This window comes from Oncorhynchus mykiss, chromosome 12 (assembly GCF_013265735.2).
Source record: "Oncorhynchus mykiss isolate Arlee chromosome 12, USDA_OmykA_1.1, whole genome shotgun sequence".
Classification (NCBI taxonomy): domain Eukaryota; kingdom Metazoa; phylum Chordata; class Actinopteri; order Salmoniformes; family Salmonidae; genus Oncorhynchus; species Oncorhynchus mykiss.
Genome location: NC_048576.1, coordinates 28,685,516 through 28,829,228, shown reverse-complemented (window position 1 = coordinate 28,829,228; position 143,713 = coordinate 28,685,516). Strand labels below are relative to the sequence as shown.

The 143,713-nt window shown below is 42.7% G+C and overlaps 6 protein-coding genes across 26 annotated transcripts in view; 3 read left to right on the top strand and 3 right to left on the bottom strand.

The window, feature by feature from the left end:
• LOC110537361 (THO complex subunit 2) overlaps positions 1-857 on the bottom strand; it is a 65,859-nt gene extending 65,002 nt beyond the window's left edge. For 2 of the 4 annotated variants that reach the window (XM_036937344.1, XM_036937345.1), the window contains exon 1: positions 526-857. In XM_036937344.1, coding sequence (XP_036793239.1) covers positions 526-590 — 65 coding nt within the window. In that variant the 5' untranslated portion in view covers positions 591-857. The remainder of the gene's footprint in view (positions 1-525) is intronic. The other 2 variants (XM_021623337.2, XM_021623338.2) reach the window with 1 other exon arrangement.
• A 426-nt stretch (positions 858-1,283) lies between these two features.
• Positions 1,284-15,294, bottom strand: LOC110537360 (cohesin subunit SA-2). 5 transcript variants are annotated; one of them, XM_021623334.2, is made up of 34 exons: positions 15,044-15,293; positions 13,481-13,599; positions 13,242-13,320; positions 12,961-13,116; positions 12,743-12,839; positions 12,522-12,598; positions 12,216-12,420; positions 11,843-11,994; positions 11,379-11,452; positions 10,705-10,828; positions 10,442-10,540; positions 10,265-10,344; positions 10,008-10,115; positions 9,727-9,835; positions 9,257-9,374; positions 9,076-9,179; positions 8,500-8,592; positions 8,252-8,341; positions 7,900-8,103; positions 7,549-7,619; positions 7,345-7,432; positions 7,157-7,237; positions 6,951-7,043; positions 6,603-6,777; positions 6,214-6,353; positions 6,012-6,113; positions 5,750-5,898; positions 5,437-5,565; positions 5,096-5,304; positions 4,025-4,253; positions 3,527-3,640; positions 3,294-3,420; positions 3,113-3,190; positions 1,284-2,891 (listed from the first exon to the last, which is right to left on the bottom strand). In XM_021623334.2, the coding sequence occupies exons 2-34, from the start codon at positions 13,522-13,524 to the stop codon at positions 2,868-2,870; spliced, it is 3,822 nt and encodes a 1,273-aa protein (XP_021479009.1). In that variant the 5' UTR covers positions 13,525-13,599; positions 15,044-15,293; the 3' UTR covers positions 1,284-2,867. The 5 variants fall into 5 exon arrangements, with proteins under 5 accessions (XP_021479009.1, XP_021479011.1, XP_036793237.1 ...); XM_021623336.2 differs by lacking the exon at positions 15,044-15,293 and adding an exon at positions 14,502-15,037; XM_036937342.1 differs by lacking the exon at positions 15,044-15,293 and adding an exon at positions 14,296-14,478.
• Positions 15,295-25,150: 9,856 nt separating this feature from the next.
• LOC101268925 (long-chain-fatty-acid--CoA ligase 4) lies at positions 25,151-47,399 on the bottom strand. 5 transcript variants are annotated; one of them, XM_021623330.2, is made up of 15 exons: positions 47,283-47,399; positions 39,476-40,032; positions 39,031-39,208; positions 38,770-38,879; positions 33,681-33,819; positions 33,295-33,445; positions 32,861-32,984; positions 32,677-32,748; positions 31,336-31,475; positions 30,500-30,672; positions 28,799-28,873; positions 28,248-28,436; positions 27,908-28,022; positions 27,574-27,731; positions 25,151-27,406 (listed from the first exon to the last, which is right to left on the bottom strand). In XM_021623330.2, the coding sequence occupies exons 2-15, from the start codon at positions 39,806-39,808 to the stop codon at positions 27,249-27,251; spliced, it is 2,115 nt and encodes a 704-aa protein (XP_021479005.2). In that variant the 5' UTR covers positions 39,809-40,032; positions 47,283-47,399; the 3' UTR covers positions 25,151-27,248. The 5 variants fall into 5 exon arrangements, with proteins under 5 accessions (XP_021479005.2, XP_021479007.1, XP_021479006.1 ...); XM_021623332.2 differs by having other exon boundaries at positions 39,476-39,712; positions 47,283-47,367; XM_021623331.2 differs by having other exon boundaries at positions 39,476-39,709; positions 47,283-47,352.
• A 19,139-nt stretch (positions 47,400-66,538) lies between these two features.
• On the top strand, positions 66,539-81,408 carry LOC110537358 (arf-GAP with Rho-GAP domain, ANK repeat and PH domain-containing protein 1). Of its 5 annotated transcripts, none has more exons than XM_021623327.2 (29): positions 66,548-67,684; positions 67,844-67,873; positions 68,074-68,159; positions 68,311-68,445; positions 68,543-68,612; positions 68,726-68,846; positions 68,982-69,163; positions 69,278-69,384; positions 69,464-69,663; positions 70,331-70,416; positions 70,634-70,813; positions 74,070-74,244; positions 74,925-75,050; positions 75,654-75,789; positions 75,982-76,084; positions 76,188-76,383; positions 76,630-76,851; positions 77,003-77,218; positions 77,970-78,075; positions 78,307-78,454; positions 78,592-78,669; positions 78,846-78,920; positions 79,051-79,168; positions 79,340-79,453; positions 79,713-79,843; positions 79,951-80,033; positions 80,168-80,218; positions 80,347-80,410; positions 80,502-81,408. In XM_021623327.2, the coding sequence occupies exons 1-29, from the start codon at positions 67,676-67,678 to the stop codon at positions 80,544-80,546; spliced, it is 3,393 nt and encodes a 1,130-aa protein (XP_021479002.2). In that variant the 5' UTR covers positions 66,548-67,675; the 3' UTR covers positions 80,547-81,408. The 5 variants fall into 5 exon arrangements, 2 of the variants coding, with proteins under 2 accessions (XP_021479002.2, XP_021479001.2); XM_021623326.2 differs by having other exon boundaries at positions 66,551-67,684; positions 79,710-79,843; XR_005034940.1 differs by lacking the exon at positions 80,502-81,408 and having other exon boundaries at positions 66,544-67,684; positions 79,713-79,772.
• A 151-nt stretch (positions 81,409-81,559) lies between these two features.
• On the top strand, positions 81,560-115,536 carry LOC110537357 (cGMP-dependent 3',5'-cyclic phosphodiesterase). Of its 2 annotated transcripts, XM_036937337.1 has the most exons (30): positions 81,560-82,297; positions 86,201-86,264; positions 98,407-98,496; positions 98,696-98,787; positions 98,916-99,025; positions 99,188-99,237; positions 99,486-99,545; positions 99,647-99,800; positions 99,939-99,991; positions 100,098-100,172; positions 100,273-100,314; positions 100,681-100,749; positions 100,875-101,005; positions 101,129-101,240; positions 104,160-104,199; positions 104,296-104,359; positions 108,690-108,771; positions 108,888-109,062; positions 109,561-109,673; positions 109,844-109,921; positions 110,046-110,168; positions 110,259-110,452; positions 110,553-110,640; positions 111,992-112,039; positions 112,329-112,403; positions 112,505-112,604; positions 112,707-112,819; positions 112,968-113,006; positions 113,132-113,238; positions 113,417-115,536. In XM_036937337.1, exons 1-30 carry the CDS (start codon positions 82,227-82,229, stop codon positions 113,670-113,672), a joined length of 2,868 nt encoding a protein of 955 aa, XP_036793232.1. In that variant the 5' UTR covers positions 81,560-82,226; the 3' UTR covers positions 113,673-115,536. The 2 variants fall into 2 exon arrangements, 1 of the variants encoding a protein (XP_036793232.1); XR_005034941.1 differs by lacking the exon at positions 112,968-113,006 and having other exon boundaries at positions 113,080-113,238; positions 113,417-113,556.
• A 193-nt stretch (positions 115,537-115,729) lies between these two features.
• LOC110537355 (myotubularin-related protein 2) lies at positions 115,730-128,898 on the top strand. 5 transcript variants are annotated; one of them, XM_021623320.2, is made up of 16 exons: positions 115,730-116,001; positions 120,389-120,494; positions 120,609-120,632; positions 120,745-120,805; positions 120,883-120,977; positions 121,092-121,196; positions 121,431-121,535; positions 121,636-121,719; positions 121,792-121,941; positions 122,064-122,252; positions 125,516-125,701; positions 125,845-126,051; positions 126,312-126,404; positions 126,566-126,679; positions 126,878-127,054; positions 127,413-128,898. In XM_021623320.2, the coding sequence occupies exons 1-16, from the start codon at positions 115,922-115,924 to the stop codon at positions 127,575-127,577; spliced, it is 1,941 nt and encodes a 646-aa protein (XP_021478995.2). In that variant the 5' UTR covers positions 115,730-115,921; the 3' UTR covers positions 127,578-128,898. The 5 variants fall into 5 exon arrangements, with proteins under 5 accessions (XP_021478995.2, XP_021478996.2, XP_021478999.2 ...); XM_021623322.2 differs by lacking the exon at positions 115,730-116,001 and adding an exon at positions 119,649-119,711; XM_021623321.2 differs by lacking the exon at positions 120,609-120,632.
• Positions 128,899-143,713: the final 14,815 nt, after the last annotated feature.

Below are 143,713 nucleotides of genomic sequence, written 5' to 3'. Positions count from 1 at the left end.
TGTTGTGATGCACATGCATGCAATACTAGTATTAGTTAGCTAACTCACTGGTCACTAAGTCAACTTGCCGAATAGGTATATAGGTAGCTAGCGAACTATAGTAGGTAGGTTAGTTAGAACGCACAGGGTCAGGCTAGCCTGCATCAATAATAGCTGACTAGTTAGTTCGTCCACTGCACTGGCTTTCAGGGCTAAGCTAACTAGTTAGCTGTCTCGGAGGACAGACGAACTCAAAAGTTAGTTAGCTTGCTAGTTAGCATCTAATGGCCCGGGCCAGTGTTGCAGTACATGGATTGCACAAATGCTTTACCAAATTATTACTTCAAACAACATTATTGAACTGTAGCCAACTTTATCTTGTTATTATGAAATAGTTAGCACGCTAGGTTGGCTAATTCACGTCGCGAGTTAGCACGGTCTTGTACAGGATAACTATGGGAACCGGTTGCATGGCTCAACAACCCTAATGGAAAACGAAATACCAAGACATTCGTCTTCACAATTTAACAATATAATACAACTTACAACTCGTGTTTTCCAGATTTTTCCCAGTTTTTGATCCAATCAGCAGGGATGATACGTGTCGCCATCTTCCCCCACAATACCACACATAGCCCGGATGTTTAGCTGAATGCACAATAATGAAGACTAGTGCATCGTGGGACGACGAGTCAATTTGAGGTCTTCCAGTCAGTTTACCACAAACAAACGTTGGAAGCCTAAAATTGCAACGCTACAATAATTAACGTGTAAGATTTTATGTAGATTAGTGTAAAGATAATAAATTATGTTGAACAGATCCACTGGGTTTGTGGCTTGCTTAAGCGTCTCTATCACTTCAAGTCGTCAGAGCATGTGTTCAGTTCATGATGGTCATGTGATGCTAGGAGCCTCTCAATTTCAGTTTATGAACAGTATTCAGACAAATTCATGGCAGAGGTGAGCACAAAGCATTTAAAGGTAAACTCCAGTTTACCCACTTGTCGATTTATCCCATTGCCTGTCATGTCTTGGGATGATTTGTGTGTGGGCGTTTGTGCATACATTGAATTCTCACATTATCCACAACCCCATTACTGTAACAGTGGCTTCCTTATTCTTTAAAAAGACCCACATTCACCCCTTAGTGACCTACATGATCACCATCCCATTAATGACACCATTGTAACAACCCCTGACACAGGTGATTCAAACTAGTCACACAACCAGTGACTATACTGCACTCTGTCCAGTAGACATTTCATTTCCGTGTAATAGGCCTACTAAATACTGGTAACACTTCATTCAAATCATCACACAATTGCAGGGGTTTATTTTGTTCAAAAAGTTACTGGTCTCGAGACATAAATACAAACCATAAATGGAACAGTGGACTTTGTAAATAGAATAAAAAAACGTTTCATATACATTTGAATATATATAATATATGTATGTGTATACATATTTAGACATATGCACACACTTTCAGCAGTTCAATGCAAGGACAACAGAAAGGTAAATATCAAAACGACAGTATGAAGCCTACATAAGATTTAAGCAAAACAACTATGCATTCAAATTATTTTTTTAATTTGTCTAACATTGCTACAATGTAAATAATGAAAAATATACAATTCTCCAGTTTGTATTTAGATATAACATTTTAACTTTTGAAAATGGAGAGGCTGTGTTTTAAGCTGTTGTGGCTGTATAAAACTATAATTTACAATATTCATGATTACAATTTTATTCCTCCAGAAAAGCTTGTTGGGAATCTGCAAACCAAAGTACATAGAAGTAAAGAAAAGTTATTAAAACAAAAATCCTTAGAAAAGACAAACAAAACATTTACCATTTAAATATAAATACAAATTCAAAGGTAAATTCTTATGCATAACTGCACATTAATTAGGTTAATTTAAACCAGTTTACATTCTATTGAACCTTTTCCTAAATTAGACTTCAAATGAACTAAAACTGAGCAAATATAAAATGAGCACCGATTCACAATATATTACACATTTTTATAATTGTATAATATATAATTATATATTATGATACCATAATAGCTAACCCAAACTCTTAAATGTGGTATTTTAGAAACATTCTATAACAAGCTCTCTTACAGACACAACACAGTGGTACAACAGAGAATATTTTGACCACTCTTTTATACAAACCCTCTGCACACTATACTTTTGTACCACTCTTCAAAAGCATTCAAAATCATCAAACTTTTAAAAGTGATTCAGAATTTAAACTAAGCTTGTCAATGGGTCAAATGGCATTTGGGCATTATCAGTTCACCAAGAGGTCTCACCTATAACATTGGAAAAAAGAAAAACTGCAGGCCACATCCATTATTACACACCAGAAATTCCATTACAAAGGTTCATTTCTGTACTCTATACGAGTATTAACATGATTATAAAGTACTGATTTACATCTGATTGTCATTATAAAATACCTATAAATCAAAGTATTCTATAAGTTATAAAAGCAGGACAGACAAACCTCTAAAAATAATGACAGAGAGAATTCTGAGAACCCTGTATTTCATATTTGCGGTAAGGCCTTCCAACAATATGAAGACATTTCACATTTTCTCCTACTGTATATGTTTTAATATATGGCTACATGTCATGCCAGATTTTATATTTTAAAAGTATGTCAGCAACTATGTATTTACAGGAGACAAAAACATGCCCATTGATCGACAAAATAAAAGTGAAATTCAAACATGACGAATGTGCAACCATTGATGTCTCATAAGCAAATAGTCCCATGAGCTTATTTTAAAACAATTCTCTACAGAGAATACTTCTTGTCATCAAAACATTTTCGGTAACAACACAGTGTCCTCTTCACGCAGATCTACCATAATCAGCTTAGAACATTGAAACATTGAGGACCTAAAAAGAAAGAAAATACTGCATTTAAATGTTTAGTTACTTGCTGTATAATATGGAAAAGAATTAGAGAATGAGTATAGCCTTTCCATACCAAAGACATTAACTAAGTATCTGGATTTCACGTCGGTACTGCCACTGTTATTGTTGATCATATTGTTTGTTGTACGTGATCTTTAACAATGAAGATATCACTGTACTCTCAATAACAAACCAATACCCACCGAATCATCCATGATGGAAGAAGGATCAAAGTAGTCTGGCTTCAGCTCTGATCTCTCTCGGCGATTTTTAGATGGTGGCTAAACAATAAACAGCAAAGTAAGAAAGAAGAGACACCAAGGCAGTAATATTCATAAATGCACAACTTGTGAGAAAATTAACATCTTTATGAGTGTATTTTACCAGATCAATATCCATAGTGTCAAAATCCATGCCCTCGTTGAGATCTTCCAAACGGTCCTCTGATGACATCATTACATCCTCTACTATTGGCTCCTCATCATCCTCCATGAGTCCTGAACCGCGGCGGCTAGATGGTCAAAGACATGGCCACAAATTACTATATACATTACACAAGTAAGTACTACACTGGGGTTGAAACACCACTGTGGTCTGGAAGAGAAATGCAGTCTTACATTGCATTCTGCATGTGGCTCCTCATCTTGGCATACTGCATGCTGGCTCGCTCCTGCTGCTGCTGCCGGGCCTCTGCCTGCTGTCTCTGGGCTAGCATCCAGGTCACCTGGGTACTGAAAACAGAGTCAGACACATTAATACAGACAGTCATACTTATTCAAACAAGAGGCGAACTACAGCCATTTCATTGAAGATATCATTCATTTTGATAACATTGCATACATAGCTAAGTAACATTACATTACAGATTTTTACATTTTAGTTCTTTAGCAGACGCTCTTTTCCAGAGTGCCTTACAGGAGCAATTAGGGTTGAGTGCCTTGCTCAAGGACGCATTGACAGATTTTTCACCTAGTGGGCTCGGGGATTCGAACCAGCAAGTTTTCATTTACTGGGCCAACGCTCTTAACCACTAGGCTACCTGCCGCCCTACAATGGATGGCCAAAGATACTCATGAAAATCAAAAGGTGTTGAGCCATAGAAAGGTGTTCCGTACTTGTAGTCCATGGGGGTCTGATGGTGGTGCTGTTGGGGGGGCAGCTGTTGGTGCTGCTGCTCTGATGTCATAGCATAGACACCCATGTAGCTCTCCTCTGGCCTCATTTTCTTGGGGTCCCTCAGCACAGTGGAGGTTAGATGTGGCGAGGGCATCATCACTGGCGTCTGCACGTTCTGCTCCTGGTTCATCCACACTGCGTCTGTGCTGCAGCTGCTACTCTCCTCTGCTGCAATAGCAAGGGTTTCATAGGGTTGTTATATAGTGAGCAGACCACTCACTGCTCAGGTAGAGACATCTTAGCGTATTGGCTTTTTATAAAGCCAACGTTAGATAACATCTAGCAAACACTCAATTCATTAATGTCTAAACTTCATTCGGCAAGTTATTTCCCCAAGTGAAAATCTAATCGCACAAAGCAGGTGGCATATTCTGGAACACAATTTGTTGTGTACACAGTGTACAAAACATTAGGAACACCTGCTTTTTACATGTCATAGACTGATCAGGTGAAAGCTATGATCCCTTATTGATATCACCTGTTAAATCCACTTCAAATCAATGTAGATGAAGGAGAAGAGACAGGTAAAATAAGGATTTTTAAGACTTGAGACAATTTAGATATGGATTGTGTGTGTGCCATTCAGAGGGTGAATGGGCAAGACAAAATATTTAAGTGCCCTTGAACGGGGTTATGGTAGTTGGTGCCAGGCGCACCGGTCGGGGTCAAGAACTGCAACTCTGCTAGGTTTATCACGCTCAACAGTTTCCTGTGTGTATCAAGAATGGTCCACCCCCCCAAAGGACATCCAGCCACCTTGTCACAACTGTTGGAAGCATTGGAGTTAACATGGGTCAGCAGCCCTGTGGAATGCGTTCAACACCTTGTAGTCCATGCTCAGACAAATTGAGACTGTTCTGGGGGCAAAAGGGAATGCAACTCAATATTAGGAAGGTGTTCGTAATGTTTTGTATACTCAGTGTATATCATAACACTAAACATTGAGCTTTCAGGTTTAACACCAGCGTATGTTGCCCATGCTATTCTGTGGCTCGGTGTCGGCCCCTCACCTTCAGGCAGTTTCCTCTTTCCGGTGCTGGCTGGCTTGGCCTTCTTGGTCCTGATGCTGGAACTTCGGCTGCTGTAGCCGCTGATGACAGACATGGTGTCGTCGTCCCCTCCGGCCTGCAGGGAGTTCCTGTAGGAGATGAGGGGCAGCCAGCAGTCCTCTCGTTGCAGGGCCATCTGGAAGGTCATGAACCGCTCCAGGTAGAGGTGACTGCAGAGGACAGAGGACCACAAATCAACATCCATGATCTAGTGTAGCTGTGGTCTGTCTGGCTAAGGATAATACAGTCACTAATGATTTGACTGCACATAGCACTAAGTATAACAGTTTCCTCTGACTTACACAGTCTTCTTGTCCTGACGGAGAAGTTTGGAGGAAAACTCGCTGAGAATGTCCAGGAAGGCAAGGTTGAGAGGAGGGTTTCCCTCTCCCTGGGGACTGGGCTCCTTGAAGGCAAACTCGATTCCATCCCTGCAGCAAGTGCAGCACAAGACAACATGTTTAGGAAGGAATGGATTGAAGTATTGAGCTGTAAATACTTTAACAGTTCTGGGAGGTTGAGAAGCCTCAAATAGAAGCATGCCTGCAGAGCTGTTAAACCTTTATGTATTGATTCCTACACAGAGGATGAGTTTCACATTTGCAGCAGGCTTACTTGTGTAACATGGCGATAGCCTCTCTGGTCTTCAGCTGATCCAGGCCAAAGGTCAACGAGAAACGTCGGGCCAGTTCTTTAATGCCGCAGAAGGACGACGACGAGCGGTCAAAGTTGCAGCCGAGGTCAGATAACATCTCATTGAAAAGCTAAAAAGAGAAAAGTGTTGCAACTTTAAAAAAAACAATGATCAAAACCACTCACATTGTCACAAAATGAAGACAATACTTTAACTGAATGTTAATTTCGCCATAGCTCTTACCTGCTGCAAACTCAGAATGAGGGTCTTGGCACACTGGATCTTGTCAATTTGTCTTGTTTTACTCATTGTTTCCTTGATGATATCTCCATAGTCATTGTAGTACTAGAGAGAAAAACACATTTAATTATTTCATTGACTAGGAATAGCACAACATTACATTTTTATTTTAAAAGGTCTAAATATGGTTGGAGGCCAGACATACCCTCATGTACTGCTTGAAGATATCAGCTCCAGTGTTCATCTCCACTACATTGTAAATTATCAGTTTGCAGTACGCTGCCAGCAGGTTACGTCTCTTGTGTAAAGCCTCAATTTTACTGGCTTCATCATCTTGCTGCCCATCTGATAAAATGAAGAACACGGAGGTAACCCCTTGCAAAACTTTAACATTCCTGTCTCCATATAATGTGTTCGCTTTAACTCAGAAACAGCTCTGGTGTTTTAACTTGTGTGTGCACTATTCACATTAAAAGCCATTCTCAGCCGTCTCCTTGTGTTGTGACTAGCTGCCAGGTGGGCTGTGTGGATGTTCAGCCTGTGCTGTGTGTGTGTGTGTGTGTGTGGGGGGGGGGGCATTGGGCTGTGTCTGACCTGTGCTGTTGTTGTCATCGTCCTGGTCGATAAAGACGTGGTCCAGGATGAAGTTGAGCAGCTCTGCCTGTAGGGGGGAGTCTGGAGTGTAGATCAGAGCCTCCAGCTGCTCCCGGCCCGACGACACAATCTGGTGGCTGAAGATCATCAGGGCGTCACACAGGATGGTGAAGGCCTGGAACACAGTCAATCAATCACACGACACCCGTCCATGTCAACAGCTGTCACACAGTGCTTTGCAGTAATCCAGGAAAATACAACAGAGCAGCAATTCCTCAGCCCTCACTTAACAGTGAACACACAGCTATACAGTCAGGCAACAGACTGACATGACGTAGGACAACCCACCTGCTCTTTGACAGTGGTGTTGACACTGGTGAGGTAGCGTTGACACATCAGACAGAAGGCCCTCATCTGCTTCCTCAGGGTGACCATGTTCCCCTGGAAACCATTTTACAGACACAACTTGTAACTCCGCCACACAGGGGTGTATAGTCACAACCATTGGCAGACACTGGATAGTTATTAGTCACTGATAACAACAGTGTGTGTACCTTTGTGGAGCTGCCCTCTGAGACCTTGGCTAGGTGCCACAGAATGATGTAGTGTGTGCACTGCATCGCATGAATGACAATCTGGGAAAAAGTATTACAAGGTAAGTGATAGTAAACAGTGGAGATGAATGTCAAACATTTCAGGGGTAGGTGGGTTTGAGGGGATAAAAGGGTTATGGTTTAGGTACCTGCTCAGGCATATCTCCATTCTGAAGTCCTGTGTTTAATAGCTTATAGTTGCTGGTGAACAGGTCCCATTTAGAGAGGTCATGTGCACTGAAGAGGAGAGAGAAACACAGAATCTTTTCAGATAAGGAGTTATGATTTATCTACCATTCATTGGCAAATGTTTGGATTACACATTTCTTGTTTAATCTTGCTCAAGGCCTTACTTGTGGAAAGCAGTGATCCTCTTTAGTGTGGACAGGACCTGGTAGGCATCATCCTCATCTGGTTCCTCACCCTGAAACAACAGATAACTAGGTTGTGAAATCCTACACAGCCACGTATCACTCAATTTACAGTCCCAGTTTCAATCAACACCAATCTGAGTACTACCCTGGAACACTCTTTTTTCTTTGACAAATAGTCTACAAAGATTAAAGACAGGCAATGTCCTTATGCATTGCCAAATCTGCCATAGAGGTTTTCAATCTGACAGACAGCTCAGTCTCTAAGCCACTCAGCCAGCTAAACATAGAATAAAATAGACATTTTATGTATCTCTATGCATCTGAGCCCACCTCCAGCAGGAAGTCCTCCAGGAGTCTGTTGAACTTGTCTACCAACTCGTCCAGTAGCTGGGACCTGGCGATGTCCACCCTGTTGAAGATGGTGAACTCCTCGTTGCAGAGAGCGTGGTAGGTCATGGAGCACGCCTCCAGCACGTCGGTCTCTGTGTGCTTCTCCACCACCTCCCTGATCTGACGCAGCAACGACTCCAAGTGCTGCACACAAACAGAGGACAACAGTCTCCGTTTGTGGCGAGGTCTCAAACTATATTCTGCCACAATGGCCATGTGAATAATTGCCTGTTAACAATCTAAGGTGCGGTAGGATTAGTTATGCTCCAGGAATATCAGATGATTCACAAACCTTTTCCAATCGACCAGTGGTGTAGATTTCCAGGTCAAAGAACTGCGGTAGCTGCAGTAAGTTGGTCACCTTCTCAGCATCAACGGAGTACTGTGAGGGTAAGATGGAGAGGGTGAGGGGAGCTACAACCAGAGACCTAGCGTTGAGTAATACTGCATCATCCTGGCAGTCCCAGGGGTTGAGTTATATATAGAAGCCGTGTATAGACTATAAAAAGTGACAGTCATGTACACAACTTGATAACTGACCTTGGCCAACAACAGAGGCAACGCCACAGCAAAGATCTCAGTGATTCTCGTCCGGTCATCCAGCTGGGTTTTCTTTTCTTTCGCTGTCAGGACCTAGGAGAATTTTCAGAAGAGCACAATCACATCACAATCATAAGAATGGCTTACCCAGAAAAACTTACAAAAGGACTATTTTAAGGTAAAAAATGAGTTAGAGCACTCAACAAAAAAAGGCAGAACCGTCAGTCACCTGTTAGCTCCCTGTACAATGGATTAAAGTGAGCAAAAAGTAATCATTCGCTGGCTTTTTTTGTTGAGTGCTCCATCTCCTTTTTACCTCAAATTAGTACTTTTGGAAGTTTTTCTTGGTAAGCCATTCTGGTGATTTTTGTCATTGAACACCCCTCCTTCCCTTTGCTAAAGCGCAACGGCCCATCTGAACTCACATTACAATAATGTTATATGAAAGATTTTTATAAAACCTCATATCTGAGTGAATGTTCAAACATGCCTTCTGAGAATAAAGCCTTGAGAGCTCACTAGTACTAGAGTTGACCGTTGAGGGGCTTACATTGGAAAATGCCAAGCAGCACTCACCCTCTTCCCAGTGCCTCTGCCCACTGGAGGGTGGCACTCACAGGCCTGGCGGATGGCACACAGCATGATCTCGATCAGGGCAGTCTCCTGGTGGTCAGTCAGGGCTGGACAGGACAAAACATGTTGAGACATGACTCTGTGTGTGTGTGTGTGTGTGTGTGTGTGTGTTGCTCCTCCTTACCTTCCTCCCCTGGCATGGGCTCATCCAGCAGCAGGCTGATCATGCTCTCCCAGTCTTTGAGCAGCTCCCCTGCACACTCCCACAGGCTGTCCACCAGGTAGGCCCCGTGCTCATGGAGCTGCAAACATTCAGAGGTTATCACAACTGAAACACGTCACTAGTCACTTTACCCCTACCTATATGTACATAGCTACTTCAACTACCTCGTACCCCTGCACATTGACATGATACTGGTGCTCCCTGTATATAGCCACGTTATTCACTGTGTATTTATTTGTCGAGTCACTACTGTATCTCTATTTTTGTTATCATTAACTCTTCATTGTTGGGAAAGGGCCCGTAAGTAATAATTTCACAGTTAGTCTACACATGTTGTTTACAAAACATAGCAATTTAAAATGTGATTTTGATTTGTGCCCCAAGTAGGTCACTTCAAACAGAGACAGACTCTTCATTGAGCCTGACCACACCTCACTCTCCAGGAAGAAGAAGACGGTGGTCTTGATGAGGTTCCCGTTGAGGCTCTGCCTGCCCCTCCTGGGCATCCCTTCCTCCTCTGGACCTCGATGGCTGAAGAGCCTATGGACATGGCAACATTGAGGTAAGGTTAAATGCAGCTGGATAATCTCAAAAATATAGATCTGTTTCTCAGCCTTAAGGCATTACCAACCCAAATGGGGCTTTAATCACAATTTCATAAGAGTATTTTTCAGCTTCCACCACAGCTTTAGAGAGCCAATGTGAGACCTACTTCTTATAGAGGAACTCTCCTGCAGCCACAGCCACAGGTCGATGGGCAGAGTAGACCAGATGGTAGACACTCTCACAGTCCTCTGCTGTCAGGACCTCATCACTGCTACTGTAAGGAGAAAACAACACACAGGTCTGTAAGGTCTCATCGTCATCAGCGAAGGGTCAGGAGTGCATGGAGGGCTGGACACTAATACGTGGGCTAACGTTGTGAAGGATGAGCAATTATAGACATGATTTGTAGACAAGGTTACTCACTGCAAGACAAGAGTCAGAAGTTTTATGGCTTGCACTGCAACATCATACTCCTTATCCAGTGCCATCGACACAATGCGATCCTGTCAATGACAGTAAAGTCAACATCTGGCCAACCATGATGTGTGTATGTTATGTACAGGATTTCCCAGTCAGTGGTGTGATGGGCGTCTGACCTACCTTGAAGCGGCTGGTGAAAAGCTCCAGTCGAGTGTTGAGCTCCCGGTTATAGTACAGGCCCTGGAGCGCAGTCAGACACCTGAGGCGCACTTCTCCTTGCTGTGATCACAGGGAGGACAATGTCCAAACCACAATGTTCAAACCTCAATGCTGTAGCTTTTCAACTCTGATAATATACCTACTGTTGAAACACACAGTAAATGACTACCCGCAACATGCTATACAACTCCCACAAATGTGATTTGACATATTGCATGGCTCACCTTGTCATGCATGGTCCATCCAACATACTTCAGATAACTGTCATTGAGAAAAGCATCGCTGTACATCTTCATCCATACCCCAATCTCCTCAATGCAGATTGCCCGGACCTCAGCTATAGCATCGCTGATAAACAGAGAAATGTCCAGACTTATTCACAGCCCCCATTACACTCAATGATCAAATCAATTATTTGATATCTTACAGTAGGGCAGTAAACATTGATTTCATTAGAAAGGCTTAAGTGGTAAAGCCAGAGGCAGTTCTACTTAGATCAGAGATCAGTGCACCATGGTGTGCCATGATGAGCTGTTCTGCCTTAGCAACCGTTGCTACCTGTTGTTTAGCACAAGAGGGCACCCCAAAGCCTTGGAACAGCTCAGTGAAAGACTAGCCTGCACATCTCAGAACTGCTGTAAGCCTTCCATGCATCTGAAGTCTCTCTCAATGTCAGTACCTGAAGTTGGTTTTCACACAGTGATCAAACTCTCTGACATCAAGTGAATGCACCCACAGTTCTCTTTATAGACTCCTCTTTAAAAATCTACTACAAAAACACCATTCATAATACCCACCCTAAAACAATCCAGAATAAAAAATATAACACATAATCCATTACAGTTGTAATTTAATTCATTGTTCTGTATGTAGAAAGATGACAAATTGCAATACATACCGATATCTGTGAACAAACACTCCTTTAAAAATCGCATTCATCATGTTTTCAATTTCGTCTTGATTTTCTTGAAGCTGAAAAGAGGAGACGTTTCAAATTGAAAATGCTTTTTACATATCTAATGGAAAGAAGTGGAGGGCGCACAACCAACGTGAGTCGAGGTGCAACCAAAAAACTAAATTATAAAAGGCGCAACGCTCACTCACCATTAAAAACATATTTTACTTAAACAACTATTAAAAGTTTGACGTTTCGGACTTCATTGATGGCCTTCAGAAATTGGTTGTCAAGCTTTTAGTTGTTTAAATAAAATAATATTTAAAATGGTGAGCGAGCGCTGTGCCTTTTCAAAAATGTAATTTCTAAATGGTCCGTTTTGAATTGTTAGGACCAGGTAAGGTTCCCCCTCCCTACAACAGCCGTAGGGAAGAAACGGTTGAGAGACACCAGAAGAACCCACTCACCTCTTTACGCTTCTGTAACAGGAGCTCTAGCCTATCATTGGCCCTCTTGGCCATGACCTTGTTCCTCTCTGCCTCATACTGCCTCTGAGTGTTGTCCATGTTGATGCTCAGGTTCAGAGCCACGTTCACCAAGGCTGTCATCAATTTCATGGCTGGTAGAGACAACGACTCACTTGAGTGACATCTACTAATTAATAAGGCACTATTTATGCAGACCTGCCATCAAATCAAGGTATATTCAATAGGCCTACATATAGACACAGTGTAGCCCTCATAAAAGATAGCACTAAAATACATCAAGCTAATAGTTTAACAGTGGTTGAACTACAGTCTTCCCTCAACTGCCCAGAGTCTCTATTGTGTTAGTACTGACCTGCCAGTGTGCTGGTGTGTCTGAAGGCTCGGACCTGCGAGTCAGACAGGCCAGTGAGCAGCGAGATGACTGTGTCCATCATGTACTCGTCATAGATGATGCTGTACTGACACTGCCGCACCAGCACCCCGATAAACTCACAGAAGCTCGACTTGAACTTCTTCCACAGTGGCCCTGCCATGGTTAACGGGTAGTCCCCGCTGTCCTATTTGATAACAGAGCGAAAGCGGGAATAATGTTTAAATATACGCTATAGACAGAGAGGCATAAATAACAATGTACAGTAAGTGTACAATCAAAAAGTACCTCGTCAAATTCCTCTGTCATCTTCCTGATGATCTCAGAGTTTTGCATGTGTCTGAACATCTCTGCACTGACAGCACCTGTAGCAAAACAAAAAACAAGAACAAAAAAATCTTACCTTGTTTAATCATCACAAGTAACGGATGCAAAATGATTTAGAAAAGTCCTTCACAGCAGATCGTATTCTATTCAACAATTCTATTCAATACACTCTGGGAGCCTACCTTTACAACCGGAGCACTGGATGAAAAAGTTGATCAAGTCCAGGAGTGCAATGTCTCGATCACTCTTGTAAGACTCAATCCAGTCATCAACGATGGACTAAAATAAAAAAAACACCAATTAGGCATCACTTAATTATGAAAATACTACTATCAACAACATGCATTGAAAATTACTACTTTATTACCCTATCCTTCTAATTAAAATAGTTTGAACCAACCTGTGTGGCACTCTTCCCCATCTTCACCACCTCGAACAGGGTCATGCTCTCCATCCCATTCTCCTGGTGATGGCCATTCACCCCGCCAAGGCCAGTACCCTTCGCTCCACCACCCTTCCCCTTCTCTCCAGGGGCTTTCTTCCCCTTCCTTCCACCCTACAACAGACAGGAATACCGTGTTAGTGTATATTGTGTGTGCACAAATGTAAAGTAGGAGGTGACCATATCCATTTAATTATGGATGTCTTGTGTTGATAGAGGATTTTACAAGCAAGTCTCACCTTTCCTTTCCCAAGCTTTGCATTCTTGACATCAGGGTCCTCAAGGTCTGTGTCAGAGGATAACTGTGTATCGGTCTCTCTGTTCAGAAAACAAAAATAAGTTATTGTAACAATACACACAGAACTAGTTTGAAGGTCTATCTATGCATTACAAAGCGTATGTCCTCTATCTTCACGGTTTGCAAAAAAATAAGGTAATACAATTTGCATGTTACTTTACACATCTAAGTTATACTTACTGAGGAAACTGAAACTCTGTGTGCAACTCTTGTGCTGCTATCATTTCTTTAACATTTTCTGGACACACTCTAGTAAGTATGGACTTCTCAGGATCCACCAAAATGTAGACTAATACAACCTAGAACATATGAAAAGAAGGGTCAAACATTCAAAAGGACAAAGGCAGTCCAAAGATGGTATTATGCCTATGTATAACTTAACGTGTGTGTAGGTTAATGTGTAACAAGTATAATGGATTAACAGTATAAATAAGAAGTGAGGATAACCAATTCCGTTTGCACACTCGGCAGTTCACAATTGACTGCTGAAGACAGAGATGTATTCATTAGTCTGATTCCGTTGCAAAACGTTTAGTCTGTTGCTAACCGTTTTGCAACGGAAACCGTTCACGCAAAACAGACAATTATTTGCAACGAAAACGATAGTTTTTTATTGGAAAACTGCAGGTAGGTAGGTCCCTTTCATTTTCGTTTGTGTTCGTTAGGTTCCTTTAGTAAAACGGTTTACGTTGGAAAACGTTTTGCAACAGACAAATGAATACACCTTCCAGATGTAGCTTGCTACTGTTACCTGGGGAAATAAAATAACATGACACTAGACGTAGAACCAGAAGACAACAGCAGACTTTACAAATGGAAATAGGGGGAGAAAATCAGTTATGAAGCCAGCAACAATTATTCACGAGAAAGCTAGCTAAACGAGATAGCTAACGTTAGGCCATTCGGAAAGCTGCGTCAGCAAACTTCTTTACGAATGAGAATCTCGAACTAAATAACACCTCGTCGGCTTCAAACAAACAAACAAAAATCCCTACATTATGAGGACTAACGTTACTCCAGGGCTGCAACAGACGTTCTTAAACTACTCCATCTTTGCTCATTAGTTGTCGGCGAATGAAAGGTTGGCTAGTAACGTAGCTATGCATTCTGCGGCTGTCAGACAATGTAGTAAATGTAACTGTAAAACAGTTAAAACAAAACCAAGAAGTATGCAATAACTGTCATTCAGTTAGCTACATACATTTTCACCATAGCTAACGTTACTCCAAAAACAAGCTATTATTGATAGGGTACAATCCTCTTCCGTGTAAACAATGTTTGACGTCCATCTTTGCCAGCTAGCTGGCTACCATTGCTGTAGTTAACTAACGCTAGTTGGCTATCTTATGGTTAACTAAGAGACGGGTTAACTATAAACATACACTCGCATGATGTGTTATGATGATCGCAAGACGATTTAGGTAACGATTCCGACTTAAATCAGGCAAAGTCCCTGCACACATCATGGTGAAAGAGCTAACTAGCTAAATAACTTAGCTACCATGTACTAGCGGGCTAATATATAACGTTACAGTCAAGGGACACGTCAATATGGTTTGATGATTAAGTTAACTGCAAGCTAGTTAATTTGCGACAAAACCGCAATTTCAAATTCCAGTTCCTTATTGTATCTAGCTAACATTAATTGTCCTAGCTACATCCTGCTAATAACTTGCTAGTTTATTCAACAAGACTAGCAACACAGCTAGCTCCCAGAATGTTATCCGCCATTTTACAGCTTACCTCGTTGTTTGACTGAAATACTGTAATCAACCATCAAAATAATCCAGATGTTTCTGAAATTGTCTCGCTGGAACGTTTATTAATTTGTAAATATATAATTGGCTATTTACCACTCTCTTAAATGTAGATTTGGTTAATCTGATTCCTGAGCTATGGCTATTATTTTTCTCTGCTAGCTAGCTAACTAGCATGGCTCAGTTTGTTGTCGATGGATTCGTGTCGTCGATGGCGCACCACCTGTCGGTCAAATTGAACAGTACACTTGCCCGCAACTCATTTTCATACAAAACTAATAGGACATAACACAGACTGTTGTTGATGATACAAAATACTGAGAACCATATACATGTAGCCTGGTCTCATAGACTAGACGTAACATAGTAAACGTAAATACGTGCCACTCAAATTTGTATAAAATTGTAATGGCCTGGCTAGATCATAAAGGAACAATTGTCCAGACAGACGATTGAGTTTACGAATTTACGGTTTATTAAGCCAACTCCACACAGGCTACTGTTTGGCCGTAGCCCACGACAAATAAATGAAAATTTCCCTATAAAATAACCGTGACATTATCTTGTGAAGACCAGACACAAGAGAGAGAACAATGGCTAAACATGGTCTTAACTAGCAATGCTCCATTCCCCAGAGTACCCTCTGTATGGGGCAATGGTGCAGGAGGTGGAGTCTTGGACAGCGGAACAGCATGCCATGAGGACCATAGGCAGGTGCTTTCCCCAGTCACGCTGGTGTTTGGCAGAGACAATGGCCAGCTGCTGTCCAAGTGTTTTGTTGAAGCACTCCATAAGGCCATCACTTTAAGGATGGAGAGGAGTAGTGCGGGTCTTGTGCATACCCAGCCTCTCACACATGGTGTCGAACACACGGGACTCAAAGTTTCTGCCTTGGTCGCTGTGGGTGGACTCCGCAGCGCCAAACCTGCTGAACATCCCCGCTGTCAGGGTGTCATCGATGGTCTCTGCCTCCTGGTCAGGCAGAGCATTTTGGGAAATAGTCCATGGCCGTGAGCACCCAGCGGTTTCCACTGTCTGTGGTGGAGAACGGCCCAAGTACTCCCACCCCCTCCATGGGAGCCCCAACTGGGAACTGTTGGAGCTGAGCATGAGAGCAGCCTGGAGGGCCCTTTCTCGCTGTACAGTTGTCACAGTGGCACCAAAAGTCCTCCACATCCCTCTGTGTTGCCCCCAGTAAAAGCACTGATGGAGGCGGCTGAGTGATTTTGTGATCCCAAAGTGTCCAGTCCCCACCTGGGCCAGCACCCCACCCATGCCTACATTGCTTGCATCTGTGTCCAGGATAAAGAGCAAGGTGAGGTCAGGGGGGGCGAGCACGTGGGCCTCGATCAGTGCACGTTTGAGGGTGTTGAAGGCCTTCTCGCATTCCACTGTCAAAGTGAAGGCCTTGTCCTTCAGCAGCAGGCGGTTCAGGGGCTTGAGAAGCCCCGCACAAACCTCCTGTAGTAGATGGCCAGGCCCAGGAAGCTCTTCAGCTGATGCTGGTTGGTGGGGGTGGGCCAGCCTCGGACAGCCCCCACCTTGTCCTCCATGGTGCTGATACCCTCCTTCCCCACACGGTGACCCAAAAAAGACACCTCTCTCCTCATGAAGTGGCACTTCTCGGGGTGGAGCTTCAGGTCTGCGGCAGCCACCCTCTCCAGCACATGCTGTAGCGCCCCCAGTGCTAATTGGAAGGAGCTGCCATAGGCCAGGATGTCGTTGAGGTATACCAGACACTGCTGTCGGGTGATGCTATCCAGCACCCTGTCCATCAAACGCTCAAAAGTAGCTGGAGCATTGCACAGGCCGAAGCACAGGACCTTGAACTGCCAGGGTCCTCTGTTAGTGGAGAACACAGTTTTGTCTCTGGCCTCTGGAGAGAGGGGCACCTGCCAGCCAGTAGCTACTGCAGAGGTCCAGCGACTCATCGATACGTGGTATGGGGTGTGAGTCTTTCCTGGTTACCTCATTCAGCCACCTGTAGTCCATACAGAACCTCAGCTTGCCCCCCTTCTTAGGAACCATGACGACTGGCACCGCCCAGGGGCTGTCTGAGGGCTCGACAAAGTCTGCCCGCTGCATCTCCTAAACAGCCTTGTCTGCTGCCTCCTGGCGTGCCAGCGTGTCTTGATGGGTCGAGCATCACGTGTGTCGATCTCATGCTGCACCAGATGAATCTGACCCACCTCTTCCTCACTCAGTGCAAAGCTGTCTCTGAATTCAAACAGCAACTGCCACAACTGTTCCTGCTGCTCGGGGTCAAGACCAACACAGTTCCTCCCCCATATCTTCCTCACTGCAGACAGTGTCCTCTTCTCCTATCTAGGGTAGCTGGGCTGGGGGGGGCGCAGCCCAGGCTCACAGAGGGATGTGTCATGGAGGTAGCTGGGGGAATGTAACACACAGCCGTAGGTGACAAAGGGGCTGTGGAAAAGTCACACACAGATGTGGGGGGAGGGCAGCCATGAGTCTCTGCTGCTTTAACTGTTAGAGTAAAGGGGTTGTTGGGTTGTGTGAATGTGATATTAGGGGGGGGGGGGGGGCATAGTGACTGCCAGCCCTCCCTGGAAGCTCAGTGTGCCCCCATTTAGGTCTAACTGGCAGCCTGTGCTCCTAAGAAAGTCCAACCCCAGGATACAAGGGTCCTGCACAGCCGCCACCCACACAGAATGACGCACATTCCTGCCCCCTACTGTCAGAGTCATTATTCCCTTCCCTTTCATGGGTGCCAGCTCACCTATGACTGTGCGGAGCTGCACAGTTGTGGGCTCAAACTGAGTCCAACCTGGCACAATATCCAGCCTCACCAGGGTTACTGTGGACCCAGTGTCCACCAGGGCAGAGCAGGGCACCCCCTTCACAGTGACAGGGACATGACAAAAGTCCCCAACACAGGTCTGACCCACCACAACAACGACCCACCTCGTCTACTTCTGGGGGACCTGAAGCCTTGCTCCCCTGTCCGTGTCAGTGGGCTCCTCCTGAAGGTGGTGGTGGTTGGGAAAGAGAGCCAGGGGTCTGCACTGCCCCGTCTATGCGGACCCCAAGCCATTTCCCTGAGCTCTGGTGGACATGGTGGAATCCCGGTGCAGATGGCCTGGCTGGCCACACCTCCAGCAGACCTTGGGACCAGGGTGTGTGTTTCGTGCTGCCTGTAGGACACAGCACGAATGAGTTCAGTCATTTCAGCCACCCATGCACACATCCAAAGCCATCTCCAAGGCTATCTGTAATGACTCAGGATGAGCCAGCTGGGTCTGTATGCGCAGCTCCGTAGGAGAGAGCGCCTGTATGAACTGGTCCCGTACTAGTTCGCTCTGCACGGAGGGGGCATGTGAGCATATGCCCGCCGAGAGGCTCTTAATGTCATTAGTTTGCACCCGTAGTGGCTCTCCAGGCATCCTGCGTCTATTACTCAGTTCGGAGCGCACCAGCCCGGGCTGTACACACGGTCCAAAGCACCTCCTCAGTGCTCCCACTAAAGTCCCATAATCCCGTCGGTCCTCGGGGCTAATAAATATCAAACAGGACAGAGCATAATTTGCCAACTGTAGTGCCCTATCTTCATTCAACCACCCCCCAAAATGAGCTAACAGTTCAAACTGAGCATGAAAAACTTCCCAATACGCCTTACCGGAGTACTTCGGGGGTCTTAACAGATACGGACACAATCGGGAACTGGGCGCCGCCGTGTTTGTTTACATCCTGAGCCCCAGATTCCATGTCCCGCAGCGTTGATGTGACCCCTTCGGTTTGCCCACAATTATCCGTGCGAAGCACAGTCAACGAAGCACTCATGTCCGCTTCAGCCGCCATCATTCTTGCGGTCTCCCTCAAGCGGCATCTGTGCTCCGATGCCCTGGCGATCGCCTCAGCCAGATCCTCCGACGTCCATGCACACGCTCCTTCTTGGCCATAATCGTCCCCTACCTCCACCTTCACTTTCGGATTCCCTCGAAGCCTTTTCAACCCCCGTACATTAGCTAGCCACTCCGTCGGAGTGGGCTAACTTTTACCTACGTTTTTACTTCTGACACCAATGTAAGGACCTGGCTAGGTCATAAAGAAACAATTGTCCAGACAGGGTTGAGTTTACGAATGTATGGTTTATTAACCCAACTCCACAAAGGCTACTGTTTGGCCGTAGCCCACTCCAAATAAATGAGATACCCTATAAAACAACCGTGACATTCTCTTGTGAAGACCAGACATAAGAGAGAGAACAATGGCTAATCATGGTCTTAACTTGCAATCAAATCAAAGTTTATTTGTCACGCGCGCCGAATACAACAGGTGTAAACCTAACCGTGAAATGCTTACCTCCAGGCTCTAACCAAAGAAATTAAACAGTAAAAATACATTTGAAAAAAGAGTAGCAAGGCTATATACAGACACCTGTTAGTCAGGCTTATTGAGGTAGTATGTAAGTATCGTTAAAGTGACTATGCATATATGATGAACAGAGAGTAGCAGAAACGTAAAAAGAGGGGTTGGAGGGTGGTGGGACACAATGCAGATAGCCCGGTTAGCCAATGTGCGGGAGCACTGGTTGGTCGGCCCAAATGAGGTAGTATGTAAAATAATGTATAGTTAAAGTGACTATGCATACAGAGAGTAGCAGCAGCGTAAAAGGGGGGTTGGGGGTACACAATGCAACTAGTCCGGGTAACCATTTGGTTACCTGTTCAGGAGTATTATGGCTTGGGGGTAAAAACTGTAGAGAAGCCTTTTTGTCCTAGACTTGGCACTCCGGTACCGCTTTCCAAGTGGTAGTAGAGAGAACAGTCTATGACTGGGGTGAATGGGGTCTTTGACAATTTTTAGGGCCTTCCTCTGACACCGCCTGGTGTAGAGGTCCTGGATGGCAGGCAGCTTTGCCCCAGTGATGTACTGGGCCGAATGCACTACTCTCTGAAGTGCCTTGCGGTCGGAGGCCGAGCAATTGCCGTACCAGGCAATGATGCAACCGGTCAGGATGCTCTCGATGTTGCAGCTGTAGAACCTTGAGGATCTCAGAACCCATGCCAAATCTTTTTAGTTTCCTGAGGGGGAATAGGCTTTGTCGTGCCCTCTTCACGACTGTCTTGGTGTGTTTGGACCAATCTAGTTTGTTGTTGATGTTGACAACACGGAATTTGAAGCTCTCAACCTGCTCCACTACAGCCCCGTCGATGAGAATGGGGATGTGCTCGGTCCTCCTTTTCCTGTAGTCAACAATCATCTCCTTAGTCTTGGTTACGTTGAGGGATAGGTTGTTATTCTGGGACCACCCGGCCAGGTCTCTGACCTCCTCCCTATAGGATGTCTCATCGTTGTCGGTGATCAGGCCTACCACTGTTGTGTCGTCAGCAAACTTAATGATCATGTTGGAGTCGTGCCTGGCCATGCAGTCGTGGGTGAACAGGGAGTACAGGAGGGGACTGAGCACGCACCCCTGGGGAGCTCCAGTGTTGAGGATCAGCGTGACAGATGTGTTGCTACCTACCCTCACCACCTGGGGGCGGCCTGTCAGGAAGTCCAGGATCCAGTTGGTGGGAAGAGGTGTTTAGTCCCAGGATCCTTAGCTTGGTGATGAGCTTTGAGGGTACTATGCTGTGAAACGTTGAGCCGTTGAACGCTGAGCTGCTTTCACAAAAGGTGTTCCTTTTGTCCAGGTGGGAAAGGGCAGTGTGGAGTGCAATAGAGATTGCATCATCTGTGGATCTGTTTGGGCGGTATGCAAATTGGAGTGGGTCTAGGGTTTCTGGGTTAATGGTGTTGATGCGAGCCAATACCAGCCTTTCAAAGCACTTCATGGCTACGGACGTGAATGCTACGGGTCTGTAGTCATTTAGGCAGGTTGCCTTTGTGTTCTTGGGCACAGGAACTATGGTGGTCTGCTTGAAGCATGTTGGTATTGGGTGAGTGGTTTCCTGTTTGCTTATTTCCTTATACAGCTGACTGAGTGTGGTCTTAGTGCCAGCATCTGTCTGTGGTGGTAAATAAACAGCCACGAAAAGTATAGCTGAGAACTCTCTAGGCAAGTAGTGTGGCCTGCAGTTTATCACAATATTCTCTACTTCAGGTGACCAAAAGCTGTGCTGTTCTATCCTGCCGGTGCAGCGTGTATCCCGCTAGCTGAATATCCATGTCGTCATTCAGCCACGATTCCGTGAAGCATAGGATATTACAGTTTTTGATGTTCCGTTGGTAGGATATTCGCGATCTTACCACGTCTAGTTTATTGTCCAATGATTGCATATTGGTGAGTAATATTGACGGTAACGGCAGCTTTCCTAGTTGTCTTCTGCGGGTCCGGGCGAGGCATCCGGCACTTTGTCCTCTGCGTCGCTTCCTTTTGTGAATAATTGGGATGTCTACCCTGTGGGGTGTTTGGAGAATATCGTGTGAGTCCTGCTTGCTGCTGTTGTTGTTGAAGAAATCTTTGTCTAATCTGAGGTGAGTGATCGCTGTCCTGATATCCAGAAGCTCTTTTCTTCCATAAGATACGGTTGCAGAAACATTATGTACAAAATAATTGACAAATATCGCAAAAAAAAACACATAATAGCACAATTGGTTAGGAGACCGTAAAACGGCAGCCATCTCCTCTGGCGCCATTTTGCAATGCTCCATCCCCCATGCCACTCCACCAACCACCAAGATGCCCAGCATCAGAACATTCCAGGAATTCCCGTGATTGGCAGATAGCAGGTTGATTGGCATGCCGTACCCCACGAACACTGGGTACTGGTAAGTACAACACAACCAACTAATAGCATAGCACACAGCTGTCTGTGCGGATCGCTACAATACGTTACAATTGGTATGATTACATAAGACAGAAGGATACTTATAGGGTGGTTGGTTGGGAACGTCTAGCAACCCGAAGGTTGCGTGTTCAAATCTCATCACAGAGGAGTATAGAGTGCAGGAATGTGTCCTATAAGAAGCATTAGTGGCAAATCTGATGGCTGAATGGTAAAGAACATCTAACCGCATGAGAGCTCCCTTACCTGCCGATCTATAAATGATGTCTCCGTAATCTAGCATGGGTAGGATGGTCATCTGAATCAGGGTTAGTTTGGCAGCTGGGGTGAAAGAGGAGCGATTACGATAGAGGAAACCAAGTCTAGATTTAACTTTAGCCTGCAGCTTTGATATGTGCTGAGAGAAGGACAGTGCACCATCTAGCCATACTCCCAAGTACTTGTATGAGGTGACTACCTCAAGTTGTAAACCCTCAGAGGTAGTAATAACACTTGTGGGAAGAAGGGCATTATTCTTACCAAACCACATGACCTTTGTTTTGGAGGTGTTCAGAACAAGGTTAAGGGTAGAGAAAGCTTGTTGGACACTAAGAAAGCTTTGTTGTAGAGCATTTACCACAAAATCCAGGGAGGGGCCAGCTGAGTATAAACTGTATCATCTGCTTATAAATGGATGAGAGCCCTTCCTACTGCCTGAGCTATGTTGTTGATGTAAATTGAGAAGAGCGTGGGGCCTAGGATTGAGCCTTGGGGTACTCCCTTGGTGACAGGCAGTGGCTGAGACAGCAGATTTTCTGACTTTATACACTGCACACTTTGAGAGGTAGTTAGAAAACCAGGCCAAAGATCCCTCAGAGACATCAATACACAAGAATGGAATGGTCTACCGTATCAAAAGTTTTGGCCAAGTCAATAAAAATAGCAACACAATATTGCTTAGAATCAAGGGCAATGGTGACATTATTGAGGACCCTTGAGGTTGCAGTGACACATCCATAACCTGAGCGGAAACCAGATTGCATTCCCGAGAGAATACTATAGACATCAAGAAAGCTAGTCCGTTGATTATTGACCTGTTTTTCCAACACTTTTGATAAACAGGGCAAAATAGAAATAGGCCTATAACGGCTAGGATCAGCTTGATCTCTATCTCCCTCTGACATGTGAGAGAATCTGCAGTTGTTGCCAATCACACACTGGCCTGTTGTCAAAGGACAAAAATATAAGCATTACACAGATAAATCGTAAGGGTCTTTAATTCACACATGTTCCTTGTATCTTTAATTGTAGTCTTTAGAAACCTCCTGCATGATTTCTTAGTCCGTTCATCATACAGGATAGCTGCTGTATCTGTGATGAGAGAAGAGGTGTCAATGTGTACATTAAAATCTACAGCCTATTACCACAAGTATGTCAGATGATAAAAACAACTGCAGAGATAGGGTCACGGTCAATTATTTTTAGAAAAGGACTTGAACTGAATTGCATTTGATAACATCCATCTGAATTTAACCCCTTTTGATAAACAGGGCAAAATAGAAATAGGCCTGTAACAGTTAGGATCAGCTTGATCTCCCCCTTTAAATAAAGGATGAACCGTGGCTTCCTTCCAAGCAATGGGAACCTCCCCAGAAAGGAGAGACAGGTTAAAAAGGTTGGAGATAGGCTTGGCAATGATAGGGGCAGCAACCTTAAAGACATCTGACCCAGATGTTTTTGGGGGGTCAAGTTTCAGGAGCTCTTCTAGCACCTCAGACTCAGTGACTTCCTGCAGGGAGAAACTTTGTAGTGTGGCAGTGGAAAAAGAGGGAGAAGCATCAGGGATAGTCGCATTAGAAGGGTTGGGAGATGAGGAAATGTTGGACGGGCAGGGAGGCATGGCTGAGTCAAATAGGAATCCTGACTTAATGAAGTGGTGATTGAAGAGCTCAGCCATGTGCTTCTTGTCAGTAACAACCACATCAACTTTAAGCTACATGAGTGGGACAACATTCCACAGGCCACAATCAACAGCCTGATGATCAACTCTGTGAAGGAGGTGTTGAACTGCATGAGGCAAATGGTGGTCACACCAGATACTGATTTAACTTTAAAATAAAATTTAAAAAAAAGGTATCTGTGACCAACAGATGCATATCTGTATTCCCAGTTATAAGGAATCCATAGATTAGGGCCTAATTAATTTATTTCAATTGACTGTTTTCCTCATATGAACTGTAACTCAGTAAAGTCTTTGAAACGGTTGCATGTTGCGTTTCTTTTTGTTCAGTATAAATCTAAAAACGGATTCAATTGGATCTTTTTTTCTTTCTTTTTTTACCAATCTACTCTGCATTTTTGAAGTGCAAGATTATTTTTTAAATTTTCAAAATCAATAAAAAATAAGGATGTATTGATTGCGTATTTCTTCACACCCCATGCCGCCGCCACAATAGTGGAAAATACAAAGGGATCAACAACCATTGCATTCACTTCACATTACTGGCCTGTTTGACAAAGTGAAAAGGAAGCCCGTGTTAAAAACAAATCCAGTCTAAATCATCAATTCTGTTTGCAACAAGACCATTAAAAAGATTCACTCTGCCATTTCCTGGTTGCTAAAATTCTAATAGTTAAACAATTTAAGTTAGTGACAAAACAAGCAAGTATAGTGTAGAGAAATATTGTACCATCTAAACTGCTGTGAAATATATTTTCCATAACCAAAAAAGATTGTGCTTGAAGCTGGTGTGCAAAAGAAAGCAGACACAAAAACTAAACTTAAGAACGGGAAGCATAGAAATAGTGCACGTAGAACAGATCTACCACTTCTTAGACTTGCTTTCAATTAAATATGTAACTTTTTGGGCGACCCAACCAAATTCCCATAAAAATATGAGTTATAGATATGGCAAAAGGTTCTACAACTTTCACTTTGTAAATGTGGAGTAGGTTGTAGGAAAAAAAAAAAAATTACATCAATTTTTAGATTTCATTTGAAGGCAGAAAATGCTGAAGACTGTTCAAGCTGTGTAGACCTTCACTAGGCACTATGTTACCTGCCATGACGCACTTTAATAAAACAGCCGTGTCTGAGTGGAGCAATGCCACATTTGAGTTTGCGTTTAGCCCTACACTACCCACTGAATTTATGAGAGGCATTAGAATCACCTCATACCTTGGGCTTGTTTGAAATTCTGTCATTCTCCTTGCTTGAAAGATTTGCAAAGCTTGCCCCAAGGATAGTTAGAATGCATCTTTCTTGACAGCGCTGTGAACGAATGGGGTAGATTTAAACTAGTGAACCTAATTATAAATCATTGAATAATACTTTATATTGACAATTATTCAAGTAATAAACATTTTACAGTGGGCAGAAAGCTTTAATATGTTCATATAAAAAGAATATGTACTTTCAAATGACATAACCAGAAGGTACACACTGCCCATCCCTATCACACATGGTTTCATTCACATATTAACAGATTTGAATAAATAATACAAATTAACCAAACATCACATCAATATAAATGGAGAGAGAAGGCTGCATTTACACAGGCAGCCCAATTCTGAACTTGTTTGAACTAATTGGCATTTTGATTAATCCAATCAGCTCTGATGTGAAAAGATCTGATGTGATTGGTCAAAATGGCAATTAGTGGAAAAAATATCAGAATTGGGCTGCCATTGTAAACACAACCTAAGTGCTTCACAATTAACATAAGATTAAAGGTTGGTCTCAAAATAAATACTACCGCAGTTGCATTCTTGGTGGATGTAACCCTGAGTATAAGAATAATAAAACCTTCACAAAAATAATGTTTTGACCTTTCTTACTCCTATTGGAACATAGCCGTGATAGGACTCAATGGATTAGTATGGTATTATATATGTTATGAATGCAATGCATCCTGGAATATTATTTTTGGCATTGATTTGCACGTTTCAGTTGTCACAACCCCATCAATTCTCTTCTACTGCATTATATGCCACATTAAACAGCTTCTGAATGACAACGCAAACTTGCTGATACACAGCATTTTCATTAAGGTTCCACACAAAGTTTCAAGAAGCACAATTGTGACCTTTAAACAGTTCAACAGTACAAATTCATCCAAAAAATGTAAAATGGTTCAACGTTTAACTTGACCTTCATATACATACAAAATATTTTAAATAGAAGTTCTTTACACATGCAACTCAATTGGATTTTCAACATCATATAATTCAAAAATTGCATTGAATTATATTGAGTATTTCATATCTGGATAAACTTTGTCACAAAATGTCAAATTATTTAAGAGTATAGGCTATTAAGTTGGAATATCCATAGGTCAGAAATGTAGAACTATTACAGTACATTATAAAGATGACTTGAAACATTATCTAAGACTATAAATATTGTACAGTATACAACAGAGTTATAGGAAGAGATCAGCATGAAAAAGAAGGCTAAAGGACTATCTTCATTTTTGCTCAAATAAAAATGATAATCCATGCTGTAACATAGCAAATATGACATTAACCATTTACCTAGTATCTGAAAAATCTAAAACATAACGTGACATACTTGGGTTGGGTCACTATAACAATGTCATGAGCAGGTTCAAAACATAAATTACACAAGCACAGGTGACAGAAATGGCCAAAGTTACACTCAGGTTTGATCTATGTGCAATAGCCTAAAGGATTGTGGGGGCTCAGCAGTTGCGTGGCAATAATGTGATCCTATGTACAGAACAAGCAAACAATTTATACAGCAGCACTGTGGGGGCTTGCTCACTAGGGGGCAGCAAAAATGTTTTCATCAATTATGTTGACCTTTCTCAAAAGGAGGCCAGCTGGGACAGAGAAGAGAGGACTCCGGAGTTGAGCAAATCTCATTGAGAAAAGGCCATTATGACTCCTACCTCAATTAGACACAAAAATAGTAGTATTTACAGACATGTCATAATAAATCCCAAAGGCAAATTACAATATGCAAATACAAGACTTGCATTCGAATGGCGTTTTACACAACGCTGTGCGATCTCCAACACAAATAGCCGTAACTAACCAGCTGATCCCTTTGTGCTGAACTTTATGGACTGACATTCATAATGTGACAAAAGAGACAACGTGGAAAGACAATTCTACAGTTCACAGACATAATGCTGTGAAGCAGGGTGTCAAACTCATTCCATAGAGGGCAAAGTGTCTGCAGGTTTTTGATTTTTCCATCCAATTAAGACAGACAACCAGGTGAAGTGCGTTCCTTACTAATTAGTGACCTTATTTCATCAACCAAGTACAAGGGATGAGCGAAATCCCGCAGACACTCAGCCCGCCGTGGAGTTTCACATGTGCGTTGAAGCATATGCACACGTACGCAATCATACACACACATTCAGACACGCACCCACTCATTTCACTGGTGAAAGTTGTCAGGAAACCGTTCTTAGGTTAGATCAGATAGTGGCTCTACTTCCCTCCATACATTCTCTCGATATCAGTCTGGAAGTGGTTCTTCAGCTCCTTCCTTTTCAGTTTGAATGCGTCCGTCACCAGGCCAGTCTCAGGGGTCCAGGGCTCTGGGCTCAGACGCACTTTCACTGGGATCTCAAAACGCTGCAGTTTGACTGATGGGGGGGAAAACACAATGGTTAATATAAAAGGGATAAACATAGCCTGAACAAAGCCCTCTATTGTCACACACTAAAATGATGTGTCTTATAATTCTAGGTTATTATCCATCTGGTTAATCAAGTTAACAGGATATGTGTCATAGAGTAAGTGTCAGCCTTACTTGAGGTAGCCACCTCTTTGATGGCCTTCAAGACCTCTTTCTCCATGGCCGGGTGGTTACAGATCTCCTCCCAGGCGACACTGATGCCGTTCTTATTGGCCAGAATTGTCAGCTGCTTCTGGTTCGGTACCACAAAGCTTATCACATAGTTCTGGTCACTAAAAGCAAGAGAACATTTTTTAAATGATACAGACTAGACCTGAGCATGCACATTAAATATGTTTTCAGGGTGATACATATAGAATAACCACAAATGCATGTGGTGTCAATGTAACAGTGTTCTGTCCTATGTAAAGAAGTGTATGGTATATAGTAAAGCAGACAGAAGAGATACCTGTTTGCATATGCACAAATGTTTTCAATAAGGGGGCAGTTTTTCAGAGCAGACTCCACTTTCCCCAAGGACACGTATTCTCCAGCCTGCAGTTTGACCAGGTCCTTCTTACGGTCTACATGGAACAAACAGAGCAGAGAGGGTCAGTGAGTATGTATGTCAGCATAGCGTTGTCTACATCTTCTCCTGAGAGGTTATGGCAGGTAGCACTGTTTACATCCATTTGAATTGTTTATAACAGTATTGCCTCATGGTCATAAAGTGTTGAAGAGGCAGCTGATCAGTGCTCAGTGCACATTGGTGTTATTATTCAGGCGTTCTCCAACTCTCAGCCACCTACCCACTATCTGCAGACAGCCATCAGGGTGAATCTCCCCCACGTCCCCGGTACAGAACCACCTCTGGCCCTGCTCATCCACCCAGAAGTCATTGTTCAGGTGCTCACTCTTATAGTAACCCATGGTAACGTTGGGCCCACCAATCATGATCTCTCCACGCGGGTGGGGCTGGTCCTGACTGGTGTATCCACCTTGGGAACACAGTGGGAATATAAGAGTGAGGCATGGTGGGAGATAATAGCTGTATAGAGTATTGTTTGGACCAGAAAAAAACAAACCACATGGAAACTAAATGGGCCCATGAGAGCCACATGAAAATACAGTAACAACATGCAAAGGAGGCAAATTGGGCAGCTACAAAACGAGGATGTCCAAGCCATCTGTGATACACATACTATAGGTGTGTCATAATCAACATGTATTTGTCATGTGCACAGGATACATGGTGTAACTGATACTGTGAAATGCTTACTTGCAAGCTCTTTCTCAACAGCGCAGTACACTTTATCACAAATAAGTTTGTATGTGTGTGTCCATAGGTTTTATTACTTACCCTCAACCCAGTCTCGTAGTTTGACCTCACAGCAGATGAGGGGGGCTCCTACTCTCCCAGTGCTGTAGTCTGCCACTGAAGAGAGGAAACACACAATCACAAAATAGTCCCATGTAGAGTTTAATACCTGATGCCAGTAGTAGGCTGCAACCTGGCCTACTAAAAACCAGTCTGGGTTTTCTTATTAAAGAATAAGCGTCAGTGCGCATGAGCGTAAGGCATAGAGGCATAGAGCAAGATACACACGTTAGTGATGTACGGGTTGACTCAAATATACAATTGTGTAATTCATATCTACAGAATAGGCTACATTAAGGATTTTCTTTGGTTATGTTTTTACCTGGCTTTAGACAAGGGTACAAAAAAGCCTAAGCTTTAGGGTCTAACATTAGCCTACGCACGCCAATAACTCTATATGTTTCAGGGAAGTCGGGCAGAAAAAAATTTACGTCCATCCACGGAGGCAAAAAGGACAATGTCAGAGTTGAATTAAAAACATTGAGGGCCAGAACTGTAATGTTTGGGAAAGATTTGGTGAAGTGGTATAAGAGGTTGACAATAGCGGCTATGTTGTGTGATGATTGTGAAGCGCTATACAAATTCGACAGTCACAAGATGGGAACTGTAGTGTTCAGATGGGTTAAATGGAATAGTAACTGAAATCTCGACACTGACTGTAGGCTGAGTCTACAACCTCTCACATAGCTTAACATAATGCAGCGCAATTTCTATATTTACGGGATCGGGTCGGTCGGGAGCGGGCCACAGATTTTCACTTTATCACATAGAGTTGGGCGGTTGCGAATGTGTTATTAGCAACTGTGGGCAGGTGAACAAACAGCTGACCCACGCATCACTAACACACTTGTCCTTCAGATTGACCGGAGACAAAAACCAGTGTGGTGGGAGAATCACAATTATAACACTGTCATATTTAGTTCATTCACTGCTTTAAGCTATGAGGGAAATCAAATGTTTGCAAACATTGATTTATTATAAAATAATGTTATTTGTTTTTAAACTAAGAACTTGTACATTGTCCTTTGCCTTGCAAGAGTGTTAAACGAAACCCTACGAACCCTATCCTGAGGTCCTCTTAAATAATATGGCCTTATAAAATCTTCCCCGGTGGTTATTTGGCATCATTCGGCCAACTATTTCACTCACATACTGCTGCGTAGCGTCACACAAGCATATCCTTCCACATTTACAATGCACTGAAAGGCGACTGATACCTGCGTGACCTATGCAGCAAAGCCGATTGACGCAAAACAGTTAAATATAGTATAGCTGTCATTCCTTTGTCATCCACGATCCCAGTACCACAGAACGTTTCACAGGTTGGGGCTTGAACAAAGACATCTATCTCGGAGAGCATGCGTGTTTAAAGACATGAAACCCTCAGGGCACTTTAACATATATCTAAAAGCCTGAGCAGTAGCATTTTCTCAAAGACCTTGTCTTGGCTAAAGCCTAAATTTACCATGGCATGCATAAGTATAATTTCCCCCAAAAAACACAATGGTGAAAATTCTAAAATGATAGAGCTCCCACCATTCCCCTACACACTACTACTACTACTACTACTCTGCTAGTGAAGGAACCAAGGGTGCACTTGGTAATGACACCACTTCCCGGGTGAATGTCATTAGCAAAGGACCCCAGCAGTAGTAGTCCGTGGCTGTGCCTGCCATGACTCACCCTCTGTGATGGTACCTGCTCCGCAGGTCTCTGTGAGGCCGTAGCCCTGTCCCACAGGGCAGCAGAAGCAGATGTTCATGAATCGCTGTGTGGCGGAGGACAAGGGTGCCCCTCCTGACAGCATCATCCTGATGTTCCCTCCCAGCTGAGCCTTCACCTTCTTAAACAGCAGCCTGACAGAGCAGAGGAGAGAAATGTACTATTACTACTTACTAGTTTATCAAGATACCCATTGGTCCATGCTTACTGATACAGTTTCACTGTCTGATCCCTGATAAGTAGCTTGCAATGATGCAGGTTGTTGCATGTTATGATAATGTATACAGATTCTGATCCTGTCATTGGTCTCTGCCATCTCAGAACTCAGAACTAGGGCACACAAGTGACACATTTGTAGCCTATTTATTAGAATCCGATAGAGTAAAATTGGCAACAAAAACTAAAAGAGTTGAGAGGGTGACCAGAGGCAAATGTCTCGGTCATGCTGATACCAAAAAATGGAGAAAGGAAACTTGTCTTGTCTGGCAGACAAGAAAATATTGTTGCCACCGAGTAGGAACAAAAACCAGTCAAAATACAAGCATACACTTAAAATATATAGATTCCAGAGGACAAATCTATACAGCTTTGAAAAACCCATGTAGTTTTATAAGGCCTAGCTATATCTCTTACTTCCAAGTATTGTAATGGCATGTTGGAAATGTTTATGTCTTTATGCACTGACCTTGTATCAGGGATTTTATCTCTATAGAGATCGCCATGTGCATGTAACAGGATTGTGTACATCAGCTGGGAACATGCTGGTATGTGTGTGTCCTCACATACAGTGTACTCACAAGTTGCAGAGAGGGGCATCGTAGCCCATTTTGATCTGTTCCAGTTTGTAGTTGTAGCCCAGTTTAAACAGAGTCCTCTGCACATAGCTCATCTCCTGCACCTTGTTCATCACATTCTTGTAGATGCGGTCCATTATTTCCTGACAGATAAGTTACAATAAACAGAAAAGATAAACGTCACGCATCAGTTTGTGACAGTTTTTCTTTTGTACCTTATCCATACATGTCTGCCTCCACTTTCTCTACAGAGGAAATCAAAGCTGCAGGATAGTTATCAAAGAACCTCAAATAATCAACATCACCTGTTCGAGGATTTCGTCTAAACCTGACCTCTAAAAATCTGGAAAGAAACCAGCCTTATAGTACGGATGTGGGTTTGAAATAATGTCACTATTCAAATAGCATCATACATTTTTGTCGGATATGCGGATATTTGAAATACAGCCATTGAGGTTATATGGGGCGGTGTGTGTAGCGACCAGACAGAGAGATGCCAAGGCAACTCGGCGACAGTCAAGACTAGCTAACGTTTATTTGGAGCAGCCACAATGTTATTTATCATCCCATATAACAAGACAGTCTGTCTTGACTGGAGGAGCCTAAGCACATCAAAAGGTGTGTATCAATTTCAACTGTCTGTAAGGTCCTTATGCTTCCAAAACCGTACATCAAGCGATGTGTGTTAATGTTCAGACCGAACGTCAGGGCTCTTAACAGAACTCCCCCGTACAGAAGACACCTTCGTCCAATGACTTATGTGTAATGTAATGGAGCAGAGTCATGATCAAGGGCTGGGAGAATCCTAGAGAAGCTAGCTAATCTAACGGAGTCCACATGCTGCACAACCCCATTCAGATAAAACAGCCTACCTGTTGGTTGCTCATTGTAGCCTACACCTTCTCATTTCACTAACTTGTAATTCATTCCATCTTGCATTGCATTATTGAACTTTCACAACACATTGAACCTCTTTGCCGCTTTGATTGGCCAACAAGCTACGTGAAGGCAATGGATGGTCTACAGGTCTTTTTATGGTGTGCACATCATAATAACTACACTGAAAGGTTTGTTTTATTAAATGAATAACTTGAAATAACATGGTCTATCCTTGTATGTAACAAAGTCACATGGATATTTACATTTAATTTAGAAAAACCCTTTTCAGTGTTAGAGTCAGGTTAAAATTGGCCTATAACATTACACTCACACAAGTATTAGAATACCATGTCCGTTCAGATATTCAAATAACCATGCACATCCCTATTTTATAAAACACTATTTTATAAAACACTAACAAATCAGTGATAAGCAAAAAGATTAAGGAAGGATGTTCATTCTTACCGGAACAGCTGCCATCAGAGTAGGCCCCAACACAGAGCAGTCTCCCTTACTGCCTTTCTTGATTTTTGTTGACTGCAAAAGAGAAGCAATAAAAATAACAGTAGATTGTTGCCCACTTTGCAGTATAATAAAACAAATCCATAAGAAAAGATATCTCTTTATATCAAACTGCTGAGTCTATTACCTGGTCAGAGAGTGTTTGTGGGGAAGAGTAGCCAATCCTGCAGCCATACGTCATACATGAGATCTCAGCAGTCATCTCCAGCACATGAGCTAGAGGCAGGTAGCCAATGTAGGTATCCTTCGGCCTGCACATGGGCACAAACACATCACACTACTGTAAGCAATATGAAGATGTCAATGTCTGTAACCATGCACACCATTATACAAAAATAAGGAAGTGGTTGTGCACTTTGACAATACTGTCTAATTATCAAATTAAGGAGGAAGATCGCATGAGTAAATAAGTTTAGGCACAGTTATCATGAGCACATTACACTGTCTGTCTGCTGTCTTTAAAACATAGCATCAAATCCCCATGTCAGATGCAGAGACCTGACCAGCCTAGTTAAATGGTGGTTAGATACTAGAAGCCCTGTGGTAGAGTGCTCTGCTCACCCCAGGCCTGGGATCCTCTCACACTGGCCCGTCATGCCAGCAATAAGATTGCTGTGGATGATCATGACTCCTTTGGGTTGTCCTGTGGAGCCGCTGGTGTACATGACCACAGCCAGGTCTGTGGGCTGGGGCCGCTGCACAGCTATACTCACTGCCAGGAGCACAGGGGGACACGTCACTTAATAATGCTTAGAAAATAAATGGTACAGTTCAGGACAGTACAAACATTCTTTACTACATTGTGGGACTAAACTAAACTGCCAGCATATGTGCATATTATACTTCACTAGCTGCTTAGACATCAAGTTCAGCGCAAACACTGTTTAACATAACAGGGTGACCTGTGTATTTTGTACATGCATAGTTTTGTTGATGTTTCCACGTACAGTTGTCAGGTTTGGCTCCCAGCTCTTGTACTGCCTGCATGCTGTGGATCTGAATGCCCTCTGGGTAACCTGTCCTTCTGATGCTCTTGTTGTCCACATAGATAACGTGCTTCAGGTTATGCATTTCTGGCAAAATACTCTGTCAAAGACACAGGAAGACACATCATTGTCTAGACATGAATAATCTCAGCTCTCGTGTCCTAAATGCCTTTAGGGTTCATTCAAGTTTCAATGACATCAGTGTTTGTTTTTCAAATCAAATCAAACTTTATTTGTCACATGCGCTGAATACAACAAGTGTAGGTGCACTATAGGTTAAGGGCTTGTAAAGCATTTCACGGTAAGTGACATGCTTACTTAGAAGCCCTTAAATCAATAGTGCGGTTCAAGAAGAGTTAATCAAATATTTACCAAATAAAATAAAATAAAAACAATAAAATAACAATAACAAGGCAATGTACAGGGGGTAGCGGTACCGAGTCAGTGTGCAGGGTTACAGGTCAGTCGAGGTCATTTGTACATGTAGGTAGGGGTAAAGTCACTATATATAGATGTGAATGTTTTTTTGTTTTTTTTAATTTACCTTTATTTAACTAGGCATGTCAGTTAACAAATTCTTATTTACAATGACGGCCTACACCGGCCAAACCCGGACGACGCTGGGCCAATTGTGCATCGCCCTATGAGACTCCCAATCACTGCCGGTTGTGATGCAGTCTGGATTCAAACCAGGGTATCTGTAGTGATGCCTCTAACACCGAGATGCAGTGCCTTAGACCGCTGCGCCACTCTGGAGCCCAAATAATAAACAGCGAGTAGCAGCAGTGTACAAAATAAATGGAGGGGGGGTGTCAGGGGGGTGCCATCGGATGGGGCCACAGTGTCTCCTGACCCCTCCTGTCTCAGCCTCCGGTATTTATGCTGCAGTAGTTTGTGTCAGGGGGCTAGGGTCAGTTTGTTATATCTGGAGTACTTCTCCTGTCCTATCCGGTGTCCTGTGGGAATTTAAGTATGATCTCTCTAATTCTCTCTTTCTTTCTCTCTCTCTCTGAGGACCTGAGCCCTAGGACCATGCCTCTGGTCTACCTGGCACGATGACTGCTTGTTGTCCCCAGTCCACCTGGTCATGCTGCTGCTCCAGTTTCAACTGTTCTGCCTGCGGCTATGGAACCCTGACCTGTTCACCGGACGTGCTACCTGTCCCAAACCTGCTGTTTTCAACTCTCTAGAGACAGCAGGAGTGGTAGAGATACTCTTAATGATCGGCTATGAAAAGCCAACTGACATTTACTCCTGAGGTGCTGACTTGTTGCACCCTCGACAACTACTGTGATTATTGTTATTTGACCATGCCGGTCATCTATGAACATTTGAACATCTTGGCCATGTTCTGTTATAATCTCCACCCGGCACAGCCAGAATAGGACTGGCCACCCCTCATAACCTGGTTCCTCTCTAGGTTTCTTCCTAGGTTTTGGCCTTTCTAGGGAGTTTTTCTTAGCCACCGTGCTTCTACACCTGCATTGCTTGCGGTTTGGGGTTTTAGGCTGGGTTTCTGTACAGCACTTTGTGTCATCAGCTGATGTAAGAAGGGCTATATAAATACATGTGATGATTTGATAAATAGTCTGGTGGCCATTTGATTAATTGTTCAGCAGTCTTATGGCTTGGGGGTAGAAGCTGTTAAGGAGCCTTTTGGTCCTAGACCTGGCATTCCGGTACCGCTTGCCGTGAGGTACTGGAATGCCTATGACTTGGGTGACTGGAGTCTGACAATTTTCTGGGCTTTCCTCTGACACCACCTGTTATATAGGTCCTGGATGGCAGGAAGCTTGGCCTGGGCCGTACACACTACACTCTGTAGCGCCTTGCGGTCAGATGCCGAGCAGTTGCCATTCCAGGCGGTGATGCTCTCGATGATGCAGCTGTAGAATTTCTTAGGATCTGGGGACCCATGCCAAATCTTTTCAGTCTCCTGAGGGACAAAAGGTTTTGTCGTGCCTTCTTCACAACTGTCTTGGTGTGTTTGGACCATGATAGTTTGTTGGTGATGTGGACACAAAGGAACTTGAAACTCTCGACCCGCTCCACTACAGCCCTGTCGATGTTAATGGGGGCCTGTTCGGCCCACCTTTTCCTGTAGTACACGATCAGCTCCTTTGTCTTGCTCACATTGAGGGAGAGATTGTTGTCCTGGCACCACACTGCCAGGTCTCTGACCACCTCCCTATAGGCTGTCTCATCGTTGTGTGATCAGGCCTACCACTGTTGTGTCATCAGCAAACTTAATGATGGTGTTGGAGTCGTGTTTGGCCACGGAGTCGTGGGTGAACAGGGAGTACAGAAGGGGACTAAGTACACACTCCAGTGTTGAGGACCAGAGTGGCAGACGTGTTGTTGTCTAACCTTACCACCTGGGGGTGGCCTGTCAGGAAGTTCAGGATCCAGTTGCAAAATGAGGTGTTTAGTCCCAGGATCCTTAGCTTAGTGATGAGCTTTGTGGGCACTATGATGTTGAATGCTGAGCTGTAGTCAATTAACAGCATTCTCCTGCCCTCCAGGACATCTACACCACCCGATGTCACAGGAAGTCCAAAAAGATCATCAAGGACAACAACCACCCGAGCCACTGCCTGTTCACCCCGCTATCAACCAGAAGGTGAGGTGATCTCTAGCCACTTTAATAATTACAAATTGGATGTAAAAAATGTATCACTAGTCACTTTAAACAATGCCACTTTATAGAATGTTTACATACCCTACATTACTCATCTCATATGTATATACTGTACTCTATACCATCTACTGCATCTTGCCTATGGCGTTTGGCCATCGCTCATCCATGTATATTTTATATGTACATATTCTTATTCATTCCTTTACACTTGTGTGTATATAAGGTAGTTGTTGGGAAATTGTTAGATTACTTGTTAGATATTACTGCACGGTCGGAACTAGAAGCACAAGCATTTCACTACACCCGCATTAACATCTGCTAACCATGTGTACGTGACCAATAACATTTTATTTAACATAGGTGTTCCTTTTGTCCAGGTGGGAAAGGGCAGTGTGGATTGAGATTGTGTCACCTGGGGATCTGTTGAGGCGGTATGCGAATTGGAGTGGCTCTAGGGTATCTGGGAGGATCCTGTTGATGTGAACCATGACCAGCCTTTCAAAGCACTTCATGGCTACCGACGTGAGTGCTTCGGGGCGGTAATAATTTAGGCAGGTTACCTTCGCTTCCTTGGGCACAGGGACTATTATGGTCTGCTTGTATTACAGACTCAGTCAGGGAGAGGTTGAAAATGTCAGTGAAGAAAATTGCCAGTTGGTCCACGCATGCTTTGAGTACAGGTCCTGTTTAAAGGTCTTGCTCACATTGGCTACCGAGAGCATTATCAGACAGTCGTCCAGAACAGCTGGTGCTCTCGTGCATGCTTCAGTGTTGCTTGCCTCGAAGCGAGCATAAAAAAGGCATTTAGCTCGTCTGGTAGGCTCGCGTCACTGGGCAGCTCGCTTCTGGGTTTCAATTCATAGTCCGTAATAGTATTTGAGCTCTGCCACATCCGACGAGCGTCAGAACAGGTGTAGTAGGATTCAATCTTAATCCTGTATTGACACTTTGCTTGTTTGATGGTTCGTCTGAGGGCATAGCGGGATTTTTTATAAGTGTCCGGATTAGTGTCCCGCTCCCTTAGCTCGATGTGGATGTTGCCTGTAATCCATGGCTTTTGGTTGGGATATGTACGTACGGGGACGAGGTCATCAATGCACTTATTGAGGAAGCTGGTGACTTGAGGTGGTATACTCCTCAATGCCATTGGATGAATCCCGGAACATATTCCAGTCTGTGCAAGCAAAACAGTCCTGTAAACATAGCATCCGCGGCATCTGACCACTTCCGTATTGAGCGAGTCACTGGTACTTTCTGCTTTAATTTTAGCTTTTAAGCGGGAATCAGGAGGATATAATTATGGTCAGATTTGCCAAATGGAGGGCAGGGGAGAGCTTTGTATGCATCTCTGTGTGTGGAGTAAAGGTGGTCTAGAGTTTTTTTCCCTCTGGGTTTCACATGTGACATGCTGGTAGAAATGAGGTAAAACGGATTTAAGTTTTCCTGCATTAAAGTCCCCGGCCACTAGGAGCGCCACTTCTGAATGAGCATTTTCTTGTTTGCTTATGGCTTTCTAGAGTTGGTTGAGTGTGGTCTTAGGTTTGCGGTGGTAAATAGACGGCTACGAATAATATAGATGACAACTCTTGGTAGATAGTGTGGTCTACAGCTTATCATAAGGTACTCTACCTCAGGCGAGCAAAACATAGAGACTTCTTTAATATTAGACATCGCGCACCAGCTGTTACTAACAAATAGACACACACCTCCACCCTTCGTCTTACCAGACGTAGCTTCTCTGTTCTGCCGGTGCATGGACAATCCCGCCAGGTCTATTTTATCCATGTCGTCATTCAGCCACGACTCGGTGAAACATAAGATATTACAGTTAATGTCCCGTTGGTAGGATAATCTTAATCGTAGGTCCTCGATTTTATTTTCCAATGATTGCACGTTGGCCAATAGAACAGATGGCAGTGGAGGTTTACTCGCTCAACCTACGAATTCTCAGAAGGCAACCTGACCTCCGCCCCCTTTTCTCCATATTTTCTTCACCCAAATGACAAGGATTTGGGCCTGTTCCTGGGAAAGCAGTATATCCTTTGTGTCGGACTCGTTAAAGGAAAAAAGCTTCTTCCAGTTCGAGGTGAGTAATCGCTGTTCTGATGTCCAGGAGTTATTTTCAGTCATAAGAGACAGCAGCAACATTATGTAAACGAACAAAATAGCACAGTTGGTTAGGAGCACGTAAAACGTCAGCCATCTTCTCCGGCGCCATTTTCACCAATGACACACCTCAGTTCACACACAAACACCCCATGGCTAATTTTAAATTTCTCCTTGATCTACAGAGGTGATTGCACACATCCTGTCTAAAAACATAGCTCTCTTTTCCACAGATAGAGGAGCTGAGAACAGCAGTGTGTAGTTAGGCTAGAATCTGAACCATGCATTTCCCCTAATGACTCCTACCTTGAGTTTAGTCTCCAGTAGCTCTGTGCTGGTGATCAGGTGAGTGGCCCCACACTCATTCAGGCCATAGGCCACTGCCTCCTCCCCCAGGGTGGCATACAGAGTGACCACTGCAACACAACCAAACATGTTGTTCACATGCACACAAACACAATGTTTTCACAAATATTGCTGTCCTAACAGGAAATATCTTTATAATGCAAACTAGTGGAACTTTATGTGCCATTCTCAAACAGGGAAGTGTGTTGGGTCAATGCCTACATGGAAAGTTGCGTCTGAAGCAGGCCTGTGCAGTGATCATCCACTCTGCTCGTGTCTCACAGAAGATGGCGATGGTACTCTTGGGCTGCTGGCCCAGGGCTGCCAGTCCACTACCTAGATGACTGATGATCTGGTCCACCTCGTCATAGGACAGCCACCTGTACTCCCCCAGGATCAGCTGCAGCAGAGGAGAGAGCACAGAAACAGGCCATTAGGGTTGGTTCTACTAAGGGCCTTCAGTTCACAGGGGTAAAGATCACACTGGAGAGTCAAGTCATATATTTATGACATTTGATTTAACAACTCTCCAAGAAGGGACTTAATTTATGATTGTTATATGAAGTTACACCGACTTGCTTCAGGATGCATAACTTTTCTAACTTATTTGGCAGAACCTTGACTGCAATAATTGGTTCCTGGTGAGATGTGTGTGTGATCACTCTACCTTCTTAAAGATTTTGCCGCTGGGTTGCGTCTCGTTCTCCTCATTTAGGAGCTCCCTGGTGCCCAGGCAGTCTGTGTTGCCGAAGCGCTGCACTGCATGCTCAAACAGCTTGTCTAGAGTGTCCTTTCCCTCAAAGTCCTCCCGGGCCAGGTTGTCAAAGTTCTCCACACAACGATAGGGGCCCTCTGCTTTGCCTGTGGTGGACTTGGCTTTCTCTCTCTTTGCCATGGCTTTCTTCTTCCCAGCATCAGTGAGGAAATACCATGGGATAAACGTGATGAGCGTGTACAGCCACATCAACAGGTACACAGGCGAGAACACTATGTAATGCATGTCTACTTTGAACCTTATGGTTGAAGGTGAGGCAGAAGTGGAGAGAAAAAGAGACTTGAGGGAGAAGCGTCTGCTTCAGGGAGAGTTCAGACGGCTCAGCTCTCAGGTCATGGAAAGGTTGCCAAAGCAGGTGGCGGTAATTACAGATTGGACAGGTAGCAGCAGCACATGCACCCAGACGGTTCAATGGAAAGGCTTGATACAAGAGGTCTGTGATGCTAGCTCTATAGCAGGGTGATTGGTCCAGAATTGTTGAGCACAGGGGAAGAAAATACATGGAGAAAGAGAAGTATGTTAGTCATATTGTAATCTCTTGTGGACAGATTCTGCGCGTAAACTGAAGAATCTGTCGCGGCGGGATGGAATGTGTAGGATAACAAGCAACAGTAGTTCCAGTGTTTGGGTTTTCTTCACTGACTATTTGGACATATCAGGATTGGGAGAAGCTGAACACAGGTGAACTACTCACTTCTAACACGTATAGACCCAGAACTTAACCAAGAGTAGTCATATTGAAGCAATAGCTAGGAGCTAGCCAGTAGCCACAAGCATAATACAACATCTAATTTATAGACTAGCCAAAAGTACTTTATTTATTTTCAAAAATCCTTCTTGTATGCATTTCATGACAAATCATACATTGCAACACAGCAAACCTAGAAGTTTTATTATTGGGGGGTGGGGGGGTCAAAGAAGAAGCAGCTATGGTATTTAACACATACCTTACCACCGGTAAATATTGCTGCACAAAATAGCTGAGTTTCATTGGAGCACTGCACTGACCACTGTATCTGTACACAAACATCTAGGCCCATGTCTAGTCAACATCACTTCAGATTTCACTACCTTTTATCTTATCTATAATTGATGCTTGCAGTGTGCAATCATTTCCCAGAACTGGAAGAATGTTAGGTCTGTGTTTTAAAAAATCTGAAAGTGTACCTGTATGTATTTATGTCAATTGATGGTGCCTTGGTTAAAACAGAAACTTTTATAAGGTAGAATAATCCGAATGAGCAACACAAGTTAATAAATAGCTCAGTCGGTCTACCCTAGGAATGTTGTAAATGAAGAGACTGAAATACAAAGACGCAGAGCAGAGTTCAGCAGAGTGGTTAAGAAGCCAAAGAGGTGAGGTTAGATGACAGAGACAGCATACATGAAATCTTATTTAACCTTTTACAAGTAAAACATTTAAGTAGTCATTTTCTGTCTTATTTTGATACTTGGCTTTTACTTTCTTACTACTGCCACATTTCTGGTGCCACTTGGCAACCCTTTTGACATACGTCTACATTCTAACCTCGATCACTGTCATGGCATGTGTGCATCACCCAGTCTTTTCCCGTGAAAAAAGCAAACCCAAATGACTTCACCGAAAACGACTTCCTTGTGCAAACCAGAGACATTTCCATGTAAGCCAAAGAACACATTATTTCTTTGTGCAAGATTCTCCAAGGTGGCAACTGGCAAGAGGGCAATTCCACTGTAACAGAGTGATACAGACTGGGGTTTTTCACTTTAAAATGCATGTCAAACAAAAACTAATGATTACAAAGTTAAACAAACCATACAACTGTATGCACACATTTACTTGAAGAACAGTGCAGATGTGGTAGGTAGCCTAGTGGTTAGAGTTGGACTAGTAACCGAAAGGTTGCAAGATCGAATCCCCGAGCTGACAAGGTAAAAATCTATAGTTCTGCCCCTGAACAAGGCAGTTAACCCACTGTTCCTAGGCCGTCATTGAAAATAAGAATTTGTTCTTAACTGACTTGTCTAGTAAAATAAAAGATGCAAAGTTTGGTAACTAACACTAACCAGCACACTGAAAAGGGCACCAAAGGTTAATCTGGACTTCAACCAAGCCTAAACAAAAATCCCATTCCACTATCCAGTAAAACATTTAGATCAAATCACTTATAATACAATGTAGTCTAATGGAGGGCAGCTTGACATCAAAGATAAGGGGAACATTTCAGGTCAACTCAAACTGTAATAAAAGTGCCCAAAACATCAGACCTACATTCCATTAAAAATGTTATCTAATTGATCTTGCTGCAGATACTATAACTAGCAGCTGAGCATGTCTAGACAGGATCATAACTTTAAATGATAGAAAGGCCACGTCATGCTTGAATCATGATTTGTTACGTTACCCTGATGGTGAATGCTTGTGTGACTTGACATCCCTCCAGACAGTAATGAAGGCTCAAGTGCTTTAGCACACAGGAAGCTGCCTGTGAGTGGCTTATATTGCTCATGTGCCACTGATCTGGCCTAATCCCATTTACTACATAGGCACACGAGGCCCAGGCATCACAACCCCAGAAGGAATCAGCCAGGACAAATTCCTCCTTCAATCAGTATATCTTCTTCAGTGAGAAGAAATTATCTACATTCTAAATATATTATACTTCTACATTTGATATGATGCCCCCCCCCCCCAAAAAAAATCTTCCAACTGCTTTGTTGCTCTTAATTGAAATGATATCCGTTATCAGGTGTATCAGCTCTTTAAACAGAATCATAATTTTCAGAGAGCCTAAAACAGTCAGAGGAAAGACCATTTACCCCTGAAAAGAGGGGTAATTCAGAGATGGTCTGAATGGCTTTAGAAAATTAACACATGCACACACTTCTGGAAAACACTACACCAGTGATGAGCAGATCGAAACAGTGTAAACCTTTCGGTAGAATTAACTAGAGAAGAAATTGGTTACCTTACCTACTGTTCTGAAGTACGCTAACAACACCTCTTCCTCTTTCCTTAAACAAAAAGCCTGGTCGAGATATTGTTTATTCGACACAAGATGTTTATTCTTCACTCCCTGTCTCAGGTTTTTCGTTAACTCAGCTGCACTCACAAAGAGCTAACATACATTCTCCCGCTTCCACCCACAACTGCTCTCATCCAATAGGAGAGTGTATTGGACAGGAAGTGATACGGTTCCTCTCTACAGTAGTCATCTCAACGTACTCAGGGCTGACTGTGACTAACCCTTTTTGCATTATATTTCCAGAGACCACATCTATTAAAACTGTTACGCAAACACAGCTGGTTGCTCATAGTGATACACATTACATAGACTGACACTGACTGACACAACATTGTGTTCACAGATTCAGTTTAATCTATTCCAAGAAATGAGGAGACAGACATGTTTATCCAAGCCACATGATTATTTTTCTTGATGTGCTCTTACGCTTTCAAATCAGCAACAGTGAAATCCTTTCAGCTGTTTCAAGAAAAACATGTCCACTGCCTCATCATCAGACAGGATACTACTACCCACGTAGAAGCATGTCATAGCATGAGGTCAATGACCTTTAACACACTGAAGAATACTGTGTGATGCATGAAATGTAGGACCAAGGCTATTGGCAAGGTTGTATTGTTAGATAGAATATTCAATGCTACTGCTATGCCTATAAAACAGATGGCAGAAAAAGAAAGACAAACCTGTACTGTACCTCAAGCCTTGAAACAAACCTACACTGTACATCAAACTCCTCATCTGTACAAATTGTAGCAAGAACCGTATCAATACAAAACAGGGTGATGACTGGCATTAGTTTGCTATCCTGTTATTAGGACTGATATTGAACATTCTTGGTAAATAAACCATTTTTTGATGCATAACCCATATATAATATAAACCATACATGTACAACATGTACAGTGCCTTGCGAAAGTATTCGGCCACCTTGAACTTTGCAACCTTTTGCCACATTTCAGGCTTCAAACATAAAGATATAAAACTGTATTTTTTGTGAAGAATCAACAACAAGTGGGACACAATCATGAAGTGGAACGACATTTATTGGATATTTCAAACTTTTTTAACAAATCAAAAACTGAAAAATTGGGCGTGCAAAATTATTCAGCCCCCTTAAGTTAATACTTTGTAGCGCCACCTTTTGCTGTGATTACAGCTGTAAGTCGCTTGGGGTATGTCTCTATCAGTTTTGCACATCGAGAGACTGAAATTTTTTCCCATTCCTCCTTGCAAAACAGCTCGAGCTCAGTGAGGTTGGATGGAGAGCATTTGTGAACAGCAGTTTTCAGTTCTTTCCACAGATTCTCGATTGGATTCAGGTCTGGACTTTGACTTGGCCATTCTAACACCTGGATATGTTTATTTTTGAACCATTCCATTGTAGATTTTGCTTTATGTTTTGGATCAGTGTCTTGTTGGAAGACAAATCTCCGTCCCAGTCTCAGGTCTTTTGCAGACTCCATCAGGGTTTCTTCCAGAATGGTCCTGTATTTGGCTCCATCCATCTTCCCATCAATTTTAACCATCTTCCCTGTCCCTGCTGAAGAAAAGCAGGCCCAAACCATGATGCTGCCACCACCATGTTTGACAGTGGGGATGGTGTGTTCAGGGTGATGAGCTGTGTTGCTTTTACACCAAACATAACGTTTTGCATTGTTGCCAAAAAGTTACATTTTGGTTTCATCTGACCAGAGCACCTTCTTCCACATGTTTGGTGTGTCTCCCAGGTGGCTTGTGGCAAACTTTAAACAACACTTTTTATGGATATCTTTAAGAAATGGCTTTCTTCTTGCCACTCTTCCATAAAGGCCAGATTTGTGCAATATACGACTGATTGTTGTCCTATGGACAGAGTCTCCCACCTCAGCTGTAGATCTTTGCAGTTCATCCAGAGTGATCATGGGCCTCTTGGCTGCATCTCTGATCAGTCTTCTCCTTGTATGAGCTGAAAGTTTAGAGGGACGGCCAGGTCTTGGTAGATTTGCAGTGGTCTGATATTCCTTCCATTTCAATATTATCGCTTGCACAGTGCTCCTTGGGATGTTTAAAGCTTGGGAAATCTTTCTGTATCCAAATCCGGCTTTAAACTTCTTCACAACAGTATCTCGGACCTGCCTGGTGTGTTCCTTGTTCTTCATGATGCTCTCTGCGCTTTTAACGGACCTCTGAAACTATCACAGTGCAGGTGCATTTATACGGAGACTTGATTACACACAGGTGGATTGTATTTATCATCATTAGTCATTTATGTCAACATTGGATCATTCAGAGATCCTCAATGAACTTCTGGAGAGAGTTTGCTGCACTGAAAGTAAAGGGGCTGAATAATTTTGCACGCCCAATTTTTCAGTTTTTGATTTGTTAAAAAAGTTTGAAATATCCAATAAATGTCGTTCCACTTCATGATTGTGTCCCACTTGTTGATTCTTCACAAAAAAATACAGTTTTATATCTTTATGTTTGAAGCCTGAAATGTGGCAAAAGGTCGCAAAGTTCAAGGGGGCCGAATACTTTCGCAAGGCACTGTACATATATATATATATATATATATTATATATAATATAATCTGCAAATGTATGTTTCATGGCAACGTAAGGGATCATCTCTGACATTACCTTGAAAATAATGGACAACGCGCCACTTTGCGGAATTAATTTTTCCAAGGTAATGTTTATTTTTTTAAATTTAACTAGTCAGTTAAGAACAAATTATTATTTACAATGACGGCTTAGGAACAGTGGGTTAACTATTTTGTTCAGGGGCAGAACGACAGATTTTTACCTTGTCAACTCAGGGATTCGATAAAGCAACCTTTCGGTTACTGGCCCAATGCTCTAACCACTAGGCTACCTGCCACCCCATGTACAGAATGGCGGTGTTTATCCCACTTATAGTTGTCAAATAAAATAATACTAAAGCAGACATTTACCAAAAGTGTTCGTTGATATTTTCATTTTTCGAAACAAATTCATACTCTCTCATATTTTTGATTGCTAGAGACACGACAGTCGTTCGTTCGATTAGTTCGATATTTATGGACGTGACTGCAGTCGTTCGTTCTTTATGTTTCATGGCAACTTGCTTATGCCTTGCGAGCTAGCTAGCAAACGTTTCCAACTGACCCAATACCTTTTCTAACTGTCCCATTATCTGGTTTTAGAAACTGGGTGGTTCGAGCCCTGAATGCTGATCAGCTAACAGCTGTGGTATTTCAGACCGTATTACCACAGGGATGACAAAAACATGTATTTCTACTGTTCTAATTATGTTGGTAACCCGTTTATAATAGCAATAAGGGGGGTTTGTGGTATTCACCAATATGCTCCACGTTGCGTCGTGCATAAGAACAGCGCTTAGCCGTGGTTTATTAGCCATATACCACACCCCCTCAGGCCCTTTTGCTTAATTATACCATGGCATTGTTGAATACTCATTTCCGATTGGCTTGAAGGGCATTCTAGAGCACGCATTATTTCCCTATAGCCCACAGTATATTTGCACGGTAAACTTCAATGGATATAGTTCTTCCATGTTCTATGTTTGAGCTGCTTCTGAAACAAAAGTCGAATTGAAAACCTTATTGGCATTGTTGAATTGGATTTTCATAATAGCAAGCTAGGACCGATGGTTTGGTTAGCTAAAACTAGCAAGTCGGTTTGTTTGGTTACCAAGGCAATTACTGTCACTGTCTAGTAAACTTGCTAGCTACTTCAGTGGATGTTGAACACATTTCTACCAGCAAATTAACCCATTTCTAGCGGTAAGTGTTCAATTATAGCAATAGTATAAAAGTGATAATCAACTCGGGGCTCTATGCTTTCTCTGGAAAAATAATTAATGTTAGAATGTTAGTTCCACTCTGCTAGCGTAATATGGAACACATTCTACGTCGTTCATTCTTTTCTAGAGAACACATAGCCCCTCGATTATCCCTTAATGTCTATTCTAGAATGCCATTCTAGCCAATCAGAACCGAGTATTCACCAACGCTTTAGTATAAAGCTGTAATATAACCCACATAGCTATCAAATCATTTGCTCAAACATTCATTCGTTTTTTTACAATTATGCAATGTTACATGCCTTTTAGTTTACGAACATCAAATTAATAAATCAAATAAAGGTCCAGTGAGCGAGGCCATGTCGTTGTCTGACCAAAAGTAACCTCTGCACCTGTCAACTCCGTTGACATAGCTTCAAGAAAAAACATAGTCGTGCTACTTATCCCAACAAATGTAAGACTGTTCACATATCTAAAAAGAATCCGGCATATCAAAATTAAGACTTTTTGTAGCTAGCTTCGTGGTATCATTATGAAAATGAGAGGGACAACGAGGAATAGAATTTGGTGACTGGCGTTCCGCAAATGTTCTGTAATGTGATGTTTGAAAACAGAGACCCACCGTGGAATACAACCATTATGCGCTTTAAGTATTTGATATTAATAAGCGCTGTTGGTTATTAAAATAAAAAACGACTTGTAGGCTTGTAGCCTGGCCAGATCATAAACAAAGACAGTAATGAAGTTGGCATTGCTAACGTTAGCTCTTTCTTACTACTTCAGTACACTGAATATTCAATATTAACACATTTTTGTAAATAAGATAGCTATGATGATAACATATATTATCTGACAGTTTACTTAGCCATTTCCGTAGCTAGCTTGTATGCTAGCTGTAGTCAATCTAATCTTACCTCAAAAACCGAGAAGTGAGAGGGACATTCCCAGAAGGATGAATGACCGAAAGTAACCTCCAACAGAGAGGCGACAACCCGGAAACTTTACGTCATATGAGTCCATCTCTCATAGCCAATAAGAATGGGTCTGAAGACCATATTAATTTGATGCTACAGTTTCATTGAAAAACATATATTGTCACACTTTATACGAATATCAACCAGTTATAAGTAATTAATCTCATCTGACTGTAGGTTACCCTTGTGAATTATGTGGGTCATAAATTAATACATGATCCCTATAGACTAGGCAACACATCATTGTACTGTATGAAATATAGATGCGAGTTAAGTCCCCAACCAGTGAAAACACTGGTAATGGAGGCTATTTCTCTCCTTTAAATGTTCAACATAGCAAAAATAACAAAAAGCTGCTTGTATGATTCATCTCCCACATCCTTTGAAAACAGCCAAAATGTGTGTCTAAATTGCTTTAAGAAATATGAAATACAGTCAGAAGATTGAAGTTGCACCAGTATAGTAACATTAATTCACTTAAGGCTATATGAATGTTATGTATCTGAAGACACCTTTGTATCGTTCTGTTGAAGAGTTTGGAGACTAAACATGCTGCTTTATGGTGTGATATTGTCATCATTATACAATCTATGGGTCAGATAAGAGCTCAAGTTATAATCAGCACTAAATGCATTGCCACAGTTTTTTGACTCGTTAATAGCTGAGAAATGATTGAAACTTGCATAGACACTAATTGCCACACCTTTTTGCATGACCTGCAGAATTTGGGTAAGAAATGGTGATAGGAACATTACATGTGGTGCTAAGATAATGGTCAAAATAAATTGCATACATTCTGGGCAATTACAGTGCCTTCAGCGCCTTGACTTTTTCCACCTTTTGTTGTGTACAAATTAGGATTACATCATTTTTATTTTTTGATCTACACCAAAATACTCTAATATCAAAGTGGAATAACGATTAAATAAAAAATAGACAAATGAAAAATAAAACACTAATATATGTTGATTAGATAAGTATTCAACCCCCTGAGTCAATACATGTTAGAATCACCTTTGGCAGCGATTACAGCTGTGAGTCTTTTTGGACAAGTCTCTAAGAGCTTTGCACCCCTGGATTGTACAATTTCAAATCAAATCAAATGATATTTGTCACATTTGCCGAATACAACAGGTCCTTACTGTGAAATGCTTACTTACAAACCCTTAACCAACAATGCAGTTCAAGAAATAGAGTTAAGAAAATATTTACTAAATAAACTAAAGTAAAAAATAAACAAAAATGTAACAATAACGAGGCTATATACAGGGGGTACCGTTAATGAGTCGATGTGCGGTCGTACAGGTTAGTCGAGGTAATATGTACATGTAGGTGGGGTTAAAGTGACAACAGTGTAAAAACAAAGGGGTGGGGGGTCAATGTAAATAGTCCGGGTGGCCATTTGATTAATTGTTCAGCAGTCGTATGGCTTGGGGGTAGAAGCTGTTTAGGAGACTTTTGGACCTACTGTAGACTTGGTGCTCCGGTAACGCTTGCGGTGTGGTAGCAGAGAGAACTGTCTATGATTTGGCTGACTGGAGTTTTTGATAAAAAATGCCATTATTCCTTTTTAAACTAGTCAAGCTCTGTCAAGTTGGTTGTTGATCATTGCTAGACAGACATTTTCATGTCTTGTCATAGATTTTCATGTCGATGTAAGTCAAAGCTGAAACTATGCCACTCAGGAACATTCAATGTCGTCTTGGTAAGCAACTCCTGTGTATATTTGGCCTTGAGAATTAGGTTATTGTCCTGGTGAAAGGTGAATTTGTCCCCCTGTGTTGGTTGGAAAGCAGACTGAACCAGGTTTTCCTCTAGGATTTTGCCTGTGCAAAACTATTTTCCGTTTCTTTTTATTAAAAAAAAAAACTCCCTAATCTTTGCCGATGACGAGCATATCCATAAAATGCAGCCACCACCACACTTTAATATATGAAGAGCTCCAAGGGATATTTAATGTCATCTACCAATTGGTGCCCTTCTTTGCAAGGCATTGGAAAACCTCCCAGGTCTTTGTGGTTGAATCTGTCTTTGAATCAATTGAGGGATTTTTTTTTAATTTAAGGGGTGGATCGGTTTAGTATTGCGGAAAGATTGTTGCTTCCATCAATGTAATTGTCTGCAACAATTCCAATCCCCCATATATTTCTGGGGTGTAAATATATATATCCATATACATACACATATGCATACATATACACATATATACATACACATACCTCTACATAGTGAGTCCATGCAATTTATGTGACTTGTTAAGCAAATGTTTACTCCTGAACTTATGTAGGCTTGCCATAAAGGGGTTGAATACTTATTGACTCAAGCCATTTCAGCTTTTCATTTTTTATTAAAATTGTAAAAATGTCTAAAAACATAATCCCACTTTGACATTATGGGGTATTGTGTGTAGGCAAGTGACACAACTCAATTTAATCAATTTTAAATTCAGGCTGTAACACAACAAAATGTGGAAAAAGGCAAGGGGTGTGAATACTTTCTGAAGGGCACTGTACTTCTGGCCAAACTGAGGAATACTTTTCCAGTCATTAGTGCACCATCAAGTGGCCGTCTTCAGTAATAGACTACCAACAATTGCCAATCAGATTTTTCATTGTGTCACAATCTAACCCCTTACAGGGTTTGGTATTGTTGTTGCTAGCCCACCACAGTACAAACATTTTTTTTTTAGTAGAAAATTATTTGCACCATTTGTTTCAACATTGTTTTACAAGACAAACCCTAAAAAAACAAACACTAAACTGACATTTTCAATCATGTAGGTCTGGGTTTCCCATACTCGGTCCTGGGGCCACCCCTGTGGGCACGTTTTGGTTTTTGCTCTAGCACTACACAGCTGATTCAAATGACCAACTCATCATCAAGCGTTGACTATTTGAATCAGCTGTGTAATGCTAGGGCAAAACCAAAATGTGTTTAGGAAACCCTGGTGTAGATGACAGCTAATCAGGGTTAACAACCATTTCAGAAATAATATTTTACTAATTCATTACCTTACTGAGCCTGACAGCACAGTTGAATAGTCATTAACTGAATTTCAGGATCACCAGTTCTAATGTCAATTGCTTTCAAAAAGCAGCTTAGGGCATCAGAGTAAAATTGTTTTCCCCTTTTCACAAGATTTTTATACTTTTCCTCTGTCACAGCCGGGGAATCACCGTTGCTGTTTACACCTTCTGCAGTCTGCAATGTGGCATCTCTGCCACTGGCACATTGGTCCATTCTTTCACCAGATGCAAGTTCAGGATCACCGGTAGATTCCTCCAAAGAACTTCCATCTTCCTTTCCCATTTCAGATTTTTCAGCAACATACATTGACCCACTTCCACCTTCCTCTTCGGTGTCAGTGTTGAAGGTTTCCCATGTGGGTTCTTTCTTTTCCGTGAGAGACTCCTCATGAGATCCAGTCACCTCCCTTGCCTCACGAAATCCAGTTACCTCACTTTCCTCACTTGCATCATCAGTGTGCATATGTGAAAGCTCAGCTTCTATGTCCTTATTGAGGTCTTCCACATTCTCAATCACTGAATCCACAAATTCAGGTGCCAGGTGCACGGTGTTTCCTCCGACACATTGGTGCGGCTGGCTTCCGGGTTGGTTGCACGCTGTGTTAAGAAGCAGTGCGGCTTGGTTGGGTTGTGTATCGGAGGACACATGACCTTCAACCTTCGTCTCTCCTGAGCCCGTACGGGAGTTGTAGCAATGAGACAAGATAGTAGCTACTAAACAATTGGATACCACAAAATTGGGGAGAAAAAGGGGTAAAAAAATAAATAAATAAAAAACATTTAAACAGTTAACTGGAGAGGTTCCAACAAACTTGATGCTCCATAGTACACATCTGTCAGGAGCTCTATCAGGGCAGTCCTGTTATATCTCTTATATACTGCTTACAGACACATTACATATGCATGATTTAGCTTATTCATCATTCATAATTAATTCATCATTAACGTTTGGTTCATGCATGTGACAGACCAATACCTCACAAAGCTTCTTCTCTCCATGCTGAGACCTTGAAACTGAGATATCCTTCAATTGTCAAAACAAGGTTCTGGGCGTACTGACAAATTGCAGATACTGATAGTGAGGATTCGTTCAATCAGTCACTTGCATGAACACAAAAATAGGTTATTAGAAAAGAACCAACAGAACACAGGAATTTGTTATTAGAAAAGCACAAACATAACATTTTCCATCACAGACTCTACAAGGTGTCGAAAGCGTTCCACAGGAATGCTGGCCCATATTGACTCCAATGGTTCTCACAGTTGTGTCAAGTTGGCTGGATGTCTTTTGGGTGCTGGACCGTTTTTGATACACACTGGAAACTGTTAAGCGTGAAAAACCCAGCAGGAGTGCAGTTCTCCCCCCCTTCTCCTTCACCCAAATGCAGATAGCTGATGTTCTGAAAGAGCTGCAAAATCTGGACCAATACAAATCAGCCGGGCTAGACAATCTGGATGCTCTCTTTCTAAAATGATCTGCCAAAATTGTTGCAACCACTATTACTAGCCTGTTCAACCTCTTTCGTATCGTCTGAGATTCCCGTCTGAGACTGGAAAGCTGCCACGGTCATCCCCCTCTTCAAAGGGGGAGACACTCTAGACCAAAACTGCTACAGACCTATATCCATTCTAACCTGCCTTTCTAAGGTCTTTGAAAGCCATGTTAACAAACAGATTACCAACCATTTCGAATCTCACCGTACCTTCTCTGCTATGCAATCTGGTTTCAGAGCTGGTCATGGGTGCACCTCAGCCACGCTTAAGGTCCTAAACGATATCATAACCACCATCAATAAAATACAGTACTGTGCAGCCATATTCATCGACCTGGCTAAGGCTTTCGACTCTGTCAATCACAACATTCTTATTGGCAGACTCAACAGCCTTGGTTTCTCAAATGATTGCCTCGCTTGGTTTACCAACTACTTCTCCGATAGAGTTCAGTATGTCAAATCGGAGGGCCTGTTGTCTGGACCTCTGGCAGTTTCTATGGGGGTGCCACAGGGTTCAATTGTCAGACCGACTCTCTTCTCTGAATACATCAATGATGTCGCTCTCGCTGCTGGTGATTCTTTGAGCCACCTCTACGCAGATGACACCATTCTGTATACCTTTGGCCCTTCGTTGGACACTGTGTTAACTAACCTCCAGATGAGCTTCAATGCCATACAACTCTCCTTCCATGGCCTCCAACTGCCCTTAAATGCAAGTAAAACTAAATGCATACTCTTCAACCAATCGCAGCCCGCACCTGACTGCCCTCCAGCATCACTACTCTGGACAGTTCTGACTTAGAATATGTGGACAACTACAAATACCTAGGTGTCTGGTTAGACTGTAAAATCTCCTTCCAGACTCACATTAAACATCTCCAATCCAAAATTAAATCTAGAATCGGCTTCCTATTTCGCAACAAAGCATGCTTCACTCATGCTGCCAAACATACCCTTGTAAAACTGACCATCCTACTGATCCTCGACTTCGGCGATACCATTTACAAAATAGCCTCCAACACTCTACTCAACAAATTGGATGCAGTCTATCACAGTGCCATCCGTTTTGTCACCAAAGCCCTATATACTACCCACCACTGCAACCTGTGTAATCTCTTTGGCTGGCCCTCGCTTCATACTCGTCGCCAAACCCACTGGCTCCAGGTCATCTACAAGTCTCTGCTAGGTAAAGCCCCGCCTTATCTCAGCTCACTGGTCACCATAGCAGCACCCACCCTTAGCATGCGCTCCAGCAGGGATATCTCACTGGTCGCCCCCAAAGCCAATTCTTCCTTTGGCCGCCTCTCCTTCCAGGTCTCTGCTGCCAATGACTGGAACGAACTGCAAAAAATTCTGAAGCTGGAGACTCTTACCTCCCTCACTAGCTTTAGGCACCAGCTGTCAGAGCAGCTCACAGATCACTGCACCTGTACATATCTCATCTGTAAATAGCCCATCCAATCTACCTCATCCCCATACTGTATTTATGTATTTATCTTGTTCCTTTGCACCCCAGTATCTCAACTTGCACGTTCATCTTCTGCACATCCTACCATTCCAGTGTTAAATTGCTATATTGTAATTATTTTGCCACCATGGCCTATTTATTGCCTTACCTCTCTTGTCCTACCTCATTTGCACATGCTGTATATATATTTTTCAGATTGTTTATTCCATGTGTAACTCTGTGTTGTTGTTGTATGTGTCGAACTGCTTTGCTTTATCTTGACCAGGTCGCTGTTGCAAATGAGAACTTGTTCTCAACTAGCCTACCTGGTTAAATAAAGGTGAAATAAGTCAATAAAAAATACACTCCAGACACAAACCATTCACATGCATGCCAACCAGATGTAATGACAGGTTCAATGTACAATGTCCTAAGCGCATTCGAGCAAACACCTTCCTAATCTGACCTTTTGAATCTTGGTCTACCAACCTTTTTTTGGAGGGCATTTAAATGCCCATCTCTTCTGAGTCCCATCTCTTCTGCCATACATCTATCAAAATGGCTCTGATCTTACAATTGGCCTCACCTCTACCCAGTGGAACATTAATATCAATTATATCTCGTTTCAAAGCTCTTTTGGCTAACTGGTCTACAATTTCCTTCCCTTACACGCCCGAATGTGCTGGAATCCAGCAGAATCTTAAAATTTCACCCATTCTCTCAATTGTTCACAATAACATTGTCACGTGTGCTCCCTCTCCGGCCTTTAGGTCACCAGGCTGCTCGTTATGGCGCACACTTGTCACCATCGTTACACACACCTGCGTGTCATCACTCACCTGGACTCCATCACTTCCTTGATTACCTGCCCTATACTGTATATGTCACTCCCTTTGGTTCCTTCCCTAGGTGTCATTTTTATGTTTCCTGTCTGTGCGTTGTTCAGGTTTTTTGTTTTGTATTATGTTTCTTTTATTTATTTAAACACTCACTCCCTGAACTTGCTTCCCGACTCTCAGCGCACATCGCTACAAGCATTAATACCTCCAATAGTATGTCACTCCTATTAGATTTACCAGATGATAAACTATTTAATACAGACAGAGAATCTGAGCATACTATAATTCTAACAGGTTATATGTCCTCCACCCAGTGGAGGGCAACTACTATCGCCAACAGTTCAACTGAGTGTACTGATAGTTCATCTGTTAGTTTTCTACATATCTGCACATCAAATTCAGGAATGTAAACGCCCGCTCCTGTGCGCCCACTCTCTGGGTCCTTGGATCCATCTGTGAAAAAGAGTTAAAAAGAATAACAACTTCTACCAATGTAATTGTAAACCAGATTCCCTATATCATTGAATTCTGACCAATCTTTCCTTTTCTCTACCAAAGTTAGATCAACAACAGGATCTGGAAGTAACCACGGAGGAGCATCCCATATCACCACAGAAGGGACAACCTCCAACTCCCCCAAACCACTCTCATCAGCAAGCTTTCCAACTGACCAACCGAAACCACTGCGTTTTCTAGCAGTATATTCCCAACAGTCATCTTGAAAAGTATCAGTGGGATGCTCAACCCAACAGCCTTTCAACCTAACCCAATAAGCTAATGACACTTTTTTTATGCCGTATATCCAAAGGCATCTCACCTGCCTCCACTTGTAAAGCACATACAGATGCTGATTTAAATTCACCAATACATATCCTTAAAGCTATATACTGGATTCTGACCAGCTTCTGAAGCCAAGTGTTCGTCACTGTTCCATAAACTACGCATCCGTAATCAATCGTTGTCCTGATCAGAGCTCTATAAATATCCATCAACGATTGTATGTCAGCATCCCCTTCATAACCAGAGACAGAGCACATAAGATTTGCCTTCTTATACATTGTTTCAACATTTCTGACATGATCTTTCCATGTATATCGCTCATAGAACCATATACCCCATTATTTGTACTTAGAAACCTTCCCCATAGGCTGTCCATACAGAAACAACTGTATATTATCAGCAACTTTCTTCTTCGAGAAGAACATACAACAAGACTTCGCCATTGACAATTTAAAACCCCAGTCAATCAACCATCTTTCAACATCCACTATAGCTTGTTGAATAGATTTGATCAGGAGAGACATTCCTTCCCATCTTCCAGAACTCCATCATCAGTATATAGTGAAGCCCCAATACTCATACCTACATTCAAAAACATATTGCAAATCATAATATTAAACAAAATAGGACTGATAGCACGGCCTTGAGGAATAGCATTGTCAACTCCATAGGCATCAGATAAAATGGATCCTATTTTAACTCGAAAAGAGGGATTAAATAAAAGGGCCAAAACCCAGTTATATAATCTCCCACCAATACCACGCCGTTCCATCTTAATCAGTAGGCCTTCTCTCCACATAGTGTCATAAGCCTTTTCAATGTTGAAAAAGACAGTAGCCATAACGTCTTTCATGACCAGAGTTTTTTCAACTTCATTGCTCACCTTAACTAATGGAACCAAAGTAGATCTACCTTTCCAGGAAATATGACAATCTATTGACTATCAACTTTTCCAACAGTTTACACAAGTTAGAGGTCAGTCCTATTGGTCTACAACTATCAGCACATGAAGGGTGCTTACCAGGCTTTACAAAAGGTAACATTACTGCATGTTTCCAATCAGAAGATATAACCCCCTCACTCCAAATCATATTAAATAATCCCAGGATAACATGTCTGACCTCATCTGGTAGATGCTTAAACATTACAAAGCCTACTAAGGCTGAACGCATCTCATGTATGGTAAAAACAGCATCCAAAGAAGAGTCAACAGTATCCCTTTTCTTATACACATTAACATGAACATTTCAAATCTGAGTTGCTTATACAGTGCCTTGCGAAAGTATTCGGCCTCCTTGAACTTTGCGACCTTTCAGGCTTCAAACATAAAGATATAAAACTGTATTTTTTTGTGAAGAATCAACAACAAGTGGGACACAATCATGAAGTGGAACGACATTTATTGGATATTTCAAACTTTTTTAACAAATCAAAAACTGAAAAATTGGGCGTGCAAAATTATTCAGCCCCTTTACTTTCAGTGCAGCAAACTCTCTCCAGAAGTTCAGTGAGGATCTCTGAATGATCCAATGTTGACCTAAATGACTAATGATGATAAATACAATCCACCTGTGTGTAATCAAGTCTCCGTATAAATGCACCTGCACTGTGATAGTCTCAGAGGTCCGTTAAAAGCGCAGAGAGCATCATGAAGAACAAGGAACACACCAGGCAGGTCCGAGATACTGTTGTGAAGAAGTTTAAAGCCGGATTTGGATACAAAAAGATTTCCCAAGCTTTAAACATCCCAAGGAGCACTGTGCAAGCGATAATATTGAAATGGAAGGAGTATCAGACAACTGGAAATCTACCAAGACCTGGCCATCCCTCTAAACTCAGCTCATACAAGGAGAAGACTGATCAGAGATGCAGCCAAGAGGCCCATGATCACTCTGGATGAACTGCAGAGATCTACAGCTGAGGTGGGAGACTCTGTCCATAGGACAACAATCAGTCGTATATTGCACAAATCTGGCCTTTATGGAAGAGTGGCAAGAAGAAAGCCATTTCTTAAAGATATCCATAAAAAGTGTTGTTTAAAGTTTGCCACAAGCCACCTGGGAGACACACCAAACATGTGGAAGAAGGTGCTCTGGTCAGATGAAACCAAAATGTAACTTTTTGGCAACAATGCAAAACGTTATGTTTGGCGTAAAAGCAACACAGCTCATCACCCTGAACACACCATCCCCACTGTCAAACATGGTGGTGGCAGCATCATGGTTTGGGCCTGCTTTTCTTCAGCAGGGACAGGGAAGATGGTTACAATTGATGGGAAGATGGATGGAGCCAAATACAGAACCATTCTGGAAGAAAACCTGATGGAGTCTGCAAAAGACCTGAGACTGGGACGGAGATTTGTCTTCCAACAAGACAATGATCCAAAACATAAAGCAAAATCTACAATGGAATGGTTCAAAAATAAAGATATCCAGGTGTTAGAATGGCCAAGTCAAAGTCCAGACCTGAATCCAATCGAGAATCTGTGGAAAGAACTGAAAACTGCTGTTCACAAATGCTCTCCATCCAACCTCACTGAGCTCGAGCTGTTTTGCAAGGAGGAATGGGAAAAAAATTCAGTCTCTCGATGTGCAAAACTGATAGAGACATACCCCAAGCGACTTACAGCTGTAATCGCAGCAAAAGGTGGCGCTACAAAGTATTAACTTAAGGGGGCTGAATAATTTTGCACGCCCAATTTTTCTGTTTTTAATTTGTTAAAAAAGTTTGAAATATCCAATAAATCAAATCAAATCAAATTTTATTTGTCACATACACATGGTTAGCAGATGTTAATGCGAGTGTAGCGAAATGCTTGTGCTTCTAGTTCCGACAATGCAGTAATAACCAACAAGTAATCTAACTAACAATTCCAAAACGACTGTCTTGTACACAGTGTAAGGGGATAAAGAATATGTACATAAGGATATATGAATGAGTGATGGTACAGAGCAGCATAGGCAAGATACAGTAGATGGTATCGAGTACAGTATATACATATGAGATGAGTATGTAAACAAAGTGGCATAGTTAAAGTGGCTAGTGATACATGTATTACATAAGGATACAGTCGATGATATAGAGTACAGTATATACGTATGCATATGAGATTAATAATGTAGGGTAAGTAACATTATATAAGGTAGCATTGTTTAAAGTGGCTAGTGATATATTTACATAATTTCCCATCAATTCCCATTATTAAAGTGGCTGGAGTTGAGTCAGTGTCAGTGTGTTGGCAGCAGCCACTCAATGTTAGTGGTGGCTGTTTAACAGTCTTATGGCCTTGAGATAGAAGCTGTTTTTCAGTCTCTCGGCCCCAGCTTTGATGCACCTGTACTGACCTCGCCTTCTGGATGATAGCGGGGTGAACATGCAGTGGCTCGGGTGGTTGATGTCCTTGATGATCTTTATGGCCTTCCTGTGACATCGGGTGGTGTAGGTGTCCTGGAGGGCAGGTAGTTTGCCCCCGGTGATGCGTTGTGCAGACCTCACTACCCTCTGGAGAGCCTTACGGTTGAGGGCAGAGCAGTTGCCGTACCAGGCGGTGATACAGCCCGCCAGGATGCTCTCGATTGTGCATCTGTAGAAGTTTGTGAGTGCTTTTGGTGACAAGCCGAATTTCTTCAGCCTCCTGAGGTTGAAGAGGCGCTGCTGCGCCTTCTTCACGATGCTGTCTGTGTGAGTGGACCAATTCAGTTTGTCTGTGATGTGTATGCCGAGGAACTTAACTTGCTACCCTCTCCACTACTGTTCCATCGATGTGGATAGGGGGGTGTTCCCTCTGCTGTTTCCTGAAGTCCACAATCATCTCCTTAGTTTTGTTGACGTTGAGTGTGAGGTTATTTTCCTGACACCACACTCCGAGGGCCCTCACCTCCTCCCTGTAGGCCGTCTCGTCGTTGTTGGTAATCAAGCCTACCACTGTTGTGTCGTCCGCAAACTTGATGATTGAGTTGGAGGCGTGCGTGGCCACGCAGTCGTGGGTGAACAGGGAGTACAGGAGAGGGCTCAGAACGCACCCTTGTGGGGCCCCAGTGTTGAGGATCAGCGGGGAGGAGATGTTGTTGCCTACCCTCACCACCTGGGGGCGGCCCGTCAGGAAGTCCAGTACCCAGTTGCACAGGGCGGGGTCGAGACCCAGGGTCTCGAGCTTGATGACGAGCTTGGAGGGTACTATGGTGTTCCACTATGGTGTTCCACTATGTCGTTCCACTTCGTTCCACTTCATGATTGTGTCCCACTTGTTGTTGATTCTTCACAAAAAAATACAGTTTTATATCTTTATGTTTGAAGCCTGAAATGTGGCAAAAGGTCGTAAAGTTCAAGGGGGCCGAATACTTTCGCAAGGCACTGTATACTTAATCCAAAGTAACCACACTATACACCCCACTATATACCCTAGCAAATGTCTTCCCAACAAGTCATCTTTTTCTTTATCAGTTATGGACATTTTTTGCTCCACAACCAAATCAAATCAAAATGTATTTGTCACATGTGCCGATTACAACAGGTGTAGATTTTACCGTGAAATGCTTCCTTACAAGCCCTTAACCAACAACGCAGTTTTAAATACGATAAGAGGTAAGAAAACAAAAGAGTAACAATAAAATAACAATAATGAGACTATATACAGGGGGTACCGGTACCTACAGGTTAGTTGAGGAAAAACTGGAATTCGAGGAGACCTGCTTCTTCCAGTCATCTTCTTCAACATAGACCACACAACCCCCAGCTCAGTAACCCTGCCTATTGTAGAGCAGAACTGTCTCAATGCATTTCTCTTGACAGACTTAATGACTCTACATACTAAAGCTCTGTTCCTTTGGAAATCAAGTAGATTCTCAGGAGTCATGTTCCTACGCCCTATTTCTTTCTCGCATAGCCGCAGTGCACTCTTCAGTCCACCAAGTAACCCCCTTCCTTTTGTCACCCACTTCACTCACTGGTACATATACATTCGCAGCACTCAAAATCAGAGATCACAGAGGCAGCACATACATCAACCGGCCTCTCTATAGACAACTGTCCAACAGACTTTGAGCAATGATCACCAGTCTGCTTTATGAAAGCCCCATCTTCTGAATGGTGCCCTGTCTGGAACAGTAACATCAAAGTTCATTGTACACGAAATCAGGAAATGATCACTTCCAACAGTAGAATCATCATTACATTACATTCACAGATAGACGCAATAGAGTTAGAAGCCATTGTGAGGTCCAAGCAGGATGTAACCCCTCTAACAACATCAACTCTTGTACCACATTGTCACATCTTCCGCCAAAGTCAGTCCCTCTCCTTGTACGGGCGGCGTACGGCGGTCGACGTCATCGGTCTTCTAGCCACCGCCGATCCACCTTTCATTTTCCATTTGTTTTGTCTTGTCTTCCCACACACCTGGTTTCAATTCCATCATTACATGTTGTGTATTTAACCCTCTGTTCCCCCCATGTCCTTGTCCGGAATTGTTTATTGTAGTGCTTGTGCACGTTATGCTGGTGTGTAACAGGTTTTGTTTACCCATTGATTTATTTTTCTGTTTACGGTAGTTTTGTTTATTAAACTACGCCATTGTAAATCAGTTTTTGCTCTCCTGCGCCTGCCTTCTCTGCTGACAGTATGCACCCCCTACACACATCCATCGTTAAGACATGCTAATGCTCTTGTTTCCATCATATCTTCCACAATAGTACCATTAGCATCTGTATGTCTACTTCCCCATAAACTACTATGTGCATTAAAGTCGCCGCACCATATCTCTAGAGCCCTATTCTCCTGATATTTAATCAAACATCGCTACAGATAGTTGACAACAAGGGTTGTAAAAATGTTGTAATTTAATATTCAACACCCTAAAATTGCCACTTTTTATACCTTGCCGAAATTACACAAGAATGTTACAAAACCTCCAGGGTGCCCTATTGTAGCGGGCATTGATGCAGTAACGGCCCCTCTGACTTTTGTTGACTTTTTTATTAGACCACTCGCAGAACAGCTCCCCTCCTTGGTAAAGGACACCAGCAGTATGATCTCTATTATTGAATCTCTGATCCTCTCCCAGAGAATACTTTGTTAGTTACTTTTGATGTTGAGTCGTTATACACAATTATTCCACACTAGGTCGGTATTGAAGCTATGGAACATTTTCTTCTGCAACGTGACCCTAATGAACTGCATTATAACATTGACTGAAATAGTACTCACACACAACTACTTCATGTTTCTAAATTATGTCTTTATTCAGACGAAGGGTACTGCTATGTGATCCCCCATGGCTGCTAACTATGCTAATTTGTATGTGGTTACATGGAGAAACAGTCTATTTTCAAATCCTCTCAAATGTTTTCTTGCCTAACATCATTATTTGGAAAAGGTATATTGATGATATTTTTGTTCTGTGGAGGGGTGATCCAAAACAGCTCCAGGGGGCCAACCATTATTTTCTTAACTCATGTTCTGAGCATCTGATATTTACTATGCAATCTGATACACGTCAAATCAGTTTCCCTGATCTTCTGATCTTGTGTGAAGATAATGTTTTATATACTGATCTTTACAGGAAACCTACTGATCGTAACAGTTTGTTGATCGTTGATAGTTGTCACCCACTTCCCTTGAAAAAAAGTTTGCCTTACAGCCAATTCTGTCTAATCAAAATCATTTGTAAAAAACAATCAGACAGAAATATAGCTGAGACACAAAGTAAATTCAAGGAGGGGGGGGTACAGATTAATACTGCCGTTGAGAAATATCTTAACAAGGCGAGATATGACCTTTTTCAAGGTCGGTCTCGCAAAAATAAGTATTCTAACTACTCGCTAGTCAAAGTGCTCTGAACATTAAGGGAATCGGTCAAACACTGGTACATTCTCAGATCCGATGATGGTATCGGTAATGTGTTTTCGGACCTTCCCTTGGTCGTATTCTCGTGGGTCGGAAACCACAGAGAAACTGAAACTCTGATTTACCACCCCAAGATATCCCTGCACAATGTGTGTTTGCGCCCATACTGGATGGAAACTACAAGTGTAATGGCTGTGCTCAATGCAATGGCACTTATAAATGTAGATCCTTCAAACACCCCCAAACAGGGAAACAGATCCCAATCAAAGGTGTTATCACGTGCTCCACTAAGGCAGTTATTTATTTTATAACTTGTCCTTGTGGTAAAAATGATGTGGGTAAAACAAAGCGCAAATTAAAAGTATGTGTATTGGAGCATTGTAGTACCATTAGGTGCAAAAACTCGACTTACCCAGTTGTGGCCCACTTTTTGGAAGAAAACCACTCGATTTTGTCTCTTCATTATATTGGCATCGAACATGTCACCCTCCCTAGGAGAGGGGGTGACCTCGACAATTTTTTGTTAAAACAAGAGGCTGCCTGGATCTTTAATTTAAAGACCCTTGCTCCCTTCGGTCTCAACGTAGACTTTGATCTGAAGCCATTCTTGTGATTATTGTGATTTTGCTATTGTAAATGTTTGTAGGCTTATGTAGCCAAATTGTATCTATGATCGTACACTATCCATTTATGTTTTTGTATGTTATTTTAATATATGAGAATTAACCAGTGATATCAGGCCACACCCGGCCATGATTACAGACACCTGTGTGTCTTTTGACACTATAAATGAGTCATCCCGCAGTGTTTGTCATTATACCCTGATGAAGACAGCTTGTCTGTCGAAACGTTGGACATAAATATCTTTGCATCGGAGCTCCAAGTGTTTGCGGCTCTCCTTTATTTTTTTTAAGCGTTCCACTCCGCTAGCCAGCACCTCGCTATATAGGTGTGCGTTTCTTTCGCCTCTAACTTAATATTACTACCTGCACTGTAGATTTCCACCATCATATTCAGATGGGACAGGTATATTATGATATACCAGACCTTCCCTTATGAACGTAGCACACCCAACACCTTGTCCAATTGATCTATCAGATCTGATTGAGCAATAACCAGGAATAATAAAATCCCGATGTGGTCGAAGCCATGTTTCTTGAACAAGTATCACATCAGGTTTGATCTCTAAATCTATTACACATTTCTTAAACTCCCGACTGTTAGCAATAAGCCTCAGCCATTCCACTGAACGATAACAAAATAAAACTTTAATTATCATCATACTGAGACATTCCATCATTGGTATTATTAGAAGTCAACATATCAACGATCATGGTGACAGTAACATATGTTACTCCTAAAAACTTCTACAATGATCTTCAATCTGGCAGTTGTTCTTTCCACAAACACAGTCAGGTTTATCATCTTTTCGATGAAGGCTATAAAGTCAATCTGATTAACTATTAAGGTGTCCTTTGAAACGACACATTTGTGAGAGCAAGATTTCTGACCAGGTCTCGTATCTGTGTCTAGACATTTTCTACAGTAGGTTCAGCTATTCCAGGAGTAACCCTCTTATCTCCATCATTCTGCCTAATAGTTTCACCAATCTGCCTTGCAGTCTCTGCATAAGAGACATTATGAGTGATTCTATATCTTTGGGCCTCTCTAGCTTCTTTCTGCACCTGGCAGAACCAAATGCTGCACACAATTACAACATTTAACCTTGACATTGTTTCCACAGTCATATTCATGTGTGACTCTATTTGTTTTTTTAGCTTACAGTTAGTCAGCACCTCTACACCAAATCATTTTCTCTGGGTGTGCGCCAGCTCATGCTTTTTATTAGACTATTGCCCCTCCACACGTTTTCTTTCCTTTGCACAGAGCCGCTAGACGCCCCAGTCCCTCGTCACTGAACTGGATTCATTACCAACAACCCCGGACTGTCTTGTCTCATTACGCACACCTGGTTCCCATTCCCCCTGATTAAGTATGTGTACATACAGTGGGGCAAAAAAGTATTTAGTCAGCCACCAATTGTGAAAGTTCTTCCACTTAAAAAGATGAGAGAGGCCTGTAATTTTCATCATAGGTACACTTCAACTATGACAGACAAAATGAGAAAAAAAAATCCAGAAAATCACATTGTAGGATTTTTAATGAATTTATTTGCAAATTATGGTGGACTAAATAATAAATAAGTATTTGGTCAATAACAAAAGTTTATCTCAATACTTTGTTATATACCCATTGTTGGAAATGAGAGGTCAAACGTTTTCTGTAAGTCTTCACAAGGTTTTCACACACTGTTGCTGGTATTTTGGCCCATTCCTCCATGCAGATCTCCTCTAGAGCAGTGATGTTTTGGGGCTGTTGCTGGGCAACACGGACTTTCAACTTTTAACGTGTTTCCAATCAATTGTTGAGAGAGAGCACCTCAAATATCACATTCATTCATTTGTACATTTCCATGAATTGCAGCACAGTTGGTTTCTGTTTCAGTCACATTTTGTGGGTCAAACAAAAACACAATAATGATTGGTTGACAATAGAGCCTCCCACAATGCAGGCGATGGCTGCAGGATGAAGTTGGTGAAGAGCAACTGCAGAAACTTGCAGTCGACTGCATTCCAAACTTTAGTGTCCTTTGATGACATGATCTTTGTAAAGTTCATGCAGTCGACATGTAAACACAAGTCGGAACATTTTATCCCCATAATGCAACATACTTTGAAAGGCGGTGACTAACGAGGTTAAGGTTAGGAAAAAGGTTAGGGTTAGCAAAAATGCTATTCTTACCTGTTACGAAAATCACTTTGTATCGAATCTGTTGCCAAATAAACTGCATGTTTTCCCGAGTCTTTGTGGGAAGACCACACAACATATCATGTGACTCCCAAATTCACTTCGATATGATTGGTTATTTTATAAATATTTGCGAATTAAGGCGTTCCCATTGCCATTTATCAAATAGTTAATTTTACAGACACACTCTAAAAAGAAAAGGTTCCTGGTGTATCCTTTAGGGGTTCTTCAAATTGAAACTGTGGGGGAACCTCTATAAATTATTCGAAGAACCCTTTGAAATGGTTCTTCAAATAACCCCTTTTAATGGATCATTGAAGAACCTTTTGGGTTCATTTTTGAACAACACCCTCTTCCCTATTATTATTATAATGAATAATGCACATATAACACAATGTCTAAATACAATCTAAATGAGGTCAATCCCAGCAGAGCCCCAAGTCCAATGGATTTATCCTCTGGCCTGTTGATGTTAATGTGATGATGTTCTCCGTATCCATAGCCACAATGATTTTGCAGTGCATGGTGATCACAGGTTTCCTGTTATATTCATCAGAGGTGTAGGGAGGGTGAAGTCTGGGAATCCCCCAAAAATGGGAGAGTAGCAGCAGCGTAAAAATAGGGATTGGGGGTGGGCACACAATGCAAATTGTCCGGGTAGCCATTTGATTACCTGTTCAGGAGTCTTATGGCTTGGGGGTAAAAACTGTTGAGAAGCCTTTTTGTCCTACACTTGGCGCTCCGGTTAGGGTTAGGGTTGCCATGTGGTAGTAGAGAGAACAGTCTATGACTGGGGTGGCTGGGGTCTTTCTCTGACACCGCCTGGTGTAGAGGTCCTGGATGGCAGGCAGCTTAGCCCCAGTGATGTACTGGGCCATACGTACTACCCTCTGTAGTGCCTTGCAGTCAGAGGCCGAGCAATTGTCGTACCAGGCAGTGATGCAACCAGTTGCCTCTGACTGCAAGGCACTACAGAGGGTAGTACGTATGGCCCAGTACATCACTGGGGTTAAGCTGCCTGCCATCCAGGACCTCTACACCAGGCGGTATCAGAGAAAGACCCAAGCCATAAGACTCCTGAACAGGTAATCAAATGGCTACCCGGACAATTTGCATTGTGTGCCCACCCCCAATCCCTATTTTTACGCTGCTGCTACTCTCTGTTTATCATATATGCATAGTCACTTTAACTATACATTCATGTACATACTACCTCAATTGGGCCGACCAACCAGTGCTCCCGCACATTGGCTAACCGGGCTATATGCATTGTGTCCCGCCACCCACCACCCACCATCCCCTCTTTTACGCTACTGCTACACTCTGCATGGTCACTTTAAACATATCTACATGTACATACTACCTCAATCAGCCTGACTTACCGGTGTCTGTATGTAGCCTCGCTACTTTTATAGCCTCGCTACTGTATATAGCCTGTCTTTTTACTGTTGTTTTATTTCTTTACTTGCCTATTGTTCACCTAATACCTTTTTTGCACCATTGGTTAGAGCCTGTAAGCAAGCATTTCACTGTAAGGTTGTATTCAGCGCACGTGACAAATACTTTGATTTGATTTGAAATATAATTATACAGATGATTAACAAAACATGCACGACATAATTTATACCTTGGTATTTGAGGTGAATGTGAATGAAAAAAAATGGTGTTGATAATGGTTTTCATACACATACCTTGTCCATAATGTAGAGGCCTATGGAATATTCATTGAAGAGGTAAGGGAGGAGGATGGTACATGTGATCAGCATAACATACCAATGCATATTGACATACCATGTTGTATACCTCCAGTTCAGTCATCTGCACCCAACACAGCTAGCCTTCAACATATCTTATAGCCTACACATTCTTACCTCTTTGTTGATTCATATCCATTGAATTGTGTCCATTTTCTATTTTAGAAAGATTTGCACAAAAGATAAACGGTATCATCATAAAACAATATCAATGTAGATCATACAAGGGACAACCATTACCTTAAATTGAGGAGATCTTTACATTTTTCAGTTAAGTGCCTGCACCTGCTGCCCTTTCAAATCCAAACGTTTCAGTTGGGCAGTTAGGTTCCTGCAAGAACCCCCACCAACTAAGGAGGTTTCTCGATGAACCCCACCTCCTATGGGGTTCTTAGAATAGCTTTTAGAGGCCATTTTCAGTGCCAAGAACCCTAAGGTTCTTTGGAGAACTTTGAGGATCTTAGAAGAACTCTTGTTGAACCCCTCATTTTTAGAGCGCAGGAAAAAATCCCACCTTTTCTAGCGTATTTTGTTTAGTCAACGTTTGGAAATGTACTGACAAATCAGGCCTGTTGTAACATGTACTTTACAGGCATAACACGTTTGGATGGTAACCTGGTTACTGTCCGCCTCTCAGGTAACATCGGTGTACTTCCCATATATGCACTATATGGTTTGTTTACTTCCACTATTAGCTGGCTAATCCAGCCAAATGTTTACTAGTAAACACGATGATTTGACTTTTGAACGTCTGGTCAGCCTTTCCTAGTGTTACATACTACAACATAACTTTATTGCGTGACAGGGCACAGAATAATCTTATTTATGATATGTATTTGTGATACCATCAATATTTATTTCAAGCATTCTGATCACAAAGGCTGCCATCTGTGAGTCTGGCCATAGAGTCTATGCTCTATGCTCATATTATATTTTGTGGGACCTTGTTCCCTCTATTGGGCAATGATTTCTCTCTCTCTCTCTCTCTCTCTCTCTCTCTCTCTCTCTCTCTCTCTCTCTCTCTCTCTCTCTCTCTCTCTCTCTCTCTCTCTCTCTCTCTCATACCTTACTCATATGCCTGTGGCCTTGTGCCATTAGAGAAGCTGCTGTAAATCTCAGACAGAGGCTGTTTGTTCAGGGTGATTGCAGTTTCATGAGGAACATCAGTCTCTCTGACAGCAGTTTACTAAGCCCACATCCTGTATATACCTGCTGTGATAAGAGGAACATTGTCAGACGGATGGGGCTCGCAATCCCAAGCAGGTTGCCAGATGACAGTGCCCATTTCTTACTCGAACCCCGTCAGTTTACCAATGTGAACTAATCTCAGACTCTGAGAAAACATGAATGAGGTACTGTATGAAGTTACTGTATTAATTTACTTCCTTACCATCAGTTGTGAGGTCTGACGCTCTGTTGGATGGTGTGGTTTTTCATTGGAACGTGACGCAGCTGTACATTTCCCGACATAACAGAGAAACTATTTATTAACTGTAATCCTTTGGCTTCAGTTATTCGTCTCAGATGTCATGGCAGACCAGGTACGTTATGCATCTGTGTGGATGTTTAGGTACTACATTTGTCTCTTATTTTTGTGGGATTACAGATGTTTAGAGTGACTGACTGATGGGTGTTTATGTTAGTGATCGTACACGTGCCAGAGTTATTTTTGTACACAGTCATTGAAGTATAAAAGATGACATTTTGATACATTGTTAGCATTTTGTATTCTGGACCATAGGAGGATTCATTGCGAGCCATGCAGAACTGCTTCCGCAGTCAGTTTAGTATGGAGGAGGTTGAGTGTGAAGACATTGAAGCAAGCAGGTGCGTTTCTTTTGAACTGGTTTGCCTGTGAGTTGTGTGTGATTCCCCTCGATTGCATGTTTTGGTTATATTATACTTGACTAGAAACGGGAGAAAACGTGATGAGATAAGGTGATGTCCTTGCTACTTTTGTGTGTATCTCTGTTCTCAGGAGAACATCATCGGTTGATGAAGACAGTATCTATCTTGCCTGCACACTGTCACGATCATACGACCTCGGAGACTCTGATCTTCACCACACTCCTGTTATCAAGATGGGCTGGCTGGACAAGACCCCACCTCAGGGGTAAGAGAGAGAGGTGCATGCGTGCGTGCGTGCATTTGTATGTTTGTTCATGCATGTGTGTGTGTGCATGTGTAAGTAATCTCTGTTTTATCTGCAGGAGCCTTATTTTTCAGAAGCGTTGGGTGATGTTGGATGCACAGTGCCTGCGATACTTTCAAAATGAGAAGGTTCAGACGTCTTCTATAGACCCACACATAGTGTCACAGATCAGAGTGTATACTGTGAAATACCTTACTTATTAGACCCTCCCCTTCTCACTCCTTCTCTCCTTATTCCTCAGGAGGTCTACTCAAAGCGGATCATAGCCATACGGTTTGTCACTGAAGTGCTTAACGTTGGAGAGCAGAAGTTTGAGGTGGTGACAAGGAACAGGACTTTCTTGTTCCGTGCTGAAAACAACAGTAAGTGTTCAGCCTAAAGTAACAATGATCACAATGAGGAAATATGAATACTTTGTGTGTGCAATCTGTGTGCAATCTATGTGCAATCTATGTGTGTGTGTGTGTGTGTGTGTGTGTGTGTGTGTGTGTTTTCAGCTGTCAGGGAGGAATGGGTGTCAGTACTGAAAGAAACTATTCAGCAGCGTCGTAGCAGCATGGAGATGTCCCTTATGAACTCTCTTATTAGTAAACAAGGATACCTGGAGATGAATGGACTGCGCTCCAAGGTCTATGTAGTCATCTGTGCTGACAGGGTCTTCCTCTACGGGAACGCTGAGGTGTGTATCCATGGTGAATGCTTTTGTCCTGAAATAAATAAAATGAAATGTTCATGAAAGAAAGTCCTTTGGAGTCAGTTATGCTTAAAAACCTGTGATGTTCTCTGTCATCAGGAGCACAGCCAGGGTGTTGGCATCACCTACATTGAGATGAATGTGGGTACTGTGAAGAGCACAGACAAACGGTCCTTCAACCTCACCACCTTCTACAGAACATTCAGGTGAGACTGACCTCTGACCTATGACCCTTTAATGTCATCCCACAGTGAACACTCTGTGACCCCTGTTCTGTTTGGTTAGTTTCCTGGCCGAGTCGGCGCAGCAGAGGGATCAGTGGGTGGAGGCCCTGCAGGACTGTGTCAGTCGCTCTCTGTCCAGCGATGTGGTGGCCCAGAAGATCTGGGCTGTGGAGGCCAACCAGCGCTGTGCAGACTGTGGCGCCCCCCATCCAGACTGGGCCTCTGTCAACCTCTGTGTGGTCCTTTGCAAGTGCTGTGCAGGTACAGAAGAACCTTGCCTAGATGGCAGTCCAAACTCAGAGAGTGAATGGTCAAGAGCATTGATCAGTTTCTATAGTGATCAGATTACACACTCAGTCACACACACTACACTGACACTCTCACACAAAAACACACACACATCCACATACACTACTTTCACACACACACACACACACACGCATGCCGACATAACACAAACACATACGCATACACGCTCGCACACACACACACATACACACACACACTTCTACGCTAATTATATCCTGCTGCTACTCTGTTCTCCATTTTACTCTTATTATTATCTATCCTGATGTTTAGTCCCTTTACCCTTCATGTACATATCTACCTCAAATACCTTGTACTTCTGCACATTGATCTGGTACTGGTACTCCCTGTATATAGCCCCATCCTTGTGCATTTTATTCCTCTTGTGTTACAATAGTTTTTTTTAACTGCTTCGTTGAGAAGAGATCGTAAGCAAGCCTATCACAGTGAAGTCTGCACCCGTTCTATTCAGCCCATGTGACAAATAAAATAGAATTTGATAAATAAATATTTCAGGTCAATAAGTTGTACCACATTGGTACAGTGCACATACATTTCCATTGGATAACAGTGCCTGGGAGAGGACATTGACATCAAATTCTGACATCTCTCTGTGGTTTAGGCGTGCACAGGGGTCTGGGCCAGAGTGTGTCCAAAGTTCGCAGTCTGAGAATGGATGAAAAGGTGTGGACTGATAACCTTATTCAGGTAGGTTTCTAATGAGTTTTCTATTAGGAACCTCATCCTCACCACCCATATGTGGTCTTCCTCTGTTTATGTTCCTCACACTATGGTTCCTCTTTTTATATATTTGCATTAATTTACATGTTTTCCTTTGAAAAGAAGAACTCTCTCATAGCTCACCTTGTCAATAAAGGGATACATCTTTCAGATCAAGGTTCTAATGCCACTCCCTGTTCACCAGGTGTTCCTGTTAGGTAACAACAGGGTAAACCTGTTCTGGGCAGCTAACACGCCACCAAGCGAGGCGCTCCAACCATCAAGTGATAGTGAGAAGCGCCAGCGCTTTGTCTCTGCTAAGTACTGTCAGGGGAAATATCGCCGCTACCATGCTCTGTTTGGCCAACAGGAGGCCCTCAACAAAGTGAGACACACACATACTGTCAAATATCACTTTTCTCCCCCGCTCCCTATATACAGTTGAAGTCGGAAGTTTACGTACAACTTAAACTTTTTCACAATTTCTGACATTTAATCCTAATAAAAATTCCCTGTTTTAGGTCAGTTAGGATCAAATCAAATCAAAGTTAAATTGTCACGTGCGCCGAATACAACAGGTTTAGACCTTACAGTGAAATGCTTACTTACAGGCTCTAACCAATAGCGCAAAAAAGGTATTAGGTGAACAATGGGTAAGTAAAGAAATAAACAACAGTAAAAAGACAGGCTATATATAGTAGCGAGGCTTTAAAAGTAGCGGGGCTACATACAGACACCGGTTAGTCAGGCTGATTGAGGTAGTATGTACATGTAGATATGATTAAAGTGACCATGCATATATGATGAGCAGAGAGTAGCAGCAGTGTAAAAGAGGGGTTGGAGGATGGTGGGTGGCAGGACAGAATGCAGACAGCCCAGTTAGCCAATGTGCGGGAGCACTGGTTGGTTGGGCCAATTGAGGTTGTATGTACATGAATGTATAGTTAAAGTGACTATGCATATATGATAAACAGAGAGTAGCAGCAGCGTAAAATAGGGGTTGGGAGGGCACAATGCAGATAGTCTGGGTAGCCATTTGATTACCTGTTCAGGAGTCTTATGGCTTGGGGGTAAAAACTGTTGAGAAGCATTTTTGTCCTAGACTTGGCACTCGGGCACCGTTTGCCATGTGGTAGTAGAGAGAACAGTCTGTGGCTGGGGTCTTTGACAGTTTTTAGGGTCTTCCTCTGACACTGCCTGGTGTAGAGGTCCTGGATGGCAGGCAGCTTAGCCCAATGATGTACTGGGCCGTTTGCACTACCCTCTGTAGTGCCTTGAGGTCAGAGGACCAGCAATTGCCGTACCAGGCAGTGATGCTCTCGATATTGCAGCTGTAGAACCTTTTGAGGTTCTCAGGACCCATGCCAAATAATTTTTGTTTCCTGAGGGGGAAAAGGCTTTGTTGTGCCCTGTTCACGACTGTCAAGGTGTGTTTGGAACCTTTTAGTGTGTTGTTGATGGACACCAAGGAACTTGAAGCTCTCAACCTGCTCCACTACAGCCCCGTTGATGAGAGTCCACAATCATCTCCTTAGTCTTGGTTACGTTGAGGGATAGGTTGTTATTCTGGCACCACCCGGCCAGGTCTCTGACTACTACCTTATTTTAAGAATGTGAAATGTCAGAATAATAATTTATTTCAGCTTTTATTTAGTCCATGTCAGGACTACCCGACATGATGACTCCTTGCTGTCCCCAGTCCACCTGGCCGTGCTGCTGCTCCAGATTCAACTGTTCTGCCTGTGATTATTATTATTTGACCATGCTGGTCATTTATGAACATTTGAACATCTTGGCCATGTTCTGTTATAATCTCCACCCGGCACAGCCAGAAGAGGACAGGCCACCCCACATAGCCTGGTTCCTCTCTAGGTTTCTTCCTAGGTTTTGGCCTTTCTAGGGAGTTTTTCCTAGCCACCGTGCTTCTACACCTGCATTGCTTGCTGTTTGGGGTTTTAGGCTGGGTTTCTGTACAACACTTTGAGATATACGCTGATGTACGAAGGGCTATATAAATACATTTGATTTTGATTTGATTTGATTTCTTTCATCACATTCCCAGTGGGTCCGAAGTTTATATACACTCAATTAGTATTTGGTAGCATTGCCTTTAAATTGTTTAACTTGGGTCAAACGTTTCGGGTAGCCTTCCACAATAAGTTGGGGGAATTTTGGCCCATTCCTCTCGACAGAGCTGGTGTAACTGAGTCAGGTTTATAGGCCTCCTTGCTCGCAATTTGCCCACAATTTTATAGGCCTCCTTGCCCACAATTTTTCTATGAGATTGAGGTCAGGGCTTTGTGATGGCCACTCCAATACCTTGACTTTGTTGTCCTTAAGCCATTTTGCCACAACTTTGGAAGTATGCTTGGGGTCATTGTTAATTTGGAAGACCCATTTGCTACCAAGCTTTAACTTCCTGACTGATGTCTTGAGATGTTGTTTCAATATATCCACATAATTTTCCTTCCTCATGAAGCCATCTATTTTGTGAAGTGCACCAGTCCCTCCTGGAGCAAAGCACAAGCAACATGATGCTGCCACCACCGTGCTTCACGGTTGGGATGGTGTTCTACGGCTTGCAAGCCTCTCCCTTTTTTCTCCAAACATAACGATGGTCATTATGGCCAAACAGTTCTATTTTTGTTTCATCAGACCAGAGGACATTTCTCCAAAAAGTACGATCTTTGTTCCCACGTGCAGTTGCAAACCGTAGTCTGGCTTTTTTAATGGCGGTTTTGGAGCAGTGGCTTCTTCCTTGCTGAGCGGCCTTTCAGGTTATGTCGATATAAGAATCCTTTTACTGTGGATATAGATACTTTTGTACCTGTTTCCTCCAGCATCTTCACAAGGTCCATTGCTGTTGTTCTGGGATTGATTTGCACTTTTCGCACCAAAGTACGTTCATCTCTAGGAGACAGAACGCGTCTCCTTCCTGAGTGGTATGATGGCTGCGTGGTCCCATGGCGTTTATACTACCTTCAGGCATTTGGAAATTGCTCCCAAGGATGAACCAGACTTGTGGAGGTCTACCATTTTTTTCTGTGGTTTTGGCTGATTTCTTTTGATTTTGTCATGATGTCAAGCAAAGAGACACTGAGTTTGAAGGTAGGCCTTGAAATACATTCACAGGTACACCCCCAATTGACTCAAATTATGTCAATTAGCCTATCACAAGCTTCTAAAGCCATGACATCATTTTCGTGAATTTTCCAAGCTGTTTAAAGGCACAGTCAACTTAGTGTAAGTAAACTTCTGACCCACTGGATTTGTGATACAGTGAAATATTAGTGAAACAATCTGTCTGTAAACAATTACTTGTGTCATGAACAAAGTAGATGTCCTAACCAACTTCCCAAAACTATAGTTTGTTGACAAGAAATTTATGAAGTGGTTGAAAAACAAGTTTTAATTACTCTAACCTAAGTGTATGTAAACTTACGACTTCAACTGTATATATATTTCTCTCTTTCTCTCCCTCTTCATCCCATACTCTCAAAAGTTCAGACGTGTTTGCTGCTCTCTGATTCTCTCTCTCTCTCTCTCTCTCTCTCTCTTTCTCTCTCTCTCTCTCTCTCCTCTGTCTCTCATCTCTCTCTCCCTCTCTATCTTTCTCTCCCTCCTCCTTGCCTACCTCTCAGGCTCTGTGCAGTACCGTTCAGACGGATGATGTGTTGGAGACTCTGTCTCTGGTGTTCTGTGGAGCAGATGTGAACTGTTATACAGGTGATCCAGAGCTGCCCAGCCCTGTGTCTGTGGCCCAACACTATGGACAGATATTACAGGTGGAGTTCTTAACTCACAACCACAACACAGGTAGGAGTCTCATCTCTCTGCTCCATTTATATCTATTTTTCTGGGTGCATTTACAGGTCTGGAACAATGCACCTATTTTTGGCCACCCCTCATCTTGGCCATGTTCTGTTATAATCTCCACCCGGCACAGCCAGAAGAGGACTGGCCACCCCTCATAGCCTGCTTCCTCTCTAGGTTTTTTCCTAGGTTCTGGCCTTTCTAGGGAGTTTTTCCTAGCCACCGTGCTTCAACACCTGCATTGCTTGCTTTTTGGGGTTTTAGGCTGGGTTTCTGTACAGCACTTTGTGACATCAGCTGATGTAAGAAGGGCTTTATAAATACATTTGATGTATAAATAAATTGGATTGATTTTATTTAGTTTTCGCAACCGAAGCTCTTGACCACAACGTAGCTGGTGTCGTAAAGGTCCTGAATCAACTCTATCATTATTATTGCTCCATGTTTTTGTTGTCAATTGTTTGTGGGTGTTGTTTTGACTCCTATTGTATGAATTTGTTGTTTATGGATGCTGTGTGGCTTTTCTGCCACCAGGTGGCATGTTTTGTGTTGTCTTGCACTTAAAAAGAAAAACTCCAATAAAATATATGAAAGGGAACCCTCGTCTCCAACTTTACATTCAACTTGTACTGTGTTTTGTTCAGTATAGGAGCCATCAGTAGTTCTATTTATTTCCTCTCTAGATCTGCCAGGGTCTAGGGCTGGAAATCACACACTCCTAGAGGCTGCTCTCCCCGTCTCACACACTGGTTATCTCTTCAAGACCGCTTCTTCAATACGGCCAGTAACAGAGTGCAAAGCAAAAGGAGGTGGGTGATTCATGGCACTATGTATAAACTCGAATCTCTGAGATTTGTTTGGACATGCTTTAAATCCAGGGTTGGGTAGGTTACTTTCTAAATGTAATCTGTTACAGTTACTAGTTATCGGTCCAATATTGTAATCAGTAACATAACTTTTGGGTTACCCAAACTCAGTAACGTAATCTGATTACTTTTCCCTTAAGAGGCATTAGAAGAAGACACAAAGGATCAATCAAATGCTTTTGGCGTGTCATAATAGTGGTCTCACTATTAGCGGAACAAACTTAAACTTCCGCCTTTTTCATTGAGAAAATAGAAAGGTGTCATAATTTTATTTAGCAAACATCCATTCTGAATTTTAAAGTAATCCAAGAAGTAATCATCTAGTTTTTCAAAAGTATCTGTAATCTGAATACAATATTTTTGCTGGTAATATAACTGATTACAGCTACAGTTTTTTGTAAATAGATTCCAGTTACTCCCCAACCCTGTTTAGATCTGAATGTCTATTGGTCAGGTGAAATAATGACCAACTTGGACAGTCCTCTTAGGAAAGTGTTATTAATGCCAATACAGTTACCATCAGCTAAATGTATGTATTTTCTCTAGATTTTAGCCGTCGATGGTGCTCTCTGAACCAAGGTAACTTCAGCTACTATGAGAGTGAGAAGAGCTCCAGTCAGAGCGGCGGGATGAAAATGAGTGATGTCCTGTGTCTGTTGGTCAATCCCCCAGGGAAACATGGGTAAGACAGGCAACTCATTCACTCCCATCAGTAATGACATGAGCAGATCACATGTACTTTTCCAGGGTGTAGCAAATGCCATTATTTATACCATTTAGGCATAATTGGGAATTTATAAAACCCTATCAGTGTAGGCTTTAGTAAAATGTTGATATATATATTTCTTACCACACTGTACCTTTCCTGGCTCAGTTATGCTCATTCCTTTGAACTGTACCATGACTCTGGGAGAGTCTATCTATTTGGAGAAGACTCCTCTGACAAAGTGAAAGGGTGGATCAAGGCCATCGCCAAGGTAACCACCTCTTTAAAACTAGATTTCATTGAGTATCATGATAGACTGGTAATTAGTAGTTTTGCTAGTGTATATAGTACTGCCTTATCTTATTGCATGTCAGGCGCTGGTCCCCTCTGCAGCAGAGGACCTGGTGTGCTGGCCCTTTGCGAGGGTGGGTCGGTTGAGCTACACTGAGGGCCAGAGCCACCATAGCCCCCTCCTGGGCTGGTTCTCCCTGGGGGGCTCCAGACTGCTCCTACTCCTCCACGGAGCAGATCGAGTGGAGAACATCGACCTGCGCAAAATAAAGGAGCTCTGTGAGTCACTCTTGAAACTGCCACAGTGGAGGTATTAGGATGTACTGTAGAGGGAGAAGTTTTGTGAAGTTTAAGTTTTTAGTGTGTGTTGTTGTACTAATGATGTAAGAGTGCTATATTGTTTGTTTGCAACAAAATAAAACAGCTACTACGTTGATGTACATGCTGATGCAGATAGTGTGAGTCATGTATAGTGACAGATAGAGTCATCATGACACTGTATGTTGTTTTGTGTCCCTGTTTTAGCCATGGAGCAGGAGGCTGGTGCTGGTGCTGGTGCTGTGGTGCTGGTGGACGGAGGCAGGAGCCTGCGTGTGGAGGGGGACAGGAGGCCTGACTTCCAGGGCTGGCTGAGTGGGCTCCAACAGGGCTCAGGGAGAGGAGATGGCCCCCTGGACCAGCAGCAGCTCACTGACACAGACGTCCCTGTCATCGTGGACCGCTGCATGAGCTACATCACACAGCATGGTGGGTGGACCTAGCATGGCATCGGTCGGGACAGATACCTAACAAAAGATAAGCTCTTACTAGCTTCACTCATTTCATTATCAGTGTATTTGTAAGTCTGTGTTAATGGTTCAGTGTTGATGTGTTTCTTTATGGGAGATTTCCTTTCCAGGTTTGAAGTCAGAGGGCATCTATCGGAGGAGTGGTGTGAACTCCAAGATCGCCGCCCTGCTGTTCTTTCTCCGCCATGACGCCCGGCAGGTCCGTCTGAATGAAGGGGAGCGCCAGGTGGATGACGTGGCAAACGTCCTGAAGAGGTTCCTCAGGGAAGTGGGAGAGGGGGTTTTCAATGGCCATCAGGCCTCTCTGCCATGGCTCCACACCACTAGTGAGTCTGGCCTACCCTCATTCTAATACTGGTGGACCACAATGACCACACCACTAGTGAGTCTGGCCTACCCTCATTCTAATACTGGTGGACCACAATGACCACACCACTGCTTTTCACTGCTTGTCTTGGTAGTCGTATCATTGAGCACGGTTACATGCACACAATAATGTTATTATTGTGTAAAGTCAGGTTAATATAATAGTTTGTTTAAAACGTTCCTGTTTACATCTGAAATCCGGCTTCTGATGGGACTTTTGATAAATGCAGAAAATCGTCAATTAAAATGAACATTCTACCACAGTGACCATGGTATTTTTGCAAAGGCTATTTGATCAGACATATAAGTTCAGACATATAAAGTTTGTAAGTAAAAACAATTTATACGTTTTTCTGAACTCACTTCACTCGTGCATAAGAGGAGGTTTGCACTACCAGGTGCTTGCATATACCCAGATCAAATAAACCACTGGAACGCCAATTAAGCTGTTTACATGTCCTAATAATTCTACAGATAGCTCAGAAAACAAGGTGTTTTAATCGGCGTATGCTTACTTTGATTATGACCTTACAAAGATTAAGATAAGCAGAGTAAGGTGTTTACATGACAAATTTCATACTCGGCCTTCTGCCATAATCAGTTTAATGTAGAATTATGTGTGTGCATGTAAACATATTCAGTGGTAGCCCCATGATAGGGAGTTGTGTGCTGTGCTGTAATATGTAGGTGTTCTTCTTCTATGTCCACCAGCTGTCAGTGAGATGAGTGAGAGAGTGTCCCAGTACCAGGCCCTCCTCCACAGCCTCCCCCGAGTCAACAGAGCCACTCTGGGGGCTGTCATCAACCACCTCTACTGGTATGCCTCAATCTCTACCTCTGTCTGTCTGTCCTCCCCTCTCTTTTTATTTCTTTACCTCCATTCTGGAAAAATTGACCTCTTTCCCAAAGGACATTTGTCCTTTATTCACATATAAGTAGAATAAAAACAGTTTCTATACAGTTTCTATATAAGGAATTGACTCATTTGTCTTTGAAAGTTCAAGACATGCATCGCTGTTGTACAAATCTGGCGATTTTGTTCCCAAAGCGTCCAGTGCTTTGCAGATGAGAATCAGATGAACATGCACAACCTGGCCATTGTGTTTGGTCCCACGCTCTTCCAGATGGACGGCACTGATAACAGCGCAGGACAGGTGGTAGAGGATCTCATCCAGAACTACCAGGACATCTTCAATGTGAGTGTGTCTGTCTCACACTGATGACCACTGATTTATAGAAGACAAAGAGAGAGAAATGTACTGTGTTGTCACAAGAAGACAAATGAATTGGCCTGATCAGATGGATGGAATACATTTGTCTGTCTGTGTGGCAGGTGGATGCAGAGCAGTTTCAGAGACAGCTGGACATGATCTCGCATGTCATCAAAGCACAGAAGGAACACACAGAGGAGGTGAGCACACACCCATGGCATGATGACATTTTCAGAACCCTTGCAGCAGCTGTTCGCCACCCAACTGAAATGATTAAATCCTGACTTCCTTGACCTATACTATCTATCTCTTACTATTTGCTGGACTAAGGATGGCTGTTGGCCTGCTGCGTCTCTCTCTTCATACTGTTCTGTAGGGAAGCCCCTCACCTCTCACCATCTGCGGGGTTTACCTGGAGAGGAAGGAGGAGGGCTCTGAGCTGCTGGTTCAGGTCAGCTCCATGTGCACTCTCACCTTTCACCTTTGACTCTAGAATCCATAGGCTACAGTACAGGGTGTTCTTCTGCAATTTTTTGGTGCCCAGATAATCATAAGCTCCCCTGCCTGCTCCCCTCTCTCAGATCTCTCAGGAAGTGAGTGCTGAAGAGCTGGTATGTAAGGTCCTGAGACGCAGGAACATCCCTCCACAGCAGGGGGACTACTGGAGCTGCTTCCTGGTCGACAACAGCCAGGAGATAGGTAATGGTTTAGAACACCTCAGTTATAGTTGCAAAGTCTCTTCTTAAATGTTTGAGGAGTTGGACAGCTGTTGGTAATGTGTGAAATATCTTACATTGTTATAATGAAAGCTGGTGCTCAACTGTAAACTAGTGGTAAAATACATGGTGTCTTCTCTGGTTCCCCCAACAGAGCGTCCATTGCACTATCAAGAGCGAGCGCTGACTATCTATTTCTCTCTGGGTAAAGACTGTCATCTGGTGGTCAAGAAGAACTGCTACATGGAGGCCATTCTCACCTACATAGGTACAGTATTTTGAATGAGTTGTGAATGACTACATAGTCAGTTTTGGATTGACGACAAAGTTCAACTTTACTACATAGAGTTTTGATGACCAGTACATACCATAAATATACTTACACAATTGCATATATTCTGTAAAAAAATAAAAAGCAGTGATAACTGAAGAGAAAGTCCAATGAAAAGGGGGAAGGAGATGTGTTAATGATATGGTAGAAAATGTGTACAAAGTAAATGAGAGTTGGATGTACCCTTTCACAGCAGGCAGGGTAGATGTCTCCCGAAACGGCCTGATCAAGTTCTGTGAAGAAAAAGGTCAAAGGGGTAAGGGAACCTTCAGCAGACGCCTCTGTGTGCTCAGTGGCTTGTCTCTAAGGCTGTACAAAGATGTGAAGGTAAGAGAGGATGGAAGGAGATGTGTGTTGTTTCTGTGACAGTGTGAGACTCCTGTAATGTATATGCAGTATTTGTGTAACAACAGCCTTGTTTGCCCATCTTGTAGAGTTCTCAGCCTGAGAGGGAGTGTCAAATCCACGCTCTGAAGGTCTACTGTGGTATCAAGAGGAAGTTACAGCCACCGTCATGGTGAGAATCTCTGAATGTCCCACTTGGGGCTTTAACCAGCAACCCCCCCATTTCAAATCATTTGGGTCCATATCAGCTGTCCATATCATGTCCTTGCTCTCCTTTCTTATGATCTCTATGATCTTGTGTTCTAGCTGGGGGATGACTGTAGTGTGTGAGAAGGCAGTACGAGACATACAGCAATGGTGAGTATCTTGGGTAGCAACTGAAGATCGTTAAACAGTAGTAATTAGAGCACTTAAGCTCTGCTGAGGATCATGGTAAAGATCTAGCCCTTCTCTAACTCACCCTCGCCCGCTACCAATCTTCTCAGGTACCTGTGCTGTGAATCAAAGAACGAGCTGATCGAGTGGCTGGCCACTTTTATGAGCCTCCAGGTAATTATCTTTTTGTGAAATAAAATGTCCTGCTTTTTTTTCTACTTTAGCTTTTCTCATCACTTTTTTTTGTATTTATTCATTTTAATAGCATGATGGCGATCTGTGGCCAGCAGCTTCCAGGCTAGATTCCTGATCTGAGGCTGAAGGGGAAATAACCTGATCCTGCTTTCCCATCCCATCTACTACTGGAGATGTTTTCAAGTCTTCAGGTCTTTCCTGGAAAGAAATGCGCTTTCACTGTATATCAAATCAATAACCTCAAAGTATATATTTTCTCTGTCAATATTTGGTTGAACCTATTTATAACCCACAGCTATGGTAATAACAGGGGAGGCAGTATAGAACTACACTATAACAACAAACTCCCATTCTAAAAATGAGTAACAATAATATTAGAGGCACATGAGACATATAATCTAAACGCTATGTTGACTTTGAGGTTCCCTTTTATGGGGACATAATGACCATGTTGGAGAGCTGCAGTCGTAAAGCCATCTAAGATGAGACACAGTGCTTTCTGTTCATGTCATTATGGTAACCGTGGTGGTCAGTAATGATTGGAGAGCAGGATTTCTACGCTGTCACTACTCAAGACCACAGCTTGTTGCATTACAGAGATGTGCAGTTTATATTACTTTCATTAATTTCATCAGCTCATCCTTTAACAGAACCTTAACATGAAAAGGAATCTGAGTTGTACGGCTAGCTAGACAGCACCCTTAGAGCAGCCAGGGCAGGGAAAGGAGACCGATCCAGTTGCTATTGCAGATTCAGCATCGATCCAGTGCCGGGCTGGTCGAAGCCCCAGAGGTTTCTCTCTCTCTCTCTGTATCTAAATCTGGGTCGTTCCACCAAGTCGGTGGTTTTTGAGAAGTGTAACTTTAAAAACATTTGTATTTTATTTTAACATTATGTCGTGAAGAGCACATGTTCATCTTCATAAAAAAAACACGTTTTAAATAACGTTTCAAATAAAGTAACAGAGTTAACCGTAACAGGGTTGATGATTTCATTTTTAAAAAGCCAGAATTCCCCTTGTGACAGGGGGAATGGAAGCTTGTTGTGTACAACAAGGAGTGGCAGTTGAATGCAGTCTTCACAACATCAACAAAAATATTTTTGGGATGTTGGTGTTAAGTTGGTTAAAATCCTCCTAGATGTCTGAGAGGGACCTGAGAGGGACCTGAGAGGGACCTGAGAGGGACCTGAGAGGGACCTGAGAGGGACCTGTCAAAAAGCTGACTTTTAGAACTTTAGTAAGTCTTTATTCATATACAAAAAAATCTGATTGATTGAATTCTTCATGTTGTCTATATTCGAAGATGCACTCAGGGATCTTAAGCATAACACATGTGTTGCATAATGCACAAATTATTGTACCATATCACACAAAATTGCAAAATACATATGATTTCATGCAAAATTGCAAAATGTGTAACATATCACACGAAATGAACGGCGTAGTACACAAAATAACAGAGAGCACGTTCGGCTCTGAGCACCACTTTCCAAACTACTGGCTGAAATGTTACAAACGTTAGAGAGAACATCTTTAAAAGGCCTTTCATTTCATACATACCAAGCTATAAACACTACATATTGGTGCACAATTTCTACTTCAAATATCAAAGGGATGCAAATGCCACTCTTTTTGTGGAACGACCCATCTCCTCTTCACGAGCTGCAGAGATGCTGCTGCTCAGATAGACACCATAACAGCATTCCGCTGTACTGAGAGGGTGGACTGGGGTTAGAGCTGTGAAGACGGGGCCCTGTTCCAGCTGTTTGGGACTGTGACTGACAGGTGACAGCGATGGGCCAGGCATGTGGAAACTCCTTCTTGTGCCGTAGTCAGCAGTTCCAGCCATCGACAACAGCAGAGATGTAAGTTTATACATGTTGATGCGCTGGGTGGTTGTGTCTGAAGTACAACAGAATATGTTGATTATACATCATTATCTGAGTACCTGATTGTGATAATGAAATGTTGATATCATTGTGTATAATTCAAAGTTGAATTTGTCTTTGAAATACAATGTGTATGGTTTTTGTGTTTCTTAAAATCATTATCCCACCGTTCCTTTTATGTCTGAGGTCAGGATGCTGTGGCCATTAAAAATCCTCTTTGACTTGGTTGGTTGATCAAAGCAAAACATTACCGATTTAATAAATCCACTTCTACTGTAGAAGAAGCATAGAAATAAAAGGCCTGTCAGTGTTTGATCATTTCTCCTTCAAAATAAAAAAAAAAGTCTGAAGAGGTAGAGAAGTAGATTATTTCTACACCCTAGATCTCTGATGGTAAATTGTTTATTGTAGCCTTTGATATGGATGTGTTTGCAAAAATGGCTTGCCTAAAACACTGTAGTAGGTTGTCTCTTCACACTGCCGCTGTATCTAGAGTCTAGACTATTTGAATGGCAATCACAGTCCATTTTTGTCATAAATAAAAACATTTCAAGACTTTGATTGTTTATTAAAGCAAATGAAGTGCCTGTGGTAAATGAGAACAAGCACCAACATGAATCATCCACACAACGTTGTTTCCATTCACCATCATGCTAGCCCATTGCCTACCTCTGCCTTTCATTAAAAACACATAGGTTAACACACCAGATCACACACACCTGCTGTTCCCAATTTCAATGTTTTCCCACATTCTATTATTATTATTATTTTTAAATGTAACTAGTCAAGCCAGTTAAGAACAAATTCTTATTTACAATGACGGCCTACCAGGGAACAGTTGGTTAACTGCCTTGTTCAGGGGCAGAACGACAGATTCTTACCTTGTCAGCTCGGGGATTCGATCCAGCAACCTTTCGGTTACTGGCCCAACTCTCTAACCACTAGGTTACCTGCCACCCCATTATAATTCTCCCAGGTTTATATCGTCATTTTGATGTAACAAAGGGTTTAGGAAAGGATTTCTGGCATGTTGTGTGTAGCTACAGCACATTAGACCCCCCACCACTCTCAATCTCCCATAAAGTTTTATTGGTGCTCTTGTGGGGCTAAGTGCCTCTCGCTCAATAAAAGGGCTTTCTAATATCCTTTTATTTTTCAGCTGTCTGTCATTAGCTGTGAGGCTGCGTGGGTAATTGCTTTACATTAGGAACTCAGGGCTGTTGAAGAGGCTCAGTCACCCTAGTAACAACCATGCACTCCATTCACCCCCAGTTCTTAAATCACTACCCCCATTAAGCTTCACACATTACCATAACCTGCTCATATTTGACGCAGATTGGCATTAAGATGACTCATGTACCGCAGGCAGCTCTGCAGAGTGATCACTAGCTGGCACAGCCACAAAGTCATACAATCGGTTTTTAACCCTAACTTTAACCACACGGCTGAATGTCATTTTTTTTTTTTTTTTCACCTTTATTTAACCAGGTAGGACAGTTGAGAACAAGTTTCCATTTACAACTGCGACCTGGCCAAGACACCGTAAAGCAGTGCGACAAAAACAACAACACAGAGTTACACATGGGATTAACAAACATACAGTCAATAACACCATAGAAAAATCTATGCACAGTGTGTGCAAATGTAGTAAGGTTAGGGAGGTAATACCTAACCCTAACCTTAAATTAAGACCAAAAATATATATTTTTGTTTTCGTACATTTTTACAATAAAGCCAATTTTGACTTTGCAGCTGGCCCATCGAGCAGAAACCGCTCAGCCTCCAGGGCAAAACTCGTGACAACAAATGTCAACCTGCATATTTGACACAAAAATTCTACATTCATTATGGAATCTCACATTTTAGTGCAGCTTTTTTCACTTCCCATCTTGCAGACCTTTAGATGTTGCTGACTGGTCTGTCATTTAATTACCTTCTGACATAGACTGAATAATTCTTCTACGTTTAATGGAAGTGGTTCTCTTGCAATGAGAAGACTTGCATGCCAATTACTGGTACAACATGTTCTAGAAAAACTTTTTCGGTGGTCCATCATGGAACTAGATTAGAAACCAAAGAGGGAACATCTTCCTGGTGGTGTCATGAATCTTTAAAGGCTTTATGAAGGAAAAAATAGACTGAGGTCTTAACATTTGTTAAAAAATAGTTTTCTTATTATTTATAATAATTTGTACCATTTGTATAACTCATGTTTGGTCATGTCAATAAATTGCCTATTACATGCTCAAGTGAATATTTTTATTAACTCTCTGCCAGTCAGCTCTCATTCAGGGGTAATTGATTCAGTATAATTATGTACATGATAAAAAAAGCATTCAGATATAATTAGGTTTTTCTGCTTGAAGAGAGATTATGTTTATTTTATTCACAACTAATAGAATCACACAAGCCTATGAAGTTTCCTTTGTGTTATTATCTGTGTCTTATTTCACAATTATGCTAAATGCACCTGCTGATGTATTTATGGGTGTTTTCTTTGCTGTGCTTTTCAGTAGGTGCAGCAGCTTTGAACTCTTGACAGGGGACAGGCCTGTTCTGATATCAGGGTCTTGGTTCTTTGCTCTCATTATCATACAAAGGAGATTGCGTTGCATATGATTCCCCCGATGTTCTGTGTTCAGCTTTAGCCTATCAATAACAAAACCTTTTAACTGGAAAGTCATATGCTATCACTTCATGGCTGTTTAGTTGCTAATATGACTCAGAGTCAAATGGATCTTGTGTCAATGGAGATGACTCTTCAACGGGATGTTTACACAGGACCATTATTCATGTCACATTGATGTCATAACATCCTCCTGGATTATTAGACTGTAATAGAAATATAAATCCCTTAATTTAATTAAAACTTAAACAGAAAAAAATAAATATGACCCAAATAAATATGACCATAGGCTATGTAAGGTTACACTACAGACCAACCTGACAGTGCTATTATATGTTGATAGGCTTGTGCATGTGATAGAATGTTGCTCCATGAAGCCTTGTGTTACCGGAGCTTGCAAAAAGGGAACCCCCACCCCCACTGAGCCAGCCTCTCTGACCCTGGGCTGAAACAATATCTCTCACTCGTTGGCACTTAGATCGATATCCCTGTGAGTGTGAGAGTGAGAGATAGAGAGAAACTAGGCATTTCGTGTTTGCTTCTCTATCTGTTTTTGGAGCCCTGCAGTTTTTCTGGAGCAGGTGGAGATGGCATTGGAGATATTCACAGACACTCACACAAAAATGCAGTTTCCATACCAGTGTGCAGATACTGGATTGCCCAAACCACACATGCAGACACACGCACACATGCACATGTACACACAGGCACACACAACATAATAACCACACACAGTACTGTAATATATATTCCATTTACCAGTTGCTTTTATCCAAAGCAAATTACAGACATGAATGCCAACATTTTTACATGTGGGTGGTCCCGGGAATCATACCCACTGTACTGGCATTGCAAGATCCATAATTTACCAATTGAGCTACAGAGGACCAGAGAGAAGGGGGGCAGGGCAGAGTAGAGAAAGAGTTAGGGAGGAGGAGATTTGAAGAGAGACTTGAGAGAGAGAAAGAGAGGGAAAAGGAGAGAGTGAGAAGCCTGGAGCATGTGTAGATATGGGTAGGCTTGTTTATGTACTGAGACTCTGTCTCCACTGACAACCAGGAGAGTGTTAGAGGAAGAGAGCCAAGGAGACTGATAGAGACGTAGGATTAGTGGCTGAAAGACAGAGAGAGACAAATAGAAAACGAAACATAGAGATAAAGAAAGTGATAAAGAGGGAGAGGAGGGAGAGGAGGGCGCTATAGAAACACAGGTATGCTGCAGGGGGTTCTTATTGCCCTCTTTCGCTTCTTCAGGGGAGGGGGACGGCAGGTGTTCCCGCCGGTGGAGGAGAGAGGGCCATATTCAAACTCCGTACAGGTAAGACTCTGCTCTCCTTTCCCTTATCTTCCTTCTTCTAGCCCCAGTAAAAAGTGTTCCAGCCTCCTGCCACGTGTCCAGTAGCTGAAAAAGTATCCATTGTCAAACTTGAGTAAAAGTAAAGACACTTTAATAGAAAATGACTCAAGTAAAAGTGAAAGTCACCCAGTAAAATACCACTTGAGTAAAAGTCTAAAAGTATTTGGTTTGAAATATACTTAAGTATCAAAAGTACATGCAATTGCTAAAATATACGTAAGTATCAAAAGTAAAAGTACAAATTATTTCCCTATATTAAGCAAACCTGACAAAGATTTTCATGCTTTTTAAATGTACGGATTGCCAGGGGAGCACTCCAACACTCCAACATAATTTACAAACGAAGCATTTGTGTTTAGTGAGTCTGCCAGATCAGAGGTTGTACGGATGATCAGGGATGTTCTCTTGATAAGTGCGTGGATTGGACCATTGTCCCGTCCTGCTAAGCATTCAAAATGTAACAAGTACCTTTGGGTGTCATAGAAAATGTATGGAGTAAAACATATATTCATTTATTTAGGAATGTAGTGGAGTAAAACTAAAAGTTGTCAAAAATATAAATAGTAAAGTACAGATACCACAAAAAAACTACTTAAGTAGTTCTTTCAAGTATTTGTACTTAAGTACTTTACCACCACTGCATGTGTCTGCACTCTAAGAACTATAGGACTGGCTTGTGTGTCTGTGAGATACTGTATGATCGGACACCATAGAGACAGCTGTCAGTCACATTTCAGCTGGAATCATTTGACATGCAGTAGTGAGCAAATCCCTGTGAAAGAGAGATGGTTCCCTCATGTTCAGAGTTGGAGGTATTTACATGTTCAATGCTCAGCTGATTTGTAGATGCTTCTGGATTGGCTGTTAGTTGGCTGTGCCGGTTGGTCAAATGGTTCATGCTTTACTGATGGCAACGTGGAGTGTATATGTGTGTATCTGTGTCTTTGTCTGTGTATTTATGTGATGAAAGGAGGGAGATAGAGCACGCTGAACACCTGTTAACGTAGTCACCTGTTAACAGTCACCTGTGATGGAAGCCAGGCAGAAGGGGAACATTAATATTTTGGAATCCCCTGCCAAATCACCTTCTTTGGCCCTCTGATGCTATTTTCGTTGTAGGAGGATTCACAAAAAAATCTTGTTGGACCCTCACACAAATCACAGGCTCCAAAGCTGCAGGAGGACAGGTCCTTGTCTATATATAGGCATGTTCAAGGTTTTTACGTATTTGGCTACGGTGTATGTAAACTTCCGAATTCAACTGTAAATATAAGACAAAACACATCACAACAAGAGAGACAACACAACACCACATAAAGAGAGACCTAAGACAAACACATAGCAAGGCAGCAACACATGACAACACAGCATGGTGGCAACAAAACATAACAACAACATGGTAGCAGCACAAAACATGGTACAAACATTATTGGGCACAGTCAACAGCACAAAGGTCAAGAAGGTAGAGACAGCAATACATCACACAAAGCAGCCACAACTGTCAGTAAGAGTGTCCATGATTGAGTCTTTGAATGAAGAGATTGAGATTAAACTGTCCAGTTTGAGTGTTTGATGCAGCTCGTCCAATTGCACAGGGTGGGGTTCAGACCCAGGGCCTCAAGCTTAATGATGAGCTTGGAGGGTACTATGGTGTTGAATGTTGAGCTGTAGTCAATGAACTGCATTCTTACATAGGTATTCCTCTTGTCCAGATGGGATAGGGCAGTGTGCAGTGTGATGGCAATTGCATCGTCTGTGGACCTTTTGGGGTGGTAAGCAAATTGAAACGAGTCTAGGGTGACAGGTAAGGTGGAGGTGATATGATCCTTGACTAGCCTCTCAAAGCACTTTATGATGACAGAAGTAAGTGCTACGGGGCGATAGTCATTTAATTCAGTTACCATTGCATTATTGGGTACAGGAACAATGGTTGACATCTTGAAGCATGTGGGGCATCAGACTGCGATAGGGAGAGATTGAATATGTCCGTAAACACACCAGCCAGGACGCGGCTAGGGATGCCGTCTGGGCCGGCAGCCCTGCAAGGGTTAACAATTTTAAATGTCTTACTCAACTCGGCCACGGAGAAGGAGAGCCCACAGTCCTTGGTAGCGGGCTGCGTCAGTGGCACTGTGTTATCCTCAAAGGGGCAAAGAAGGTGTTTAGCATGTCCGGAAGCAAGATGTCGGTGTCCGCGACGTGGCTGGTTTTCCTTTTGTAGTCCGTGGTTGTCTGTAGACCCTGCCACGTACGTCTCGTGTCTGAGTTGAATTGCGACTCCACTTTGTCTCTATACTGATGTGTTACCTGTTTGATTGCCTTGCAGAGGGAATGATTACTCTATTTGCATTCTGCCATATTCCTAGTCACTTTGCCATGGTTAAAAACGGTTTTGCACAAATGCTGCTATCTGTCCACAGTTTCTGGTTAGGCTAGGTTTTAATAGTCACAGTGGTTACAACATCTCCTATACACTTCCTGATAAACTCAGTCACCGTCTCAGTGTATTCGTGAATATTATTCTCAGAAGCTACCCGGAACATATCCCAGTCCTCGTGATCAAAACAATCTTGAAGCGTGGATTCCGATTGGTCAGACCAGCATTGAACAGTCATTAGCACGCGTACTTCCTGTTTGAGTGTCTGCCTATAGGTAGGGAGGAGCAAAATGGAGTGGTGGTCAGATTTTCCAAAAGAAGGGCGAGGGAGGGCCTCGCATCCCGTAAGTTTGAATAACTGTGGTTGAGTGTTTTAGCAGTACTACAGTCGATATGCTGATACAATTTAGGCATCCCTTTTCTCAAATTTGCTTTGTTAAAATCCTCAGCTACAATAAATGCAGCCTCAGGATATAATGTTTCCAGTTTGCATAAAGCCCAGTGAAGTTCCTTGAGGGCTGTCGTGGTATTGGCTTGAGGGGGGATATACACGGCTGTGACTATAATCTAAGAGAATTCTCTTGGGCGATAATACGGTCGGCATTTGATTGTGAGGTATTCTAGGTAGGGTGAACAAAAGTACCTAACAAGAGTTCCTGTATGTTATCACAATTACACCATGAGTCGTTAATCATGAAACATACACCCCCAGAGAGGCGTTTATTCCTGTCGGCACGATGAACTGAGAATCCAAATGGCTGGACAGGCTCCGACAGTATATCCTGAGAGAGCCATGTTTCCGTAAAACAGAGAATGTTACAATCCCTGATGTCTCTCTGGAAAGAAACCCTTGCCCTGAGCTCATCAACTTTATTATCCAGGGACTGAACAGTGAGTAATATACTCGGAAGCGGTTGGTGGTTTGCGCACCTCCATAATCGGGCTAGAAGACCGCTCTGAGTACCTCTCATTCGCCAGCGTTGTTTTGGGCCAGTCTCTGGAATCAGTTAAATTGCCCTGGGTGGTGCGAACAAAGGATCCGCTTCCGGAAAGTCATATTCCTGGTCGTAATGCTGGCAGTGTTGGTCAGGTACCGCCACTCTGATATCCAATAGTTCTTCCCGGCTGTATGCAATATCACATAACATTTTCTGGGCTAAAAATGTTAGAAATAATACATAAAAAGCAAACTACTGCAAAGTTTCCTAAGAACTAGAAGCGAGGCAGCCCTCTCTGTCAGCGCCATCTTTAAGCTTTTTTGAAAATTACTCTCCCTACAGGATAGAGCTAATTGTCCAGGATAAACAGCATACTTAGTACAGCAGCAACGACATTAGGGCCACCCCATATTAGACTTGATATTTAAGGGAAAATCCACTCAAAACTTTCCTTTAGTATTTTTTTCATTGGCCTGTTGGATGTCAACAGTCAAGATTTCCAGTTAAAGGACTTTCAAGAAACAATGTGTCACCAACCACATCATCAATTGAAATGTGTATTGAGGGCAAATGTGTATTGATTCTCTTTTGAAGTCTCTCAGAAAGTTAACAGAGCAGTGGATTAATCGTTGTTTGGGAGTGTAGAACTCATGTCATTGACTTCCCTTCTCCCCACTCAGCTCTGTAACAGCTGACTATGTCCACAGTAATCCTCCCATGAGTACTCTGACTGACAGTCTCAGTTGGTCTTCCATGCTAACTGACAGACAGGCAGGCAGGCAGGCCTGTGTCTATGCATGAGGTCATGGCAGCTCAGCCTCAGAGATAATCAGGGATGTTGTTGTGTGTCAAGCCCAAAGAACACCATGTTGAGTCTACTCATTAGTGATGCCACAGTGGTGCACGACTCGACTCTGAACTGTGATGCTTTTCCTGTCCGTCCACAGAACTTATCAGTGGGGTGCCTCTTAATGTGGGTGATGCTCAGCTCTAACTAACACCCTCCAGAGCCTTGTTTGCAAATGGAGACCGGTCCGATGGAAGGCTGGTGTTGGCAGTTGAGCAGCTTGTCAGAGCACAGTTGGGGTGAGGGTGTCAATCAGTGTTTTTTACTGTCAGTGTCAGCTCTCTGACGCACTCTGTGCGCATGCAATTGTGTAAAAATAGGGAAGTTATTTCCGGGCCACAACTAGCATGCTGCTAATCAATCTGGGCCCATTCATATACAGCTGAATCAGCAGGCCATCCTTCATCTAACCCACCTGTTGTTTAATGATACCAACAAACAGTGTTTGTCTGACTACAGTGGAGGCTGGGGGTGAGAGGCACTGTGTTTATCTCTCTTCTGTCATCCCATTAAGCCCTTGACAACATTGTTTATATAGATTCAGACTTTCCTGTTTAGATGAAGTTCCTAAATCTGCATAGCTGATAGGGTACATTCTCTTACAATCTTCTCTCTTATTCACATGGAATGAGGCTGAGAACCACTCAAACAAGCTACTTTTACTACTATACTATATGTAAGTGATTATGCCAGAGAAGCTGTGTTTGGTGGATATAATGGCACAGGTGTTGTTAGGCCCGAGACAAATTCAAGTGCTGGCAAATTGTGCATTCGGAAGGTATTCAGACCCCATGACTTTTTCCACATTTTGTTACGTTACAGCCATATTCTAAAATGGATTTAAAATATAATAATATCAAACTACACACAATACCCCATAATAAAAGAAAATGATGTTTTTAATTTAATTTTAGCAAATTTTTATAAAAAACAATAACTGAAATATCACATTTACATAAGTATTCAGACCCTTTACCCAGTACTTTGTTGAAGCACCTTTGGCAGTGATTACAGCCTAGAGTCTTCTTGGGTATGACCCTACAAGCTTGGCACACCTGTATTTGGGGAGTTTCTCCCATTCTTCTCTGCAGATCCTCTCAAGCTCTGTCGGGTTGAATGGGGTGTGTCACTGCACAGGCATTTTCAGGTATCTCCAGAGATGTTTGATCAGGTTCAAGTCTGGGCTCTGGCTGGACCACTCAATGACATTCAGAGACTTGTCCTGAAGCCACTCCTGCGTTGACTTGGCTGTGTGCTTAGGGTCGTTGTCCTGTTGGAAGGTGAACCATCGCACCAGTCTGAGGTCCTCAGCGCTCTGGAGCAGGTTTTCATCAAGTATTTCTCTCTACATTCCTACGTTCAACTTTCCCTCAATCCTGACTAGTCTCCCAGTCCTTGCCGCTGAAAAACATTCCTGCAGCATGATGCTGCCCTCACCATGCTTCACAGTAGGGATGGTGCCAGGTTTCCTCCAGATGTGACACTTGGCATTCAGGCCAAAGAGTTCAATCTTGGTTTCATCAGACCAAAGAATCTTGTTTATGGGCTGAGAGTCTTTAGGTGCCTTTTGGCAAACTCTAAGCAGGCTGTCGTGCCTTTTACTGAGGAGTGGCTTCCATCTAGCCACTCTACCATAAAGGCCTGGTTGGTGGAGTGCTGCAGAGATGGTTGTCCTTCTGGAGGAACTCTGGAGCTTTATCAGAGTGACCATCGGGTTCTTGGTCACCTCCCTGACCAAGGCCCTTCTCCCCCGATTGCTCTGTTTGGCCGGGCGGCCAGCTCTAGGAAGAGTCTTGGTGGTTCCAAACTTCTTCCATTTAAGAATGATGGAGGCCACTGTGTTCTTGGGGACCGTCAATGCTGCAGAAATGATTTGGTACCCTTCGCCAGATCTGTGCCTTGACATAATCCTGTCTCGGAGCTCTACGGACAATTCCATCGACCTCATGGCTTGGTTTTTGCTCTGATATGCACTGTCAACTGTTGGACCTTATATATAGACAGGTGTGTGCCTTTCCAAGTCTTGTCCAATCTACTGAATTTACAGGTAGACTCCAATCAATTTGTAGAAACATCTCAATGATGATCAATGGAAACAGGATGCCCCTGAGTTCAATTTCGAGTCTCATAGCAAAGGGTATGAATACATTTTAGAATAAGGTTGTAAAGTCATTTTGGGGGGGAAAAGTCAAGGCGTCTGAATACTTTCCGAATGCACTGTACATTTCTATATGAACCCCTCAGATTGCTCAGTCACAGTGTTTTCAGGCAGTCCTCCAATGGCTTAATGCTGAACCAAAAGGTCTGAACACCCCCTAACACACTGTAACATATTAGCAGCAGATAGCACCATGTGTAATAAACTGATGAAAATAGCAGATTGTGAGTGAGCTACCTGTCATACGTAAAGGTTAAAAGACAGATGTTTGACTCCAGAGATAAGTGTATCTGCCAAGCAAATGAATACAGGTTAGAGTAATAGTGTTGACACTCCTGTGAGGATGGTGTGGATGTTTTGGCATGTCTGTGTGCCACTGTCATTATCTTGATGTGATGAAAGAGGTCTCTGTATTAAACTAAACATGGAGTTTACAGAAACTTCCCAGGAGATTAAGAAGCTAGTAGCTTACGTAGGCAGACGGTGGTACTGTGAATTGTCCCCTATTTATCCTCCTTATGATGCGTTCAGATATGGGTTTAATGCACTGAAATGACTGTGAAATTATGTTATCATAGCTATGTATGTAATGCTCTCTCTCACTCTTTTTCTCTCTGATCTCTCTGTGTCTCTCACATGTGCTTTCCTTCCCCCCACTTTGTCAATTTTAACAAGCAGGGCCCTTCTTTGTCACTCCCAGGCCAATCTGCTTTAGAATACAGTGCTGCTTTAACTCCTGAGCTGCCTCTTAACATTTGACCTTTGACCTGGGGCTATGGCAGGCCAGCCTGAAGGTGACATCTGTCTTTGTCTGAGTTTGAGCAGAATTGAAAAGTCTCTCCTCTGTCATTTCATAAGCAATACTAACAGTATCATTGCTGGCAAACACACTTCCAACCCTTTAAGAAAAAGATGGGGGAAAGGAAATCTCAACATAAGCCTGATCATATTTCTTGACTGCTGCAGCTAGAGTCAGAGTTGGCTGGTAAAGGTGTTGGATGAGAAGATTACTGAACAAGACCATGCAGGCAAGACCTACTGCAACGAATGAGTGAGCATTACCTTCCTGATTTTATATATACACACACACACACACACACACACACACACACACACACACACACACACACACACATAGAGGCACGCACACACCCACGCACACAAGGTAAATGAGTCCACCTTAGTGTTTATCTTTAGACAGTGTTCAGACTTTGTCCTATAAACAGTAGCGAGGTGTCTCGTAAGTTTGCTCCCATTAGTCTCCACTCTGGTGGAGAAATAGGATTATATTGTATATAATAGGATTCATACACGTCTTCCTGCTTTGGCGTCATTGGGCCTTTGTTCGCTGTATCTGCTTTATGTTTAGTACTGTGTGTATAGAAATGTACTGAAAATAGGCCACATGTCAGGAAGTTGTTCGTGTGAGATGTGTGAAGTAGGCTATAGATAAATGAAATGAATATAAATGAAGATAAATGAAACAAGACTGGGACACAGAAAACTAGGGCAGACTTAGGGAGGGCGTATTGTAAAGCAGATTGGTCTGCCATATAGTGTAGGAGGAATCCTATTGATTCCAGGTGATGTGATTACTTGGTGCTTATATTCTCCATAAGGTTACTGTGAACTTTAGCATAGATCAATTCAACCAGCAGACACATGACTCCACACGCAATGGGTGCTGGGGGTGGTTCAGATGACCTTTGTCTGACTCACCCTGGGTGTGTGCATGTGCATCTGTGTGCGTGTGTTTTCCTCCCTTATTCACAATGTTTAGGAGTGCACAGGTACGTGTTGCTGCCTGTAAAATAACTCCAACGTCAGTAGCATTTGCATCAGAAATTCCTCACACTTGTAAGATAAAGAGGGTAAACACCAGATGCTGCTATGGAAGCACAAACACTATTACTTCCTGTGCTGTTATTTACCTGAGACACCCCTATATGACGTACATTCCACAGACACTAGAGGGAGAGGTCATGTTTGCTCTGCTCCTCCGAAGGGCTCTTGAGAAAAGTGATAGTGTTGAAAGACGTTGCCAAGCAAGACACTGCTGAATCAGGTTCAGCAGCATAGCTCAATCAGCATAGCACATTTTACAAGAGGGATGCCGTTTTTGTATTTGTATTTATTAAGGATCCCCATTACAGTAGATGCTGCCAAGGCAGCTCCTGGGGTCCAGCAACATTAAGGCAGTTATACAGTGCCTTGCGAAAGTATTCGGCCCCCTTGAACTTTGCGACCTTTTGCCACATTTCAGGCTTCAAACATAAAGATATAAAATTGTATTTTTTTGTGAAGAATCAACAACAAGTGGGACACAATCATGAAGTGGAACGACATTTATTGGATATTTCAAACTTTTTTAACAAATCAAAAACTGAAAAATTGGGCGTGCAAAATTATTCAGCCCCTTTACTTTCAGTGCAGCAAACTCTCTCCAGAAGTTCAGTGAGGATCTCTGAATGATCCAATGTTGACCTAAATGACTAATGATGATAAATACAATCCACCTGTGTGTAATCAAGTCTCCGTATAAATGCACCTGCAATGTCATAGTCTCAGAGGTCCGTTAAAAGCGCAGAGAGCATCATGAAGAACAAGGAACACACCAGGCAGGTCCGAGATACTGTTGTGAAGAAGTTTAAAGCCGGATTTGGATACAAAAAGATTTCACAAGCTTTAAACATCCCAAGGAGCACTGTGCAAGCGATAATATTGAAATGGAAGGAGTATCAGACAACTGCAAATCTACCAAGACCTGGCCGTCCCTCTAAACTTTCAGCTCATACAAGGAGAAGACTGATCAGAGATGCAGCCAAGAGGCCCATGATCACTCTGGATGAACTGCAGAGATCTACAGCTGAGGTGGGAGACTCTGTCCATAGGACAACAATCAGTCGTATATTGCACAAATTTGGCCTTTATGGAAGAGTGGCAAGAAGAAAGCCATTTCTTAAAGATATCCATAAAAAGTGTTGTTTAAAGTTTGCCACAAGCCACCTGGGAGACACACCAAACATGTGGAAGAAGGTGCTCTGGTCAGATGAAACCAAAATGGAACTTTTTGGCAACAATGCAAAACGTTATGTTTGGCGTAAAAGCAACACAGCTGAACACACCATCCCCACTGTCAAACATGGTGGTGGCAGCATCATGGTTTGGGCCTGCTTTTCTTCAGCAGGGACAGGGAAGATGGTTAAAATTGATGGGAAGATGGATGGAGCCAAATACAGGACCATTCTGGAAGAATGCAAAAGACCTGAGACTGGGACGGAGATTTGTCTTCCAACAAGACAATGATCCAAACATAAAGCAAAATCTACAATGGAATGGTTAAAAAATAAACATATCCAGGTGTTAGAATGGCCAAGTCAAAGTCCAGACCTGAATCCAATCGAGAATCTGTGGAAAGAACTGAAAACTGCTGTTCACAAATGCTCTCCATCCAACCTCACTGAGCTCGAGCTGTTTTGCAAGGAGGAATGGGAAAAAAATTCAGTCTCTCGATGTGCAAAACTGATAGAGACATACCCCAAGCGACTTACAGCTGTAATCGCAGCAAAAGGTGGCGCTACAAAGTATTAACTTAAGGGGGCTGAATAATTTTGCACGCCCAATTTTTCAGTTTTTGATTTGTTAAAAAAGTTTTAAATATCCAATAAATGTCGTTCCACTTCATGATTGTGTCCCACTTGTAGTTGATTCTTCACAAAAAAATACAGTTTTATATCTTTATGTTTGAAGCCTGAAATGTGGCAAAAGGTCGCAAAGTTCAAGGGGGCTGAATACTTTCGCAAGGCACTGTATATATCATTTAAAATATTACATTTCTTACCACTTTTCACAACACATTAAGTGTGTTCCCTCGGGCCACTGCTCTACTACCACATATCTACAATACAAAATCCATGTGTACGTGTGTGTAGAGTGCGTGTCTTATCATGTGTATGTGTGTCTCTTCACGGTCCCCACTGTTCCATACGGTGTATTTTTATCTGCTTGCATCAGTTACCTGATGTGAAATAGAGTTCCATGTAACCATGGCTCTATGTAGTACTGTGCGCCTCCTGTAGTCTGTTCTTGACTTGGGGACTGTGAAGGGACCTGGTGGCATGTCTTGTGGGGTATACATGGGTGTCTGAGCTGTGTGCTAGTAGTTTAAACAGACACCTCGGCGCTTTCAACATGTCAACACTTCTTACACAAACAAGTAGTGATGAAGTCAATCTCTCCTTCACATTGAGCCATGAGAGATTGACATGCATATTATTCATGCTAGCTCCATATGTACATTTAAGGGCCGGCCGTGCTGCCCTGTTCTGAGCTAATTGTAATTTTCCAAGGGTCCTTCTTTGTGGCCCCTGACCATATGACTGAACAGTAGTCCAGGTGCAACAAAACTAGGGCCTGTAGGACCTGTCTTGTTAAAAAGGCAGGACAGCTCTTTATTATGGAGAGACTTTTCCCATTGCTACCTACTGTTGTATCAACATGTTTTGACCATGACAGTTTACAATACAGGGTTCTCCAAGCAGTTTAGTCACCTCAACTTGCTTCATTTCCACATTATTTATTATAAGATGTAGTTGAGGTTTAGGGTTTAGTGAATTATTTGTCCCACATACAATGCTTTAAGTTTATTATAATTTTCTATTATTTAAAAAAAAAATTTACTCCCTTTTCTCCCCAATTTCGTGGTATCCAATTGTTTGTAATTACTATCTTGTCTCATCGCTACAACTCCCGTACGGGCTCGGGCTCGGGAGAGACGAAGGTTGAAAGCCATGCGTCCTCCGAAACACAACCCACAACTGCTTCTTAACACAGCGCGCATCCAACCCGGAGGCTTGGTTGGCACGCACTGTGCCCGGCCTGCCACAGGAGTCGCTGGTGCACTATGAGACAAGGATATCCCTACCAGCCAAACCCTCCCTAACCCGGACGACGCTAGGTCAATTGTGCGTCGCCCCACGGACCTCCTGGTCGCGGCCGGCTGCGACAGAGCCTGTCTCTGGTGCTAGCTGGTGGCACAGCTAGCGCTGCGATGCAGTGCCCTAGACCACTGCACCACCCGGGAGGCCTATGCTTTTAGTTTTTTTTTATGTTTAACTGAGCACACGCTGGTTTCTGGGATTAAGGAGTATCACTGTGTATGATGAAGTTGTTTCTCCAGACCTGTTTGTAATTTACTCTAAGGCAAGTGAAGATTGCCTGTGTGACAAGTGTGTGTGTAAGCATGTGTACATGTGTGCGCGAGCTGATACAAGGCACTATAAAACAGGCACCCTCTCCAGGGCATTCACTGTGCATGTAAACATTAAACTGTTGACATTGCAAAAAATACAGCTATCAAACAATATTAAAACCAGTTTCCATAATTTAGATAAATTATAAAGGAACACAGAATGTCCTTTGGCTATGCAATGAATATAACATAGTCTACTTTAATTTACTTAATATTCTGTCTTACAATTGGAGGCGGAGTGTTGGGTTGTCAGTCACAGTTTGACAGTTAGAGAATTGACCCAGCTACATCCTTTGAGATAAGGCCTAATATACTGCATTGATTGATGTAATGGTGAGTGGGTTGTAAGTGTCACTGGTCGGTCTGGCTGTACTCTACAGTGCATGTGTCTCCAGTGAATATGAGCTACTGGAGAGGCAGCTCTGTGTGAGTAACATCCAGAGCCCATTCCTCCACCTCCTTCTTCTCTGTGTATCTGTGCATCAAAGTCACCACAGTATTAATTATTCTTTCCCCTTATTTTATTTCCCAGTATGCATTGCTCCAACTGGCCTCAGTCACAGACTCCTCTTCCCTGCAGGATGCCATCAGAGAGGCTCTCCAGACTGTCTTTTATGAAGTGGTGTGTATCTACTGTCTCCATCATGATTTATATATATGGTCTGTCTCCATCCTATTCAGCACCATACTGTATTCTCCCTGGGGGAGGGTTGACCATCCACTTGAAAATGTTTGACCAAATAATGTTACAAAACATTTTTTACAACCATATTTTCTCCCCCCTCTAACAGGCTGCCCCCCCCCCCCTCTCTCTATTATAGGACAGTGTATACGTCTATCTATTGGATGCAGAGACAGGACGCTTGTGGTGTGAAGAACCACCCCATGAGCTACCGAAGGAGGGGAGACTCAGGTAATCGGCAGGGCTGATCTGGTGCCCAGTTGACCTGTACTTCAGACCGTACTAATTCAGTCTTCATTTTCCCTCTAGTGACATTGTTTGTGATGTTCCTGAATCAATAAAATCTCTGTCTTTCTAAGGGATGTGGTTGTCCAGCAGAGGAGAGTACAGTGTGAAGGACTTCCTTCCTCAGAGCTGCAGGAGCAACAGAGAGAGAGACTAACAGAGCCACTGCAGCAGGACAAAAGAGGTGTGTGTTTGTGTATCTGGCTGTGTTGCAGGATGAGCAACAGCAACTATACTCTAAAAGATTTGAGAGAGTTCAAAACAGTCCCCAGTCCTCCTCGTGGCTAATACTTTCCTCCTCTCTACCCAATCCTTTTCCCATCTATCTTCTGCACGTCCACCACAGTGTTGATCATTCCAATCATGGACCAGGGTGTAACTACCGCCCTCCTCTTGGTGAGCATGCTCCTCATCATTTACATTTAGCGACTAGGGTTAAGTGCCTTGCTCAAGGCCACATCGATAGATTTTTCACCTAGTCGGCTCAGAGATTCAAACCAGCAACCTTTCTGTTACTGGCCTAACGCTATTAACTGCAAGGCAACCTGCCACCCTTATAACCCTCTCACCTCTCTGCCTTACATTATCAAAGATATCACTTTAATATGACTGCCTGTTACACGGTGTCTTCTCTATTCTGAAAGGTTTGCTGTACACAGCCCACTAAAGCTCAGGAACAAAGCCTTGATGTACTGGAGAGACATGTGAGTCTGAAGTGTCCTTCTCCAGACCCACCAGTCCTTTAATACGATCACATTCTGAGACAGCAGGCCTACTGCTGGTACAACTCTGATTTTCCTCACAGGTCACCATAGCCTGTAAGAGAGTCCAGGCCCTGCAGGGTCAAAGGCACACCCAGGGGTTAGAGGTCAACAGGAAATCATATCCATCCCTGACCAGGAGGACCATACTTGATGTGGACTACAGTGCACTGGACCATCAGATCCTGAGGCTTTGTGGTATGACAGTGCGATGGGGCCCAGCACTTGTGTTCTGCCGTCTATAGACTCGTCATTGTCGAGTCTATTGGATAATAGTAGTTAAGAATATATTACTATATGTAATGATTTTGTCGATTCTTTCACTGTCTACTATAGGAGAGCTGTATGACCTAGACGCTGCCACCCTCCAACTAAAAGTAATCCGTTATGTGAGTCCAGAACCAGAAATAAACTGATTTATAGAAGCTGGTTGATCGTTTGATTGATACACAGAGTGACTGTTTGACTGAATCGGTTGTATTGTTGTTTTCACAGCTGGAGGCGCAGACTCATTCATTGTGCTGCTGTTTACTTCTGGTATCAGAGGATAACCAACAGCTGTTCTGTCAGGTACACATGTACACACACAATATTCAATATTCTAAAATGACGCAAAAGTGCAAAAATTCAAACAAAAACAAGTTTGTTAGATGTCTTTGTTATTCCTCAGGTAGTTGGAGACAAGGTTCTGAAGGCGGAGATCAGTTTCCCTGTAAGTTATACAACACAACCCTTCTATCCCTTTGACATTACCACCTGTGCCCCTGACCCTCACTCTGTCTGCCTGACCCTCACTCTGTCTGTCTTGTCTGTCTTGTCTGTCTGTCTGTCTGGTCTGTCTTGTCTGTCTTGTCTGTCTGTCTGTCTTGTCTGTCTTGTCTGTCTGTCTTGTCTGTCTGGTCTGTCTGGTCTTGTCTGTCTTGTCTGTCTTGTCTGTCTGTCTTGTCTGTCTGTCTTGTCTGTCTGTCTTGTCTGTCTTGTCTGTCTGTCTGGTCTGTCTTGTCTGTCTGGTCTGTCTGGTCTTGTCTGTCTTGTCTGTCTGTCGGTCGGTCGGTCGGTCGGACGGTCTGTGGTCCAGCTGACATTTGGCAACCTTGGTCAGGCTGTGGAGAAGAGGAAGAGCATCTCCCTGCAAGACGTCACTCAAGTAAGAACACTGAAATGTCCCCTGATCACTATTGTAGTGTTAACAGTAGTACGTTTGGATATGTTTGATGGTCGTGTCCTCTACATCTCTGCCCCTTTTCCCTCTTCTCTGGGCTGATACTGTAGAAGGAACACCAGCAGCTGAACAGCACTCTGGGATTTGAAGTTCTCTCCATGCTGTGTGTTCCTGTTGAGTGTCGGGCCACCACCAAGGTTGTGGCCCTTGCCTGTGCCTTCAACAAAAAAGGAGCAGACAGGTATAGAGCTGTGTGTGTTAGCGTAAGCATGCAAACTTCTGTCTGAGTGTATGCGTACGTGCTTGCATAGCTGCATAGGTTTGTGTCTTGCTGTAAAATGTGTGTGTGCTTGTCATTCTTCAGACACACAGAAGTGGATGAACACATAGTGCAGCACTGTTTCTGCTACACTTCCTCAGTACTGACCAGCACATTGGCATTCCAAAAGGAACAGAGACTCAAGTATGAATGCCAGGTAAGGAGACGCTACCTGACTCCACCCCTCATGAAAAAGTACTACTGAATTACTACTCATCACTACTACACAAGATCTGCACAAAATGTACTGTTTTACTACATGATTGCTATTGAGATGTATAGTAAACCAGTAGTGATTTATGTAGTAAATTGGGACATTTCACTACCGGAGAACACTACATTATTCCTTCCCAAATTACCACATAATTCCCCATTAATGACTATGTAACTACTGAGCTTTTGTGTATTTGGTATTTTATTGGGATCCCCATTAGCTGTTGTGAAAGCAGAAGCTACTTTTCCTGGGGTCCACACAAAACATGGAACTTGACATAATACAGAACATTAATAAACAAGATGTTACACCCTGACCATAGAGAGCCCTCTGTTATCTATGGTGTTTAGGTCAGAGCGTGACTGGGGGGGTTATCTAGTTCATAGATTTCTAGGTTGGTGGTTTGTGTGGTTCCCAATTAGAGGCAGCTGGTAATCGTTGCCTTTAATTGGGGATCATATTTAGGTAGGCTTTTTCCCCACCTGCATTTGTGGGGTATTGATTGTTTGTGTTAGTGTGTTTGGACACTACTTTTGTTATTTTGTTTTGTTAGTTTCACTTAAATAAATATGTGGAACTATACTCACGCTGTGCCTTGGTCCGCTCATTTCCAAGATCGTGACACAAGAGCAGCTCAAGGACTGAACTACATGAATTTAAAAACGGTACACATAGCCTACATATCAGTACATACACAAAACATATCTAGGTCAAATAAGGGAGAGGCATTGTGTCGTGAGATGTTGCTTCATCAGTTTAAAATCAGGTTTGCTGTTCATTTTGAGCAATATGAGATAGAAGGAAATTCCATGCAATAATGGTACTCTTTCTTGAATGTGTTCTGGATTTGGAGACTGTGAAAATACCCTTGGTGGCATGTCTGGTGGGGTAAGGGTGTGTCAGAGCTGTGTGTAAGTTAACTATGCAAACTATTTGGACTTTAACACGTTTATTATAAAAAGAAGTGATGCAGTCAGTCTCTCCTAAACTCTTAGCCAAGAGAGACTGGCATGCATAGTATTTACAGTACCAGTCAAAAGTTCAGACACACCTACTCATTCAAGGGTTTTCCTTTTTTTTTAAACTATTTTCTACATTGTAGAATAATAGTGGAGATTTCAAAACTATGAAATAACACATAGTAGTAACCAAAAAAGTGCTAAACATAATCAAAATATATTTTATATTTGAGGTTCTTCAAAGTTGCCCCGATGACAGCTTTGAAAACACTTGGCATTCTCTCAACCAGCTTCATGAAGTAGTCACCTGGAATGCATTTCAATTAACAGGTGTGCCTTGTTAAAAGTTAATTTGTGGAATTTCTTTCCTTCTTAATGCATTTGAGACAATCAGTTATGTTGTGACAAGGTAGGGGTGGTATACAGAAGATAGCCCTATTACGGTCCATATCATGGCAAGAACAGCACAAATAAGCAAAGATAAATGACAGTTCATTACTTTAAGACATGAAGGTCAGTCAATCCATAAATTTCAAGAACTTTGATAAGTTTATTCAAGTACAGTAGCAAAAAACATAAAGCGCTATGATGAAACCGGCTCTCATGAGGACTGCCACAGGAAAGGAAGATCCAGAGTTACCTCTGCTGCAGAGGATACATTCATTAGAGTTACCAGCCTCAGACATTGCAGCCCAAATAAATGCCTCACAGAGTTCTCAAGATCTCAATATCAACTTTTCAGAGGAGACTGCATGAATCAGGCCTTCATGGTCAAATTGCTGCAAAGAAACCACAACTAAAGGACACCAATAAGAAGAAGAGACTTGCTTAGGCCAAGAAACATGAGCAATGGACATTAGACTGATGGAAATCTGTCCTTTGGTCTGATGAGTCCAAAGTTGAGATTTCCTTTCTTTGTGAGATGCAGAATAGGTGAACGGATGATCTCCGCATGTGTAGTTTCCACCGTGAAGCATGGAGGTGGTGTGATGGTGTGGGGGTGCTTTGTTGGTGACACTGTCAGTGATTTATTTAGAATTCAAGGCACACTTAACCAGCATGGCTACCACAACATTCTGCAGCGATACGCCATCCCATCTGGTTTGTGCTTAGTGGGACTATCATTTGTTTGTCAACAGGCCAATGACTCAACACACCTCCAGGCTGTGTAAGGGCTATTTGACCAATAAGGAGAGTGATGGAGTGCTGCATCAGATGACAATCACAATCACTCGACCTCAACCCAATTGAGATGGTTTGGGATGATGGCTAATGGTTAAGTGGTCTTTTTTGTCTAGCAATCTTTTTGATGTGGTAAAAAGTTATATAAATGGCTAAACAACTACATGAAAGTATTCATAAAACATATAGGAAAGTTAAACGTACAGATGGTGACAGCACAAGGGCTATGAAAGACAGGATGACGAAGAATGAAAGATGATTAAATTCAGGATTGTCAAAAAGTAGCTAGATAACAACAACCAACTACTTCGTGTTTTGTGTACTTCTGTGGTCGCAAAAAGCCGGTGTAGTCTGGCTGTAGTGTTGTGATACTTATTTACTACTAACATCAATTAGTAAAAATCTACCTGATTACTACTGGAAACACTACTGTTTCCTACTGAAAAGTACACAACTCTACTTGTGTATCTTAAGTAGTGTGTAAACTACACATTCACTTCACAATCCCTACAGGTCTCTACATAGTCACTACTGCGCGACAAGGTTTTATGTAGTAATTCAGTAGTACTTTGAGGGACTGACCACCCAATTTACTGAGCCTTGCTTGGAGTGACTGCCTTTTGTCCATCACGATCCCTAACTTAGTGAGAATATTTAGCTAGCCCACAAATACGCTTCTAGTCTTCTCAACTGTTTCCTGTGTCTGTCTGTGTTCATATAGGCACTGCTTCAGGTCGCCAAAAACCTTTTCACACACCTGGGTAAGTATCATACTTGACCTATTATCCTTGTTTTAGTGGCACAGTGGGGCATCATTTTTTGCTGTTATAACAACATTTATATATCTTGGTCTCCAGATGATGTATCAGTCCTGCTAAAAGAGATCATTGCAGAAGCACGGAGTCTCACCAGTGCAGAAATGTAAGTACTGTATAAGGCTATCACAAGCATTGTAACAAAAGCCTAAAGCTGTGTTTGAATACTCATACTAACCGCACTATTTGTGACGTGAATTGAGTATATAGTATGCTTATAGGTCATAGTATGGATATAGTTAGTATGCCAAAGTTCCTGGATGTCGTACTAAATTCGCCAAAATACGAAGTATACATGCACTGGACACTATCTGTGCTTTAGGGTCCACAATACAATACTTCAGAAAATGGGCGTGGATTCACAACATTTTCAGATTTGAAGAAAATGGCGGAAAATATGCAGCTGAAGCAAAGAAGTCGGACGAGAGCGGATACAAATTCACTGCTTTAACTAATTATGACAAATGTTAAGAAAATGTTGAGCAATGTAATAAAGTAATGATTTTTCAAATAAGTTACATTACACATTATGTTGGCTGACAATTTGTTAGCTACGCTATCCTTACCAACCACATAGCATTACAGCAGAATGTACCGGTATGTTAGCTAGTTACCTAACATTAGTTGGCTACTAATACATCGAACTTGCCAGGCAGTATATTAACTATATGCTATCTAACTAACCACCCAATGTTTATTGGCTTGATTATTTACAGTGCCTTGCGAAAGTATTCGGCCCCCTTGAACTTTGCGACCTTTTGCCACATTTCAGGCTTCAAACATAAAGATATAAAACTGTATTTTTTTGTGAAGAATCAACAACAAGTGGGACACAATCATGAAGTGGAACAACATTTATTGGATATTTCAAACTTTTTTAACAAATCAAAAACTGAAAAATTGGGCGTGCAAAAGTATTCAGCCCCTTTACTTTCAGTGCAGCAAACTCTCTCCAGAAGTTCAGTGAGGATCTCTGAATGATCCAATGTTGACCTAAATGACTAATGATGATAAATACAATCCACCTGTGTGTAATCAAGTCTCCATATAAATGCACCTGCACTGTGATAGTCTCAGAGGTCCGTTAAAAGCGCAGAGCATCATGAAGAACAAGGAACACACCAGGCAGGTCCGAGATACTGTTGTGAAGAAGTTTAAAGCCGGATTTTGATACAAATAGATTTCCCAAGCTTTAAACATCCCAAGGAGCACTGTGCAAGCGATAATATTGAAATGGAAGGAGTATCAGACCACTGCAAATCTACCAAGACCTGGCCGTCCCTCTAAACTTTCAGCTCATACAAGGAGAAGACTGATCAGAGATGCAGCCAAGAGGCCCATGATCACTCTGGATGAACTGCAGAGATCTACAGCTGAGGTGGGAGACTCTGTCCATAGGACAACAATCAGTCGTATATTGCACAAATCTGGCCTTTATGGGAGAGTGGCAAGAAGAAAGCCATTTCTTAAAGATATCCATAAAAAGTGTTGTTTAAAGTTTTCCACAAGCCACCTGGGAGACACACCAAACATGTGGAAGAAGGTGCTCTGGTCAGATGAAACCAAAATTGAACTTTTTGGCAACAATGCAAAACGTTATGTTTGGCGTAAAAGCAACACAGCTGAACACACCATCCCCACTGTCAAACATGGTGGTGGCAGCATCATGGTTTGGGCCTGCTTTTCTTCAGCAGGGACAGGGAAGATGGTTAAAATTGATGGGAAGATGGATGGAGCCAAATACAGGACCATTCTGGAAAAAAACCTGATGGAGTCGGCAAAAGACCTGAGACTGGGACGGAGATTTGTCTTCCAACAAGACAATGATCCAAAACATAAAGCAAAATCTACAATGGAATGGTTCAAAAATAAACATATCCAGGTGTTAGAATGGCCAAGTCAAAGTCCAGACCTGAATCCAATCGAGAATCTGTGGAAAGAACTGAAAACTGCTGTTCACAAATGCTCTCCATCCAACCTCACTGAGCTCGAGCTGTTTTGCAAGGAGGAATGGGAAAAAAAATTCAGTCTCTCGATGTGCAAAACTGAGAGACATACCCCAAGCGACTTACAGCTGTAATCGCAGCAAAAGGTGGCGCTACAAAGTATTAACTTAAGGGGGCTGAATAATTTTGCACGCCCAATTTTTCAGTTTTTGATTTGTTAAAAAAGTTTGAAATATCCAATAAATGTCGTTCCACTTCATGATTGTGTCCCACTTGTTGTTGATTCTTCACAAAAAAATACAGTTTTATATCTTTATGTTTGAAGCCTGAAATGTGGCAAAAGGTCGCAAAGTTCAAGGGGGCCGAATACTTTCGCAAGGCACTGTACATAATTTTTAGCCAAGTGGTAGAGTCATTGTGAGTTTCAATGGACATGGTTAATTCTGGCTATCTACTCAGATTTCAGAGCACTCTCCTGAAGAATAACGGATTAATTTACGAACGCTCAACACCCGTTGAATTCAAAAATATATAGATATTGTTGCCGGCATTACAGTTACAGTCACCAACGCTCTGGATAACATGAAAACAGCTTAACCAGCTGTGCTAGGGTGGGTAAAATGGTGAGAGTGAGGTGTTTTTTGTGTCTGGAAGTAATTAGCCAACGTTAGCCAGTTAGCTTGGGTGGTTGACTGCCATTGAATGCTACAAAAGCGAAACGCTCTGAATTTACGAATGGACAATCTGACAACACTCTAGAGACTTACGAACGCCCAGAGCGCACTTTAGCACTCCAGATGGAATTTACACACACAACCAAAATCATAAAATGTTTAGTTAGTAATTTGTTATACTAACAAGCTAGCAACAGGTTGCATAGCAACAGCATCAATTTCCGGAAGACAAGCGAAGCTCTAGTACGCTCAACTGAAATGATACTATTCGCTTACAGTATAGTAAAATGATCTAATAGTATATAGTATAGTTGTGGCCAAAGGTTTTGAGAATGACACAAATATACATTTTCATAAAGTCTGCTGCCTCAGTTTGTGTGATGGCAATTTGCATATACTCCAGAATGTTATGAAGAGTGATCAGATGAATTGCAATTAATTGCAAAGTCCCTCTTTGTCATGAAAACGAATGCATTCCCAAAAAACATTTCCACTGCATTTCAGCTCTGCCACAAAAGGACCAGCTGACATCATGTCAGTGATTCTCTCGTTAACACAGGTGTGAGTGTTGACGAGGACAAGGCTGGAGATCACTCTGTCATGCTGATTGAGTTTGATTAACAGACTGGAAGCTTCAAAAGGAGGGTGGTGCTTGGAATCATTGTTCTTCCTCTGTCAGCCATGGTTACCTGCAAGGAAACACATGCCGTCATCATTGCTTTGCACAAAAAGGGATTCACAGGCAAGGATATTGCTGCCAGTAAGATTGCACCTAAATCAACCATTTATCGGATCATCAGGAACTTCAAGGAGAGCGGTTCAATTGTTGTGTAGAAGGCTTAAGGGCACCCAAGAAAGTCCAGCAATCGCCATGACCGTCTCCTAAAAACATCAGGGACAGACTGATATTCTGCAAAAGGTACAGGGATTGGACTGCTGAGGACTGGGGTAAAGTCATTTCTCTGATGAATCCCCTTTCCGATTGTTTGGGGCATCCGTAAAAAAGCTTGCCCGGAGAAGACAAGGTGAGCGCTACCATCAGTCCTGTGTTATGCCAACAGTAAAGCATCCTGAGACCTTTCATGTGTGGGGTTGCTTCTCAGCCAAGGGAGTGGGTTCACTCACAATTTTGCCAAGGAATACAGCCATGAATAAAGAATGGTACCAACACATCCTCAGAGAGAAACTTCTCCCAACCATCCAGGAACAGTTTGGTGACGAACAATGCCTTTTCCAGCATGATGGAGCACCTTGCCATAAGGCAAAAGTGATAACTAAGTGGCTCGAGGAACAAAACACTGATATTTTGGGTCCATGGCCACGAAACTCCCCAGACCTTAATCCCATTGAGAACTTGTGGTCATTCCTCAAGAGGCGGGTGGACAAACAAAAACCCACAAATTCTGATAAACTCCAAGCATTGATTATGCAAGAATGGGCTGCCATCAGTCAGGATGTGGCCCAGAAGTTAAGTTAAGCATGCCAGGGCAGATTGCAGAGGTCTTGAAAAAGAAGGGTCAGCACTGCAAATATTGACTCTTTGCATCAATTTCATGTAATTGTCAATAAAAGCCTTTGACACTTATGAATTGCTTGTAATTATACTTCAGTATTCCATAGTAACATCTGACAAAAATATCTAAAGACACTGAAGCAGCAAACTTTGTGGAAATTAATATTTGTGTTATTCTCAACTTTTGGCCATGACTGTATCACGACTGACGCATTAACTATGTAGTATACAGGATGTTAGTGTGGGTATTCGAGCACAGCCTTAGTATCACTGATTAATATGACCCATCTTTCTCTCCTCCAGTTGTTCTGTGTTCCTGTTGGACAGTGTCAGTCATGAGCTGGTTGCCAAGGTGTTTGATGGAGGAGTGGTTATCAATGAGGAAGTGGGTCTTTATCCTAAACTTACTCACATCAAAGCCCTAAGTTTAGTATAAGATAACATTTCATTGTAAATGGATGTTATTTCCATAGTATAATTGCCTTTTTCTTCTCATCTCAGACAGAGCTGCGTATCCCTGCTGACCAGGGCATAGCAGGCCATGTCGCCACCACAGGGAAGATCCTCAACATCACAGATGCCTACTCCCACCCTCTCTTCTACCGCGCCGTGGACGACAGCACAGGCTTCAGGACACGCAACATCCTCTGCTTCCCCATAAAGGACGAACACGGAGGTCTGTCTCTGTCTCTCTTTGTCTTTCTCTCTCCATTTCCCCCTCTCCCTATTTTTGTTATTTACATTTTTATTATTTTACCCCTTTTTCTTCCCAATTTCGTGGTATCCAATTGGTAGTAGTTACTGTCTTGTCTCATCACTGCAACTCCCGTACGGACTTGGGAGAGGCGAAGGTTGAGAGCCATGCGTCCTCCGAAACACAACGCAACCAAGCAGCTCTGGTTCTTGACACAACGCACATCCAACCCGGAAGCCAGCCGCACCAATGTGTCGGAGGAAACACCGTACACCTAGCGACCTGGTCAGTGTGCACTGCGCCCGGCCCGCCACAGGAGTTGCTAGTGCACCATGAGACAAGGATATCCCTGCAGGCCAAACCCTTCCTAACCCGGACGACGCTGGGCCAATTGTGCGTCGCCCCATGAGCCTCCCGGTCGCAGCCCCTCTCCCTATTTCTGATCTATATCTATACACATACATCTATCATCTTTCTCAGAAGTGATTGGCGTGGCTGAGCTGGTCAACAAGACTAATGGACCATGGTTCACCCGCCTTGATGAGGACTTGGCCACAGCCTTCTCCATATACTGTGGCATCAGCATCGCTCATGTGAGTGCACAGGCATTCCCTTTGCGTATCCTTTAGACCTTATAACTGATTATTACCTGATATATATTTTTCTATAGAGTAAGGATATTGATAGATTGTTGATGACACGTTAGTGTTAATCAATGTTGTCATCATGATGAATGACTCCTGTGCGCTCTGTTCCTCCCCAGTCCCTCCTGTATAAGAGAGTCGACGAAGCCCAGTTTAGGAGTCAGCTGGCTAATGAGATGATGAAGTATCACATGATGGTAAAGCATCCAATCAGAGCTCTTCTTCAACCTATTCAACTAATCTCTTCAACCTATGAATGCAGATCCAGTCAGTTTGTAATATTTGGCAGTTAATGTCCTGACCTTTGACCCTGTCTCTCAGGTGTCAGAGGAGGAAGTGACCCGGCTACTGACTGTGGGAATCCAGCCTGTAGGGGAAATCTACCCCAGCTTCTCCAGCTTCACCTACACACCTCGCTCCCTGTCAGACGACAGCACACCCACGGTGAGACAATCAACACACACTCTTGGAGAAATACACTGGTAGTATAATTAATTTTTTCTCATGTCTCTTGATCATGCCTCCTGTTTTCAGGCCATTATCAGCATGTTTGAGGACATGGGCTTCATAAGCACCTACAAGATCAACATGCACACGCTGGCCAGGTTCTGTCTGATGGTGAAGAGAGGCTACAGGGATCCTCCATATCACAACTGGATGCACGCATTCTCAGTCTCTCATTTCTGCTACCTCCTCTGCAAGAACCTGGAGCTCTCCAACTACCTAGAGTATGAACACACAGAGATAAGCATTTACAAACTATGCTACAGCAAAGTGAAACACACTCATGAACACCTCAACTCACACCGCAGCGTTCTCTTGTTTCAGGGACATCGAGATGTTTGCTCTTTTTGTGTCCTGCATGTGTCATGACTTGGACCACAGAGGGACCAACAACTCCTTCCAGGTGGCATCGGTAAGATCCCACATACCACAAACACACAGACTCCTATGCTGTATGTATATCTACAGTGCATTTGGAAAGAATTCAGACCCTGTCCCCTTTTCCACATTTTGTTATGTTACAGCCTTATTCTAAAATTTATTAAAACATTTTTTCCCCTGAATTTACCCACAATACCCCATAATGACAAAGCGAAAACAGGTTTAGAAATTTTTGTCCGTAGAGATCCGAGACAGGATTGTGTCGAGGCACAACATTCTGCAGCATTGAAGGTCCCCAAGAACACAGTGGTTTCCATAATTTTTAAATGGAAGAAGTGTGGAACCACCAAGACTCTTCCTAGAACTGGCCGCATGGCCAAACTGAGCAATCAGGGAGGTGACCAAGAACCCGATGGTCACTGACAGAGCTCCAGAGTTCCTCTGTGGAGATGGGAGAACCTTCCAGAAGGACAACCATCACTGCAGCACTCCACCAATCAGGCCTTTATGGTAGAACGTCCAAACAGAAGCTACTCCTTCTCCTCAGGAAAAGGTGCGACAGGTCGCTTGGAGTTTGCCAAAAGGCACCTAAACAACAAGAAACAAGATTATCTGGTCTGATGAAACCAAGATTGAACTATTTTGCCTGAGTGCCAGGGGACACATCTGGAGGAAACCGGGCACCATCCTTACAGTGAAGCATGGTGGTGGCAGCATCATGCTGTGGGGATGTTTTTCAGAGGCAGAGGCAGAGGAGACTAGTTAGGAACGAGGGAAAGATGAACAGTGAAGTATAAAGATCCTTAATAAAAACCTGCTCCAGAGCACTCGGGACCTCATACTGAGGCATATGTTTACCTTCCAACAGGACAACGACCCTTAGCACAAAGTCAAGACAATGCAGGAGTGGCTTCGGGACCCGTCTCTGAATGTCCTTGAGTGGCCCAGCCAGAGCCCGGACTTGATCCCGATCAAACATCTCTTGCGAGACCTGAAAATGGCTGTGCAGCAAACCTCCCCATCCAACCTGACAGAGCTTGAGCATCTGCAGAGAAGAAATGGGAGAAACTCCCCAAATACAGGTGTGCCAAGCTTGTAGTGTCATACACAAGAAGAGTTGAGGCTGTGATCCCTGCCAAAGGTGCTTTTTCATACATTTGCAAACATTTCTAAAAACCTGTTTTTGCTTTGTCATTATGGGGTATTGTTTGTAGATTGATGGATACTTGTTTTTGTTAACCCATTTTAGAGTAAGGCTGTAACGTAACAAAATATGGAAAAAGTCAAGGAGTCTGAATACTTTCCAAATGCACTGTATATCATACCAACTGCCATAGAAAAGTGTATTACCCAAACAAGCTCTTCTGTCTTCTTTTTTCCAGAAATCTGTGTTGGCTGGCCTGTATAGTTCTGAGGGATCTGTGCTGGAGGTAAACACAAATACTTCATGAATCAGAATGGTATTATGCATGTCCCTCATTCTTAGGAGCCGATGACATGGATGTCAATTAAGGCAGCCACCCGCACCTCTCTGATTCAGCGGGTTTGTTTTATATGTGGACGACAAATTTCCGTTGAATGCATTCAGTTGTGCAACTGACTAGGTTTTCCCCAGGCAAAACCATGGCTCGATGGTGCGCTGGGTCCTTTCTGCCCTCGAGTGGATATGAAATATAATTGCAACCTCACCACTGACATTGAATTGGCTCTCATTTCCAGAGGCACCACTTTGCTCAGACGATTGCCATACTCAACACCCAGGGCTGCAACATCTTTGAAAAGTTATCTAGAAAGGTAAAACAAAAGGCAATGTAAGGACTGTGCTCTTTTCAAGGTTTTTTAGTTGGTGTTGTACCATTTTGACTCTGTTTCCACATTGTTTTTTTGATTGCCAGGACTACCAGAGGATGCTTGACCTGATGAGGGACATCATCCTAGCCACAGACTTGGCTCATCACCTACGGATCCTGAAGGATCTGCAGAAAATGGCAGACGGTAAATTATCCCCCTACATCCTGTCTCAGAGTCTTATGAAAGGTAGCACTTCACTTCTCTTCTATTTCTTATTATAATCATACTGTCTGTTGTGTCTTCCAGTGGGCTACAACACCAAAGACCCTCTGCACCATAACCTGCTACTGTGCCTGATCATGACCTCCTGTGACCTCTCTGACCAGACCAAGGACTGGAAGACCACCTGGAAGATTGCAGTAAGAACCCACTCAGATCTTACTCCTTTAATAACCAACTGTGTTCTCACCTTCTTTCACATTTAGATCACTTTTATTGGTCTTAGTAAGATGGTGTAGGCCTCCATGCAATATGTTCGCATGAAACGCATGTCTGTTTTTGTTACAGGGACTTATTTACAAGGAATTCTTTTCTCAAGGAGATCTGGTATGTATGGAATTGTTTATTGAATGCCCAACATGGTATGCCTCATATTGTTTTCTGTCTCCATATGGTACAGGGACTTTTACGATTTCCTCTGTGTGAGAGTGTCCCTGTGCTTGTGGCTGCAGGAGAAGGCTATGGGGAACCGTCCCAGTGAGATGATGGACAGGGAGAAGGCCTACATCCCAGAGCTGCAGACAAGCTTCATGGAGCACATAGCCATGCCCATCTATAAGTGAGCCTCTGACTGATCCCTAACCCCCAAATCTGGGAGATGATGGGTGTAATTGTTCTCAGACAATGAGAACTGTTTTTGTTGTAATGCATATTAGTGGACTCTCCTTAGCTTGTCTGACTATATCCCCCCCCCCCCCCCCCCCCCCCCCACCCCCTTCCTCTAATTCCTCCTACAGACTCCTCCAGGACCTGTTCCCCAGGTCGGCAGAGCTGTATGAAACCGTGGCTAGCAACAGAGAACAGTGGGGTAGGGTCTCTCACAAGCTCAACATTAAGCGGTGGCCCGGCAACGATTCTCTGGACTACCTAGATGCAGAGTTTGAGCAGCTACAGGTTGAGCAGCATGGACAGATGGAACAGGAAGGACAGGACAGACAGACAGAGCAGGAAATGGACGATGAGACCAATGGTAGCCCTCCAGCCCAGCCCTAGGCCACAGCAAGACAACCAAGAGTCATGGAGAACTAACACCTACATCAAAGTGATTTTGATTTTATATTCTGTCATACCCAAAATGGATTGTGGCTCAATCATTATTTTATTACCTCCCCCTGCAAAGACACCTATTTTACAGGATGTAGTGCACAACAATCTAAATGATAATTCTCTCACATTGCAGCTGGTGTGGAACACAATGCAGACAGCAGGGGGACACAGAAAATGATTGATTACATAGATTTAGAGAGAGGAATATTACAATGGCTATAAACTCATTTTACAAAATTATACTTTTTATTTTGCCTTGAGTTTCTCACAATGATACTTGAAGTTTGTGTGAATCTTTAAAGGCAGATATTGAGAGTTATCAGGTAGAACCATGTACATTGTAAACGGGGGTGAACATAGATTAACATCTTTACCGGTATGGAACACCCAGGTGCGAGCAGGCATTTTTTTTAAAATCATACATAAAGTACAGGGTAGTCTACTCTGCTAACACTGACAAACGGATCAATAAAATCTAAAAGTGGCACTGGCCCATTGACAAATACAGTGAATATGCACACACCGGGGATATGGTCGATATTCTCCACTGGTGCCAATAAGGTAACTTAATTGAGCGAACAGTAGCATAATAATTTTTTGAGAATTAATTTTTGATATTTTCATCGTCATCTCTTTCCAGCAATAGCCATTTGCTTTCCAAACAGTTTTTCCGCGATTGTATTTTTAAATATTGCGATATGCCTGGCTGGGTCTCTGCTTTTCACTGACAGTAGTAACTCAATCATGTATTTGCAGCCTGCACTGTCCAAATGTCGGACCCTTCCGACTGTAGGCGATGCGATTGAAAACAATCCACAGGTTGTTTGTTTTTTGACTAATAATCCTCTGTGACCAAATCATGCTTTCTGGTGTAATAGCCTATTTTCAATTATTTTATTTATGTATTGACAGGAGTAAGCTAATTAGGCCATATACTTTCGGAAATTTAATTCAATTTACTCCAGAGAAAGCTTCCCCTAGCATTATGGCACGGCCGCCTATGCCTTCATGTGGCATGAACACAACCAGTCATGATGTTTTCATCTGATTGTCAAACAATCGCTTAACAAACACGCTCCTTGTAGGCTACCCACGCATATACGTCCACTCACAAAATAATTTCGGCATCCAAACCCCAACAATTTGATGTGGCAGACATGCAGTAATGTTAAATACTTCTGTAAAAGCCTATTGTTTTTTGGGCATGTTGTATTAATTGTGATAGGCTCACGTTTTACCGGTAAGCACACCCCCACTATTTATTTTGCCGGGATGCCATAACGGACCATATTTTCAACCCGTTTGTAAACAGAATGTAACAAGCTTGCCTTACCTTGTTGGGTTGCCTTCAACATGAGACACTGCTCGATTGTTAATATATATACTTTGTGGTATTGTGTGTATATATAACAATGTTGGTGATTGGAATGTATAATGTAGGCCTACTGTATATTTTTTTAAAGTTATCAATTCACTAGTTTATAGCACACATTTTTCATAACATGTTTCTTCTCCCCTGTATCCCCTCCAAACACTGTTTTCAGAGTTTGTGTAAATCTGGTCTGATTTGGACATTGCTTTTTGAATGTGTGACAGGTAGAAATGGCATGGGGTCGATATGCATTTTTGTTTTTGTAACATCCAACTATATTAAGTTCTTATGTTGATGTGTCTGTTTGCCTTTTTCAATTTCCAAATACCAAAAATATAGATAATTCTGTGAATTCTTGAATCTACATGTTAACATGATGCACTGGATATTTATATTAGTTCCTAATATCTGTGCACAAATAAAATGTTTTGCACACAATGTGTTGAGTACGTGTTCATTCTCAATCCTCATCTTCACCTTCTCTCCCCATATTTCTCTTAAAAAAAAACTCTAATGATGGAGCATTTAGCTCTTGATAGTGTTGATGGGGTGGGCTACATGTAATAACCTGTAATGGCTGCGGGGGGCGCAACCCCAACCATAGATGGACTGTTAAAAAATAGCTCCATACAAACGAGAAGTAAAACAAACCACTCCCGTTATTATGGACAGGGTCAGGGAACTCTGGGAAAAGATGGTAGCTTCCTGTCTGTACCTTTGATTTACTTTTCACCAAGGACGGAATCAAAACAGTTGCATGTAGATATCTGCCCTCTCGCCTCAACCTGATAATTAATATACTTACATTTGACCAAGATTTACCATGGAGAACACCGGGAGCATCGACAGTCTAGGCTCGAAGCGTTCCTCATCAAGGCAGCCGAGTGTTGATTCACTGTCCAGGTGGGGCTCGCTCAACTTGCTTCCTGTGTAGTCGATTGACAGGCGCTTGTATATCTGACTATGCTACCTATCGCTATCTAAAATGCGTCGAAACATTCTCTATAGGGAATATACTGTATGTCATTATACGACTGTAATTCAATGAAAGATGTTGAAGTATTAGCTGAACCTTACTGGGATTAGGGTTACAAAAGTAGCAATCGGAGACAGCTCAAAAATGTAATTTTAACAGTTTGCCCAAAAAAAGCAGTAGTGGTGGGGGAGAGCGAGGTATGTAAAGTAGGGGAGAGCGAAGTATGTTGTCACACTTTCTAACATTTACTGGGCACAATGGTATAAATGTCATACGAAATGAAAGGAGAAAGTCTTGGGCACATATTTTTTATTCATTACATCTTCATATCTTATTTCAGTACGGAGTTGTAGACCGTTAAATAGAAAGTGTGCACTTGTGACAATTTGCCCCATCAGCGGGTAAATTGTCATATTGGATTATTAACAAATAAGAACACAACTCATTATTTGTGAATATTGATTTTAATTTCAAATTCAAAACCAAATTCAACTTCATTAAATAATTCAAAATAAAAACAATCATGCCTTGAGAATCTGGCAAAATCATGCCTTGAGAATCAAAACAATGCTGGCAGAACACAGATTAAGTGGCACGACCACTTTACAAATCGAAAGTTCTCTGGCATGCGCATAGATCCACGGTAATAGTTTTTTTTTTTTACCCCTTTTTCTCCCCAATTTCGTGGTATCCAATTGTTGTAGTAGCTACTATCTTGTCTCATCGCTACAACTCCCGTATGGGTCGGGAGAGACGAAGGTTGACACAGCGCGCATCCAACCCGGAAGCCAGCCGCACCAATGTGTCGGAGGCTACACCGTGCACCTGGCAACCTTGGTTAGCGTGCACTGCGCCCGGCCTGCCACAGGAGTCGCTGGTGCGCGATGAGACAAGGACATCCCTACCGACCAAGCCCTCCCTAACCCGGACGACGCTAGGCCAATTGTGCGTCGCCCCACGGACCTCCCGGTCGCGGCCGGTTGCGACAGAGCCTGGGCGAACCCAGGGACTCTGATGGCACTAGCAAGCCACTGCGCCACCCGGGAGGCCTTTCCATGGTAATTGTTGGAATGGAATGCTGCAGATAACTTGCTTAAATGTCCAAAGTCTTAACAGAAGTGGTGCCACTAATGCACCGTTTTGTAACAGTCTATAGGACATACATCCATATCAGATTAATCAGACTCATTTTCAGAGTCAGTTCTAACACACAAATTGCCTGGCCTGAGGTGCAAGCATCATGGGCCCATTTGCTGCATCTCACACTCTTCACCCAAGTCTCCTTTAGAAAGCTGTTTGAAAATGGCTCCACACAGACGAGGCAGAAGCACTCCTCTTCATCTGATGATGACTCTTCTATGATTTCTTTTTTGAGATGCCTTGTTTTTTGCAGATCCAGATTGACTCCTCCCCCTCCTTGCTTCCCTTCAGAAACAGACTTTTGCTAGATTGTGACTTATTCTTTTCCATTTCTAGTGCCTGCTTCACTGGTGTGTCAGTTAGAATTGCTGTTTTGTGCTGTTTCTTCCTTTGCAAGCTGGTTTTCAGGGGCCAGCTTTTGGATAAGGCCAGAGGTCTTCTGGAGTTGGTAGTCCGCTGTCAGCAATGGCATTGCTGGTGCTAGCATAAGAACTGGGCAGGGCTGGAATGGTGCTGGGGCCTGGTCCTGAATGGGGCGATCTGTAACGTAGGATGTCAACAAACTCAGTTTCCAGAAATACATCCCTGTTGTACTCCAGCCACCCTAAAGCCAGTCTGAATGTTCAAGGGGGTTGCAGCCAGAGGATAGGAGATTGTCAATTTATGACATTCCTGGGATTGTGGCAATGTCTTCCCGGGATTGTTCCTCATCCAGGCATCACACGTGGTGTTGATGTGCCTCTTTAGCGGCCCATAGACATACCTGTCTAAGGGTTGAAGCCGATGAGAGCAATGGGGTGGGAATGACAGCATATTTATGCCATTTTCTTTGGCATAGTTGAGTCCATCAATGGACGGATGAGACTCATGAACAGGAAGTTCAACATAGAACATGGTCACACAAAGTAGCTATTTGATTTGAGCGCCTCTAGTGTTGGAGGTATTTATTATTTTTACCTTTATTTAACTAGCAAGTCAGTTAAGAACAAATTCTTATTTTCAATGACAGCCTAGGAACAGTGGGTTAACTGCCTGTTCAGGGGCAGAATGACAGATTTGTACCTTGTCAGCTCGGGATTTGAATATGAAACCTTTCGGTTACTAGTCCAACGCTCTAACCACTAGGCTACCCTGCCGCCCACTGTATGAACAGTGACAATTTACCTCGCTCTCCCCTACTTAAGTAGTACTTTAAAGTAGTTTTACTTAAGTTGTTTTTGGGGGTATCTGTACTTTACTATTTATATTTGACAACTTTTACTTTACTACATTCCTAAAGAAAACAATATACTTTTTATTCCATACATTTTCTCTGACACCCAAAAGTACTTGTTACATTTTGAATGGCTAGCAGGACAGAAATGGTTCAATCACGCATTATCAAGAACATCCCTGGTCAAATCCTATTGCATCTGATCTGGCGGACTCACTAAACACAAATGCTAAGTTTGTAAATTGTTGGAGTGTGCTCCTGGCGATCTGTAAAAAAAATAAAATGGTGCCATCTTTTTTTTAATATAGGGAATTTGAAGTGATTTACTTTTTACTTACAATACTTAAGTATATTTTAGCAATTATTTACTTTTGATATCTTAAGTATGTTTAAAACCAAATACTTGGACTTACTCAAGTAGTATTTTACTGGGTGACTCACTTTTACCTTTTTTAATAGAAAATTACTCAAGTATCTTTACTTTTTCTCAAGTATAACAATTCTGTACTTTTTTCCACCACTGGAAAGTATACTTTTCTACTTGTAGTACTAACTACTCTGAACAAAAATATAAAATGCAACAATTTCAAAGATTTTACAGTTCATATAAAAAAATCAGTCAATTGAAATAAATTAATTAGGCCCTAATCTATGGATTTCACATGCCTGGGAATACAGATATGCATCTGTTGTTCACAGATACCTTAAAAGGTAGGGGCGTGGATCAGAAAACCAGGCAGTATCTGGTGTGACCATGTGCCTCATGCAGCGTGACATCTCCTTCGCAGAATTGATCAGGCTGTTGATTATGGCCTGTGGAATGTTGTCCCACTCTTCAATGGCTGTGCAAAGTTGCTGGAACTGGAACACGCTGTCGTGGGCGTTGATCCAGAGCATCCCAAACAAGCTCAATGGGTGAAATGTCTGGTGAGTATGCAGGCCATGGAAGAACTGGGACATTTTCAGCTTCCAATAATTGTATTCAGATCCTTGCGACATGGGGCAGTGCATTATCATGCTGAAACATGAGGTGAAGGTGGCGGATTAATGGCACGACAATGGGCCTCAGGATCTCTTCACGGTATCTCTGCATTCAAATTGCCATCGATAAAATGCAATTGTGTTTGTTGTCCGTAGCTTATGCCTGCCCAAACCAAAACCCCACCGCCACCATGGGGCACTCTGTTCACAATGTTGACATCAGCAAACTGCTCGGTACAGTTGAAACCGGGATTCATCCATGAAGAGCGCACCTCTCCTCCAGCGTGCCAGTGGCCATTGAAGGTGAGCATTTGCCAACTGAAGTCGGTTACGATGCCGAACTGCATGTGGTGGTCCTGTGCTGATGTGGTTACGCGTGATCTGTGGTTGAGGCCGGTTGGACATACTGCCAAATTCTCTAAAATTACATTTGAGGTGGCTTATGGTAGAGCAATGAACATTCAATTCTCACAACAGCTCTGGTGGACATTCCTGCAGTCAGCATGCCAATTGAGACATCTGTGGTGTTGAGTTGTGATAACTACACATTTGAGTGGCTTTTTATTGTTCGCAGCATACGGTGCACCGATCATGCTGTTTAATCAGCTTCTTGCTTTGCCACACCTTTTCAGGTGAATGGATTATCTTGGCAAAGGAGAAATGCTCACTAACAGGGATGTAAACAAATTTGTGCTAAATAAGTTGTGCATGTGGAACATTTCTGGGATCTTTTATGTCAGCTCATGAAACATGGGACCACCATTTTATATGTTGCGTTTATATTTTTGTTCAGTGTAGTTAGCTAGACACGATGGCAGATTCCACAGCCATCTAGTCTGGGGGCAAACGTAAGTAGCCCAGGGGACTGAAAAACAGGGTCTAACAGACAGTGATATATTATCCAGTCCCCTGGGCTAGGTATGATATTTTTGCTCAGTATCCTAAGATATAGAACATGTATTCTGCTATTCTCATCACAGTACCTCCACCTCTCGTTCTGACCGGTCCGCTCACGCTGCCAAGCCCACCTTTGCAATGTCTTCTGACAATGTGTCCATCTCAACAGACTTTTCCCCAGAGCTACGGGTTGGTACATGGCTCTTCACCTACACTTTACGTAGATTTAGGTCTACTAATGTAGCAGTAACATCTAAAACATGTCTGCCTTTGTCCCTCTTGCTTTTATTCTATTGATTTCAGGGTAGACCTAAAGCGGTTGCCAAGGTATATTCTTCAATCCCACTTCCCTTAAAGATTTGTGTTGCCATTTTAATTAATATAATCTACTTCTACTCTGTATGTTTTACCTATCAATGGAATCTTGTTTTATATACAGGTGCTCAGGGATTCAAAAGAAGAACCACAGTTACTACCAAAGGAAAGCGTGCAAGACATGGGTATGTCACCCCCCTTTTGTGGCCATCTATCGGTTATTTTGAGTTTAATGTAATGACCTGCTTAAACCTTCTAACAGCCAAAGATGTCACCTACATCTGTCCTTACATCGGTGCACTGAGGGGGACATTGACTGTCACCAACTACAGGTTGTTTTTCAAATGCATGGACAGGGTATGTAGGCTTTTGTTATACTGATATAACAGTCATAATAGCTTTCCATCTGTCTCCATTCCACCCTTCAGGATGTCAAATCATTGTTTTTATTATTTCCTTTATGTCTCCTAGGAACCAGCGTTTGTGCTGGACTTGCCCCTGGGGGTAGTGAGCCGGGTGGAGAAGATAGGAGGGGCATCTAGCCGTGGTGAGGTCTCCTACGGGCTTGTCTGCAAGGTGAGCAGTGACCACCACAGAAATGCCTGGAACATCCCTTACCTGATGTTTGTCCTAATACATCATCTATGACGCTCTCAAAGAGAACAAGCATTTTTATTATACTCTTGTGCCCTGATGAAATTACCATGATTGATTCAGATAAATATGTTTAAATGTGACTCCAATCACTGCACTAGTGTACTTTTTTCTCTGAGTGTAAATGACAGTGGTTACAGTGACCGGTCTCCTCAGGATATCCGTAATCTGCGGTTTGCACACAAGCAGATGGAGGATTCACTCAGGAAGTCCATTTTCGAAATCCTGATGAAATTTGCCTTTCCTGTTTCTAATGGTCTGGTGAGTGAGTCACTAGGTCTCTGCTACCCCTGGTCTGTTACCTGTGTGCTGTATGTACAGACCCAACTGACTTGACTATTTTTTAATCTATCATCCACAGACAATCTTTGCCTTTGAGTATGGGCAGGTCTATCCTGAAAATGTCTGGAAAGTGTATGATGCTCAAGCGGAATACAAAAGACAGGTATTTGAAATATTCTGAGAATCTGGCCTCTGGTTATAAGCTGTTTATACACTTGTGGTGGGGTGTGTGTAGGGCTTACCCAACGAGAGCTGGAGGATAACTAAAGTGAATGATCACTACGAGCTGTGTGACACTTACCCATCAACCCTGGTGGTGCCTGTTAACATCCCAGATGAGGAGTTGAAGAGAGTGGCTGCCTTCAGAGCCAAGGGCAGGATACCTGTGAGTTTAATATTTACACTTTACACTGTCTGCGGTACCTCCATAGTAGTACCTTGATGTAGTACTTGTGGTCCAGTGTTGTGGTCCTGTCCATGCCAATGCCTCTGCTGTGTGCGGTGCAGGTGCTGTCATGGATTCACCCAGAGAGCCAGGCCACAGTGATCCGCTGTAGTCAGCCCATGGTCGGGGTCAACGGCAAGCGCAGCAAAGATGATGAGAAGTACCTCCAAACCATCATGGATGCCAACGCTCAGTCCCACAAGCTCTTCATCTTCGATGCCAGGCCTAGCGTCAATGCTGCTGCCAACAAGGTATGTTATTGTTAATAATAATATTTGAGTGCAAAGTGCGTTTCACATACTCAATGCCAATACAGTTCAATGCTCAACCGATAGCGTTATTTGCTGTGGAATTGATGTTGATCTCCTCTCACAGATCTTCTGTAAGTATGAAAACTATTCACTATCGTTCAGGTTATACAGTGGGGCAAAAAAGTATTTAGTCAGCCACCAATTGTGCAAGTTCTCCCACTTAAGAAGATGAGAGAGGCCTGTAATTTTCATCATAGGTACACTTCAACTATGACAAACAAAATGAGGGAAAAAAATCCAGAAAATCACAGTGTAGGATTTTTAATGAATTTATTTGCAAACTATGGTGGAAAATAAGTATTTGGTCAATAACAAAAGTTTATCTCAATACTTTGTTATATACCCTTTGTTGGCAATGACAGAGGTCAAACGTTTTCTGTAAGTCTTCACAAGGTTTTCACACACTGTTGCTGGTATTTTGACCCATTCCTCCATGCAGATCTCCTCTAGAGCAGTGATGTTTTGGGGCTGTTGCTGGGCAACACCGACTTTCAACTCCCTCCAAAGATTTTCTATGGGGTTGAGATCTGGAGACTGGCTAGGCCACTCCAGGACCTTGAAATGCTTCTTACGAAGCCACTCCTTTGTTGCCCGGGCGGTGTGTTTGGGATCATTGTCATGCTGAAAGACCCAGCCATGTTTCATCTTCAATGCCCTTGCTGATGGAAGGAGGTTTTCACTCTAAATCTCACGATACATGGCCCCATTCATTCTTTCCTTTACACGGATCAGACGTCCTGGTCCCTTTGCAGAAAAACAGCCCCAAAGCATGATGTTTCCACCCCCATGCTTCACAGTAGGTATGGTGTTGTTTGGAAGCAACTCAGCATTCTTTGTCCTCCAAACACGACGAGTTGAGTTTTTACCAAAAAGTTATATTTTGGTTTCATCTGACCATATGACATTCTCCCATCTTCTTCTGGATCATCCAAATGCTCTCTAGCAAACTTCAGATGGGCCTGGACATGTACTGGCTTAAGCAGGGGGACACTTCTGGCACTGCAGGATTTGAGTCCCTGGTGGCGTAGTGTGTTACTGATGGTAGGCTTCGTTACTTTGGTCCCAGCTCTCTGCAGGTCATTCACTAGGTCCCCCTGTGTGGTTCTGGGATTTTTGCTCACCGTTCTTGTGATCATTTTGACCCCACGGGGTGAGATCTTGCGTGGAGCCCCAGATCGAGGGAGATTATCAGTGGTCTTGTATGTCTTCCATTTCCTAATAATTGCTCCCACAGTTGATTTCTTCAAACCAAGCTGCTTCAGTCTTCCCAGCCTGGTGCAGGTCTACAATTTTGTTTCTGGTGTCCTTTGACAGCTGTTTGGTCTTGGCCAAAGTGGAGTTTGGAGTGTGACTGTTTGAGGTTGTGGACAGGTGTCTTTTATACTGATAACAAGTTCAAACTTGTGAAAAAAAAAAAAGTGGAGGACAGAGGAGCCTCTTAAAGAAGAAGTTACAGGTCTGTGAGAGCCAGAAATCTTGCTTGTTTTTAGGTGACCAAATACTTATTTTCCACCATAATTTGCAAATAAATTCATTAAAATCCTACAATGTGATTTTCTGGATTTTTTTTTCTCATTTTGTCTGTCATAGTTGAAGTGTACCTATGATGAAAAGTACAGGCCTCTCTCATATTTTTAAGTGGGAGAACTTGCATAATTGGTGGCTGACTAAATACTTTTTTGCCCCACTGTATGGGAACATTCTCCAGCAAGAAAACCAAAATAATTAAATAAAGTCACTGAAAACAAACAAAACAGGTGGTGTTTTAAGAGGGGATCTGAAAGACACTCATGGCGTTGTCCACTGAAAGTTGACGAGCAACAACAACTGGAACTAAAGACATCCACAATGAGCGCCCACTAAATTTGCCCAAGAACAGGGAAACGAAATTAAAACCCACACCAAAGTTAGACAGGAAGCAAAGCAAAAATATAGGTGAAACGAGAAGAGGGAAGATCAGACAAAGGAATGTTTTTTTTTTTTCTAGAAATCAAATAGCGTGCACCAACTAAAGGTGTTGATCCTCCACATCTCTCAAGACAACTGGAACACTGGGCCAGCCACTTAAATAGCATCTGGGCCAGCCACTTAAATAGCATCTGGGCCAGCCACTTAAATAGCATCTGGGCCAGCACAGGTGAAACACCTTCCCACTAACAAGATGGCAACCAGCACATGTGTAACACATACTGACTAAATAGATGACGCCAATCGGCGCACCCTACGTACTAACATGCTATACATGGCAAAAAGTCCAACCTCAAAACATAAATGGAAAAACCAAACACCTTCTTTCTTATGACAACAAATATATCCTATATTTTTGTTGGACAAGTTTGTTCACCACCAAAAGAAAACAACTTTAATATCACTTAAATGCGTTGCTACTTATGCATCGCCTTTTCCAATATTAACACGGCGTCTACTGTCAACAATTAAATACAAGACAACCCCCCCCCCCCCCCCTGATTGTTATTATTTGTTATATAGTTGACTAAAACACAGAAGTTTTGAGAAACATGTAAAATAAAGTATGTTTCTTATACTCTCATCGTACTGGAATGAACCCAACCAAAACAATACTCCTCTCCAAAACAGCAAAACGTTCAGTCAAACAAATTGTGAGCCAGGGCAACACACTGGCTAAATACAAAACTTATTAACTGCCCACCCTTGAAAGACAAACGGCAACCAAGTTGTCCTTACCACCGACATGTCTGATTTTCAATTGGAAACTCCTGTAATATCCATAGTAACGTTCCTCTCGTGATTTTTCTCAGTGGAAGGGCATCAGGTGTACTTTTCTGATAACCCATCAGGTTCCTCTACTCTGGGTTCCTTACAAATTACAGGATTTAGCACAACCTTCTCCAGCCAAATCGTTTCCCAAAATTAATGAGACCCCCTTCACCGGTAGTCTAGACCTCACACCGACAGCGGATCCATAAATAAGATCTGACTCGAGTTCCACATTATACAAAGGAGCTTCCATGCAACCCATCTCCATGCCTTGTGCTACACACTATAGGCAGTAGTTGAAGTGTCAGACAAAGGCAAAACAAAATGAAGGACTGGGCTGCCCCAGTGTCTCGCAGTATCTTCACCAGCTGCTTAACAGCATCGCCACTCTGAAGCATAAATAAAAAAAATCTGTAACATTATTAAATTACAAGAGATGACTACATTCTCTGTGTTGTCCTCAGATGAAAGGGGGTGGTTATGAGAGTGAGGATGCCTATCAGAATGCAGAATTGGTGTTCTTGGACATCCACAACATCCACGTGATGAGGGAGTCACTGCGCAAGCTGAAGGAGGTAGTCTATCCCAACATCGAGGAGTCCCATTGGTTCTCCAACCTCGAGTCCACTCATTGGCTGGAACACATCAAGGTGAGGGGAGAGAAAATAAATCAAGGTTGAGATTATTTGTTTTGTACATAAAGAGTTAGAGAGTGGAAGCAGAAAATGGGGAGAAGGTGTGTCTTGGATGCTGTTCCAGCCCATGTTAACCTGTCTGTCTGTGCCCTGCGTAGCTGATCCTGGCTGGGGCGCTGCGTATTGCAGACAAGGTGGAGTCAGGGAAGACGTCAGTGGTGGTTCACTGCAGTGATGGGTGGGACCGTACTGCCCAGCTCACCTCCCTGGCCATGGTGATGCTGGACGGACACTACCGCACCATCCGCGGCTTCCAGGTGCTGCTGGAGAAAGAGTGGCTGAGCTTCGGCCACCGCTTCCAGCTGGTAAATAAGCCTTTGCTCCCTCTAACAGTGTTGTGTTCCTTATACCAAGTCTCAATACTTGGGCCACATTTTGGAAATGCTTTGGACATTCTAATGTGGTAAGAGAAGTTGAAATGGTTTGAAACTCTGGATGGCTACATCATTTCCTGACTCGGGTCACATGGGTCAACCATGTCCCATGGCACAACTTCACCCTTTCCTGTTTCTTGTGTTTTGTTCAGCCATTATGGTCACATGACTCCCTGTTCTTCTCCTTCCAGAGGATCGGTCATGGGGATAAGAACCACACAGACGCAGACCGCTCGCCTGTCTTCCTGCAGTTCATAGACTGCGTGTGGCAGATGACCCGCCAGGTGAGTGACATCACTGTTTGGTGCTGATGGGTTAGGGCCCTGAGTTTTTCCTAACCATATGACCTGACCAGGAAAAGCTCTGGGCCCTAGTAAAAAGTACACGGGTCATGTTTAACAAACGTCCCCTTGGATTGTAAATTAACTGTTGTTGTCGTCTTAAGTTTCCTGCAGCCTTTGAGTTCAACGAATACTTCCTGATCACCATCCTGGACCACCTGTACAGCTGCCTGTTTGGGACGTTCATGTGTAATAGTGAACAGCAGAGGGTGAAGGAGGTGAGTGCCAACAATGGCGTTAGATTGACGGCAAACGCATGGAGTGCAATGCAGAAATGTGAAACTAAATTAAATATGGTCTGTCATGGATAACATTTCATACACAGTTGTTTAACATTGCTAAAACGAATATGCTAAGGGATATATTTGATTTGCTTATGTTAACACCCACATGTCATACATTGTATTGTTCTGCAGGAGCTGCCCAAGAAGACAGTTTCCCTGTGGGCCTACATCAACAGCCAGCCAGAGGAGTTCACCAACCCTCTGTATGTCAACTATTCCAACCATGTGCTGTTCCCAGTGGTCAGCATGCGCCACCTGGAGCTCTGGGTGGGATACTACATCCGCTGGAACCCTCGCATGAGGCCACAGGTCTGGGAAAACTACCTCACTTTTATAGCAGGAGTAATGAAGTTAATGGTAGTAATATTTATGCTTTCTGGTATAATTAGTATGAGTAAATGTCACAGGAGGTTGGTGGCACCTTAATTGGGGAGGACGGGCTCGTAGTAATGGCTCGAGCGGAATGGTATCAAATACATCAAACACTTGGTTTCCTTGTGTTTGATGCCATTTGTTCCATTCCAGCCATTATTATGATCCTTCCTCCCCTCAGCAGCCTCCACTGGTAAATGTACATTTCCATTCATATAAATGGCTGTTTGTATGCTTGTTATAGCATAGTTATGTTCTAGTGTTGACCATTACCGTTTGTCTACCTTATTCCCAGGAGCCTGTTCACCAGCGCTACAAGGAGCTGCTGGCAAAGCGGGCGGAGCTTCAGAAGAGGGTGGAGGAGCTGCAGCGAGAGGTGACCAATCGCTCTGCCTCCTCATCCTCTGAGAGGGCGGGCTCTCCCACCCGCTCCATCACTCCAGTTCAGACCTTTGTCTGACAAGCAGACAGACAAAACCCAGGGGGATGGTGTCCGGAAGCTTATAGTGGACGGCTGAGGACAGAGGCCCAACTCCTATAGGAAGCAAAACAACCAACAAGTGTCTGTAGAAACCGCATATTGGCCTTTGGCTGCTCCACCTCAACAGCTGAGGTCATATAGAGTCAGAACTGTAGAATGAGAATAAGAACATTTAATTTATATCTCTATGGTCAGAACCTTCTGCTGCACCAAACAGAGCTGCCTTTGTTTCCAACCACCTTGCTACAGCCATACTACACTCTACTGACCTCTGCTGCCAGGGTCAAGAGTACTGTAACATATTATCATCAAATGAGTATGAAATATATTAGCTTACTGTATGTAGGTATTACATTTATTCTAAGTGATAAGTACACTAATTGATTAATAGGATAAAACAAGCAACACACTAAAAGTAATAGCTCAATTAATTCCTCCGTTGTTAAAGCAGGGTGCAGATTTATTCCAGAAAGGCAGGCTATTTAAACAAATGTATGTTTATTTCTACTTGACATAATCCAAATAGGGTTTGAGGTCAGAATTGTCTCGGAGTTGAGAAAATAGTTACTGAATGGACACATTTTGACCAAATAGGTGTGAATGAATCAATGTGGGCATGGGTGGGTGTATTGTTAGTTATGTATGACATTCCATCTGATCAGTATGTTGTGTTTTTAAGCTGTCAAGTTCCTTTTATTAGCAAGTTAACTGCATATTATTTTCTGTCTTGTAGGTTGTGTGTATAGTTTACAGTTTACCATATACTTATAGGCTTACACCGAGTTCTGTCTCATTCCTAATTGATTAGGTTATAGCTTGAGGGCTTTTTGACTGCAAAGACCAGTTAATCATCTAATACATTGAATTGTTGCAATGAGTGGTCATCTTGACTTAGTTAAATATTGTTAACCATAAGCATGAAGACTGATCTGTGTACTGTATACCATCCCTCACTCCTACAGCAAAGATGAGGGAGTAGTGGTGGAAATCTTTATGATATGGACTAGTCTAGACAAGTCTAGCTAGAGTTATGCTGTGCATCATATATAGGGAGGAGGGATAGTGTTAGAGGGTAGCTATATGAATGTATGTTAGAATTTTGGCCCTGTTATCTGCTTATGTGTATATTGTGGTGATTTCTGCGATAACATCACTTTGCAGACTGCTCACTCAGAAAATGGATAATCAGGATTGACAATGTGCATTTAATGGTTTAGTTAGGGTTTTAAAATGAAAGCTGTAACTAAGTGCTTCTTGAAAGGTCATACTCACAGGTTCTTAATAAATGCTGCATATTGGATTCTAGCTTGAAATACTTGCTATACTAGAAGTTAATGATTACATGTATATGGTGGGGTCAATGGAGGGTGGATTAAAACTAGGGGTCTGGAAAGTTAATGAGTGATGGAAAGGCAATTACCTGGTTGGATAGCTGTGGATTAGTGAGGAATTTGGGCCCAGGTCAGATGAAGTGAGTTTTTATTACACACACCACCTAAATTCCTGCCTAGCAACAAAGATGTATTGGCTGTCTAGATGTGCAAAGAGGAGACTCCGCCTAATAGGATATAAATATATAGTTTAAGGTAGGTTCCGTTAGGATAGGTCCCTAGATCAATAGCTAACTTACAGTGTAGGGTAGGTTCTGTGTAGGATAGGTCTATAGTGGGGGTGTTCCCTTGCGAGATCTGTAAGTGTAGCCACGGTGGCCAGGAGGCAGTGGAGTGTGTGTATGGATACATTGTCATGCTTGTGTACTAATACAAAAGGTTGTAGAGAAGTAGTCCATGTAGAAGGACAAAGGAAGGAAATGCATACGGTGGAAATATCTGTGTTTAAAGATAAAACATTGTGAGTGGGAATGTGGATGGTGATAAAAGGTTGCCTACAAGTTCTGGAGGAGAGCCCCATCCATGGTTAGAGAAGCAAAAAGATATTCAAATGTTGTTTGAACATGATTTGAGTGTATTAGCAGTATCAATAAGGAGAGAGGTTGGTTTATGCCCTACTGGGGCGGGGAACCGTGACAGATTATGTGGAAATAGGAAGACAACTGAATCATTTTGGTTGTGTGTCGTTAACGATGATATTTATACCGTATTGTCCAGTAGTAAGTTGGCAGACGCTTCAGTATTGGTTTTAATACAGGGTATCAGTTGCCGTGACCAATTAATAGGTATAAATACCATACCTACTCTCAGGGAAAGTGGGTATCACTACCTTGGAAAATTGTTAGAGTAGTGAATTAGGAAATCTAAACACCGTCGAGAGAGGCGCAGAAGTAGCCACTATTGAGATGGCACCCGTGTTTTCTGAAACTCTTGTAAAAGGGGGAATAGAAGAGGAAAACTATAGTAAAGCCATAGAGGCGCTAAAAAAGCGCACAAGCATTGTACCAATTATGTTTGAATATGGGAATAATTGAGCAAACTGGATAAAATTGGTCCGCATCTCTGCTGACAGAAAATTCCAATCTAATAAAGAATTCAGAGATGCTGTTGTGAGTTGACACAATGACAAAAGAAATCAATCTCAATACACTAGCGTTTTGATTTCAGCGTTCTATCAACAGAAAAGCAAAACCGATGGAACAAAAAATGTGAAGATGTACTCAGCATCGAAAGGGCTGGGTATATGAGTACCTTTTTATATAAATATTTGTATCTCTGCTTAGATGGCAGGTTTGAAACCTGTTATCAAAACGGCTATTGCGGGGGAGGTGGACCAATATTCTCATTGGGATGAAATAGTACAGCCAGCCTTGAGAGTAGAATCTAATTCCGCTCACTTCGCAGCTGTGCGAGTAGTTAATACGGCTACAGTGAAAGTCAATAACAGTGGTTTTAACGGCCCAAGTAAGACGAAGAAACAGGGAAGGAAAAGTAGCGAAAAAATACAGAAGCGTAGGGCGATAGATCCCTGTTTTAAATGTGGGACCGTCGGTCATTGGTAGAATGAGTGTACTGGAGCCTATTGCCAAGTTTAATTAACCAAGTTTAATTATTCCCAAAGGGTTGTTACAGTTGTAATTCAGACAAAAACATGTTCTCACCATCACAAGTATATATACTCCACTTTGAACACTCCTTCTCTCCAATCCTAACATCTTATGGTTCCACAGGAAGACGGTACTAGGATAATAAACCCTTATTACTCACTTCAGGGGATCTGACCTGACCTCAACCCCTCCGTTGCCTAATCCACAGATGTCCATCCGCTTCCCCTATAGCAATCCTGTGATCTCCTCCCGTTTGCCCAACACATTCCAAAGCCATCTGTCTTTCGACAGAGACCCATTACGTCCTGACATAAAACCCAGTCTCTTTCACTCCTTAAACACAATGAGTCTGATCTATCATGTCTTTAATATCTTAATGTTCAAAGTTTACCCTGAATCCAACAACCCGCTTCTTCTGGAGGGAACGCCGCAATGCAGACATTTGGCGCACTAGACAGCAGCAGCAAATTCTCTTGAAAGCAGTGGGGCAGGAAAACTTCACATTGGGCTGGCTGGCCTCTATGGTCGATTGTGGTTCGACGAGAGGACGGTTTCTATGTGGAGGGGGATGTAGGAGGCCATAGGAGGCCACGTATCACAACTTTGTAATAGATATCGGCGCTCAGATATCACTGATTCCTTATGATGAGAAATTTGCCAAGGGAAAATTATAGTCTTTGCAAAATGACAGGGGAATGGATTCTAAAAGGTAACAAGTTAAAATTGGCACGGCTAAAAACCGTGGTTTTTGTTTAATCTTGTGAGACACTTTATTCTGACATAGAATTGACTAAAGGAAGGAGGGGTCCTCACAAGAAATTAGAGTGGAGTTAATATTGTGAGTAATTGTGGAGTTTTGATAAAGCAATTCTGTCAAGCGACAGCATTGGGGTTACCAAACCTAAACTTACCAATTTTGTAATGAGGTGGTGACACAAAATCATGGGGAAAAGAGAGACCAGTCATGTACGGAAGGAAATCGTTAGGCTCGGTGGCGAGAGGAATGTCTCCATGTCTAAGTGTAGTACAGGCTACATAAAGGGTACATAAACGTTGGGATGAGTGGAAGGAGGACAGTGGGCTCCCAGAAGTTAGGTTTTGTTTTGTCTGTAATTTTGCTGATTAAGATTTAGCATAGTGAATACTAACAAAATGTACACACTCTCTTCCAGGAGAGGATGGGGTGTCCCTATCTCTCTCTTTGAAATGTTTCCCGAGGCTGTTGTCTTGGGAGAGCAGTTAGTGAAATTATGCAGTTTTATAAAGTATAAAAGGTACCTGGATCCGGCTGTAAAGGAAGCTCCCAATTAAGTAAGGCCTGGCCATTTGTTTGTTTTTGCACTACGTTTTACCACACACACCAGCACACGCAACACACCATTTATGAATATTTGTTAGTGGTGGTTACCCATGTAAATTCTCCTGATAAGAAGGGTACTGAAAAACCCAACGTAAACCAGGTAAGCAGAATGATGGAAATGTAGTCTGAAGTACAGGGAAAGAAAAGGGAAAGAAAATACTTAATGGTGTTGAATGACAGTTCTGACTTTCTGGTGGGGCCTGATCCCCCTCACTAGAAAGGCTAGAGACATCAAATCACATGCCTGTCACACCCTGATCTGTTTCACCTGTCTTTGTGCTTGTCTCCACCCCCCTCCAGGTGTTGTCCATCTTCCCCATTATCCCTGGTGCATTTATACCTGTGTTCTCTGTTTCTGTTGCCAGTTTGTCTTGTCAAACCTACTAGCGTGTTTTCCCACACTCCTGTTTCTTGTTAGTTCTATTTTATAGTTCTCTCGGTTTTGACCATTCTGCCTGCCCTGACCCTGCCTGCCGTTCTGTACCTCTTAACACTGCCCTAGATTACTGACCCCTGCCTACCCTGAGCCTGCCTGCCGTTCTATACCTTACGAAATCTGCGCTGGATTACTGACCTCTGCCTGCCCTTGACCTGTCGTTTTCCTGCCCCATGTTTCGTAAATAAACTTTTGTTGTTTTGAACTGTCTGCAACTTGGTCTTATCCTGAGGTCTGATAGTACAAACTGGCCATGACTGACCCAGCAGACTTGGAACAGCTCCGGAACACTGTCTCCTCTGGAGCCACCCTTGGAAGGCACAAGGAGTTGCTTCTTGGCCTTATGGAAGGTTTCCAGACCTTGGTCGAATGCCATGAGCGCGCGTTGGATACATTGCCGGAGCAATTTTGCGGGTTGTCTGTTAGGCAGCCTACCACGACGGTAACCTCCCAGCCCCTCAGTAATCTGGCTGTCAGCAACGCGTCTCTCCCTGCTACCCCGGCTTCCCAACGGAATGCTTCGCTGGAGTGTCGGGAACGGAGAACTTTCCCTCTCCCTTTACTCGCACCCCTCTTCATGACATCCTGCTGTAGGGGAGCCAGTCGAAATCTCTCCGGGTACTCAATGGCTCTGGGCCTGATGAGAGTTTTTTATTTATGCTGGGCATTCCCACTCAGCCCCTCTCCATTCCCATGGATGTTGGAGAGCTGGACGGGTGCTCTATAGGCAGGGTCACCCACAACACCACTCCCATCAACCTACAAGTGTCAGGCAATCACAGCGAGGGTATCCAATATATTCTTATTGTCTCCTCAGGTTCCCATGGTATTGGGATTCTCTTGGCTTCAGCGACACAATCCCCTCATTGACTGGACTGCTGGTGCCATCATGGGCTGGAGTCCATTCTGCATGCCCATTGCCTGAAGTCGGCGCAGCCTGCCCCGGGACATCTTCCTGTTGGCTTGGAAGTTGCCCTGGACCTCTCCGCCATTCCCTTAGAGTACCAGGACCTCCGGGAGGTTTTCAGTAAGGCCTGGGCCACTTCGCTTCCTCCGCACCGACTATGACTGCGGGATCGACCTTCTCCCGGGCACCACACCACCCCGGGGACGGCTGTATTCACTATCGTGTCCGGAGACCAAGGCAATGGAGACCTACATCGAGGACTCCCTGGCTGCAAGGTGTATCTGTCCTTCTGCCTCCCCCGCCGGTGCAGAGTTTTTGTGTAGAAGTACAAAATCCTGAGCCTGTGCTTTGACCCACTACCACTCATCGCCTTGGCCTTCCAGCTTCTCCAGGGGGCCACCATTTTATCCAAGTTGAACCTGCGGAACACCTACCACGTGGTGCAGATACAGAAAGGGGACGAGTGCTTTTAAGACGGCCTGCCTTCACTACGAATATCTGGTCATGCCATTTGGTCTATCCAACGCTTCAGCTGTGTTCCAAGGCTCTGGTTAAGGACGTTCTCCGCGGCATGTTGAACAGTTTTGTCTACCTCGACAATATCCTCGTTTTCTCCCGCTCAGCCCAAGAACACGTGATCCACGTCCGACAGGTCCTCCAGCGCCTCCTGGAGAACCAGCTTTTTGTGAAAGCGGAAAAGTGAGAATTCCATCGCTCCACCATCCCCTTTCTCAGTTACATCATTGCTGCTGGGAATGTACCGATGGCTCCCGGAAAGATGAGTGGTGGTGGATTGGCCCCAACCTACATCCGAAGTGCAGCTGCAACTCTTCCTGGGTTTTTCAAAAAATAAATGCAGCTTAATCCGTGGTTACAACACCCTGGCTTCCTCCCTGTCTGAACTCACCTCTCCCAAGGTTCGTTCACGTGGTCCCCAGCTGCTGACCGAGCGTTCTGGGACCTCAAGCACCATTTCACCACAGATCCCATAATAGTTCATCCTGACCCATCCTGTCAGTTCGTGGTGGAGGTCGACTCTTCGGATGTCGGAGTGGGGGCTGTTCTGTTCCAGCGTTATGCCCTGGACCTCAAGCTGCATCCCTGCGCTGACTTCTCCCATCTTTTTAACGCCACAGAGAGGAATTACGATGTGGGGAATTGTGAGATTCTCACAGTGAAGATGGCAATGGAGGAGTGGAGGCACTGGTTGGAAGGGGCGGAACATCCTTTCATAGTGTGGACTGATCACAATAACTTGGAATATCTCCGCACCGCCAAGCATCTCAATTCCAGGCAAGCTAGGTGGGTTTAACTTCTCCCTCTCCTACCACCCAGGATCCAAGAATGTCAAACCGGATGCACTTTCACGCCGCTTATAGCCCCGTGGCTACTGCCTCGGACCCCGAGACTATCCTGGCGGCACTCAGCTGGGGAATAGAGAATAATGTCTGTGAGGTGCAGCGTTCCAAACCAGACCCCGGGGGGAGGGGGCAGATAACCGGATGTTTGTTCCTGACGCTTTCCGCCCCTCGGACCTGGAGGGTGCACACTCCTTCAGGCTTGCATGCCACCCGGGCTCTCGTTGGACCTGGCCTGTTGTGCAACAACTCTTTTGGTGGCCTACCATGGTCCTTGACATCTCCGCGTTTGTCGCCACCTGCATGAATAAAACTCCTCTGCAAGCTCTGGCTGGTCTCCTTCAATCGATTCCTGTTCCTCGTCGTCCCTGGTCATACATATCCCTGGACTTTGTCACTGGTCTTCCCACATCTGATGGCAACACCGTCATCCTTACAGTAGTGAACTCATCACAGAGTCCCACTGCCTGCACCCCGGTCAACCAAGTATGAGCCCAGGTAGCTTACTGTGAAATGCTTACTTACAAGCCCTTAACCATCAATGCAGTTAAGAAAATAGAGTTAAGATATTTACTAAATAAACAAAAAGTAGGAAAAAAAGTGACAAAATAACAACGAGGCTATATACAGGGGGTACCGGTACTCAGTCAGGGGTACAGGTTAGTCGAGGTAATTTGTACATGTAAGTAGGTGTAAAGTGTATATGCATAGATAATAAACAGCGAGTAGCAGCAGAGTAAAAACAAAGTGGTGAGGGGGGTCAATGCAAATAGTCCGGGTAATTGAAAATGATACTACTTTCAAAGTCTCAATCTTTCAAACAAGCATTGCAGAGCTGGCTACGATTTTAAATTTCATCCCCCTGAAAAGATAGAACAAATATTATGGCTGAACTCAAATGTGCTGGTTGAAAAAATACCTGTATTTATGAGAAAGATGTTTGAAAAGGGTATTTTGTTCTTAAATTATATTATAATGGTAGAGTTATGTCCTTCATGGAGTTATCAGAATTGTACGGGAAGGTCTGCTCAATCCAAGAGTACATCCAATTGATTAAAGCATTACCCCAGGTGGCGGTGGGAGGAGGTAGGGAACTGGTCTGTCTGCCCAATATAAAGGATCAAAACTGTCAGAGGAATAAAAATTGCTTAAATAGGAAAGTATACCAGTTTAATTTGAGGACCAGGCTGTTGACAGCTGTGCCATACAGATAGCAAAATAGTTGTGAAGAGATTTTTGATGTACCAATTAGAGGTCGACCGACTATGTTTTTTCAACGCCGATACCGATTGGAGGACCAAAAAAAGCCGATACCGATTAATCGGCCGATTTTAGAAAATATATATATATATTTTTTTTAATATACAACAATATTTATATATATATTGTTGTATATTAAAAAAAATATATATATATTTTTTTTTTAAATCGGCCGATTAATCGGTATCGGCTTTTTTTGGGACGGGAGTTGTAGCAAAAAAAATATATATAAAAATATATATATATATATTTTTTTTTAAATATTATTATTATTTTTTTAAATATACATATATATATATATATATATATATATATATATATATATATATATATGTATATTTAAAAAAATATATAATAATATTAAAAAAAAATAAAAAATAAAATATATATATATATATATATATATATATATATATATATATCTTTATTTTTTTAAAATATTATTATTATTTTTTTAAATATACATATATATATATATATATATATGTATATTTAAAAAAATATATAAAATATTTTAAAAAACAAACAAATATATATATATTTATTTTTTTTATTTTATTTTTTTAAATATTTTTTTTTTAAAATATACATATATATATATATATATATATATATATATGTATATTTAAAAAATATATATATATATATTTAAAAAAAAAAATATATATATATATATATATATATATATATATATATATATATATATATATATATATATATATATATATATTTTTTTTTTTTTTAATATTTGTATTTTTTTTTAAATATACAACAATATTTTTATATCCAATTGTTGTAGTAGCTACTATCTTGTCTCATTGCTACAACTCCCGTACGGGCTCGGGAGAGACGAAGGTTGAATGTCATGCGTCCTCCGATACACAACCCAACCAGCCGCACTGCTTCTTAACACAGCGCTCATCCAACCCGGAAGCCAGCCGCACCAATGCACCTGCACCGTGCACCTGGCAACCTTGAGTCGCTGGTGCGCGATGAGACAAGGAGATCCCTACCGACCAAACCCGGACGACGCTAGGCCAATTGTGCGTCGCCCCACGGACCTCCCGGTCGCGGCCGCGAACCCAGGGACTCTGATGGCACAGTGAATAGTTTGTCTGGATTTCCTGAATCATAAATGCCCTAAACTATTCTGGTCTGCCCTCTCTTGGGGTAATGGCCATAGTGACTCCAGATGGTATCTAGATACATGGAAGGGATAATTCAACAGAACAGTGTGAGCCTCACCCCCTCTAACCGGCTGAAGTAATGATGACAATTGCGCTCACTACGGCCCTGTCTTTCACCATTCCTACCTGAGACCTGAGTCCGAGCCAGCAACCTGTGTTCCAGCGGCGGGATTGCGGTATGAGTCCTGACACTACATGTGGAGGGAGCATTGAGAAAGTTCCCGTCCAAACTGCTCATGCTGCTGGTGTACTGGTCAGAAAATGGACAGGACAAAATGGATCGTACAGAATGATGGTGGCGACCTAGGTGAGAGATTAGTTTGCTTGGGAAAATCTGATTTATTTCCCAGATATTGAGATCGGGACATTATCAAGGGACATTCACTTTGACAGGCATGAGTTACATGTGTGCCATTGTGAGGATGAACTGTAACGTTATCCGATAAAGAAAATGAAGAGACGCCAGAAGAATGATTGCCGAGAAGGAGTGGGGTGGTCAACTGCCTGTAAATTCATTTAAACTGTTTATTTGGGGTATCAGGTCAATTGAGGGGGGTCTGCACACTGGAAAATGTGTATTAATTTAGACTAGAAATGCATTGAGAGACCGATCTGTCATTAACATGTCACACGCGACAGGGATAAACGGTGGCCGTGATGAGAAAATGTCATGCTGGTATAATATAAGTAGTACATACTGTATATACATTTTCCCCCATCTGTAAATGTACATTCTGCTACTGTCGGTGCGTGCTAAGTTGAGGGTCTTGAATTCGAGTGATAGACTCAACGTGAAGCAATGTCATTCTAAATTTGGATTGGATAAGATATCAATAGTTCTAAGTATGACTCGGAAAGGCAAGGAGAGAGAGTGCAAAGTGAGGGGAGGGTGCACTGCTCGAATCTATTGAGTCTAGGGAGGATTTCCTCCCAAAAAACCTTGTATTTTAGTGTCCTCTGATAGGGAGATTATCAGAGAACCCACTAGCTTGGGCTAACCATGATGGGGACATTGATAGTAGGGGTTTTGTTTTACCATGTCATCAGAATCCTAATGTTAAAGCGCATCAATACATATGGCTTTCTGGATGATACTGTACAATTAATTACTTACAAGGCTCATAGTCTGCATCTTGCTTTGACACCTGAGGATGTAGAAGACTGGCATGGAGACTAGCATCCCATTGGCATAGAACAGAACGGATGGATGGTCCTTGCCCCAATCATTCTCATTAAGGGTGTATGAAATGATTAAACATTTATTCTCTCTTCTCTGTTGAAGTCAATGTGTTTTCTAGGTGGTGTGAACATGGTAGGACTGACATCAGTGCATTCTAATGAGTCCCAAAAGCCATAGCGATAAAGTTACAGGGAATTGGGAAAGTGGAATGGAATATGACTGGGGTGGAGATTTGTGTGGCTCATAAATTAAGGAAGTGGGTAATAGAGTCTCTGGGGAACGATACAGTCATCACTGTTTAGTGATACAGGGGATAGCTCTTAGTAGAGGAAGGACAGCTAACTATGTACAATATAGAAACTACTATGAAGACAAGTTGAACGTATACCCAGATCATGGTGGAAGTAACAGAGCTAGTGTTGTCATTTTAGACACCATTGTCAACTTTCAGTGATTGGTTCAACTCTTGAAAGAATAGCCACAGATCCTTGTATACAGGAAGCCACCTCACCGGAAGGGGAGTTTACTATAATAATAGCATCACATCTCCTGCAGAGTGTGATTAAGAAACATGTGACTCAGAGTTTTGTAAGGTTGGATACTCTTCCAACGCCACTAATCTCTCCCTCATTTCTAACCACCAGCATTGGGGCCGAGTGACGGTAACAGGAAAGTGTCAGAAGGTTGCGGCTTATCAACCGCTGGGACCCAAAGTTTACACTGTAACGAGGATGTTCACAAAGGGGTGGGGTGTAGATCGGCCTCAAGATGAGAGATGTGTACCTAACCTGAGCACAGGGAAGTATTCTCCACAGATACCGACTCTAGCTGAACATAGGATGTCATTGGAGATGTTGGTGGCTAGAAAACCGGGTATGAGTTGGGAGAGAGTATCTGAAAGATTCAGTCCTAGATCTATCAGTGAACCACAAAGGCAACAGGAGATCGGGAGCAAAAGACAGATTTAATGCAATAGCTATTCTCACGGCAGTCGCTGTAGGGACAGTAACTGAAGGAGCAGTAGTAGTGGTGACGGATGCTATAGCAACTGCATGGAACTGGACAACGGCGCAAATTAGGAGTATTTTGAAGTATGCATCATGGGCAGTGTTAGTGGTAGCAGGAGTTACCTTGTTAGCATTGCTGGGATATCACCTTCTGAAGGCATTGATGTTGAAACGTATATAGAGTGCTGATTTACCTCAAGATGAGGTAAAGTTGATTAAGGCCACCGCACGTGTATATCAGGTGGCCATGGAGGAAGAAGTAGATTGTGAGTGAAGTGAAAATTATATGGCGTTAGAACACTTTTGTAACCTGTGGCTAACGGAGGAAGATTGGGTGAAAGCATGAGGAGGTTTTTTTAGGGCCTTCATGTTTGTGGACCCCAGAAGAACAGTATCCCGAAGGTATAGAGTCAGGCTAATAGAGAGTGGGAATCATCATGTTATCAAACTTAGGTTTTTCTTTGCATATATAATTATGCATAGCTTAACGCATTATTAATACTTGTTATGTTTTGTGTTTCCTTTTGCTTTCCAAGTATTGTGCTATCACTCTCTTAGGAACCCGAAGGAGGAAATTGATCAAGTCAAAATTTCCAGCTGAAATGTCACTATCAGTACAATAGGAGTGGGAATTAGTGTGCATAGCGTGATCATAAATCAGAGGTCATAAGTCTCGGAGGTGCAAACATACAAATCAACTGATAATGTTAATCATGTTTTATCTTCTGTTCATTTATGTCATTTCAAAGTTGATATAATGTTGAACAGTATGAAGTTACTATTAAAAAGGAGGGACTGTTGATAATGATTACATGTATAAGGAATGTATATGGTGGAGTCAGTGGAGGGTGGATTAAAAACTAGGGTTCTTGAAAGTTACTGAGTGAGGGAAAATGCAATCACCTGGTTGTGGTAAAAAGTGTGGAAAAAGTTAGATAGCTGTGGATTAGTGAGGAATTTGGGCCCAGGTCAGGTCAGATGAACTGAGAAGGAACCGTTTTATTACACACAGCACCTAAGTTCCTGCCTAGCAACAGAGGTGTATTGGCTGTCTAGATGGGCAAGGAGGAACTCCGCCTAATAGGAGGGTATAAATACTTGTGCTGGTGGAAACGTGTTTGTCTTTGCAGCTGTTTGACCCAGTGGGAAATTCACTTGGTTTTAACTTTAGTTGTCTGTGAGTGTTACTCTGTTTTTTCAGAACCTAACAGTATAGAATAACAAATTAATTATACATAAACTAGAAACTGAATGCCACAGATGTGGCACTAACCAGTCCTCCATGGAAGATGGTAACAGTCTCACCAACGACATGCCTCTCACATGCGCAGTGATTTAGAGCTGTGTGCACTATTTAAAATAAATAGTCGCAACAGGGATGTAATCATTACTACAAACAGTTGCAAGATGTTCTGTTTTACAACAAAACTAGTGTTTCTATTCGACAGATTCCCTGTTTGCTGAACCTGTCCAATAGAAACGCTAGTTTGTTACAAAATGGAACGTGTTGCAACTGCTTGGAGTAATGATTACATCCTGGGGCATATTCATTATGGAAACTTTACAGTTGTAGGACCAAACGGACACAAATAGAGCAAAACGATGGTTTCTATTGGACAAATTCAGGTAGGTCCCTCTCTGTTTCATTCACTTCCACTTAACCTCACTAGGGTAGGGGGCACTATTTTCACCTCCGGATGAAAAGCGTGCCCAAAGTAAACTGCCTGTTACTCAGGCCCAGAAGCTGGGATATGCATATAATTGTTATATTTGGATAGGAAACACTCTAGAGTTTCCAAAACTGTTAAAATAATGTCTGTGAGTATAACTGATATGGCAGGCAAAAACCTGAGAAAAATCCATTCAGGAAGTGGGATTTTTTAGATTTGTGGTTTTCCATTGACTGCCTTTACAGTCTCCAATGACTTAGGACTCAGATTGCACTTCCTATGGCTTCCACTAGATGTCAGTCTTTAGAAATTGTTTCAGGCTTGTATTCTGAAAAATGAGAGAGTAAGACCACTCTGAATGAGTGGATCCTGCAGTGTCCCAGAGCTGTTTACTGCGAGCGACCGAGAGCGCGCCTTTCTTGTTTTTCTTTTATATTGACTATTGTCCGGTTTAAATATTATTGATTATTATGACTAAAAACAACATGAGGATTGATTATAAACATAATTTCACGTTTCTACAAACTTTACTGATACTTTTGGGATTTTTCGTCTGCCTGTTGTGACCGCCTTGGAGCCATTGGATTACTGAACAAAATGCGCCAACATAACGGAGGTTTTTGGACATAAAGAGGGACTTAATCGAACAAAACTAACATTTATTGGGTAACTGGGAGTCTTGGGAGTGCAACCATATGAAGATCATCAAAGGTAAGTGATTAATTTTATCGCTATTTCTGATTTTTGTTACTCCTCTACTTGGCTGGTTTGTAATGTTTTGTGTGCTGGGCGCTGTCCTCAGATAATCGCATGGTATGCTTTCGCCGTAAATCCTTTTTGAAATCTGACACAATGGTTGGATTAACAAGAAGTCCATCTTTAAGCCTATGTATAACACTTATGTTTTATGAATTTTTATTATGAGTATTTCTGTTTTTGAATTTGGCACTCTGCAATTTCACCGGATGTTGGTCAGGTGGGACGCTAGAGAGGTTAAGAAATATTTTGCAAGAGTCGCCTAATGAATACGCCCCAGGGCTTTGTCTTTGAACAGTAATCTGATTACTAAACGGAGGGAAAGAAATGTGACTCATTCCCCACTAGCGCAATGATGAAGTGGCTTTTTTAATGGCCTCACAAGGGCACATCCTTAATCAACATAAATCAGTAACTGTTGAACTGTGTGTTACATGGAAGGACGAGAAGATTTTATACTGACGGGTAACGAGGTGGTAAATGACAGGGTTGATGTGATGGATTACCTTGAAGGGACCAATGAAGTGAGGACAGAACTTTTTGTAGGGGAGGCAGAGCCGGACATGCTGTCCGGGGTGAAAGAGTGGCGTAGGTTGGCATTGTCTGTCGGCAAAGCGTTTCTGGGTATTAGAGGCTTCCTGCAGATGCCGGTCTCACATTACCGCTCACTATGCCGAAACCAGTCATCGACAGCTGGGACAGTACCAGGCTCCGCCTCCCAGGGAAACATGGGGGGTTGGAAACCAAGTACACATTGAAACGGAGTAAGGCGGAGGGATGAATGCATGAGTGAGTTCTGAGCGTATTGGTCCCAGGCCATATACCGACTCCAGTCGTGTGAAGAGGCAGAACATTGTTGGTGGAGGTACTTCCCTATTTCTTGGTTCAGGCGTTCCTTCTGCCCGTTGGTCTGGGGATGGTACCTGAAGGAGAGGCTGAGGGCGACCCCCCCAGTCGGTCACAGAAGGCTCGCCACACCCGGGAGATAAACTGGGGCCCGCAGTCAGAGACGATGTCCTTCGGAATCCCATACAGACGGAACACCTGCTGGAACATACACTCAGCCAATTCCATGGCATTAGGTAAATGAGGATTAGGAACCAGACGACACATTTTTGAAAACAATGGTCTACTATGACAAGGATGGTGGTGTAACCAGGGGATTCATGAAGGTCTGTGATGAAGTCAACAGCTATGTGGCACTATGGTCTGTGAGGGATTGGCAAAGGTTGAAGCTTACCGGAAGGGAGATGACGAGGGCTTTTGGTTTGGGCACAGACTGGACAGGAGAGTACATAATCCCTTACGTCGGATGCAAGTGAGGACCACCAGAACTTCCGGGCTAGATGTTCGTTGGTTTGTGTAATACCCAAATGTCCTGACCCCAAGGACGTGTGACACCATCAGTTGGGGTCTAACAGCTGCTGGTACGTAACTCTTCCCAGCTGGTGTCTCAGGAGGAGCCGGGTCCTCCCACTGTACCTGTCCCATAATTCAAGAGGAAGGAAGAATGGGTGTAGGGTCTGTGTTACTGGTCAGAAGTTCAAACTGGCGGGAGAGAGCATCAGCTTTTACGTTTTCTTTCCAGGGATGTAAGTGACATGAAAATGGAAGCGTGTGAAGAACAGAGCCCAGCGGGCTTGTCTGGAGTTTAACCTCTTTGACGAGAAATCAAATCAAATCAAATTTATTTATACAGCCCTTCGTACATCAGCTGATATCTCAAAGTGCTGTACAGAAACCCAGCCTAAAACCCCAAACAGCAAGCAATGCAGGTGTAGAAGCACAGTGGCAAGGAAAAACTTCCTAGAAAGGCCAAAACCTAGGAAGAAACCTAGAGAGGAACCAGGCTATGTGGGGTGGCCAGTCCTCTTCTGGCTGTACCGGGTGGAGATTATAACAGAACATGGCCAAGATGTTCAAATGTTCATAAATGACCATGGTCAAATAATAATTCACAGGCAGAACAGTTGAAACTGGCGCAGCAGCATGGCCA

Bases quoted from the DNA above. Each gene is read 5' to 3' on its own strand.
- LOC110537360 (XM_021623334.2), bottom strand. From the start codon at position 13,524: ATGATAGCAGCACAAGAGTTGCACACAGAGTTTCAGTTTCCTCA. The intron at 13,117-13,241 runs GTGAGACTTGCT...TGTCTGTTGTAG, and splicing joins CAAAGCTTGGGAAAGGAAAG to GGTGGAAGGAAGGGGAAGAA. The intron at 3,191-3,293 runs GTAAAATACACT...TTTATTGTTTAG, and splicing joins ACACTATGGATATTGATCTG to CCACCATCTAAAAATCGCCG.
- LOC101268925 (XM_021623330.2), bottom strand. From the start codon at position 39,808: ATGCATTACATAGTGTTCTCGCCTGTGTACCTGTTGATGTGGCTGTAC. The intron at 31,476-32,676 runs GTAAGAATGAAC...CTTATCTGTCAG, and splicing joins CTCTGATGGCAGCTGTTCCG to GAAATAATGGACCGCATCTA. The intron at 30,673-31,335 runs GTGAGTACACTG...CTGCTCTGTCAG, and splicing joins GATGCCCCTCTCTGCAACTT to GCTGCTGTTTAAGAAGGTGA.
- LOC110537358 (XM_021623326.2), top strand. The intron at 68,160-68,310 runs GTGCGTTTCTTT...CTCTGTTCTCAG, and splicing joins GAAGACATTGAAGCAAGCAG to GAGAACATCATCGGTTGATG. The intron at 78,921-79,050 runs GTCAGCTCCATG...CCCCTCTCTCAG, and splicing joins GCTCTGAGCTGCTGGTTCAG to ATCTCTCAGGAAGTGAGTGC.
- LOC110537357 (XM_036937337.1), top strand. From the start codon at position 82,227: ATGGGCCAGGCATGTGGAAACTCCTTCTTGTGCCGTAGTCAGCAGTTC. The intron at 100,315-100,680 runs GTAAGTTATACA...TCTGTGGTCCAG, and splicing joins AGGCGGAGATCAGTTTCCCT to CTGACATTTGGCAACCTTGG. The intron at 109,674-109,843 runs GTGAGTGCACAG...GTTCCTCCCCAG, and splicing joins GTGGCATCAGCATCGCTCAT to TCCCTCCTGTATAAGAGAGT.
- LOC110537355 (XM_021623320.2), top strand. From the start codon at position 115,922: ATGGAGAACACCGGGAGCATCGACAGTCTAGGCTCGAAGCGTTCCTCA. The intron at 120,978-121,091 runs GTATGTAGGCTT...TATGTCTCCTAG, and splicing joins TTTTCAAATGCATGGACAGG to GAACCAGCGTTTGTGCTGGA. The intron at 126,680-126,877 runs GTGAGTGCCAAC...ATTGTTCTGCAG, and splicing joins AACAGCAGAGGGTGAAGGAG to GAGCTGCCCAAGAAGACAGT.